The 140,288-nt window shown below is 45.2% G+C and overlaps 2 protein-coding genes across 13 annotated transcripts in view; one reads left to right on the forward strand and one right to left on the reverse strand.

Annotated features, from left to right (window-relative positions):
• foxj3 (forkhead box J3) overlaps nucleotides 1-18,247 on the forward strand; it is a 168,146-nt gene extending 149,899 nt beyond the window's left edge. For 4 of the 12 annotated variants that reach the window (XM_043675667.2, XM_043675666.2, XM_043675669.2 and 1 more), the window contains 3 exons: nucleotides 21-212; nucleotides 5,018-5,122; nucleotides 9,853-18,247. In XM_043675667.2, the coding sequence (XP_043531602.1) occupies nucleotides 21-212; nucleotides 5,018-5,122; nucleotides 9,853-9,986 (431 nt within the window). In that variant the 3' untranslated portion in view covers nucleotides 9,987-18,247. The remainder of the gene's footprint in view (nucleotides 1-20; nucleotides 213-5,017; nucleotides 5,123-9,852) is intronic. The other 8 variants (XM_043675668.2, XM_043675675.2, XM_043675670.2 and 5 more) reach the window with 7 other exon arrangements.
• A 59,547-nt stretch (nucleotides 18,248-77,794) lies between these two features.
• Nucleotides 77,795-120,539, reverse strand: LOC122540245 (EF-hand domain-containing protein D2-like). The gene is made up of 4 exons (XM_087980526.1): nucleotides 120,208-120,539; nucleotides 94,836-94,983; nucleotides 86,472-86,606; nucleotides 77,795-83,053 (listed from the first exon to the last, which is right to left on the reverse strand). The coding sequence occupies exons 1-4, from the start codon at nucleotides 120,495-120,497 to the stop codon at nucleotides 82,922-82,924; spliced, it is 705 nt and encodes a 234-aa protein (XP_087836652.1). The 5' UTR covers nucleotides 120,498-120,539; the 3' UTR covers nucleotides 77,795-82,921.
• Between the last annotated feature and the right edge of the window lie 19,749 nt (nucleotides 120,540-140,288).

Raw genomic sequence — 140,288 nt, forward strand, 5'->3', positions numbered from 1 at the left:
GTCATGCCTTTTATCCGCAGGTCTGATGGAGAGTATGAAACAGGCGGATCTCAATAACTGGTCACTCGATCCTGTTCAGTTTGCGGACTTGTGCTCTTCCCTAAACCAGTTCTTCACACAAACTGGTCTGATCCAGTCACAAGGGAACATGCAGCCCTCGGTTTGTCACAGCACAATGCATTCGCAGAAACCAAACCAGCACATCAGTACAGGTATAGACTCCAAAATATAGAGATAGATATAGCTTTAAATTTATAGATAAGGTATTCACATAGGTGAAGCTTTAAAGATGCTTAATCTTTTGTTTGTTAGGCCATGGCAATTCAATAAATTGTTGCTCAGTTTTAACCCCAAGAAAAAGGTGCCAAGCAGGCCTTTTTTTTTTAAATTTATGTTTACCTTTTATATATTTTAATTTATTTAGGAAAGACAGGGAAAACAGCCAACATTATTGTGCAAAGGAAAGGAGTTTGGTTTTATCTGCCTCTGAATCTCATTCATTTCCAAACCAAAAGTGTGTATGTGTTTTGGAATCAAATTCATAGTGCCATCATTCTGCACAATAAGCCTGGACTGTCTGAGCAACTTCATGTGAAACACTCCAGGTACCGTGCACAAGAAGACTGATCATTTGAACAAGTTGCTTCTGGTCACCTCCTAGAATCCCAAAGAGAGAATTCAGGGTGGTGGGTTGACATAGATTGGGAAACAGAGCCAAACTTGCAGTCAGTGAACCAGATTTCAACCTGGTTTTCATATGTTTATCTGTGTTTATAGCAGTTCTTCTATAATGTGGTGGTTGCGTTCTTGTGCAACCCTGCATTATAGAAAAATCGCTCTTTAGAAACAGCGCTTAAACTATTGGCGTTCCCAATTCGTTAATCGCATTACAGCAAAATCGTGTTGATGAAACACGTGTTATAACAGAACGATGTGTATTGCAAATCAGTAAAATGAAAATCAGCCATTAATGCGCTGCGCATCAAATTATTTGTTAACAAAGAGCTTTGCGGCTCAGCCTTGTGACACTTTCCCCTTAATTGCTAATTCCTAACCTCCTCTTTGTTTACAGTGTTCTGCTCTGCAGATTTAGCCTATTTTAACAATGCCTGTCTTGTGAAATTAACTTCATTTTTTTTTACAGTTTATCTTGCTCTTTGTGCTCAAGTTTACCAGCATTTTGCTTAATTCTTGCAGGTTTTTCCAGTTCCTCATGATTACTTTTGTTTGCTTTACTTGTATATTTTATTTTGCCTTTCTGTTCTACTCTAAATCTCCCTCTTTGTATTTGCAGTATGTAGATCTCTGACTTTCCCAATCTGCAGCCCATTTGTTTTTAATTAAATTTGACATCTTATCTATTTTCTGCCTTCTACTAACCAGTTTCTCTTAATATGGCAGTTTTCAGTTGTTTGCTGCTGCTGTTTTCCATACTTTAGTCACCATTTGACATTTCATATTACAAGCAGTGGTTGTTGCTTCCTCTGTTCTGCTAAGCGGGATTACAAAATTCAAATTTAACAACCCAGAAGCACCAGAGAGCAGATTAGTGAAGAGTTAAAAGAGGCACTGGTCTACTGTGAAATTAGAAATGGTGCCATTTTGTTGCTCATTCTCTAATTACCAGTTTAATTGAGACTGTAAGTAACTGTGCCATATCAATATAGCACAGACCTAGAAACAGAAGGGGATCATTTGTCCCTTCAAGCCCACCTCTTCATTCAGTAAGGTCATAGCTGATCTGAATATGGTCACTTTTCCGTCTGCTTCCCATAACGTTGAATTCCTTGGCTACTAAAACTCTGTCAGACTTTTTCTTGAATTAATTCAATGACCCAGCCTCCACTACTTTCTGAAGGAGAGAATTCCACATGTTAATAATCCTCAGGGGAAAATAAAATTCACCTCACCTCTTGCATAAAAGGGAAACTTTTTTCTTGAATTGTGTCCTCCTAGTTCTAGTCTCCCCGCAGAACAGCATTTCCTCCAAGTATCCACCTTATCGAGTCTCCTTAGGATCTTGAATGCTTCAATAAAGTGACCCCTCATTGTTCTAAATTCCCAACAATACAGGTTCAGTCTTGCCCCATTCGGTAGCCTTTTGTCCCAAGCAAGCCTTTTCTGAATTGTATAGATTGGTTTACATCTTTTTGTTTTGAAGTAAGGTGACCAAAACCCTGCACAGTATTCAAGGTATGGTCACATCACAACTGCAATAAAGCCTCTTTTCTTTTATTTCCATTTCTCTTGCCTTACAGGTCAGCGTTCCATTTGTCATTCAGTTGCTGTATTACATATAACTTGTGATTCATGTACCAGGGCATCCAGATCCTTCTGTAGCATCATGCCCTGCAATATCCCTTTCTTTAAGTAGTATAGTGCTTTCCCATTTTTCCTGCCAAAGTAGTCAAACTCACGTTTTTCTACATTATACTCAATCTGCCAAATCTTTGCCCCCTCACTTGTTTGTATCCCCTTGCAGACACTATTACTTGACAATTTAAATTTCCACCAGTCTTGGTGTTATTGGCGAGTTTATCCGTATGGTGCTTCCTTGATGTCATCATGATATTGAGTGCAAATGGTTGCAGCCCCACTACTGATCCCTGTAAAGTTTCACTAATTACAGCAGGCCAACCTGAAAAGATCCATGTATTCCTTTTTTGTCATTCCCTGGTAGCTAACCAAGCTTTTATCCATGCCAACACATTTCCCACTGTACCATGTGCTGTTGTGTAATAACCTTTTTATTGCAGCATCTCATCAAATGCCTTTTGAAAATCCAAGTACATCATATCTATAAGGTTCCACTTTATCTACCTTGTTTGTTATTTCCTCAAACAATCCTAATAAAATTAAATTGAATTTTGCTTTTACAAAGCCATGCTGACTGACTAATCTCTATCATTTTTAAGTAACCTGCTGTAACTTTTTTAATAGTGGATTCTAGCATTTTCCCTATGATTCACTCTAGCCTAACTGGCACATCGTTTCCTGCTTTCTGTCTCCCTTTTTTCTTAAAAAAAGGTGTTCCACCGTCTATTTTCAAATCTGCTATTGGTGATAAAGGTGCCACGTCAGTTCCTAGTGCTAATTTTGAATTTGGTCAGTGGTAGGGAGTCCATAAAGGGCTCAGTCCGTAGAGCTAAGGAAAATTAGCTCTTTTTTGTACGGCTCTGAATCGCTGAAAAACAATTCCTGCTCAGCCACTCACTATTGTAATCATCTGAACTTAGAGATATAGGGACTGTGTGAGGGCCGAATCAGGTATGGGTGTGATACAGTTGAATAGCTCAGTGCCACACAGAGACATGAACGCAGTTTCTAGTGGCCTCTTGTTTTGTCTGCATCCAGAGATCTGGCAAAGATGCAACTCATTCCAAGTTATTTGTAACTGCCTTTACTCCACAAGGAACTGTAGAAATGATGTCCACATTTTCACTTTCTCTGTGGAGAAATACTTGTCTTCGATCAGAACCTCATAGCAATTTGCTCAAACAATACAATCCTTGTCTAAATGTCACATTGGGTCTCCTGTGCTGTGCTTCCTCAGCACCCATTGTCTTAATTTCCAAAACATCACTCAAATCTGGTGTGCTATTTCAGAATCTGAAAGTCAGCTGCTCTTCCTTTATTAATAGCTTGATATGTGGGTCTGAGAAACAAAATTGCCATGAGCTAACTGTAAATGTTTAAATTCTGAATATCTTAATACATTATTTAAACAGTATGTATACAGCGCTCTGCATATACAAATAAATGTTCAATCTGTTCTTTCCTCCACTGAAGGCTGATTCCCTTTGTGATGTAATCATTGACTTTACAAGTTAAAGTCAACAGGAACCAATTTTAAATTCATGTACATGTTTTTCCATAAGTCTCTCAATTCATTTTGTTATATCAACTTCAGGAAAAATTCAGTCTTGTGTTTAACAATTACTGTAACAAGCGAAAGAAGTTGTGATGTGAAAAGAGCACAGTATTTAAATATGTTGAATGAAAAATAAGCACTTGTCTCACTGTGATTGTCCAAAAATATGTTTTCCCTCTGATCCTCATCCAAATTTCCTTTTTTAATAATTGAGAAAGGACTTCAGTGATGGAAATTGAATGCTTAATAAAAACCAAAAGAGCTGTGGATGCTGTAAATCAGCAACAAAAACAGAAATTGCTGGAAGAGCTCAGCAGGTCTGGCAGCATCTGCTGAATGAAATCAGAGTTAACATTTTGAGTCGAGTGACCCTTCCTCCAAACTGAAGTTGAATGCTTGTCATCTTTTTAAGTCTAAACTTGGGTGTACCAACAGATTTTACGGAGAGTAAACCTCCATTCGCTCCATTCCAAAGGTTCCCACAGCCTTAACCTCAAAATACTTCAGCTTAATGAACCCATGTAGCATTCTTCCTTTTTCAATCCTAACAGAAAATGAGATGGATAATCCCAGAATGATTTAGCCAGGGATTTAGGTTAAGTATCTGTGCAATTGAGTGTATCCCAACTCAATCACACAGACCCCTGAGAGCCATAAGAAATTTCATCCATCAGTATTGTCCTGATTCAGGATAAAAGTGCAATGTCTCAGCTTTCTTGAGGAATTCTTCATATTTATTTCTTATTCAAATTTTAGAAATAACTAGTATATGATGATGAGTAAAAGGTTTGGATTATTCCTGCTCCTTTAATAGACATTAACTTAATATTGCTAGATTTACTATCATACATGCATTTGGTATGAGTTGCTCATCGAAATGAAACAAAAGGTGAAAAATAATAGGCAGTATTTTTTTTTGAAGTGATGATTGACAAATTGAATATTTGTAATTTGTCACATAAAATTGCACCCATTTCTTTATTGCCTCAGGACATTTTCTCAAAGTGTCCTTTATTCATCCTGGAGCAGGCCATATAAATGTGCATTTGGATCTGACAATAATACTGGATCTGGTTGTTTGACGCTATTGATGTATGTTTGGACTGAAGTGGTGATTTCTCACTCCTGCACCACTTTCTCACACAGGAAGCTTGTACATTGACTCCAGACAAAACCTTCCTGCTTCAATGATGGGACCCCCTGGGTACCCCCATCTCCCACCTCTCAGTACCCCAGGACCAGCCATGACAGGTAATTGCCCCATATTAACTGCTTATTCTTGGGGCTGTCACCTTATTATTTTTCTTCCCTGCTTTCTCTTCCCTTTTGACCTGCATGTTGTATGCATGTCTGGGATCCTGGGTGCATCTTACTTGCATGTTGCTGCCAGAAACTGGAAACAGTTAGAAATGATAAAAGTTTTGCAGTCAACCTGCCTTTGTAATGCATCCTTAAACAGAGCAAACACTAGTGGACATCGGACTTCAGAGGTATCATTTTGCTCATATCCAAATGATGTGCCTTTTCAGTATGGCACAGTTGATGATGCATTGTCTAAATCAAGATATCGTTACTTCAAATCCCAAAGTTCTTCTCCAGTCTTTTGGAATGTCCTGAAGATGTACAAAAGAGTTATATAATTCTTCATTATAATTATGTAAAAGCACATTCATTTTTTAATATTGCTGCTGAAAATTTTCATTGTATCAGGTCGCTGGCAATTTCATTTTGAATTCCTGATGCAGACTCCTCCTCAATATTTGTGAATTGATTACAGTTGATCACACCTAAAGGTTCACAGTTTAAAGTTCCTGGGGGTTGAAACCCCAAAAATTCAATGTTTTTCCTCCAACATCTCCTTTCTCCTCCTCTCATGTTGAGCAAAATTTTACCATTTGTATGGAGCCCTGAACTAACTGGTACCTCAGTAACCTGCATGTAGATCTGTTTTATGAACAATGATTTACCTCTGAAAAGCATTTTTCATCTGCTGACTTTCCCCCAAGGATTGAAGTGTTCATCAGCATGCTCCAAAACAGGGAGAATTGAGCTTAATGTTTAGACCATGAGTGCTGAAGTAAAATGCATTGCCAAAATCAGTTTACACAAATCTGTATAGTGTCACGAATTTGAAATTGTGTTTCCGAGAGTGTGAGTTGAGGTAACGGGATGAATTTGATTATACTTTATATCATCATTTTTAAAAAAAAGCATTTCAATGGAAGTTTAAAATCTAACTAACAAACAAACAAACAAGTTCCAAATGCCATCTTTTAGACCCAACTCCTGTCATCCTAATGCTTCACAGATGATGGGATGTAACCTCCATAAATATATGATCAAAAAATTGTTTTGCAGCAGATACTGTGCCTTTGTGTTTAGCTCCCTCAGTGACTGTTTTGGTAGCAGTGATGTGCAACAGACCAGGAGATCTGATGTTCATTTCAAAGTCTGTGAATCTTAGGCAGGTTTTGAAGGGAGCAAAAAAAAATCAGCTAGGTACCCTGATCCTGATTGCTGTTCATTGACCCCCTCATAGAAGTGTGCACATGTATGGATACAAGGTAGCTTGGCAGTGAACAACGACCTGAACAATGAGGTAATTCTCCAACATATATCATCAACACACTGACACAATGACTACTTGACATAGGTGCTGGAGAGCAGTATTCAGGCTTGGATATCTGAATCTGTTCCCACAGAATTTCTATTGTTTCACCTGTCTTGCCGATTTTAAGTATATTTATTTTGGAATTACTGTGGGATGAAAACCACAAATGGTGTGATTTATTACACATCTCTAAGATGCATATTATGTGCAAAAGTAGTCTGGTCAAGTAGAAGAGTAATATGTTTTGTGATCATACATTCCTCAGCGATCATGTATGCTTTTATTTCTTGTGTATTTCCTGAACAGTGGTGTGCTGGTATCATACTTCAGGTAGTGCTTATGATATTGGTTTTGATGTGCCTTCAGAGTTGTGACTCAGCCATTACTGCATGCGTTACATCAAAGTAGATCACGTAAAAATGTTTTGTATAGTAGACTGAACCAAACTTTTAAAACATTGCAATTTGGTTAAGGTACATGTTGAAAACACTCATGAATATGCTCAAATGTAAATTAGCTCTGCCTCAAAGTTCACTCAAGGTCTTCAAAAAATCCTCAATTCTTACATGAGAGTCAGAAAAATTAATACCTTGACATTTAAAATCAAGTGGTTTTTTTTGCAGTACCAAATTGGGAGGTTGTGGTACAGTCTTGAATGATTTCCACCTCTCCCTCCCTTCAGTAAGTCAACAGAATGTGACGTCTAGTGATACTGTAAACTTGTTCTTTCTTTGTGATATCTAGCTGAAACCATCAAATATAGGATGACTTTCAGTTCCTTGCTATCCATGAGAAGTTCAGACAAACTGTACTTGCAATCTTTGGTACACCAGCCTACTATGATGCGTTCTGAGAATTTTGGATTAAAGTTCAGAAAACCTGGAGTTGATTGCAGTCAGTTTGATTCCTGTGTTGAAACTCTGTGGCATAACTCACCCAATTTTGACAAGTCGCTGGATGTTTGAAATGAGGACTTTGCTGGTTCAACAGGACTGGGTTGATCATAGAAGAGTTAAAGGACAGAAAAAGACTGGCTCAACATAGCTGATCAAACAAGCTGTGTCTTCTCACCCCATTTATGAGCACCTGATCAATAGCCTTGCAGGTTGTAGTGCTTGAGCATGCAAATCCAGGTTGTTACTTTATGTCTAACATATTGAATTAAGCAGTTGCACCAAACACACGAGATCTGTTATCGAATACTTGGGAAATATTAAGAAAGTGAACTTCTTTGGTCTTGTAGATATGTAGTGATAGCAGTAATAACTTAGATTGGTTGTTTGCAGTTTGATTCCAGTACAGTTGTGACCTGTACTACTACAAATGGATGGGTACTCCTGGTGATGTTCCTAACTCATCTTTGGATATTTGTCTCAGTGCAGTTTTCTGACGAAGCAATGTTGTGAGCCAAAAAATAAGCATGATATAATTTTGTTATAACTGTAGTGGAGTATCACCGAGAGTAGACTCATAAGTAAACTACGGGGTGTTATTTAACGTAAACACATAGTTATCTAGCAATATGTAAATAGGAATGATTATGTTGTGCTCTTGGAATGTTGAAAATTAATTAGTGTTCATGTATGCTCCCAGGCTAATGTTTTCTGTTCCTCTGCACATTCAAATCCTCAGCTAATTTCTTCTCATGTTGCTAGACCTGCTGGTAAGCAGTAACCAGCACACCAGTTATTCATCATTTTAATTCATTGGTGCATTGTAGTGTTGCTATCTAGATTAATTGCAACAAATTTGGGATTTTGGCTAGAAACTTGATTTCATTTAATCTTAACAGCACTACAACAGACTCAAATATTTTAAATTTCATTGCATGTTTGTTGTATTCTGTCTGCCAGTCTCCAGTGTAGTTGATGACATTTTCCCTTTGGACGCAGTGGGAAGTAGAATGTGTCATAGCTTTTAAAAGGCAAAAAATAACAAATTCTTGCAGAAAAACATATGACAATCAACAAATTGGGAAGCATTTTGATACAGGCAAGATGGGTTAAATTACTTCCACTTCTGCTGTGGAATCCAAGTAGAATAATTTCTGGATACAGACAAACTGCTTAATTGTTGAAAAGCTGGAGGACCTGTTTGAAAACAGTTGAAGAGCCAGTTACTGGGGAAAGATTCTGCAGCAGATAGAAATACATTCAGAAAAGAACTGATATTTTTCTGGAAAAAGGGATTGGGTATGACAGCACAGGTGGATTAAGCTGATTTATCAAAATTAGATTTATTTTCCATACAGTCACTTGGTCTGTGCTTCATCTGTTTGTCAGTAACAGATAGCACATACTCCACTCAAGTGGGAGGGAACTGAATGAGGTTATCTCTACTGTGCTGCATATGGCAGTGCATTGTGTATGCACAACGAGAGTAAGAGTCTGTACACCTTCCATGTGATTTCCAACCAGAATTACAAAGCCACAGATGTACCATGTTGCCTTTTCCAAGGGCTCTGTTTACAATGAGATGCAACAGGCTTATTAGACTGTTTATTTACGTATAAGCTCATGCATGTTATTCACTGAATATTGATCAACTCCCCGTCTTTGATAAATTGGTTAGTTTGAGGTTGGACCATACAATTGTTGCCTGTAGATTTGGGGGAGAAATCAGCTGACATTTCATTTTCACCAGTGCTTGCTATCTTGGCTGTACATAGGTACAAATTGGTTAAGAGCGTAGCTTAGTAGTTCTGAATCTCTGTTGTAAAATATCCTACCAATATTTGGTGGTCACATAGAGTTAGCATTTTAATGAGGCAAGGGAGGTCATAGCAGGTGCCATCTTTTGGAATGGGATTAAATAGGTGGTGAAAAGAGTCTCCATTTTTAAAAAATTCTGGTGTTAAGTCACTTGTTCTAACAATTTGTTTAATGGGATAATGCTAATTGACTGTCGAATGCTTAAACATTTTGAGCTGCTTATAATGGGCTGTTTTTTTTTTGCAAGGACTCCATTCATTACTAAGTCCCATGCTTGAATTTTTAAGATTCAACTAAGTTGACCAATCCACAGTTATCACTGGCCTGGATATCCAAGTTGAAGATTCTTCTAAAATTTCCAGTAATTAGCCATATTTATTGCTTACGATAAACACGAATTGATCAAGGCAGCATTAGTGTTTGCTGTAAGTAGGCTTATTGCCATGTTCTAAGGCCTTGGATTGTGACTGGAGAAATCTTTAAAATCTGTGGTGAACTGTTGTCTGCCCTCAACCCAACTGTACAAATCCCTTACTTTTTGCCTCACTGTCTACAGTATAATTTATGAATTTTACATAACTTATAAGACAAAAATTACACTTTTCACAGTCCTTTTTTTCATATTCAATAATGTTACTTTTTGTTGCATTTCTGCTCAGCAGGGCACCATGCAGGAATGAACCAGCAGCACATGATGTCACCTTCCAGCTTCCAAATGCACAGACCGATGTCTCAACATCACAACCCTGCAGATGACATCCAGGATGACTTTGACTGGGATTCCATTGTTTAACTCTTCTTCCTAAGGACAAGTCTGTCAGAAGCTCTTCCTGTCAGTGTGACTCAGATGTTCTTTTAGCTTCTTGCTTACTTGTGTTGGCCGATGCTGGCCACAATCGCTGGACTGCTGCCTGGACACAGCCCCACCGTGACTGTGCTAGAGAGCTGTACTTTTAGGGGGAGGGGGGAGAAAACACGCCTTCTGCTTGCAGTCACTACAGAAATGTGGAATTACCTGTCGGCCGCTCAGCAGTGGCACAATGGTAACAAGCAATGAAGCATTTTCTAATTCTGAACATAATTTTCTTTTGCTTTTGTTTTTTTTAAAACCGAAAGGACATGTTGAGGGTTGGTATCTGAGCAATGCTCATCTAAGTGATGTAGTTTAGCTACGATCTGAGATTGCGTAGGATGGTACTATTTAGTGCAGTTTTTCTCTCCTGTGCGTGACTTCATTTGGGGGAGCGTTCCAGTAAGAGGGAACAAACATGGATAGGGGTCAAGGAAGCTGGCTTCTAGATGGCCTTTCCCTGGAGTAGGCCAAGAATGCAGTCGTGAGCTGGGAGAGGCATCTTTTACAAAATGAGTTTCTTTTGAGACAATTTAGTCTATATATGGTGCTGCAAAAAAAAACTCATTTTTTTTTGTTGAAAATCCAGTTGCTGTACCAGGATTAGTATTGGAATCAATACTAGAGTACCTGGGGGAGAATTTTCTACCGCTCCAAAGATTGCGTTGCTACAGCTTAACTTTGGATCCCCAGCCTTTGTGCACACAACACCAGCTTCCAAATCTGAACTGTAGGGATTCTTCCCAGAAATTCTGCCTCGATGCCTGTTAATAAAGCTACTACATCTCAAGAAGATAGCACTATATTTGGGGTGTGCAGGTATCAAGTACAAAGTGCTGACATGGTATTGGTTAGTACCCCTGAGGTAAATGTATTTTGGGGATGAGAAAAGAAGCCTGTCTCTCTCATTGAGTGGTAGTGACTGTAATCAAGAGAAATCTCCCAGGATAAACATTTAGCAAATTCTGGTGAGTTTCATAGTCTCCAATTGTCTCACATGCCATAATGCAAAGCAATGGAATATGGATTGCAAAATTTGCAAGTAGTTCGATCTTATGAAATATTGACCATTGCCTTTTGCTTAACCAAACGTTATGTGATCATAGTAGGAGCTAATCTGGTTATTGCCTTTCTCTCTCCTTTTGGCCATTGTGGAAAAGGCTGCAATGCAGCATTTCCTTTTTGTGAAGTGCTGCAGGGGAAGCATGTTAACCAATGCTGCATTTGTCAGCTATGCATGTTTAGTGGTGGATAAATGAGAGTTTCATTATAGAAATCCCAGTCTGCTTTTAATACCTGTGTTGCATCTTTTTTGATTTTGTTTTTAAGTAATTGACAAGGATGGGTTTTTTAAATATGCACTTTCTGGAGCAGTGCCTACTTGATTATTCCCCCTTTTTTAAAACAAATCAATTCGCTCCTTCCGTTGTGCTTTCAGATTGCTGTACTGATGTGTGAATGCACAACCTTTTTCAGTGTTTACAATTTAAATTGTGATTCAAGTCAAACCCCTGCTTGTAATACACTGGGGCTCCAAGGCCCCATTCCTGAGTCATTTGATGGATCTTTCCTAGCAGAGCTTCTGCTTTTACTGATGCACAGTGTCCTCTTCCAGCTTCTCTTTCAAATCCAGTTGCCTCATTTGCATATGGGACTTGAGTTAAATAATTGGTTCAGTGTGTTTTTATGCTGTTATATTTTGTGTGCATTCTGATTTAGGATTTGATGGTGTCAAAATACATAAGCTCAGTACATTTCCAATTGGCTTCTGTCACCAAAAGCTTCGGGGATACACTAGTTGCAATCTAGTAACAGAAATCTTATGCTAAAAATTTGATTTACTCAATCTCTATGTATCTAAGAAGATGGAGAACTTCTGCAATTCACAAATAACTTGTGCAGTAAGACCACTAAGCTAGGCCACTAAGACTTGCATTTTTGTTTTGCTCTAAGTCAAGATATCAAACTGCACATCCTCTGATATATATGATGGAACATGAGCCATGAATGCTTCCTTCAATCTTTAGAAGAGCTATGACTCCATAGAAACCATGGTGGAACAATTCAATTCATAGCATTTAAAAGCATATTCCAAGCTTACAATGGTAATGAATTCTGAACAGAGACAAATTTTACAGCTGTGGCCTAAAAAAGGGATTTACATGCAAATTGTCTTGTCAGCTGAACCATCCCACACAGCAAAATAAACCATGCAATTGTTTGTGCTGCTTGAGTGAGTTGCCAGGGTACTGATTTTTTTTTTGTCTGTGCTTTCTTGCTATTTCTAAACTCCTGTCTTATTCCATTTCCTAAACTCCTCCTTTGTAATGGTTTAAATGCTCTTTGCATTTCTCTTCCTTGAAAACAATCTGTGGGTTTTGTTTGTTGTACAGGGCAGTTCTGTAAGTGTTCCTTAACTCTTGCTTCAGCTCTACTGGTTTTCGCCTGCTGCTTTTCCTCTTCAATATTTGCTCCTGTACCAGTGACATGAAAGGAACATTACTGTGCAGCTCAAAAGATTAGGTATGAGATTTTTATTTGGTTAACATAAACAAGAGGGTTAACCAATCAGCTGTCACTCAATAAAATATCCATACATTTTAAATTCAGTGAGGGTTTTAACTCTACCATATGCCAGCTGACCAATAGTTTGCAGTCTCTTGACTTATACCTTGTATAGGTCAACAATATGCCTTCTATATAATTAGAGGGATCAGTTGTGATCGCTTAAAAGCTTAACTCCTCCCCATTTGACTACAGAATTAGCAGTAATAGGAAGGCAAACTAGAATGCTAGAAATGCACAGCAAATTCATCAGAATCTAAAAGAAAAATAAGTTCATGTTCCAATTGTGATCTTTTATCAGATTCCTGATGAAACTTCTCTTTCTAAAACTGATCTCACTCTGATGGATGATCTGCTTGACCAGTCTTTGTTTCATATGCTGATCCTTCACAGTGTAGTTAAGATATCATTGCTTTTTACTTAATTCCTACACTAATACTTGATTAACTAAACCAAGTAGTTTGATTATTAAACACATCGTGAAAATTACATTTCCTTGAGCTCATGCAGCGTCATGGGTGAATTGGTTTATCCTTAGTTGTGTCTTGAACTGCTTCTGAAAGTGCTGTTTAATATAAGTATATTTCCATTGCTACAGAAGCCCACTAGTACCTTATCCAATTGGGCACCACCTCTGAATCAAGACAGAAAGCTGGCAGGCTACATTCTGTTGAGGGCCATCACAGCTGACTGATAATTCCCCTCTCAACATCTCCCCACTGCACGCATACATGCACTTTGCTACAGAGGTTACTGGATAATGATCAGGTGCAGAAATCTGATTTTTCTTTTCCTAGCCTCGGGACAAAGAGCAGTTGTAGCATCTCGATTGCTCCCCCAGAAAGATCAGCTTAGACTTTCATGGGGCAGGGAGGTGCAGGAATAGTGTTAAACTGAGCCATTTTTCAAGTACAACTGCAACACAGTATCCAAAAAATAGCATTTGAGCCCCAAATGGATTTGTGCTTGTATTTTAGTTCCTTGGGAAGGTTACGGAGATTTCAGTGAAGGGTTAAAACAGAGTATAAGATGATACTGCTAGAGTAAACTGTGTAGATTCCACTGTAGTATGGTAAGATAATGCTGAAATGGAGAGGTCAACTTGTGCACTTTTTGTATTTAAAGTTAATGAAGTTTCTGGGGAAAACAATTAATGTAAATGTTTGCATTACAAAGGTCAATAGACATCTCCCCTTTTTTTGCTAATATATAAGCTAAATTTATGGTATTAAAAATATATTGCACAAAACTTGCATTTATCCCTTCCTTTATGCTGCTTGGTCTTGTTCCCTATATTGTCAAGTTTTTAATATTGAAAGGCTAATTCTTTACAACAGAGGGCAAAGAGATTAGTGAAGCAGTTCTAATTATACCTTCATGATAGAGCTTGTATCAGACTGAAGCTTAAACCTCACTTCAAGGAGATGTCATTTTTTTAAACAGCTCACTCTGAAAACAATCCTTTGCCAAAGATTCTTAAGCCATGACCTGGTTTATGGATAAACCTAGGTTGAAATATTGCTGTGCACATTTCACAATTTAGTCTTTGCTGTTATCTTGAATACATCAAAATTTTGATAGAATGTTTTATATCATGGTGCTAATAATATGCTCAAAATACACTGTGGGAGAAAGCAACAGCACCACCTAGTGAAGGATTGTTTATTGCAGCCCTAGTTTTGAGGAAAAATTCTAGTTGCCTTTGTGAGTATGCTATTGAAAAGCAAGCACACTGGTTAATTTCCAGAAATGTAACTTATTTAATATTTTACCACTTTATATGTAATGTAAATTTACTTCAGATTTTACATGTAGTCTTTGAAAGTTAGGCAGTTAAGAATATTTTGCATGACATTAGGAGAGGTCTGAGCAGACACACAGTTAATTATACTGAAAAAGATTTGTTCAGCTTCTTGTGAAATTTTAGCCCACTAAAAATGTGCTCAATTTATGTTTGCAACACATTCACTTGATTAAAATTTGCTTTGGTTTTTTTCCTTAACGCTGTGCATTTCCATTTTGAAGTGCACTGAACCAGACACAATTGATATGTCTAAATTGAGGGGGTTTCAATTATAAAATGATGTTAACCAGAATCTTGTTGCCTGCTCCTGCAAATTGAAGTTCAGGATTGCAGTGAATTGTCCTCAGGTGTTGGCTAGCAGTGGGTGCTGTGGCTATAGCTAGCTGTGCAGGCTTATTCAAAAGGTTTTCTTGACTGCTATTTCTCCCATGACTGAGGCCAAAATCTGTGAAATGTCAAACACAAATTAGTGGCTACATACACCAACTTGGAATAAAAATTGCATTTGTTGATACAGAGGTGGCAAAAATGCATCACTTTCAGATGTTGACCTGCGCTATTTTAAGAAAATCTTTCTGAAGCTAGCATAAATTAATGACTAGTTATTTGGGCATATATTAAACATTAGTTGGTACCTATCATTTTGCTGCCTTTTCACACTGTCATTTGGACTCTACAGTCTAAATCTTTGACTCTGACATTCATTCTCTCTTTCTAATATACAGCAATGCAAAATCAAGTCCTTTAGCTCTCAGTTCCTACCTCTGATTCTGCACTGCCTTTCACTTGTCGGCTGCTCCCTTGCCCTCTCCCTGTGAAGCCCTCTGTAACCTAATGGGCTTTGTATTTGCGTAGAAGTTATTTTCTTAAGTAATATTCTGAATTTCAGACCCACAGTAATGAAAATTTGGAACTTGCATAAACTGTTCGAATTCTGAAAGTATGCACTAAACATATAAGTATGCTCAAATATGATTCTTGTCCTCTTCTGTCCCCCTCCTCCTCACTACCACCCCAAACAACAAAATACAATCCATCACAGGCTTGATTGCATCGAAATGGAATAGGTCCTTTTAAAAGGAAGATTCTGCATATTCTATTGCAGAGCCTGCCAGTAATCTAAGTAATTTGTTACTGCAGATTCTCACATTTGGTTTTCACAGTTTATAGAATCTGTAATAGCAGTTGACTTATGTTGAATAGATTTCTCCTTTCTCTCTGTCTCCAGTTGTCTCAACATGTGTCCTCTCAGCCTGCAAAGCTGTATGTGGTTAGCCAACTTTGTTTCTTTTGGGGGACGAGAGAACATTGAGACATTGGTAGTTCCTGAATTCTAATCATGAGAGTCTGTCATTGATCCATTGTTTACAAACATTGGCACACTTTAAAACCCTACTTACTTTGTCATTTTTAAATGAAACTATGTTAAAATGACCAATGTGTTGTGAGTTTTTTTCAAAGTATATTGTTTTTAATTTAGCTTCCATGAGGGCAGCTCCAGCTTAACTTGTGAATGCTGTTGGATTCTGACTTCATCCAATTTTAAGCAAATCAAAAATGTAGAAATGTCAAAGATCTAGCAGTTAAAAGACTGTAGAATGAGAAATGATTGGTCATTATATTAGTGTGCTCAGGCCAGGGCACGTGGAAGTCACCAAAGTAAAGGGCTAACCTTCTGTCCACCCTCTGCATCTCCATATGTAAGCATACAGATCCCTTTGGAAAAGTTTCAAAAGTTTTTTTCAGTCTGCACTGTTAGGAACTTTTTTATGTAGGTAATGTTGAATTCTTGCTGTTTTAAAAAAAAATGCAAATAGTTTCTCTCAAAATATATACAAAGAGGATCATCTAAAAAACAGAAGATGGCAGCACATATTTAAGATGAATTTTTAAGCTGCACTATTTGACAGGCCTGCCATAAAGGGCAGCCCTACTTTGTTATACAGTATGTAGGAATATAAATATTACTGACTACCTTTAAAAGGTGCATTCTATTTTTAATAAAATATAAGTAATCACTGAAATTGAAAAAAGATATATATATATATATAAATAGGTTAACCTATACCCTTTAAAAGCAAGCATCAAATTGACTGTCAATGCCAGTGCAGTCTTCCCTTGAGTAGTGAAACAGAAATGCAGCACTGTGGTTGAAGGACAGCAGTGGTATCAAAGGCAAGTACATGTACCTGATTATAGACCAGCAAAGTTTAAAGACCTGTCACTGAGACCCACTTGCCTCAGTTGGGAAATTTCAGACATTTTACAAATAGGCAACCAAGTGGATTAGCATTGATGTTGAAAGGAAGAAAGGGACGACATTCAGTCAGTTGCCAAGCCATGACAACACACGTGGCAGCAAATGGGCCATCAAGTAGGAAAGCAACAGGGAGAAAATTATAATTTCAGACTTCTGAGTCACTGAAGATTTATGGTCTGGGAGAGACAATCTGCACAGAAACCATTTAAATAATGGCTTGAGTGTGGACTTGGAGAGAGGCTCCAGATGTTCATTTTCACAGAACAATGAAGTAAATTTTAAAGGAAGCATTTGTTATATTTGCCATTAACAATCAGCAGAATCGCTACATTAGTGGTTCTTGCTGCTTTTGAATAGCACACCTTTACAAACTGCAAGGGGGTTGCTGGAGAAGGAATGTTTGTGCTGTGCTTAAACTCAAAGTTGGGTACACTTCAAACAATGATTCACTTTGCAGTGCAATTGGTAAAAGCTGGGATCTGACCCCATTGACTGGAGTGGGACAGGCCCCAGTCTTGTCATGACCTCTTTGTACTTGAGTTGAATCTTTCAGAAGGTATTAGTTTGATTCCTTTGTTCCAAAAATCCTGATGAATAACTTTTGTTTGTATCCTGTTGACCTGTTGTATATTTAAATTTTTTTCAAAGTCTTTATTGCTTGGAAGTAAATAATTTTAGTTTCGAGTCAGCAGCACTCACTTTGTCTTCAAGAAGTGCTCGAGCCCACCAAGGGTTTGTGTTGTGACGACAGAGGGCTTGCAAACTCTCTGAGGAATTTCTTTTATTTTTTTTCATTTATTGCAATTTTTAAAAAGTTCGTATCTATTTCACAGCCATGGTACAGCGTCTTGTTAAAAACAAAACCAGTGTTTTTTTAAATTCCAATCTGATTTTCATAAGTGAAATACTTGACTAACAATTGTTTTCTTTATGAGGCTTCTTGGAACAGGAGTCTAAAACCCTTTGGAATTAGCTTATTTCTCCTTGTATACACTGCCTTTTGTCTTAATGTGATAGCTCTCTGTTCTGCAGTAAAGGGGACACTTTGGCAGTTTCTGAACACAGGCTACAAGCAGGAGGAAGATCAACCTCTTTCTAACAACAAAAGCAGTACTGGCTTTTGTGGCACATTTTAAACAAAAAAAAAAATAAAAAGTGTTGTGGTGTTCATGTGCTTAATTGTAAATATATTGTTTGTCTTTGAAATTGTCCTTTTATTTTCTGGGGTGGGAAGGGGGACGGGGAGAGAACCAGGGTTTTATTCTATAAAGGAATACAGAGTATTTTGATATTGTGCATTCCAAGGGTGATGTGTATATATCTATGATGTATATAGTGATGAAATCATTATCATTTTGTGCAACACCAGCTGTTCTCTGTACTGCTGTTCTACAGTCAGTGTTTCAGTGTTCGTATTTTTTTGTTACTGCACGTTTTATTAATCCTAGCTAAAACAGAAATGCACAACTATCCTTTGTATGAGTTTACTGCTGTAAATTACTACCAAATGTCATTAGTCGTTGCTGCCAGTCGTGATATGCATGGATGGCACTTATAATAAATGCTGTAGCTTCATTGATGCGTTAAGGGCTTCTCTTTTAATGAGGTGTGTTTGTAATCAAACTACAGCAAAGACTGTGTGTACAGAACTAACTGTGTACGAGTTGTTTGTATTATATACATGTAGGACTTGTCGGGGGTGGGTGATGAATGTGTTCAGATCTGACGAGATTTGCAACGGAACGGCTCTTATTTTAAATAACATTCCTAACATCAGGCACGTTATAAAATGGAGAGATCTGCGCTGAGCAGGAAACTAAAGGTTAGGAGGGAAAGCAAAGGTCTTTTGTTGAGGCGGAGGTTTTCGAAAACAAAGAGTTTTGGGAAGAGGGTAGCGACGCAGCCTGATGCCTTGACCTCTCAATAGCAGCACAAATGCGGGGAGCAACGAACCAAGTGTAAAGAAGAGCTGCTTCACCATCTATAACGTTTGCTAAAGTGGGAGTTATTTAGAAACGAAGAGGACGGTTTTTTAAGCAGTTCCACCAAGCCTACGAAAAGTTGAACTGGTTGAGGATTTAGGGGTTTAGGAAGGAAAATATAATAAGATCTCAATCTAATCTGGCAGTTTTAGTCCAGGTGGAGAGTTTGTAAAACGTAGGACAAAATATGGGCCAGACTAGCCATAATGAGGCGGGGTTTTTTTTTGTGGCTACACAAGGACGTTCCCAAGAGTTTTCTCGAACGATTGGATTAGTTGTGAGCAGGACTGTGTAAGTCAATGTTGTCGAGGCTGATGTTCTGTGTGCTGGAGTCACTAACACACTGACTCTGTATTTGCAAATGTTTATGTAAAGGGCTCACCATCACAAAGATTGCACAGAGTCCACTAATCCATGCTATGTGCACTTGCATGTGGGTTTCGGCATCTCCCACTAATAGAAGTTGCAACAAATACAGGAGGCGTGACTGATTAAATGCTCACTCGGGTGGGGTCAGATGTGGAATGAACGTTGGAACAAAGTATTTACAATTATCTCTAAAAGACGATCACGGAACTATGTTTAAAGAAAACTTTCGGGAGCAAAACATTTTGAGTTTGGACCTGTCATATTTCACAGAAGGCATACCTCTCTCACAGATTGCGAGCAATCGTCTCATTCTGAACTCTTACTTCGGTTTCGTAAAGCCTCCCCACGCTTGGCTGACGCTTCGACTAGTAGAGACACTGGATCTTGGCCAGCTGTGACAGATTTTCACACAACACCAGGTTATAGTCCAATAGGTTTATTTGGAAGTACTGGCCTTCAACGCGCTGCTCTTTCATCAGGTAAACTAATGGAGCAGGATCGTAAGACAAAATTTATAACGAAAGATCACAGTGTCATGCAACGGAAACGATATATTGAACAAACTTAAATTACAGTTAGGTATCATCTTTCAAAATGAGTTACAGGTTTCTAGGTTTGTTCAATATATAGTTTTAATTTGTTGTAAATTCTGAGACTTATGGTCCTGCTCCACTCGGCATCTGATGAAAGAGCAGCGCTCTGAAAGCTGGGGCTTCCAAATAACCTGGTGTGTGATTTTTAACTTTGTCCACCCCAGTCCAACACCGGCACCTTCGCATCAAGATTTTCAGCCGATGTTCCTCCAAATGGTGATGAACTGCTGCCGGTTGTCCGCGACTGTTCTGTATTTTAGACTGTATCCCGCGTTCCCTGAAGGGTCACCTTGTCTTCTCTTTCGGGGGTTACCGTTATCATCGCAGCATCCCCCCCCCCCCCCCCCCAACCCGCACCGGAAATGGAGCCCTTTTTTAAAAATGTGTCCCTCCTTTCTGAGTCCCAGTGCTGGGCGCCTGTTGCTAATTCCCAGCTGAGAATTCTTCGTCTCTTTCTGTATCCATTTTCAATTACATGGTACGGCCAACCAGTGCAAATCGTACAATATACGAGCAGGAGGGAGGCCATTCGGCCGCTCCAGCATGCTTACCACATTCAATAAGGTGCTGGAGCTAGTCGGCTTGTTGAGTCCGTTCCGCCAATCAACCAGATCATGGCTGCCCTAATAATCCTCAACTCCACTTCCCTATCTTTTCCCTAAAATCCTTGATTCTATTGCTCATTAAAACTGAAAAACCTCAGTCTTGAAAATCTCAGTGACCCAGATTCAACAGCCGCCTGCCATAAAGAATTCTACAAATTCACAATCTTCCCAGCGAAGAAATGTTTCCCTGCCTCTATCTTTAATGTGTCATCCTTTTATTCTGATCGGTTATTGCTGCTGCAGCTCCAGACCGGGGAAGGAGTGCCCTGAGCAGATACCGTGACCTGGCCTGAGCAGGTAAAACAGGAAGCAACATTTGGCCGGGTACCTGAGTAGGAAAGATTTAGAGGAATATGGGCTAAACACAGGCAAATGGGACTGGTTTTACGTTGGGAAACCTGGTCGGCATTGATGAGTTGGACTGAAGTCTCTGTTTCATGCTGTGTGACTCCATGACTATGCATTGCGCTGGGAAATGAGTGCCCAACATCCAGACATTCACCTCTCAACATCTGCCCTCACCGAGCGATCAGGAGTAGGAGCCGTTGTAGTTTACTCTGACTTTCCTTGGCTCTTGGAAGGCTTTATTGTCATGAATCAGCTGAGAATGGACTGACTTTAGGCAGGCCAAAACCTGGCACTTTATGGAGGATTGTTGACTTAATTGTTTTGGGCTGCGAGATCTTCCCTTTCCCTCCACAGCACCTTAAGGCAGCTCCAGCTTGTGAACAAGTGTGTGATCGCCATGAGTTGACTACCAAGTAATCTTTGTGCTAAAATACAACTGAAAGTGAAACTACAACAGCTAGTCGCACTGAGCCAGGGACCGAGTTCAATTCTGCCCTCGGGTGACTGTGTGTGGAGTTTACGCGTTCTCCCAGTGTCTGTGTGTTTCCTCCGGGTGCTCTGATTTCCTTCCACAATCCAAAGATGTGTAGGTTAGGTGGATTGGCCATGGGAAATGCAGGGATGGATGCTTTTCAGAGGGTGGGTGTGGACTTGATGAGGATCTGTAGGGATTCTATGATACCAAGCAGATCATGTGAAATGACCTACACCATAAGGAATTGGTTATGTCTTTGAAGGCGGTATATCCATTGAATTGTTACCACAGTGGAAGAGGCCATTCAGACCTTTGTGATAATGCTGGCTTTCTGCTAATAGTTTCCATTGCTCTGTTTTTCCTCCCCCTCCACGTTGTGCCCCCCCCCCCCCCCCCCCAAAACCTTTTAATGGCGCAGATAAAATAATCTGCTTCCATCCTGATCTCAGATCCAAACCTAATATCGAAAGAGTTTTCTGTGCCTGGAACCTGCGCCCTCTGGTTCTCAACCCTTCCACCAATGAGAACCCTTTCGGTGGAACCTCCATATCAAATCTCCCCTTAACATGATGAGAAAAGTGCCAGCTTCTGTCGTGTGTTTCATTAACTCACTCATCCCTGGAACTGCTCCTTTGAATTTGTTTCTCCGCCCTCTACAATGAAGTAATAGGTGGTGGGGGTTTCTCCTTGTGTCGTGATGAGCTGTGCGTCTTTGACGGATGGGACCATTTATTTTCGACGCTGCCTAAGTTTCCATGAAGAAGTTTGGCTCGAGGGTCCAGTGATGCCAAATCGACTTACAGAAACCCTGAGCTTTACTCTGGGCTCAGGTCGGTTTTCTGAAATTGGCCAAAGGGCTTTATTTTGTTGTGTTTGCCTGTGCAGAGATGCAACTGGGGAGGATTGCCCTAGATTGTGCAGAGTCTGAAGAGTTGGGTTGGGAGTTAGCAGTTCATGGTTTGTCTTCGTTTTCTCTGAGGACACTGGCCGCTCCCATAAGTGATTTATGGAGATCCTGGTTTCAGACATGCGCCTTAGCCCTGTCTCTGACAGAGTTACCCGAACGTGGCAGTGTTTGCGTTTTGAACTGATCTCTCACACGTATCTCTCCAATAATTTTGAAGACTGACTGAAACACTTTCGCATTTTACGTGAACCTGGACGTGCAAAAAAAAAATCACTTTGCCCAAGACCGCTTCTCGTGGAAACGTTGTGGAAAAATTATATTAAATCAAGCATTGCGTGCAGTGGTCACCCAAAACCAATAGCTAACCTCCCGTCGTCTCGATCTCCAGGTCATGAACAGTGCCTCGGTTATTTTAGTGGGAAGTGACCTGGTATGACCCCAGTCACGGGAACAGCTGCTGAGACACGGTCTTTAAGAATAAAGCAGAATTGTGGATGCTGGAAACCAGCATTGGAAACAAAAATTGCTGCAAGTTATGTACAGGTCAGGCAGGGACTGAGGAAATGGGGGGGTGAGAAAGCTAACGTTTCAAGTCCCACATGACTTTGCAAAACTCCTGCCATCCACCTTTATGTGTTTGTCCGCCTCCCCTCTAAATGTATCCAAATTATTTGGCTACCCTGTCCCTTGCGATGCTCAATTGCAAGGAGGGAACCATGATAATAACAGGAAAACCAGACGTATTTTTCTAACCTGTTATTACAGTAAAAAACCATCGGAATAAACACAAGGAATATGTGGCTTACCACGAGCAGTGTATTTTTCTAAACTCCCCCTTCTGGCATTACTGGGTGTTGCCAAATGTTTCTCCTGCTCCACGAAACTGTATTTTGTGGCTAAATGAAGTGGATAAAAGTGTCAAGAGGCCTTGTAGCTAGTGTGCCAACTCTAACCATTATCTCATTGAAACATACAGGATTCTTAAAGGGGTTTCACAGAGTAAATGCTGTGAGGATGTTTCCCTACGCGGGAGTGCCTTGGACCGGAGGGCACTGTCTCAGAATAAAGGGGCACCGATTTCACACTGAGATGAGGAGGTGTTTCTTCTCTCTCAGAGTTGAGAGTCTCTGGAACTCTTTGCCACAGAGAGCTGTGAGGCAGAGTCCTTGTGTATTTTTAAAACTGAGATAAATAAATTATTGATCAGTTGGGGGATCAAGAGTTGTGTGTACAGTACATGTAGGAAAAGTGAGGAATGCCAGATCAGCCATGATCCAATTGAATGGTGGAACAGGCTTGAAGGGCTGAATGGCCTCCTCCTGTTCCTATTTCTTATGTCTAACCATGACAGAAATACAGACCCCCTAAGAGCAATGCATTACATTTTAATTTTGCAGCCAGCGACTTATTCCGGTTTCCAATTTGGTTCTGGAGATGTCCTGATTCACTTAAGATGCTGTAGCCAGGTCTTCAATGACCCTATTGGCAAAAGTTGCTTGTAGTGAAGCTAGACAGACTTGATAGTATCAAAAATAGAAATTGCAGGAAAAACTCAGCAGTTTTGGCAGCATCCACAGAGAGAAAGCAGAGTTAATGTTTAGGGTTCAGTGACCCTTCTTCAGTATGGCCCCGAATCATTAACCCTGCTTTCTCTCCATGTATGTTGTCAGATCTGTTGACTTTTTCTAGTTATTTCTGGTTTTGCTTTTGCGATCCTTGGTTTTTAGATTTGACAATGTTCAGTTTGATCATTAGTCAATGCAACAATAAATCTTCAGTGCCTCTACAAACAGAATTCCCACTTCTCAATATTATCCAGTGACTCCGTAATTTTCTGGGAAAATTTGAGTTTTGACATCCTCTGCAATTAAACAGTCAGAAATCCACAGTCAAGTCTCATATATGTGAAGAATGGTTACCCGGAGCACAAACTGGAGGATGCCGGGTGCATTGGAGTGAAAGAGATGAGAAATTGGACAAGTTTAAACACCCAGTGATCAGCAAGAGTAAGCTGCAAAATTGATGAAGAAACCATTTATCCATTAGCTCTCACTCAGGATTGGACAGTGCACAATTGAAAAGGTCAGGCAATAATTTCATAAACTAACTTTTTTAACCTTGGTATCATATTTAATAGCAAGTAGTTAGTAGAGAGAGGAGTTAAACTGAATTAGTAGAGGTTACAGAGACAGTTTATTTGTCACAATAATTCAGCATTAACTGCTAATTCCAAATTGAGATCAGTATCTGAGATTGATATAAATTGACGCTGTTAATTTAGAGTTATATCCTGAAATAGTTGACTAGCTAAGTGTTTCCAGATCTTTTATAGAACATAGAACAGTACAGGCCCGTCAGCCCACGATGCATTTATCTTAATCTAAAATCAACCTAACTTCCACATCCCTCAGTTTACTGCCATTCATGTGCTTGTAAAGCAGTCGCTTAAATGTTCCTAATGTCTCTGACTCTACTACCACCGATGGCAGTGCATTCCTCGCACCCACCTCTCTCTGTGTAAAGAACTTACCTCTGACATCTCCTCTATACCTTCCTCCAATCATCTTAAAATTATGATGCCTCATGACAGCCATTTCTGCCCTGGGGAAAAGTCTCTGGCTATCGATGTTTGCCTCTCATTACCTTGTACACCTCTATCAAGTCACCTCTCTTCCTCCTTCTCTCCAGTGTGAAAAGCCCAAGCTCACTCAATCTCTCTTTGTAAGACAAACCCTCCAATCCAGGCAGCATTCTGGTAAATCTCCTCTGCATCCTCTCTAAAGCATCTACATTCTTCCTATAATTGGGTGACCAGAACTGGATACAATATTCCAATTGTCGTCTAATCAGGGTTTAATAGAGCTGCAGCAAAACCTCATAACTCTTAAACTCAATTCCCCCTGTTAATGAAAGCCAAAACACCATACACCTTATTAACAACCCTATCAACTTGGGTGGCAACTTTAATGGATCTCTGTACATGTATCTTTTATAGTCATATCCAACGAGATGGTGTGGATGAATCGGTTGTTTGGCCATACTTGGAAGGGTGATGTTAAACATCGGAGATGTCATCACTCCAACTGTAGGAATGTTTCCTCCTGGATCCTCCAGTCCTGTGTAAATTCATCTTTTATTTACACAAGAAACTAACTAGAACTGGGAAAAATTGTTGTAAATCTCAGGGAACCTCCATCCAAGAAACAGACTTGGTATTTGATGCGCAATCTTCTAGCCTTCCTGTCTGCCAAATAGCATTTGTCAACTGTACAGAAAGAGCTTTCTGTATAAACAAGACAAAGATCTCACACAGCCCTTGCTATGAAGGTTATGAACAAAATAAGTCAAGCTACATTACAATCTGAGAGTTGAAAGCTGAGCTGTAAGTGCAAAATTGCAACAATTTCCTAAATTTGCAAAGAAGTTCCCTCACTTCTATCGACCCAGCTGACGCCATTTTCCTCACACACTCCTGTCAGGACTCCTATTGATTCCAAATCAATGAAGCAGCAGCACCCAGACTTATTCAATGGATCATTCACTCCCCAGTTTCCCAGGGCTCCGTTAACAAGTCAGCTCACCGCTACCTTCTCAGGTGCAGTGAAGGATGGACAATATATTCTGGCCCAACCAGAGACATCCACATTCCATGCACTAACAAAAAAGAAGGCAGCCAGAATTGAGCACCCCGATTAGAAGAGGATACCCAGTAAGTTGGTCAAACCAACCAGGGAGCTAGGCAAAACAATAAGGAACCCATCTTATTGGAACTATAGCAATTGCTCGAAATCCAACATTAACAAAAAAAGCAACAAGTAGCCGAGAAGACTCAGGAGGTCAGACAGTGTCTGTGGAGCGAGAAGCAGAGTTAATGTTTCAGGTAAATAATTTTATCTCAGACTGGAAAATGCAGCAGTTTTTAATCAAATGCAGAGGTAGGGCAGAGCCAGGAGGAAAGAGTGAAAGGGGTGGCCATGACAGAGTGGAAGGTAAGAAAGAGTAAATGTTGAAATGGTTAAGCAATTAAGTTGAAATCTGGTCTTCAGTTTTGAGAGAAATAAAAATAAATAAATTTTGGATTAATTTGCAATGTGTCAAACCTGAAGAATGCTGCCTTTACGGGAGCTTATATTAATTTCAGAACCAATCTGTCATATTATTGATGGAATCTACCTGATCCACCTACTAAATGACTGCTGATGTTTTCTTACTTGAAGAAATAATGTGGCTGTGTGTGGGTTTACTACAGGATGAACCAGAACACCATGTATTTATTCAGTGTTTTCAAAAACAAAGTTCCTCAGTGTTTCACAAAGACATTGTGAACTATTGAGACACTTTAATTAACATCAGAGAGGCGAGGTCATTCAAGAATAAATGGAGAACTGACCTCTCATACATGTCATCTGACAGTTGTGTCCAACTGCACTACCATTAATGCCATGTAGCATTGCATGGTATCTATTTGATTCCCACTAATGCTCTTACTCTTCATTCTAATCGTACACACATCTCTTTGATCTGATTGCATGGTTAACAGACTACAATGAAATATAATTTTTTAAAATATGTTTTTCCGAAAGGGTTGTTTGATGTGTGTGATTCTGAATAATGCCAACAGCACAGGTTCCCATTCCAATGCCTGTTCTGTTTGATGTAGACTCAGGACATGCTTCCTTGCTGTCCCACATGCTTGATGTAAAGTCCTTCAAGTTATAAAACCCATTGTCTCTCCCTGATAGGGAGAGATGCTTTCAGTCTCTCATGGACGATAGTTAATTACCCGTGTACCCGTTTTCCCTGTCTCACTGAAACACTCATCTTCCACACACAATTTCAGTTGTTGTTTTTAACCTGGTGAATTCTGACTGTGTTCCTCACACACTGAACAGGGTGACATTGGTGCCACCCATTCGCTATGATTAGTGGTCACCCAGGCCCTCAACAATATTAATGAATAAATAAAATAGGATTGCCTGTAAATACCAGTGAAGATCTGGACCAGGGGTTGGGGTGGGAGGACGGTGGTCTCTCTGTTCCGTGATCAGTCAATAAATACTTACAATCAGTCTGGTTCTTTAAGACTTCATTCTTTATTTCTTCACACAGAGTGTCCAGGAACACTGAAGTTGAGCACTTCCCTATTCCCTGGAGGAGCTGCACACATGGCTTAAAATAAAGACATTTTTATACTTTTTTTAAAGAAGGGTACATGCTGTGATTGCATAGTACATTCAAACAATCACCAATCAATACATGATATTGCTTTATTTGACAGTTACTTGGTCCAATGATATTTCCTGGGAACCAACTTTATTTTCAAACACTAAGGCCACCCTAATCTCACTAACCGAGCCATTGCACCTGCATCTGAAGGTCAGTTAGGATGGCTAAGAGTGTCTTATCTAATCAAGTTATTTCTATGCTTTAAAGGGCGCATTGTCTGCTAATCGCTATTGAAGCACGCTGTAGTTACTCCCTTATGCAGCTTTAGCAGTTAGTAACTTAAATGCCACTTTATGCAGATTTAGCAGAATTGTCAATTTGCATGTTATTTGCATTAAAAAGCCATTTTGTTGCCACCTAGGTTATTTCGATCATCTGTTAAATGGTTGCCCCTGACAGCAACTAGTCACCTCAGCCTGTATTCATGTTTTAGATTCTCACCATTTCACACATGGATTACTGACCACTTTCCCTCCCAACTCTCAGCACTTTCCAAAAGGTTTCATAGTTACACCCTGCTTGATAGATTCGCTACTGGCTCAGCAAGAATAAAAACACTGTTATGAAGTAAAGACAGCTTCTTAAAGGCTGGCGCCACTCTACAAGTGTAATGTATTTCACTCAAACCAAATTTTCAACAGGTTTACAAACTCTATTTGCTGAGTAGCTGATGACAAAATATAAATATTCTCCAGGTATTCTTTAGATGATTTCAGGGTAGGCGATGGCCTGGTGGTATTATCACTCGGCTGTTAATCCTGAGACCCAGGTAATGTTCTGGGGATGTGGCTTCAAATCCCACCACAGCTGATGATGGTGTTGAATTCAATTAAGAATCTGGAATTAAGAGTCTAATGATGGCTATGAATCCATTGTTGATTGTTGGGAAAAACCCACTGGGTTTGCTAATGTCCTTTATCGAAGAAACCTGCCATCCTTAACCTGGTCTGGCCTACAACCAACTTCCTATGGATAATATATATTGGCCTAGCCAGCAATGCCCCCATCCCATGAATGAATTTTTTAAAAATTAATTTATGGTTTGTTGACATTATCAGCTGGGTCAGCATTTATTGCCTGAGAAGTCAACCACATTGATGTGGGTATGGAGTCACATTTAGGCCAGACCAGGTAAGGTTTGGCAGATTTCTTCCTCAGCTGGGATTGAAAGATAAAAGTGGTTTTGATTGGTTACCATTGAGCCAGCTTTTATATCCAGACATTTTGCTGATTTCAAATTTCATTATCTGCCACAATGGATTCAAACCCATGTCCCCCACCATATGCTGCCTCCCCAGGATATTTTTGATTTTGCAGAATGGGACACTCAATTCCTCATCCTATGAATTTCAAAAACAAAACTTATGATATCCAGGCAAATTGTGAAAAAGCTTTTTACCAAACCATGGTCTGAAAAGATGGTGTTGTCTGCCATCTTGTGGTGGTTTTTATTATTAAAATACATTTTCTCTCGAAGTGAGTGAGGAATGTGCAGCTACAGGCAACTACAGTACTCTGTACTGTGAACAGATGGTTCACAGACATGAATGCAGTGGTTGTCAGGAACAATGAAAACCAGCTTGGTTACCACTTTCTCAGAACCAGTGAATTGATTCTTTGAAAAACAAAAGGAGACAGACAGTCAAGAGCTGGAGTTATTGGAGGAAACTATCAGGCTGATTCAGAGGGATTGAGTTTGAGTGAAACTTGGAGAAACTCAACTGCACTGCCTTGAGAAAAGGTAAATAAGAGGCACTCTTTTGGATGTAAGTAGGATTTTCAATCATGGAATCCCTACAGTGTGGAAAGAGGCCATTCGGCCCATCAAGTCTGCACCAACACTCCAAAGATCATCCGACCCTATCCCTGTACCCTTGTATTTCCAACGGCTAACCCACCTAGCCTGCACATCCCTGAATGCCATGGATAATTTAGCAAGGCCAATCCACCTAACCTGCACATCTTTGACTGAGAGAGGAAACTGGAGCACCCAGAGGAAACAGAAGGAGCAACCTTTTGGTGCCATCCAGATTGGTACAGACTGCAGCTGTACACCTTCCCTGCCTCACTGGCAACGTGTTGTCAGTAAATGTGAAAGGATGTTGTGGTAAATGATGGTAAAACAGTTTGGTTTCACCTGTATTATAAATCTCTCTTCGTGCATACTCATTGAGGAAGTGGTGAGACCATTGTGCAGCCAATCATTTGGCTTTGTTGTCAGAGCTGCTGTGTCTGCAGTCCATCACTGCAGCTGGATTCCTCGTGACTCAGCCTTTTTCCCAGGGCGACTCCCCTTTCCTGCAGGATGGAACTGGAGGTGGGAATGTTGACTGTATTAACAGGACTTGATCAACATCCTTCCACCCTGCCCCCTGTAAAAACGCCATCCCATATTCCCAATTCCTTCGTCTCCGCCGCATCTGCTCCCAGGAGGACCAGTTCCAATACTGTACAACCCAGATTTCCTCCTTCTTCAAAGACCGCAATTTCCCCCCAGACGTGATCGACGATGCTCTCCACGCATCTCCTCCACTTCCCGCTCCTCCGCCCTTGATCCCGCCCTCCAATCACCACCAGGACAGAACCCCACTGATCCTCACCTACCACCCCACCAACCTCCATATACAATGTATCATCCGTCATCATTTCCGCCACCTCCAGGGATATATTTCCTTCCCCTCACCTATCAGCGTTCCGAAAAGACCACTCCCTCCGTGAATCCCTCGTCAGGTCCACACCCCCCACTAACCCAACCTCCACTCCCGGCACCTTCCCCTGCAACCGCAAGAAATGCAAAACCTGCACCCACACCTCCCCCCTTACTTCCCTCCAAGGCCCTAAGGGATCCTTCCATATCCGCCACAAATTCACCTGCACCTCCACACACAAATTCACCTGCACCCGATGTGGCCTCCTCTATACTGGGGAGACAGGTCGCCTACTTGCGGAACGTTTCAGAGAACACCTCTGGGACACCCGGACCAACCAACCCAACCACCCTGTGACTCAACACTTCAACTCCCCGTCCCACTCCACCAAGGACATGCAGTTCTTGGACTCCTCCATCGCCAGACCATAGCCACACGACGGTTGGAGGAAGAGCGCCTCATCTTCCGCCTAGGAACCCTCCAACCACAAGGGATGAACTCAGATTTCTCCAGTTTCCTCATTTCCCCTCCCCTCACCTTGTCTCAGTCAAATCCCTCGAACTCAGCACCGCCTTCCTAACCTGCAATCTTCTTCCTGACCTCTCCGTCACCACCCCACTCTGGCCTATCACCCTCACCTTAACCTCCTTCCACCTATCACATTTCCAACGCCCCTCCCCCAAATCCCTCCTCCCTACCTTTTATCTTAGCCTGCTGGACACACTTTCCTCATTCCTGAAGAAGGACACATGCCCGAAACGTCGATTCTCCTGCTTCTTGGATGCTGCCTGACCTGCGCTTTTCCAGCAACACATTTTCAGCTCAACATTGGTATATCTAGTGTTCTCCTCTTCCTTGCCTGAGAGAAAATCTGCTTGTCGAACTGCAGCCTTGTGCTTAAGATTAGACTCCATACAGTGTGGAAACAGGCCCCTCAGCCCAACAAGTCCACATTGACCCTCCAGACCCATTTCCCTCTGACTAATACACCTAACACTATGGGCAATTTAGCTTGGCCAATTCACCTGACCTGCACATCTTTGGACTGTGGGAGGAAACTGGAGCACCCGGAGGAAACCCACACAGACACGGGGAGAATGTGCAAACTCCACACAGTCACCCCAAGGCTGGAATCGAACCTGGGTCCCTGGCGCTGTGAGGCAGCAATGCTAACCACTGAGCCACCGTGCTGCCCATTAGAATCATAAAACCCCTACAGCACTGAAAGAGGCTATTCAGCCCATCATGTTTGCACCGATCCTCTGAAAAGCATCCCACCCTCTCCCTCTAACCCTGCATTGCCCACGGCCAATCTACCTAACCTACACATCTTTTGGATTGTGGAGGAAACCAGAGCACCCAGAGGACACCCATACAGATAACTCTTAAGCAATGACCATTTTTCACTTGGCACCATGATTGTTCACTTGTGGCATCGACTGCACCTTGTCTGCAATCTGGCAGAGTCTCACGGGGAGATCTGGGCGGTAAATGACTGCTTCCCCATGATTTTGTGCTGTAGCTCGGATTAGTTGGCATGGTCACGTGGTCACAAGATTTTGAGAGTTTGCTCATCTGGAGATTCCCATCCAGCTCCCTGGTTTATAATCTCATGCTGCTGCTGGAGGTCTGATTGTGCTGGCAGGAACAACCGATGGCGTTATCACAACTGGAGTTCTGAGTTATCTGGTTTAAATTCATTGTGATTTCTCTGTCTAAGGGACATTGTGTGCTGAGGGTCTGTGTTGCCCCTGGCATTGGGAAGGATGGGTTTGGTCACCTCACTGCAGTCCATTAAACCGTGCAGTCCAACATTGTCTCTTTTGGAAAAGGTTATGATTGCAAGTTTATCAGAGAGTGGTCGGCACATCTTAAGACGATGGATTCTTTCTGATAATTTCCTCAGCAGATTCTCAAAGTCGTTTGGCAGAAATCCTCAGTAACAATGTTTACAAGCACCGAGATTTGATTTATTGCTTGCAGTAAACACCCATAACTTGGAGAGCAACGTTTCAGTCTTAGTTGGAGTTTGGGACAATTCTACAGAGTTCCTAGCTGAACATGGATGTGCGAAGCAGCAATTCCTGTGAAAAAGAGAAGGTAGATTATGTCAGAGTTAGGAGTTTAGTCGTGATTCCAGAGCAGAAGTGTTTGGGTAAAATCTTGAAGAGGTTATTAAAGCTGAGAAAGTTTTAAACTCAGTGATGTGAAAGCTCCAGGAAGAGGCTATTAGGTTCTGTAGACTGAGAGTTGAAGTTGGAGTTAAATTAAACCTACAGAAGTGATAGAGAAGGAATCTCTCTCTGGTATGAGCACTGTAATGGGATGCTTTGGGGATCTGTAAAGGACTGTTTTTGGAATCTGTAAAAGGGTGTTTTGGGGATTTGTACAGAAGTATTTTGGGTATTCATGGAATTATATTTTAACAATGTGTTTCAATATCTTTAAACTTGTGTTATGTGTAAATAGGAGAAAGTGGGGACTGCAGATGCTGGAGATCAGAGTTGAAAAGTGTGGCACTGAAAATGCACTGCAGATCAAGCAGCATTCAGGGAGCCGGAGACATTGATGTTTGGGGCATAAGCTCTTCATCAGGAATGACACCAGGCTTATCAAACTCTCTTCAGTTTGGCCTCTATACTGCAAGAGGGATATCATTACAGGAAAAGCCCATGAGGCTCACAGGTCTGAGCCAACAGCTTTTGATTGTTCACCCTGGGAACCTGCTCTCCAGAGAGGAGGAATGTTTATTCTTAGTCAAAGAGCAATTGAGTTTTTTTTAATGATATATTTTTATTAAGAAAAAATAGATTTTTAAATATTACAACAAATACAAAACAATGCAATTCAAAACAGTACAAAAATAGTACAAAACTAAACACAAATAATAAAAAACAATTCCCCAACCCACCCTCCTATACGAATGTATAAACATATATAGAGAAATATAAAATTTAAAAAAAAAACTAAACTAGCTATTTAACTAACTAAATAAATACCCAACAACAAACAAATAAGTAGTAATAACTCAGCCCAGCCAAACAAAACACTCATACATTCACAGTTCCTCCTCCCTGGATATTGGACTCATGAAACACAATTGTTATGGCTATATAAAAGCCCTTGTTAGTGTGGCAGATAAATCTGTGTCCAGGTATTTCAAAAAGGGTTGCCATGTCTTGTAAAAATTCTCAGTTTTGTGGTGTACCATATTTGTGAGAAAATCCAGGGGAATATGTTCCATAACAATCTTCCGCCAACCCGACAGGCCTGGGGGGTTTTCTGATATCCAACCTAGCAAGATATTCCTCCTTGCACAGAATGTAAGAATATTGAAAAGTTTTTTCTGATGCACGTCTGCAGGAAATACAATGGGTAAGCCCAAAAGGAGAGAAATAGGGTCCTTCTCCACCCCTACACCTAAAATCCTCTCCATTGCACCCACCACAGCGCTCCAATATGTTTGAAGCCTGTCACAAGACCAAAGACAATGGGTAAGAGTACCCGTACAGACCTTGCACTTGGGGCATGCTGAAGATACCCCTGGTTTAAATTTTGACAAATGGTCTGGGGCTAAGTGGACCCTGTGGAGAATCTTCAACTGTAAAGCATGGGTCCTATTGCAAATTGATATCTTCCTTACATTCTCCCAAATATCCTCCCAAGCCTCTGAAGAAACTTCAACACCCAGCTCTCTTTCCCATATCTTGCAGAGTTGATCAGACTCATCTGAGGTGGCACCCCCCAATTGGTGATATAGAGTACTGACAGAGAGTGTTACTCTTAGCCCTTAATATCCCTCTTTCTATGTCAGATTTGTAGGGATCAGTCAAAAGTGTGGTTCTTTTTTGAATAAAATCCCTAACTTGAAAAAAATGAAAGAGGTCTCTATTAGGTAACTCGTACTTCTGTACTAACTGGTTGAAGGACATCATTACATCTCCCTCAAATAAATCACCCATGTAAGATATACCCCTAGCTGCCCAACGTTTAAATCCTGAATCTATCATACCTGGTTGAAAACTCGGCATACCCACTAAAGGTGTAAACAAAGATGTTTTGCCAATATTACCTTCCCTCTGCTGAATTGCCCTCCATGCTTTAACAGTATTGATGACTATTGGGTTATGGCAATATCCCCTAACTGTCCTCACTTTGTCCAAAAACAGCAAACTGGTAAGGGGGCACCTTGCCTGGGAGACTTCGATATCTAGCCATATTGAAAGAGGGTCCCCACAAACCCAATAACCTATGTAGGTCAAGAGCGAGCTTAATTGGTAATTTTTAATGTCCGGAAGGTCTACTCCCCCACAATCTGTGAGGCAACTGCAGTTTGGCTAATTTAATGAGGGGCCGTTTATGGTGCCAGATAAAGGCTGGAGACTGTGTTACCCTCTATTATTAAAGAGGATCAGACGGGCTTCATAAAGGGTCGCAGATCCTCCAATAACATTAGGAGGCTGCTTAACGTAATTCAAGCATGCCAACAGCTGTCAATACAGGGATTGGTGATTTCTTTAGATGCAGACAAGGCATTTGACCGAGGTGAGTGGCCATATCTTTTCTATACTCTAGACCGGTTTGGTCTGGGCGAAGTTTTCATAAGATGGGTAAAGGTTCTCAGGAGCTGAACCAACCGTTCAGTCTCCTGATTGTTTGTTTATTGAAAATCAGGGGGAGCATCCGTATAGGGTATAGCAAACGAGGGAGAATATTCATCTTAATAAGCGCTATCCAACCCAACCATGAGACTGGAAGTGCCTCCCATCTTTGGAGATCTTGTTTAATTTTTTCAAATAATTGAGTAAAATTGGCTTTGAACAGCCAATCCAGAACTGGAGTAATGAATATGCCCAAATACACAAAACCCCCTGTGACCACCCAAATGGGAATCTATAGTCACTCTCAAGAGCCAACTCTTTCATAAGACCACCCATAGGCATAGCCTCTGATTTAGCAAAATTAATCTGATACCCTGAAAAAGCGCCAAACGTGTGAATGCATTGTATCAGGCAAGGCACTGAGACTGCTGGATTTGTCAAGAAAATTAAAACATTATCTGCATACAGCGAGATCTTGTGTAATTTTGACTCCACTTCTGGAGCTGATATATTAAGATCCCCACAAATGGCCTCTGCCCTTAATATCCCTCTTTCTATGTCAGATTTGTAGGGATCAATCACCAACGTAAAAAGTAATGGTGAAAGGGGACAGCCCTGCCGGCTGCCCCTAGAAATATTAAAATTGCTTGATCGTACCCCGTTGGTAATGACCGCAGCGAGAGGTACACTGTAGAGAACCTTTACCCATCTTATGAAAACTTCGCCCAGACCAAACCGGTCTAGAGTATAGAAAAGATATGGCCACTCACCTCGGTCAAATGCCTTCTCTGCATCTAAAGAAATCACCAATCCCTGTATTGACTGCTGTTAGCATGCTTGAATTATGTTAAGCAGCCTCCTAATGTTATTGGAGGATCTGCGACCCTTTATGAAGCCCGTCTGATCCTCTTTAATAATAGAGGGTAACACAGTCTCCAGCCTTAACGCAAGAGCCTTAGAAAGGATTTTAAAGTCCACATTTAAGAGCGAGATGGGCCTGTATGAAGCACAGTCTTCCGGATCCTTCCCTTTTTTAAGGATACGTGAAATATTGGCCTCTCTCAGAGATGGTGGGAGACAAACATGACTGTATGAATCATTAAACATATTCAGCATCGGGCCTGACAGTATACTTATAAATTCCTTATAGAATTCACTGGGAAGTCCATCAGGACCACTCTGAAGCTGCCTCACAGCTTCCTGCACTTCTTGCTCTGATAATGGGGCATTGAGAAAGGACTGTTGTTCAGGACTCACACCCGGGAGCTTCAGATCTCTAAAAAAGGATTCCATTTTGGCCTGCCCCTCCTCACAATTCTCAGACTGATATAACTTAGAGTAGAATCTCTGGAACGCCACATTAATCTTTTTAGAATCACATGTTAGGTTCCCGGACCCTTCCCTAATCGCTGTAATGGTTTGTGAGGCACTTCTCTTTCTGGCAAGGTATGCTAAGTATTTGCCTGGCTTGTCACCATGCTCGTATAACCTTTGCTTTGCAAAAGCCAGCTCCTTCTTTGCCATCTGCGTGAGCATGGAATTTAGTGCAGACCGCAGTGCCGCAATCCTCTGTAGTTTGACCAATGAGGGTCTGTCAAAATAGGCCTTCTCGGCTGCCTTCAACCGTGCTTCAAGGAGACGTTGCTGTTCACCCTTCTGCCGTTTCCTACTTGTGGAATATGAAATAACTAACCCTCTGGCATAAGCTTTGACATTTTCCCAGAGAACAGATGAACTATCAACCGAGCCAATGTTAATGTCTAGGAATGCCCAAAATTCCCTAGAGAAATACTCCACAAACTTGCTGTCCATGAGAATAAAGGGGTCCATTCGCCAGTACCTTGAATCCACTGTAACATCCTTAATTTTAACCATGAGGTACACTGGAGCGTGATCAGAGATGGCAATATTACCAATCGTACAGGATGCCACCAGATCCAGGGTTACCGTAGGGGTCAGAAAAAATCAATCCTCGTGTGACATCTGTGCGGATTGGAGAAAAATGTGAAATCCCTACCTGTAGGGTGGAGACACCTCCAGACGTCCACCAATCCTAATTCCCCACACAAACCCAATAACTGTTTAGTTTGTGCAGAGGGTATCGAGGGACCTTTAGGCAACCTGTCTACTATGGGGTCCATGAGGCAGTTAAAATCTCCCCCTATAATGATGTGCCGAGACTTGAGACTTATCAGTTTAGAAAAATCATCTACCAAGAATTTAAGAGGATGAGCTGGGGGACATAAACATTTAAAATGCCATATTCTTCCCCATTTATCAAATCTTTAAGAATTACAAACCTCCCGTATGTGTCTTTAACACATTCCAACAATTTAAATGAGAGATTTTTCCTAACCAATATAGCCACTCCCCTACTTCTGGTATGAAATGATGAAAAATAAACTCAGTCAAAGCCATTCTGTTGTAGTTTCAGATGCTCCTTGTCATCCAAATGTGTCTCCTGTAACAAAGCAATATCCACCTTCTCCTTTCTAAGACTCAAAAGTACCTCTTTCCTCTTAATTGGTGAGTGACTTCCCTTGATATTCCAGGTACACCATTTAATCAAATCACTAGCCATAATCTTCTGCAATTACATTTAAATTCCAGAGAGGAGGAACCTGAACCACAAATTGCTGAGCCCCAGTGTCGCATGGTCCACCAAATATAAAAACTACATAAACTAAAACCACTACATTTAACAAACATACAAAATTATTAAAAATAAAAAACAACAAAAACCAGAAAACAAACCAACATATAAAGCACCAATAGCACTGAGTAGGGAAACTCACACCCTGCCTGGAGGGGGCTACTACCCATCCCGAACTGCCATAAATAGGCATTCCTAAAGAAGGGCTTATGCCCGAAACGTCGATTCTCCTGTTCCTTGGATGCTGCCTGACCTGCTGCGCTTTTCCAGCAACACATTTTCAGATCTAACCATCTCAGCCACCTTCACTTCTCCCAGCTAGAGCCTCATCGCAAGCTCAAGCTAAAAAGAATAAACACCCCATAGAATATCAATATGAATAAAAAAACATTCTTTTATAAAAAAAAAAGGGGAATAAGTACCCCACCCATCCTTTGGTATGTCCTAACTTAGAATTTAAAATGTCCATCTTAACCACCGCCAGACATAGTTTGAACCAAATTATTATCAATAGAGGAAAAAAAGGGGGAAAAACAAAGCTCCAAACGGATTTCCTCCATTTCTTTTACAGAATGATAAACGCATACCCAAGCAACAATATTTATACATACTACAATTGTTTAACTTAGGTTAGTTTGTCCACAAAGTCTCTTGGCTTCTCCGATGTGTCAAAGAGATGCATGGATCCATCTAAGGTGATCCGAAGCACTGCCGGATATCTCAGGGAGTACTGAATCCCAAGCTCCTTCAATCTTCTCTTGACACCATTATACGATTTTCGTTTCTGGATCACGGCCGCTGAAAAGTCCTGAAAAAACATGATCTTAGACCCTTCATAAATTAGGGCCTTTGGATCCTTCCCCTGGAGTCTGGAAGCCTCCATGACTCTCTCCTTATCCCGCACCAGGAAAGGACGAGGGCGTTGACCCAGACCCGACCTCCGTGCTGCAACCCGGTGAGCCCTCTCTATCTTCAATCCTCTCATGCCAGTCTCCAAGTCAAGGAATTTCAGAAGCCAATCTCCAACAAATTCCATAGGCCGCTCACCTTCCTTACCCTCAGGCAGACCGATGATCCAAATGTTTTTTCTCCTGCCCCTGTTTTCAAGATCATCCACTTGGTCACGCAAATTACAAACCTACGTCTTCAGGGCTTGGATCTCTACCTTGAATGAACTGGCATCAGCTTCCACCACTGTGACCCTGTGCTCCACCTCATCCGTCCTCTTCTCCAGGTCTCCCAGCTGCTGCTCATGCTTCTGCAGCATGAGAGAGACTGGAGCCAGCTTCTCTTCAATCTGTTTCCCAACATCTCGCGAGATTTCGAGAGCTGGTTCATCAGGTCCTGGAGAGTAATTGGTTCCGAGGCTGCTGCAGGCTGAGCTGCAGGCCCGGCCTCAGATGCTCCTCCTCCCTTTTTAGGCATTTCTGGACAGCTGAAAATATAGGTAAGTCAATTTTTAAATGTTTCTTGGGGCTCCACAATCTTTCCAACACCCCAAGAAATCCTGATGACCTGGGTTAGGTGGGTTAAAGGACCATCCTGCTCCTGCTGTGATGCGAAGCTCTGCAGTGTGATCTTCTCAGATCACCGCCATCTTAGATCCCCCCCAAAGGGCAATTGAATTTATTGGCTTGGTTTTCACTCATTTGTTCATGAGATTTGGGCATCGCTGGCTAGACCAGTACTTATTACCCATCCCTAATTACCCAGAGGGCATTTAAGAGTCAACCACATTGCTGTTGTGGTCAGACCAGGTAAGGATGGCAGTTTTCTTCCTGAAAGGGCATTAGTGAACCAGATGACAATAATCATTAGACTCTTAATTCCAGATTTTTATTGGATTCAAATTCCACCATCTATTGTGGTGGGGTTTGAACCCAGGTCCCCAGAGCATTGCCCGGGTCTCTGGATTAACAGTGCAGTAATAATACCACTAGACTATTGCCTTGTCCCGCTTGTATACAAGAGCATAAGAAACCAGAGGAGGATAGCATAAAGACACCTTCAAACCTTCTCTGCCATTTAATTTGACCTTGGGATAGATCTCCACACCCCCATCTCCCCTCTCCTCTCCCCCCCCCCCCCCCCCCTCACTCAGTGTGTCACAAACCTTTTCCACTTGGATCAGTTACATGCTAGAGTCTTCCTGGAAGCATTTCAACCATTCTCCTGAAGTTTCTTGCTGGGACCAAGCTCCAGAAACACTGAGCTCCATCAGGCCCCCGATGATGGACGTCTGAGTGACCTGCAGAGCTGGTATCTGGTGATTAATGCCATGGTGCTGGGCACATTGACTTGGGACAGAGCACTTGGCACACTGTCCTTTCTCCCCAGTGAATTTTTGCTGGCCATCTACAGTCTAAAAAGTCATTCTGATTCATAAGAATAAGGGGACAGGCAAAAGTGTTTATTACTCTGTCTATTTAACCTGGTGAATTGATCATGTAAATGTAGTAACCCAAGATTTAATATCTTATTAATGAAAGCATTGGAACACTTTGTCATTTTCATTGAATAATGTAATTAGCAATTAAATGCACCATCTTTGAGATATTGCATGTTTTATTTGGCTACAACTTCTGACGATGTGGCAGACTCGGAGTTTCGGTTGTTTATTGATAATGAGCTTTCACAGGAAGTTATGTCGTTGTATATTGTCAAAGTGAAAGCAGATGTTATTTCTTCGACAAACACTTACCATTTGTGAAACATTTGACCAGCAACTCTACGCCAACACGAAGAATTTGTTTTAAGCAAATGTTCTCTTACACTTTGAGGTGAGGAGGAAGCATCATTGGGTTTCGATTCTCTTGCGTTTTGAATCTGTCGAGGAAATCTCTGTATGTGAGTATTTTTCCTGCTATTTATGCTGGCCATGGGCCTGAAAGCTTTGAAATGTATCCCAAAAATTAAAGTATTGTACGCCATTAAATAAACTAGAGTGAAGTCTACAAATAAAGGTGTGGTGAGCAAAGATGGTGACAGTCACTGGGAGGATGGGATGGAATAGTAAAGTTTGGCAGCAGTGATTTGTGCAAATTGTTAGAGAGTCAAACTCTGACAACCATTGCATAGTAGCTGGAAAGATTAAGTCTGGAAATAGTACACACAGTTGAGAGACTCAGTGCTGAAGGAGACGTGGCAGGGAGAGATGTAGTTAGATTTTGAAAGTAGAAAGATGTGACCTTGCTGACGATTTACATGCCTTTATCTAAAAGAAGCAAAAAAAAAATCCTGTAACATTTTTGGGATTATTTGATGAAGGGGCTTTTGTGATTGTTGGTATTGTGCTTACAGTTCACATGTTTCAGTATGCAACTTTAGGAATTAAGCTTTAACTGTGGAAAATGAACAAATGAAATTAGACCAAGTTATGAATCCAATGCACTTTGAGGGGATAAAATCCTGGAACTTGCTCCCTAACAGTATTGTGAGTGTATCTGCAGCGCTTTAGCGAGTGAGAAACTCACTACCACGTTCCCAAGGACAATGAGGGATAGTCAAATCAGTCAGCAACACTCTCATCCCATAAGTGAATAATAAAAAAAAATTGGTGCCTTCAAGGGGTTAAGAGTTGGAAAACTAAAATCATAAATTAACAGGTGGGCTTACTTAGCAAAGAGACTGGAGATGCATTTTAAAAAAACCAAAATAACTACAGATTCTGTAAATCAGAAACAAGAACAGAAATTGTTTGGAAAGCTCAGCATGTCTGTTAGCAGCTGTGGAGAGAAAGCAGAGTTAACATTTCAGGTCCATTCTGAGGAAAGGTAACTTGACCTGAAATGTTAACCCTGCTTTCTCTCCACTGGAGATGTTAAGTTGGGCAGAGCAGTCCCAGGACATGTTTTGTTTTCATGGTTAGAGTTAACTTAGTTTAAAAACACTCAGTGAACCATAAAAGGTTGTCAAAACTCATCTATGTTCCATAGAAATATAGAAATAGGAGAAGTATTGGCTATTTGTTCATTTGAACTTGCTCCACCATTCAACAAGATCATGGCTGATCATCCAACTCAATCAAATCAAAGAACAAATTGTAACTAACAATAAATTAACCCAGATTGGTCGATGCCTGAGGTGCATTTTATGATTATTGAGAGAGATTCTGGCTGCAGCAGTTGCAGTCTATTTATCAAGATATTCTTTTGAATGTTTGGTTACAATAACTTTTAGGAGAAAGTGAGGACTGCAGATGCTGGAGAGTCAGAGTTGAAAAGTGTGGCTCTGAAAAGCACAGGAGCTTATGAAGGGCCTGATGAAGGGCTTATGCCCAAACCATCGACTCTGCTGCTTGGGGCGGCTCACTGGCTCAGTGGTTAGCATTGCCGCCTCACTGCGCCAGGAACCTGGGTTCGATTCCAGCCTCAGGTGACTGTCCGTGTGGAGTTTGTGCATTCTCCCCATGTCTGCATGGCCTCTCAGTGGTCTGGTTTCCTCCCACAATCCAAAAGATATGCAGGTTAGGTGAATTGGCCATGCTATGTTATCCATCGTGTTCAGGGATGTGTTGGTTAGGTGCATTAGTTAGGGGTAAATGCAGAGTAATAGGGTAGGGGAATAGGTCTGGGTGCATTATTCTTCGGAGGGTCAGTGTGGACTTGTTGGGCTGAATGGCCTGTTTCCACACTGTAGAGGTTCCATGAAATTCTCAGCAGTAAAGAGACACTGCTGATAACAGAGGGTACAAGGTCCACTCCTAGAAGTGACCAGCCACACTAAGCCTGAGAGAATATCCTCACAAACCCATGAAATCATAACCAGTAATTTATATTCTTTCTCATCTCTTGAGGGTAACTTTGTGCTTTGAATAATTGTGTAAAATAGACAAAGATCAGTCATTTCCCCAAACTGACTTTATTTGAATAGCTCCACAACTTCTATGTTTTCTTAAAAGTTTATTTTTATGGAACCTTCAATATGGAAGGTTCTCAAAAGGACAAGGTACATTTAACCAACGAAAGTGGGATATCTGACATTGATCTAGAAACTGTGGTGAATAAACGTTTTCAAAGGAAAATGATAAATGAAATTGAATTTGAAAAGATGAGTATTCATGCTCTTTGCTACATTACCACAGTGACAGCACTATTTATTTATACAGCACCGTTAATGGTGTACAAGGTTCTCAGCGGTTTCACAGGAGTGAGTATCAAACAAAATGTAACACGAAGCTATATGAGATATTGGTGGCCAAATGCATGGTCTGGGTTTTAATTGGCTTCTTAAAGGGGGAGGTAGAAATTTAGGAAGAGAGTTTCAGAACTTTAGTGTATAGGCAGCTACATTAATTCTAATTAAGAGATTGGACCAGAACTTATGTGGACCAGAACTTATCCTCTTCATGTGGGGGTGGTAAATTAGAATGATTTGTCCTTCAAAAGCAAAAATGAAGAAAGATTCAATTAGCTGAGCTGGGAGTGGTGACCCAAGAATAATGCATTTTACAATTTAGTCTGTGTTTATAGATCATAGAATCCATACAGTATAGCAGTAGGCCATTCAGCCCATTGAGTGCACACCAAACCTCTGAAGATCATCCCACATAGACCTACCCCTTACCCTCCCCCTGTAACTCTGCATTTACCAAGACTAATCCACCTAACCTGCACATCTTCGGATGTGGAAGGAAACTGGAGTACCTGCAGGAAACCCACGCAGACACTGGGAGAACGTGCAAACTCCACACAGACAGTTGGCCAAAGGTGGAATTGAACCTGGATCCCTGGTGCTGTGAAGCAGCAGGACTGAGCCACCATGCCACCCTTAATTTTATTTCTTCAGTTCGTGAATGCAAACCCTCGAAGTCAAGCAACTGCCTCCTGACCCGCTGACTTTAAAGTCATTAGTGTTTTTTTAAAAATTTAACCTATTTTTCTAATTAACTTGTTCACAGATGTTATTATACACTTCTGGGGCAGTGGGACTTGAACCCAGGCCTCCCAGTTCAGGGGTAGGGGCACTACCACTGCACATTCGCCACTTAGACAGTAGAGGGAGCACTCCTCAGTAATGTGCAGCATTGTTTCTGTTGCTTCACTAATGCATCAAGAGCTGCATTCTTTTGTCATACGGTCTTCGGGCTAATGTTTAAGATAGACTGACAAAGAGAAGGCAAGGTCCAGAACTGTCTTCAATCGTCTTTAGAATTGCCCTTATTGTATGTTAACACTGTATACAATAATACATGATAATCTGAGAGATGCCAGATCTAACCTTATTGTTAAGGGACTGCTGTCTGAATGAATCCACTTCAGATCTCATGGCCTCCTCCCTTACTGTGTTATTTATACCATGTGGGAAGCAATTCCATGACATCATCTTAAGGATGCTGCAGGGTCTTTAGGCCATTACATCTCAGAGGTTGGGTGCTTAGGGGCCTTGGATTCACTTGAACCTGTTTAGTAAGGACCAGTTTCCTTATGGTAATTCAAAAAATGCCTATTGACTGAAGGATTTTGTCTCAAGAAACTTGTTTGTGACCTCCCATCTCTGCCATTCCTTGATCAAAAGGGTGTTAGTTGGGTAAGTTTCACTGAACAGGATCACTGTAGGCGAAGTGCTGAGATGGGTTGAACAGATTGTGATAGAGTAGGTAAAAGAGGTTCAACACCAATAGTTGCAGTTCTGTCAAAAGATTAAAAGCAGCCTCATTTACAAAATTCATATCTGGAATAGTTTTGATGCCTTGTTTAAATTATTAGTCAATTTGTCAAAGACAATTGTTTGGGATGGGGAGGCTGAGGTCAAATAATTCATTTTCAACATATTTTAGGATCTGTTGAAACGTATTTTTTAGTTTCAATTTAATTTTACGTGATGGCTACTTAGTCTCACTCACTGTTGTGAACATCATTGGTTTAGCTTTTAGTTTCAGAGAAGACTAGATCAGCTTGGCAAGAAAATGCAGAGACCCATGCGAAACCATGGAGATAAATAATCATCTACCAAGAAAACATACACATGTTCAAATTGAAATGTGCTGAAGAGAATTATTTCTTCTAGATTTATTAAGATAACTGGGGTTGCATTTACTCTCTGGAGCACAGAGGGCTTGAACTCAAATATCACAACAGTTTAAAAAGTGAGAGGGGCCTTTGTTGGAGAGGGTTGAAGAAGTGATGGGAATGCAAGGCTTGTCCACATCTGGGAGCAGTAGGGAGGGCCGATCTCCCATGTTTCACCTTGAAGAAGATGAGCAAATTCCATAAAATCTCTACAGTGTAGAAACAGGCCATTCAGCTCAATAATTTCACAATGACCCTCCAAAGAGCATCCCACCTGGACTCACTGTCCTACCCTATCCCTACAACCCTGCATTTCCATGGCTAATCCACCTCACCAGCTTTGGACAGTGGGAAGAAACCAGAGCACTCAGTGGAAACCCACATAGACGCAGGGTGAATGTACAAACTCCACGCAGACTGAGGCTGGAATTGAACCCAGGTCCCTGGCACTGTGAGGCAGCAATGCTAACCAGTGAACCACAACGCCTCCTGAAATGAGGAAGAGGAGACTTTCCTACATTGGGTAATTGAGGTGTAATGTAAATGAATGAATTATGAAAACTCTAAATATCCATAAAGAGGTGGCAGATTTTTTTTGGGAGATGATCCACAATGCTCGGTGATTTGCTATGGATTACTCGGACTAAAGTATGAAAAAGCTTCATGAGTGTACGAGAGATTGAGTCTTCGATCACTTCACCCTAAGCTCTGGAATTCCTTGCTTTCTTTCTCCTCCTTTAAATTGCTCCTTGAACCTACTTCTTAGAACAAAGCTTTTCATCACCTCTCCCAATATCCCTTTATCACCTCTTCCACTATCTCTTCATCATTTCTCCCAATATCCCTTCATCACCTCTCCCAATATCCCTTCATCACCTCTCCCAATATCCCTTCATCACCTCTCCCACTATCTCTTCATCACCTCTCCCAATATCCCTTTATCACCTCTTCCACTATCTCTTCATTTCTCCCAATATCCCTTCATCACCTCTCCCAATATCCCTTCATCACCTCTCCCACTATCTCTTCATCACCTCTCCCAATATCCCTTTATCACCTCTTCCACTATCTCTTCATCATTTCTCCCAATATCCCTTCATCACCTCTCCCAATATCCCTTCATCACCTCTCCCAATATCCCTTCATCACCTCTTCCAATATCCCTTCATCACCTCTCCCAATATCCCTTCATCACCTCTCCCAATATCCCTTCATCACCTCTCCCACTATCTCTTCATCACCTCTCCCAATATCCCTTCATCACCTCTCCCAATATCCTTTCCTCACCTCTCCCACAATCTCTTCATCGCCTCTTCCAATATCCCTTCATCACCTCTCCCAATATCCCTTAATCACTTCTCCCAATATCCCTTCATCACCTCTCCCACTATCTCTTCATCACCTCTCCCAATATCCTTTCATCACCTCTCCCACTATCTCTTCATCACCTCTCCCAATATCCCTTCATCACCTCTCCCAATATCCTTTCCTCACCTCTCCCACTATCTCTTCATCGCCTCTTCCAATATCCCTTCATCACCTCTCCCAATATCCTTTCCTCACCTCTCCCACTATCTCTTCATCACCTCTCCCAATATCCCTTCATCACCTCTCCCAATATCCTTTCCTCACCTCTCCCACAATCTCTTCATCGCCTCTTCCAATATCCCTTCATCACCTCTTCCAATATCCCTTCATCCCCTCTCCCAATATCCCTTCATCACCTCTCCCAATATCCCTTCATCACCTCTCCCAATATCCCTTCATCACCTCTCCCACTATCTCTTCATCACCTCTCCCAATATCCCTTCATCACCTCTCCCAATATCCCTTCATCACCTCTCCCACTATCTCTTCATCACCTCTCCCAATATCCCTTTATCACCTCTTCCACTATCTCTTCATTTCTCCCAATATCCCTTCATCACCTCTCCCAATATCCCTTCATCACCTCTCCCACTATCTCTTCATCACCTCTCCCAATATCCCTTTATCACCTCTTCCACTATCTCTTCATCATTTCTCCCAATATCCCTTCATCACCTCTCCCAATATCCCTTCATCACCTCTCCCAATATCCCTTCATCACCTCTTCCAATATCCCTTCATCACCTCTCCCAATATCCCTTCATCACCTCTCCCAATATCCCTTCATCACCTCTCCCACTATCTCTTCATCACCTCTCCCAATATCCCTTCATCACCTCTCCCAATATCCTTTCCTCACCTCTCCCACAATCTCTTCATCGCCTCTTCCAATATCCCTTCATCACCTCTCCCAATATCCCTTAATCACTTCTCCCAATATCCCTTCATCACCTCTCCCACTATCTCTTCATCACCTCTCCCAATATCCTTTCATCACCTCTCCCACTATCTCTTCATCACCTCTCCCAATATCCCTTCATCACCTCTCCCAATATCCTTTCCTCACCTCTCCCACTATCTCTTCATCGCCTCTTCCAATATCCCTTCATCACCTCTCCCAATATCCTTTCCTCACCTCTCCCACTATCTCTTCATCACCTCTCCCAATATCCCTTCATCACCTCTCCCAATATCCTTTCCTCACCTCTCCCACAATCTCTTCATCGCCTCTTCCAATATCCCTTCATCACCTCTTCCAATATCCCTTCATCCCCTCTCCCAATATCCCTTCATCACCTCTCCCAATATCCCTTCATCACTTCTCCCAATATCCCTTCATCACCTCTCCCAATATCCCTTCATCACCTCTCCCACTATCTCTTCATCACCTCTCCCAATATCCCCTCATCACCTCTCCCACTATCTCTTCATCACCTCTCCCACTATCCCTTCATCACTTCTCCCAATATCCTTTCCTCACCTCTCCCACTATCTCTTCATCACCTCTCCCAATATCCCTTCATCACCTCTCCCAATATCCTTTCCTCACCTCTCCCACTATCTCTTCATCGCCTCTTCCAATATCCCTTCATCACCTCTCCCAATATCCCTTCATCACCTCTCCCACTATCTCTTCATCACCTCTCCCAATATCCTTTCATCACCTCTCCCACTATCTCTTCATCACCTCTCCCACTATCCCTTCATCACCTCTCCCAATATCCTTTCCTCACCTCTCCCACTATCTCTTCATCACCTCTCCCAATATCCCTTCATCACCTCTCCCAATATCCTTTCCTCACCTCTCCCACAATCTCTTCATCGCCTCTTCCAATATCCCTTCATCACCTCTTCCAATATCCCTTCATCACCTCTCCCAATATCCCTTCATCACCTCTCCCAATATCCCTTCATCACTTCTCCCAATATCCCTTCATCACCTCTCCCAATATCCCTTCATCACCTCTCCCACTATCTCTTCATCACCTCTCCCAATATCCCCTCATCACCTCTCCCACTATCTCTTCATCACCTCTCCCACTATCCCTTCATCACTTCTCCCAATATCCTTTCCTCACCTCTCCCACTATCTCTTCATCACCTCTCCCAATATCCCTTCATCACCTCTCCCAATATCCTTTCCTCACCTCTCCCACTATCTCTTCATCGCCTCTTCCAATATCCCTTTATCACCTCTCCCAATATCCCTTCATCACCTCTCCCAATATCCTTTCCTCACCTCTCCCACTATCTCTTCATCGCCTCTTCCAATATCCCTTTATCATCTCTCCCAATATCCCTTCATCACCTCTCCCACTATCTCTTCATCACCTCTCCCACTATCCCTTCATCACTTCTCCCAATATCCTTTCCTCACCTCTCCCACTATCTCTTCATCACCTCTCCCAATATCCCTTCATCACCTCTCCCAATATCCTTTCCTCACCTCTCCCACTATCTCTTCATCGCCTCTTCCAATATCCCTTCATCACCTCTCCCAATATCCTTTCCTCACCTCTCCCACTATCTCTTCATCGCCTCTTCCAATATCCCTTCATCACCTCTCCCAATATCCCTTCATCACCTCTCCCAATATCCTTTCATCACCTCTCCCACTATCTCTTCATATTACTCAATGTCAAACATGGTTCAGTAATGTTCCTGTGAATTAGGCAATTAGACTAGTATAAAAGCATTCTCAAGAGTGGATGACATGAATGTAAACTAACAGACAAACTCAGTGCAGGATTTGGTCACTCAGCCTCTTGGCCATTGCCTTAAGACCACAACTGCTCTAATTATCATAGAATCCACACACTATGGAAGCAGGCTATTCAGCCCATCCACAGTGCAAGCCACACAATCCCTACATTTTCCATGGTTAATCCATCTAGCTTGGGTATCCCTGGACACTATGGTCAATCCACCTAACTTGCACATCTTTGAACTGTGGGAGGAAAACCACGCAGACACAAGGAGAATGGTTAAACTCGACATAGACATTCACCCAAAGGTGGAATTGAATCTAGGATCCTTGCACTGTGAGGCAGCAGTGCTAACCACTGAGCCACCGTGCTGCCCGGTTATGGGTTGCTCCACATTCATTTTTCTTGTTTATCAAGGATCTCTCTATCTCTGCCTTAATAATATTCAAAGACTCTGCCCCCACTATCTTTTCAGGAGGAAAGTTCCAAAAGCTCGTATTCCTATGAAAAAAATTATTTCTCCTCATTTCTGTCTTAAATGGGCCAACTTTTGTCAGATGTCATGTAAAGTTTGCAGATTGGTTCTCCCATAGAATATTAAATGAATAGGATCAAGTGATAGTTCCTAACCTGACAATTATTAATGATTTTCATTCTTTGCTGGCTGCTTTACTCATTTCTCTACAGTACAGGAAAAACAGGAAGACTCTGATTTCCCATGTTTCTACTTTCTTAGGCAATATTGAAAGCAAAGGACATGCTGTCATGGAACATTTTTATTGTGCTTTTCAAACAGTGAATGAGTAAACCTATAAGCAGGTTCTATCCAGACAAACAGGTGTGCAAACAGGAGGGGTCATGTTATTAGAGTGGGGTAGTCCGGTTTTGAGGGTGGGAAATGGCAGATAGATGTCAGGAGGATATGGACCATATACTTTGCGATACCGGTGGTCGATCAGGGATTATGAGGTAATGGATTCAAGTGCTGTACACACAAGAGTTGACTGAATGTGAATGAACACTCTTACTCAGCCAGACATGAATGTGCTGCAGACTTCCATATTCCGAGCCTAAACTGATATAATGGCCATAATCCCGTTCATGTCTGTCCCTCTGATTTCTTGTTCTCTGATACAAACTGGAGTTTAATTCCATGTGTATGAGCTGAGAGTGATTATCCATCACCCGGTACTGACACGGATTCTTTGAAGTGTGTTCCTGGACTGGAACCTCGAGCTGAATTTATTTCTCCCCTTCCAGTTGCATTTGTTCTTCAGTCTTAGTAATCAACTCTCAGATATAGCCACAGGAGAACATAGCAGAGTTTCACTTTGGGATATTCCTGCTTCATAATACTGGGATGAGGAGAATATGTCCATTAACAATCAGCAGATGGTTGGCTAGTAAACAATGGGTTAAATGTCTCTGATTTTCTGTGATCTCAAACCTCAGCTGCTGTATCCTTTTGTGGAAGTTTCAGCCCTCTCTGTGTCTGTCATATCAGCCTGGCTAAATCAACAAGGATGAGTTCAAGTTGGACTCTGAGGTTTTGAGTATGTGTTCAGGCTAGTCTTCACAACATTGCTGAGGGGGTGCCCTGTTGATGGGAGATGCTGTCTTTCAGGTGAGGCGTTAAGTCTATCAGCGGGGATTTTCTTCTGGTTTCCAGGCTTCAAACAATACCATGATGACAGACTGTCATTTATCTCATTGCTATTTGTAAAACGTTGCTGCTGTGTTTGTCGAACCATCAACAATAACTACACTTCAAACAGATCCCACTGGCCGTGAATGGGGATGTGTCAGTGGAGTAAAAGCAACATGTAAGTACAAATTTCTTTTTCCCCCTAAAGTCAATTATTTCCTTTGTTTCATGAATATTTGAATGCCATGAGATTTTTCAGGCATTGATCCCTGTTTCTAGAACTATTTTTAGGGGATGTGGTTGAAGGCCATCCGCAGTTCCAATCTTGACCATGGAGCATGATGGTAAATTTCCAACATATAAGGGAAGGCAATTTCCTTTTCTAAGATTATATTCTTTTACTGTCGCTGCCAAGGCAAAACTCTGGTTGTCTATTTTTAATTGTCCTTGAGAAGGTGGTAAGCTGCCTTCTCTACACCTACAGTCTATATCGTGTACACCCACCACACTATTACGGAAAGGTGTCTATATGGTGCACACCCACCACACTATTACAGAAAGGAGTCTATATGGTGTACACCCACCACACTATTATGGAAAGGAGTCTATATCATGTACACCCACCACACTATTACAGAAAGGAGTCTATATGGTGCACACCCACCACACTATTACAGAAAGGAGTCTATATGGTGCACACCCACCACACTATTACGGAAAGGAGTCTATATCATGTACACCCACCACACTATTACGGAAAGGAGTCTATATGGTGCACACCCGCCACACTACTACGGAAAGGAGTCTATATGGTGCACACCCACCACACTATTATGGAAAGGAGTCTATATCGTGTACACCCACCACACTATTATGGAAAGGAGTCTATATCATGTACACCCACCACACTATTACAGAAAGGAGTCTATATCATGTACACCCACCACACTATTACAGAAAGGAATCTATATGGTGCACACCCACTACACTATTAAGGAAAGGAGTCTATATGGTGCACACCCACCACACTATTACGGAAAAGAGTCTATATGGTGTACGCCCACCACACTATTAGGGAAAGGAGTCTATATGGTGCACACCCACCACACTATTACGGAAAGGAGTCTATATGGTGTAAACCCACCACACTATTACGGAAAAGAGTCTATGTGGTGTACGCCCACCACACTATTAGGGAAAGGAGTCTATATGGTGCACACTCACCACACTATTACGGAAAGGAGTCTATATGGTGCACACCCACCACACTATTACGGAAAGGAGTCTATATCGTGTACACCCACCACACTATTACGGAAAGGAGTCTATATGGTGCACACCGACCACACTATTACAGAAAGGAGTCTATATGGTGCACACCCACCACACTATTACAGAAAGGAGTCTATATCATGTACACACACCACACTATTACAAAAAGGAGTCTATATGGTGCACACCCACCACACTATTACAGAAAGGAGTCTATATGGTGCACACCCACCACACTATTACGAAAAGGAGTCTATATGGTGCACACCCACCACACTATTACGGAAAGGAGTCTATATCGTGCACACCGACCACCCTATTACGGAAAGGAGTCTATATCGTGTACACCCACCACACTATTACGGAAAGGAGTCTATATGGTGCACACCCCCCACACTATTATGGAAAATAGTCTATATCGTGTACACCCACCACACTATTAAGGAAAGGAGTCTATATGGTGCACACCGACCACACTATTACAGAAAGGAGTCTATATGGTGCACACCCACCACACTATTACAGAAAGGAGTCTATATCATGTACACACACCACACTATTACAAAAAGGAGTCTATATGGTGCACACCCACCACACTATTACAGAAAGGAGTCTATATGGTGCACACCCACCACACTATTACGAAAAGGAGTCTATATGGTGCACACCCACCACACTATTACGGAAAGGAGTCTATATCGTGCACACCGACCACCCTATTACGGAAAGGAGTCTATATCGTGTACACCCACCACACTATTACGGAAAGGAGTCTATATGGTGCACACCCCCCACACTATTATGGAAAATAGTCTATATCGTGTACACCCACCACACTGTTACGGAAAGGAGTCTACATGGTGCACACCCACCACACTATTACAGAAAGGTGTCTATATGGTGCACACTAACCACACTATTACGGAAAAGAGTCTATATCGTGTACATCCCCCACACTATTACAGAAAGGAGTCTATATGGTGCACACCGACAACACTATTACGGAAAGGAGTCTATATGGTGCACACCCCACCACACTATTACGGAAAGGAGTCTATATCGTGTACACACACCATACTACTACGGAAAGGAGTCTATATGGTGCACACCCACCACACTATTACGGAAAGGAGTCTATATGGTGCACACCCACCACACTATTATGGAAAGGAGTCTATATCATGTACACCCACCACACTATTACAGAAAGGAGTCTATATGGTGCACACCCACCACACTATTACGGAAAGGAGTCTATATCATGTACACCCACCACACTATTACAGAAAGGAGTCTATATGGTGCACACCCACTACACTATTACAGAAAATAGTCTATATCGTGTACACCCACCACACTATTATGGAAAGGAGTCTATATGGTGCACACCGACCACACTATTTCAGAAAGGAGTCTATATCGTGTACACCCACCACACTATTACAGAAAGGAGTCTATAACGTGGACACACACCACACTATTATGGAAAGGAGTCTATATCATGTACACCCACCACACTATTACGGAAAGGAGTCTATATCATGTACACCCACCACACAATTACAGAAAGGAGTCTATATGGTGCACACCCACCACACTATTACGGAAAAGAGTCTATAAGGTGTACGACCACAACACTATTAGGGAAAGGAGTCTATATGGTGCACACCCACCACACTATTACGGAAAGGAGTCTATATGGTGTAAACCCACCACACTATTCCGGAAAAGAGTCTATATGGTGTACGCCCACCACACTATTAGGGAAAGGAGTCTATATGGTGCACACTCACCACACTATTACGGAAAGGAGTCTATATGGTGCACACCCACCACACTATTACGGAAAGGAGTCTATATGGTGCACACCGACCACACTATTACAGAAAGGAGTCTATATGGTGCACACCCACCACACTATTACAGAAAGGAGTCTATATCATGTACACACACCACACTATTACAAAAAGGAGTCTATATGGTGCACACCCACCACACTATTACAGAAAGGAGTCTATATGGTGCACACCCACCACACTATTACGAAAAGGATTCTATATGGTGCACACCCACCACACTATTACGGAAAGGAGTCTATATCGTGTACACCCACCACACTATTACGGAAAGGAGTCTATATGGTGCACACCGACCACACTATTACAGAAAGGAGTCTATATGGTGCACACCCACCACACTATTACAGAAAGGAGTCTATATCATGTACACACACCACACTATTACAAAAAGGAGTCTATATGGTGCACACCCACCACACTATTACAGAAAGGAGTCTATATGGTGCACACCCACCACACTATTACGAAAAGGAGTCTATATGGTGCACACCCACCACACTATTACGGAAAGGAGTCTATATCGTGCACACCGACCACCCTATTACGGAAAGGAGTCTATATCGTGTACACCCACCACACTATTACGGAAAGGAGTCTATATCGTGTACACCCACCACACTGTTACGGAAAGGAGTCTACATGGTGCACACCCACCACACTATTACAGAAAGGTGTCTATATGGTGCACACTAACCACACTATTACGGAAAAGAGTCTATATCGTGTACATCCCCCACACTATTACAGAAAGGAGTCTATATGGTGCACACCGACAACACTATTACGGAAAGGAGTCTATATGGTGCACACCCCACCACACTATTACGGAAAGGAGTCTATATCGTGTACACACACCATACTACTACGGAAAGGAGTCTATATGGTGCACACCCACCACACTATTACGGAAAGGAGTCTATATGGTGCACACCCACCACACTATTATGGAAAGGAGTCTATATCATGTACACCCACCACACTATTACAGAAAGGAGTCTATATGGTGCACACCCACCACACTATTACGGAAAGGAGTCTATATCATGTACACCCACCACACTATTACAGAAAGGAGTCTATATGGTGCACACCCACTACACTATTACAGAAAATAGTCTATATCGTGTACACCCACCACACTATTATGGAAAGGAGTCTATATGGTGCACACCGACCACACTATTTCAGAAAGGAGTCTATATCGTGTACACCCACCACACTATTACAGAAAGGAGTCTATATCGTGGACACACACCATATCATTATGGAAAGGAGTCTATATCATGTACACCCACCACACTATTATGGAAAGGAGTCTATATCATGTACACCCACCACACTATTACGGAAAGGAGTCTTTATCATGTACACCCACCACACAATTACAGAAAGGAGTCTATATCATGTACACCCACCACACTATTACGGAAAGGAGTCTATATCATGTACACCCACCACACAATTACAGAAAGGAGTCTATATGGTGCACACCCACCACACTATTACGGAAAAGAGTCTATATGGTGTACGACCACAACACTATTAGGGAAAGGAGTCTATATGGTGCACACCCACCACACTATTACGGAAAGGAGTCTATATGGTGTAAACCCACCACACTATTACGGAAAAGAGTCTATATGGTGTACGCCCACCACACTATTAGGGAAAGGAGTCTATATGGTGCACACTCACCACACTATTACGGAAAGGAGTCTATATGGTGCACACCCACCACACTATTACGGAAAGGAGTCTATATGGTGCACACCGACCACACTATTACAGAAAGGAGTCTATATGGTGCACACCCACCACACTATTACAGAAAGGAGTCTATATCATGTACACACACCACACTATTACAAAAAGGAGTCTATATGGTGCACACCCACCACACTATTACAGAAAGGAGTCTATATGGTGCACACCCACCACACTATTACGAAAAGGAGTCTATATGGTGCACACCCACCACACTATTACGGAAAGGAGTCTATATCGTGCACACCGACCACCCTATTACGGAAAGGAGTCTATATCGTGTACACCCACCACACTATTACGGAAAGGAGTCTATATGGTGCACACCCCCCACACTATTATGGAAAATAGTCTATATCGTGTACACCCACCACACTATTACGGAAAGGAGTCTACATGGTGCACACCCACCACACTATTACAGAAAGGTGTCTATATGGTGCACACTAACCACACTATTACGGAAAAGAGTCTATATCGTGTACACCCCCCACACTATTACAGAAAGGAGTCTATATGGTGCACACCGACAACACTATTACGGAAAGGAGTCTATATGGTGCACACCCCACCACACTATTATGGAAAGGAGTCTATATCGTGTACACACACCATACTACGACGGAAAGGAGTCTATATGGTGCACACCCACCACACTATTACGGAAAGGAGTCTATATGGTGCACACCCACCACACTATTATGGAAAGGAGTCTATATGGTGCACACCCACCACACTATTACAGAAAATAGTCTATATCGTGTGCACCCACCACACTATTATGGAAAGGAGTCTATATCATGTACACCCACCACACTGTTACAGAAAGGAGTCTATATGGTGCAGACCCACCACACTATTACGGAAAGGAGTCTATATCATGTACACCCACCACACTATTACAGAAAGGAGTCTATATGGTGCACACCCACTACACTATTACGGAAAGGAGTCTATATCATGTACACCCACCACACTATTACAGAAAGGAGTCTATATGGTGCACACCCACTACACTATTACGGAAAGGAGTCTATTTGGTGCACACCCACCACACTATTACGGAAAGGAGTCTATATGGTGCACACCCACCACACTATTATGGAAAGGAGTCTATATGGTGCACACCCACCACACTATTACAGAAAATAGTCTATATCGTGTACACCCACCACACTATTATGGAAAGGAGTCTATATCATGTACACCCACCACACTGTTACAGAAAGGAGTCTATATCATGTACACCCACCACACTATTACAGAAAGGAGTCTATATGGTGCAGACCCACCACACTATTACGGAAAGGAGTCTATATCATGTACACCCACCACACTATTACAGAAAGGAGTCTATATGGTGCACACCCACTACACTATTACGGAAAGGAGTCTATATGGTGCACACCCACCACACTATTACAGAAAGGAGTCTATATGGTGCACACCGACAACACTATTACGGAAAGGAGTCTATATGGTGCACACCCCACCACACTATTACGGAAAGAAGTCTATATGGTGCACACCCCACCACACTATTACGGAAAGGAGTCTATATGGTGCACACCCCACCACACTATTACGGAAAGAAGTCTATATGGTGCACACCGACCACACTATTACAGAAAGGAGTCTATATGGTGCACACCCACCACACTATTACAGAAAATAGTCTATATCGTGTACACCCACCACACTATTATGGAAAGGAGTCTATATGGTGCACACCGACCACACTATTTCAGAAAGGAGTCTATATCGTGTACACCCACCACACTATTACAGAAAGGAGTCTATATCGTGTACACACACCATGCCATTATGGAAAGGAGTCTATATCATGTACACCCACCACACTATTATGGTACGGAGTCTATATGGTGCACACCGACCACACTATTACAGAAAGGAGTCTATATGGTGCACACCCACCACACTATTACAGAAAATAGTCTATATCATGTACACCCACCACACTATTATGGAAAGGATTCTATATCATGTACACCCACCACACTATTACGGAAAGGAGTCTATATCATGTACACCCACCACACTATTACGGAAAGGAGTCTATATCATGTACACCCACCACACTATTATGGAAAGGAGTCTATATCATGTACACCCACCACACTATTACGGAAAGGAGTCTATATCATGTACACCCACCACACAATTACAGAAAGGAGTCTATATGGTGCACACCCACCACACTATTACGGAAAGGAGTATATATGGTGTAAACCCACCACACTATTACGGAAAAGAGTCTATATGGTGTACGCCCACCACACTATTAGGGAAAGGAGTCTATATGGTGCACACTCACCACACTATTACGGAAAGGAATCTATATGGTGCACACCCACCACACTATTACGGAAAGGAGTCTATATCGTGTACACCCACCACACTATTACGGAAAGGAGTCTATATGGTGCACACCGACCACACTATTACAGAAAGGAGTCTATATGGTGCACACCCACCACACTATTACAGAAAGGAGTCTATATCATGTACACACACCACACTATTACAAAAAGGAGTCTATATGGTGCACACCCACCACACTATTACAGAAAGGAGTCTATATCATGTACACACACCACACTATTACAAAAAGTAGTCTATATGGTGCACACCCACCACACTATTACAGAAAGGAGTCTATATGGTGCACACCCACCATACTATTACGGAAAGGAGTCTATATCGTGCACACCGACCACCCTATTACGGAAAGGAGTCTATATCGTGTACACCCAACACACTATTACGGAAAGGAGTCTATATGGTGGACACCCCCCACACTATTATGGAAAATAGTCTATATCGTGTACACCCACCACACTATTACGGAAAGGAGTCTACATGGTGCACACCCACCACACTATTACAGAAAGGTGTCTATATGGTGCACACTAACCACACTATTACGGAAAGGAGTCTATATCGTGTACACACACCATACTACTACGGAAAGGAGTCTATATGGTGCACACCCACCACAATATTACGGAAAGGAGTCTATATGGTGCACACCCACCACACTATTATGGAAAGGAGTCTATATGGTGCACACCCACCACACTATTACAGAAAATAGTCTATATCGTGTACACCCACCACACTATTATGGAAAGGTGTCTATATCATGTACACCCACCACACTATTACAGAAAGGAGTCTATATCATGTACACCCACCACACTATTATAGAAAGGAGTCTATATGGTGCAGACCCACCACACTATTCCGGAAAGGAGCCTATATCATGTACACCCACCACACTATTACAGAAAGGAGTCTATATGGTGCACACCCACTACACTATTACGGAAAGGAGTCTATATGGTGCACACCCACCACACTATTACAGAAAGGAGTCTATATGGTGCACACCGACAACACTATTACGGAAAGGAGTCTATATGGTGCACACCCCACCTCACTAGTACGGAAAGGAGTCTATATGGTGCACGCCGACCACACTATTACAGAAAGGAGTCTATATGGTGCACACCCACCACACTATTACAGAAAATAGTCTATATCGTGTACACCCACCACACTATTATGGAAAGGAGTCTATATGGTGCACACCGACAACACTATTACGGAAAGGAGTCTATATGGTGCACACCCCACCACACTATTACGGAAAGGAATCTATATCGTGTACACACACCATACTATTACGGAAAGGAGTCTATATGGTGCACATCCACCACACTATTACGGAGAGGAGTCTATATGGTGCACACCCACCACACTATTATGGAAAGGAGTCTATATGGTGCACACCCACCACACTATTACAGAAAATAGTCTATATCGTGTACACCCACCACACTATTATGGAAAGGAGTCTATATCATGTACACCCACCACACTATTACAGAAAGGAGTCTATATCATGTACACCCACCACACTATAACAGAAAGGAGTCTATATGGTGCACACCCACCACACTATTACGGAATGGAGTCTATATCATGTACACCCACCACACTATTACAGAAAGGAGTCTATATGGTGCGCACCCACCACACTATTACGGAAAGGAGTCTATATGGTGCACACCCACCACACTATTACAGAAAGGAGTCTATATGGTGCACACCGACAACACTATTACGGAAAGGAGTCTATATGGTGCACACCCCACCACACTATTACGGAAAGGAGTCTATATGGTGCACACCCACCACACTATTACAGAAAGGAGTCTATATGGTGCACACCCACCACACTATTACAGAAAATAGTCTATATCGTGTACACCCACCACACTATTATGGAAAGGAGTCTATATGGTGCACACCGACCACACTATTTCAGAAAGGAGTCTATATCGTGTACACCCACCACACTATTACAGAAAGGAGTCTATATCGTGTACACACACCATACCATTATGGAAAGGAGTCTATATCATGTACACCCACCACACTATTATGGAAAGGAGTCTATATCATGTACACCCACCACACTATTACGGAAAGGAGTCTATATCATGTACACCCACCACACAATTACAGAAAGGAGTCTATATGGTGCACACCCACCACACTATTACAGAAAGGAGTCTATATCATGTACACCCATCACACTATTACAGAAAGGAGTCTATATGGTGCACACCCGCTACACTATTACGGAAAGGAGTCTATATGGTGCACACCCACCACACTATTACAGAAAGGAGTCTCTATGGTGCACACCCACCACACTATTACGGAAAAGAGTCTATATGGTGTACACCTACCACACTATTAGGGAAAGGATTCTATATGGTGCACACCCACCACACTATTACGAAAAGGAGTCTATATGGTGTACACCCACCACACTATTACGGAAAGGAGTCTATATCGTGCACACCGACCACACTATTACAGAAAGGAGTCTATATGGTGCACACCCCCCACACTATTATGGAAAATAGTCTATATCGTGTACACCCACCACACTATTACGGAAAGGAGTCTACATGGTGCACACCCACCACACTATCACAGAAAGGTGTCTATATGGTGCACACCCATCACACTATTACGGAAAAGAGTCTATATCGTGTACACCCACCACACTATTACGGAAAGGAGTCTATATGGTGCACACCCACCACACTATTACAGAAAATAGTCTATATCGTGTACACCCACCACACTATTATGGAAAGGAGTCTATATGGTGCACACCGACCACACTATTACAGAAAGGAGTCTATATGGTGCACACCCACCACACTATTACAGAAAATAGTCTATATCGTGTACACCCACCACACTATTATGGAAAGGAGTCTATATGGTGCACACCGACCATACTGTTACAGAAAGGAGTCTATATGGTGCACACCCACCACACTATTACAGAAAATAGTCTATATCATGTACACCCACCACACTATTATGGAAAGGAGTCTATATCATGTATACCCACCACACTATTACGGAAAGGAGTCTATATGGTGTACACCCACCACACTATTACGGAAAAGAGTCTATATCATGTACACCCACCACACAATTACAGAAAGGAGTCTATATGGTGCACACCCACCACACTCTTACGGAAAGGAGTCTATATCATGTACACCCACCACACTATTACAGAAAGGAGTCTATACGGTCAACACCCACTACACTATTACGGAAAGGAGTCTATATGGTGCACACCCACCACACTATTACAGAAAGGAGTCTATATGGTGCACACCGACAACACTATTACGGAAAGGAGTCTATATGGTGCACACCCCACCACACTATTACGGAAAGGAGTCTATATGGTGCACACCGACCACACTATTACAGAAAGGAGTCTATATGGTGCACACCCACCACACTATTACAGAAAGGAGTCTCTATGGTGCACACCCACCACACTATTACGGAAAAGAGTCTATATGGTGTACACCCACCACACTATTAGGGAAAGGATTCTATATGGTGCACACCCACCACACTATTACGAAAAGGAGTCTATATGGTGTACACCCACCACACTATTACGGAAAGGAGTCTATATCGTGCACACCGACCACACTATTACAGAAAGGAGTCTATATGGTGCACACCCCCCACACTATTATTGAAAATAGTCTATATCGTGTACACCCACCACACTATTACGGAAAGGAGTCTACATGGTGCACACCCACCACACTATCACAGAAAGGTGTCTATATGGTGCACACCCATCACACTATTACGGAAAAGAGTCTATATCGTGTACACCCACCACACTATTACGGAAAGGAGTCTATATGGTGCACACCCACCACACTATTACAGAAAATAGTCTATATCGTGTACACCCACCACACTATTATGGAAAGGAGTCTATATGGTGCACACCGACCACACTATTACAGAAAGGAGTCTATATGGTGCACACCCACCACACTATTACAGAAAATAGTCTATATCGTGTACACCCACCACACTATTATGGAAAGGAGTCTATATGGTGCACACCGACCATACTGTTACAGAAAGGAGTCTATATGGTGCACACCCACCACACTATTACAGAAAATAGTCTATATCATGTACACCCACCACACTATTATGGAAAGGAGTCTATATCATGTATACCCACCACACTATTACGGAAAGGAGTCTATATGGTGTACACCCACCACACTATTACGGAAAAGAGTCTATATCATGTACACCCACCACACAATTACAGAAAGGAGTCTATATGGTGCACACCCACCACACTCTTACGGAAAGGAGTCTATATCATGTACACCCACCACACTATTACAGAAAGGAGTCTATACGGTCAACACCCACTACACTATTACGGAAAGGAGTCTATATGGTGCACACCCACCACACTATTACAGAAAGGAGTCTATATGGTGCACACCGACAACACTATTACGGAAAGGAGTCTATATGGTGCACACCCCACCACACTATTACGGAAAGGAGTCTATATGGTGCACACCCACCACACTATTACAGAAAGGAGTCTATATGGTGCACACCCACCACACTATTACAGAAAATAGTCTATATCGTGTACACCCACCACACTATTATGGAAAGGAGTCTATATGGTGCACACCGACCACACTATTTCAGAAAGGAGTCTATATCGTGTACACCCACCACACTATTACAGAAAGGAGTCTATATCGTGTACACACACCATACCATTATGGAAAGGAGTCTATATCATGTACACCCACCACACTATTATGGAAAGGAGTCTATATGGTGCACACCGACCACACTATTACGGAAAGGAGTCTATATGGTGCACACCCACCACACTATTACAGAAAGGAGTCTATATGGTGCACACCCACCACACTATTACAGAAAATAGTCTATATCATGTACACCCACCACACTATTATGGAAAGGAGTCTATATCATGTACACCCACCACACTATTACGGAAAGGAGTCTATATCATGTACACCCACCACACAATTACAGAAAGGAGTCTATATGGTGCACACCCACCACACTATTACAGAAAGGAGTCTATATCATGTACACCCATCACACTATTACAGAAAGGAGTCTATATGGTGCACACCCGCTACACTATTACGGAAAGGAGTCTATATGGTGTACACCCACCACACTATTACAGAAAGGAGTCTCTATGGTGCACACCCACCACACTATTACGGAAAAGAGTCTATATGGTGTACACCCACCACACTATTAGGGAAAGGATTCTATATGGTGCACACCCACCACACTATTACGAAAAGGAGTCTATATGGTGTACACCCACCACACTATTACGGAAAGGAGTCTATATCGTGCACACCAACCACACTATTACAGAAAGGAGTCTATATGGTGCACACCCCCCACACTATTATGGAAAATAGTCTATATCGTGTACACCCACCACACTTTTACGGAAAGGAGTCTACATGGTGCACACCCACCACACTATCACAGAAAGGTGTCTATATGGTGTACACCCACTACACTATTACGGAAAGGAGTCTATATGGTGTACACCCACCACACTATTAGGGAAAGGATTCTATATGGTGCACACCCACCACACTATTACGAAAAGGAGTCTATATGGTGTACACCCACCACACTATTACGGAAAGGAGTCTATATCGTGCACACCGACCACACTATTACAGAAAGGAGTCTATATGGTGCACACCCCCCACACTATTATTGAAAATAGTCTATATCGTGTACACCCACCACACTATTACGGAAAGGAGTCTACATGGTGCACACCCACCACACTATCACAGAAAGGTGTCTATATGGTGCACACCCATCACACTATTACGGAAAAGAGTCTATATCGTGTACACCCACCACACTATTACGGAAAGGAGTCTATATGGTGCACACCCACCACACTATTACAGAAAATAGTCTATATCGTGTACACCCACCACACTATTATGGAAAGGAGTCTATATGGTGCACACCGACCACACTATTACAGAAAGGAGTCTATATGGTGCACACCCACCACACTATTACAGAAAATAGTCTATATCGTGTACACCCACCACACTATTATGGAAAGGAGTCTATATGGTGCACACCGACCATACTGTTACAGAAAGGAGTCTATATGGTGCACACCCACCACACTATTACAGAAAATAGTCTATATCATGTACACCCACCACACTATTATGGAAAGGAGTCTATATCATGTATACCCACCACACTATTACGGAAAGGAGTCTATATGGTGTACACCCACCACACTATTACGGAAAAGAGTCTATATCATGTACACCCACCACACAATTACAGAAAGGAGTCTATATGGTGCACACCCACCACACTCTTACGGAAAGGAGTCTATATCATGTACACCCACCACACTATTACAGAAAGGAGTCTATACGGTCAACACCCACTACACTATTACGGAAAGGAGTCTATATGGTGCACACCCACCACACTATTACAGAAAGGAGTCTATATGGTGCACACCGACAACACTATTACGGAAAGGAGTCTATATGGTGCACACCCCACCACACTATTACGGAAAGGAGTCTATATGGTGCACACCGACCACACTATTACAGAAAGGAGTCTATATGGTGCACACCCACCACACTATTACAGAAAATAGTCTATATCGTGTACACCCACCACACTATTATGGAAAGGAGTCTATATGGTGCACACCGACCACACTATTTCAGAAAGGAGTCTATATCGTGTACACCCACCACACTATTACAGAAAGGAGTCTATATCGTGTACACACACCATACCATTATGGAAAGGAGTCTATATCATGTACACCCACCACACTATTATGGAAAGGAGTCTATATGGTGCACACCGACCACACTATTACGGAAAGGAGTCTATATGGTGCACACCCACCACACTATTACAGAAAGGAGTCTATATGGTGCACACCCACCACACTATTACAGAAAATAGTCTATATCATGTACACCCACCACACTATTATGGAAAGGAGTCTATATCATGTACACCCACCACACTATTACGGAAAGGAGTCTATATCATGTACACCCACCACACAATTACAGAAAGGAGTCTATATGGTGCACACCCACCACACTATTACAGAAAGGAGTCTATATCATGTACACCCATCACACTATTACAGAAAGGAGTCTATATGGTGCACACCCGCTACACTATTACGGAAAGGAGTCTATATGGTGTACACCCACCACACTATTACAGAAAGGAGTCTCTATGGTGCACACCCACCACACTATTACGGAAAAGAGTCTATATGGTGTACACCCACCACACTATTAGGGAAAGGATTCTATATGGTGCACACCCACCACACTATTACGAAAAGGAGTCTATATGGTGTACACCCACCACACTATTACGGAAAGGAGTCTATATCGTGCACACCAACCACACTATTACAGAAAGGAGTCTATATGGTGCACACCCCCCACACTATTATGGAAAATAGTCTATATCGTGTACACCCACCACACTTTTACGGAAAGGAGTCTACATGGTGCACACCCACCACACTATCACAGAAAGGTGTCTATATGGTGCACACCCATCACACTATTACGGAAAAGAGTCTATATCGTGTACACCCACCACACTATTACGGAAAGGAGTCTATATGGTGCACACCCACCACACTATTACAGAAAATAGTCTATATCGTGTACACCCACCACACTATTATGGAAAGGAGTCTATATGGTGCACACCGACCACACTATTACAGAAAGGAGTCTATATGGTGCACACCCACCACACTATTACAGAAAATAGTCTATATCGTGTACACCCACCACACTATTATGGAAAGGAGTCTATATGGTGCACACCGACCATACTATTACAGAAAGGAGTCTATATGGTGCACACCCACCACACTATTACAGAAAATAGTCTATATCATGCACACCCACCACACTATTATGGAAAGGAGTCTATATCATGTATACCCACCACACTATTACGGAAAGGAGTCTATATGGTGTACACCCACCACACTATTACGGAAAAGAGTCTATATCATGTACACCCACCACACAATTACAGAAAGGAGTCTATATGGTGCACACCCACCACACTCTTACGGAAAGGAGTCTATATCATGTACACCCACCACACTATTACAGAAAGGAGTCTATACGGTCAACACCCACTACACTATTACGGAAAGGAGTCTATATGGTGCACACCCACCACACTATTACAGAAAGGAGTCTATATGGTGCACACCCACCACACTATTACGGAAAAGAGTCTATATGGTGTACACCCACCACACTATTAGGGAAAGGAGTCTATGTGGTGCACACCCACCACACTATTACGGAAAGGAGTCTATATGGTGTAAACCCACCACACTATTACGGAAAAGAGTCTATATCGTGTACACCCACCACACTATTACGGAAAGGAGTCTATATCGTGTACTCCCACCACACTATTACAGAAAGGAGTCTATATGGTGCACACCCACTACAGTATTATGGAAAGGAGTCTATATGGTGCACACCCACCACACTATTACGGAAAGGAGTCTATATGGTGCACACCGACCACACTATTTCAGAAAGGAGTCTATATCGTGTACACCCACCACACTATTACAGAAAGGAGTCTATATCGTGTACACACACCATACCATTATGGAAAGGAGTCTATATCATGTACACCCACCACACTATTACAGAAAGGAGTCTATATGGTGCAAGACCACACTATTACAGAAAGGAGTCTATATGGTGCACACCCACCACACTATTACAGAAAATAGTCTATATCATGTACACCCACCACACTATTATGGAAAGGAGTCTATATCATGTATACCCACCACACAATTACAGAAAGGAGTCTATATGGTGCACACCCACCACACTCTTACGGAAAGGAGTCTATATCATGTACACCCACCACACTATTACAGAAAGGAGTCAATATGGTGCACACCCACTACACTATTACGGAAAGGAGTCTATATGGTGCACACCCACCACACTATTACAGAAAGGAGTCTATATGATGCACACCCACCACACTATTATGGAAAAGAGTCTATATTGTGTACATCCACCACACTATTAGGGAAAGGAGTCTATGTGGTGCACACCCACCACACTATTACGGAAAGGAGTCTATATGGTGTAAACCCACCACACTATTACGGAAAAGAGTCTATATCGTGTACACTCATCACACTATTACGGAAAGGAGTCTATATGGTGCACACCGACCACACTATTACGGAAAGGAGTCTATATTGTGTACACCCACCACACTATTACGGAAAGGAGTCTATATCGTGTACACCCACCACACTATTACAGAAAGGAGTCTATATGGTGCACACCCACTACAGTATTATGGAAAGGAGTCTATATGGTGCACACCCACCACACTATTACGGAAAGGAGTCTATATGGTGCACACCCACCACACTATTATGGAAAGGAGTCTATATCATGTACACCCACCACACTATTACAGAAAGCAGTCTATATGGTGCACACCCACTACACTATTATGGAAAGGAGTCTATATGGTGTACACCCACCACACTATTACGGAAAGGAGTCTATATGGTGCACACCCACCACACTATTATGGAAAGGTGTCTATATCATTTACACCCACCACACTATTACAGAAAGGAGTCTATATGGTGCACACCCACTACACTATTATGGAAAGGAGTCTATATGGTGTACGCACACCACATTATTACGGAAAGGAGTCTATATGGTGCACACCCACCACACTATTATGGAAAGGAATCTATATGGTGTACACCCACCACACTATTACGGAAAGGAGTCTATATGGTGCACACCCACCACACTATTATGGAAAGGAGTCTATATGGTGTACACCCACCACACTATTACAGAAAGGAGTCTATATGGTGCACACCCACTACACTATTACGGAAAGGAGTCTATATGGTGTACACCCACCACATTATTACAGAAAGAAGTCTATATGGTGCACACCCACCACACTATTATGGAAAGGAATCTATATGGTGTACACCCACCACACTATTATGGAAAGGAGTCTATATGGTGCACACCGACCACACTATTACAGAAAGGAGTCTATATGGTGTACACCCACTACACTATTACGGAAAGGAGTCTATATGGTGTACTCCCACCACATTATTACGGAAAGGTGTCTATATGGTGCACAGCCACCACACTATTATGGAAAGGAGTCTATATGGTATGCACCCACCACACTATTACGGAAAGGAGTCAATATGGTGCACACCGACCACACTATTACATAAAGGAGTCTATATGGTGTACACCCACCACATTATTACAGAAAGGAGTCTATATGGTGCACACCCACACTATTACAGAAAGGAGTCTATATGGTGCACACCCACCACACTATTACGGAAAAGAGTCTATATGGTGTACACCCACCACACTATTAGGGAAAGGAGTCTATATGGTGCACACCGACCACACTATTACGGAAAGGAGTCTATATCGTGTACACACACCACACTATTACGAAAAGGAGTCTATATCGTGTACACACACCATACTATTAAGGAAAGGAGTCTATATGGTGTACACCCACCACACTATTATGGAAAGGAGTCTATATGGTGCACACCCACCACACTATTACGGAAAGGAGTCTATATAGTGAACACCCACCTGACTATTACAGAAAGGAGTCTATATGGTGCACACCCACCACACTATTACGGAAAAGAGTCTATATCGTGTACACCCACCACACTATTACGGAAAGGAGTCTATATGGTGCACACCATCCACACTATTACAGAAAGGAGTCTATATCGTGTACACCCACCACACTATTACGGAATGGAGTCTATATGGTGCACACCGACCACACTATCACAGAAACGAGTCTATATGGTGCACACCCACCACACTATTACGGAAAGGAGTCTATATCGTGTACACCCACCACACTATTACAGAAAGGAGTCTATATGGTGTACACCAACCACACTATTACGGAAAGGAGTCTATATCGTGTACACCCACCACACTATTACGGAAAGGAGTCGATATTATGTACACCCACCACACTATTACAGAAAGGAGTCTATATGGTGTACACCCACCACACTATTACAGAAAGGAGTCTATATCATGTACACCTACCACAATATTACAGAATGGAGTCTATATGGTGCACACCCAGTACACTATTACGGAAAGGAGTCTATATGGTGCACACCGACCACACTATTTCAGAAAGGAGTCTATTTCGTGTACACCCACCATACGACTACGGAAAGGGGTCTATATGGTCCACACCCACCACACTATTACAGAAAGGAGTCTAGATGGTGCACACCCACCACACTATTACGGAAAGGAGTTTCTGGAGTTACAATATAAAACAACAATAAGAAGAATCTCTACAGTGTGGAAAACAGGCTCTTCGATCCCACTGATCCTCCCAAGAGTAACCCACTCACACCCATTCCCCCTATCCTATATTTATCCCTGACTCATGCACCTACCGTACACATCCCTGAGCACTATGGGCAATATAGCACAGCCAGTTCACCTAACCTGCACATCTTTGGATTGTGTGAGGAAACCGGAGCACCCGGAGGAAACCCGCACAGACGCGGGGAGAATGTCTGTGGGGAGTTTGCATAGTCACCCAACCTGGGTCCTTGCCGCTATGAGGAAGCATTGCTTACCAATGAGCCACCGTGCTACATATGAAGCAGAGGAGTAACCCAAACTAGGAAGCACTTTTACAGACCTACCCTTTGAACAGGTCAGAGAGTAGCAAATTATTAGGGACAGGAAGATGTACTTCACCAAAGAAAAGGAATGAACTAAATATGTGAATAAAGACATTAGGGAACAATTGAGTAAATAAGCATCAAGAACATAGATAGCCAAACAGTGGATGATAAAGAAAATATGGAGAGATGTAAAAAGAATCAGGGAGGTGAATTATCCAGGTACACTAAACAAAAATGTAAGACGTGTTAAAGGCATACCAAAAAAAAAGGTGATGGCGAGGATAGGAGCACAATCATTAAGAGATATACGAGATAGTGTTGCAATTAACAATAGGAAGGTATCAGAATTATTACAAGATTACCTTGCTTTAGTATTTAATCAGGAGATAGAAGAGATAGACTTGACTTTGAATGATGAGATGAACAATGAAATAAGTATATTTAGAATAAAAAAAGGAGTGCATTGAATAACTGTGCAGAATGAAGGCCCCTGTTCAGATGGATTACATCCATGCATTTTGAAAGAACCTTGGTATGGAATATCAGAGACCTTACTGTACACACTGAATGTTATGAATGGTATAGTGACTGAGTTAGGGTCAGAGCATTCCCAGGGGATTACAGACCAATTCACACAATGTCAGTGCTAGGAAAAAAACTGTAGGAGAGAATAAAAGAACAAGTATTAAAAAAAAAAGTACAAGTGAAGAGGGTACTCAGTGGAACACATGCCACCACCATATTGGTGACTTAATGTTGTTACAATACATAGCTCTTCCTTGATGGTTTTCCTTGCCTGGTTTACATCCTGTAGCTACAAACCTGAAAGTTCAAATTCTTTTTATCAATAGCTTTCATCTGATTGAGAAGGCTATAGGTTAACAAAAGCCCAACGACTTGCTCTGAAAACTCTGCTGATACTTTGACAGCTATGACAAATTCCATTCCCTCAGCTGAGACAATCTCGAAAATTCTAAAGCAATCACCAACATTCTAAATAAAATATTCCAAAGCGTTTTTTCAGAAGTCAATTTTCCCCACTTCCCAATATCACAAATACTTCTAAAAGATTCCAGACTCCTAATCCATATCTGTGTCTTCCCTAAATAAACAATCAGCTCTCCCTACCCTTATCCATTTGTCAATCTTTGATGAAACCAATCTATTGGTTTTTGTGATAAACTGCTACAGATAAACGGACTGAGAAACATTGATGAAGACAGTTTAATGCCAGGAATAATATTATGAACAGCTCGGACGGATTTCTTGCCAAACTGACCTTGTTGAATTTTCCCAGAGGGCTACAATTGAAAAGTAGTGAAGTTAAACTAAATCTGTGCTGAACCTTGTTCAGACATACTTACAGAACTGCATGTAGTTCTGATCACCATATTATAAAAACGATATAGAGGCAAGTTGTAGACATTTACTCTGAGGTTATCAGAAATGTGTGGATACAGGTATCAGTAAAGGGTGATAGGCAAAATTGTTTTCTCTTAAGAAAGGAAGACTAATGAGTCTCCCAGTGAAGATCATTACAGCCATGAAGGTTTTGATAGAGTGGTTACAGAAAGAATGTATCCTCTCATGGGGATGGGTATAACTGGAGACCACCAATATAAAGTTGGAATCATAGAATATAGGATCCCTACAGAATGGAAAGAGGGCATTTGATCCATTGTGTCTATATTAGCCCTCCAATGAACATCCCACCCCAGGCCCAGCCCCAGCCCCTACCCTATCCCCAGAGTTTACCCTGTCTAATCTTCCTAATCCTCCCAGCCCCAGAGCAATTTAGTATGGCCAATCCACCAAACCTGCACATCTTTGGAGTGTGGGAGGAAACCAGAGCACCCAGAGGAAACCCATGCAGACAGTGGGAGAACATGCAAACTCCACAGACTGAGGGTGGAATCAACCCAGGTCCCTGGCACTGTGAGGCACCAGTGTCAATCCCTGAGCCATTGACGGGTAAACAAATCCAACAGAGAATGGGAAGAAGCATCTTTATCTATAGGGTAGTGAGAATGTGACCTCGCTCCACAGGAAGTGTATGAAGTGCATAGCATTGATAGGGGAAGCTAGACAAGTATATGAGGGAGAGGAAATAGATGGTAACAATGATAGATAACAGAGGAAAGGTGGAAGGAGGCTTGAATGGAGCATAGACTTGTGTTTTCCTATCAGTAAGTGACACAGATTGAGACCAGGCTCTTCCTGACAGCCAGGGAGAAACAAATAATCTCCATCCCTATGTCTTATGGTCTTATCCATTACAGTAAATGGTTGTGACATGACAGTTTAGAGTGAGTGCATTTCTTTAAATTCTGGTAACAGCAGGTTTTGAGTTGAAAATTGCTGAGACACTGTATCTCGATTATTTTATAAAGTACACCAAAAATAACCGATTTTAATTCTATGTATTTTCAGCACTTGAACAGGAATGAGGAGGAAAGCATGCTACACCTGTTACCTTTTCCACAAAGCTCTCGCTCAATACTGTCCTGACAGTACTGAGCGTGTCAATGTAGGTCATGACATCACATGACAATGTAGGAAATGACATCACTAACCCAAGGAAACCTAAACAGAAAGTGGGTCATACCATCAAGTGCTTCATCCGGAGGCTCACTGATGATGTTACCTAGAATGGTGACAAAATGTTTGAATACCAACCTTCCAGCTAAGCGAGCAAACCTACAATGTGTTTGTTGATAGAGTTTCGGTTGGAATGCCATGTTTGTCGCTCCCAAGCTCAAGAACAGAGGGTAAAAATGGAACCGTGTTTGTTTTGTCTTCCCCCGGCCTGTCTCTTGCTGGAGAACAGGTTCAGGCACCATTGACCTCTCTGTATCTCAAGTGATTAGGTGCCCTACTCTGATGCTCCCTCATCCCTATTCCAAGCATTCTAGGGCATATAGTAACAACTCTTCAGCTCAATGCAGGCCTTTCCCCGTCAGTGGGGACTCTGCCGATATATCTGGACTTCCAGAAGGAATTTGATAAGGTCCCACACAGAAGGTTAGTGCACAAGGTGAGATCACATGGAATTAGGAATAATTTAACAGCTTGATTAGAGGACTGGTTAACCAGCAGTAAGCAGAGTCAGGAAAAATGGGTATTTTTCTGGTTGGCAAGATATGGCTAGTGGGGTGCCACAGGGTCCAGTACTCAGGCCCCAACAATTTGCAATCGATATCAATGACGGGGTGAAAGTATAGAAAATACTATAGCCAAAGTTGCAGGTAACACTAAAATAGGTGGAACAGTGAGTTGAAATCAGAAAGTTACAATTGGATATAGGTAGAATGCACGCAGTATGAAATCAGGCCATTCAGCCCATCGATTCCATACCAGCCCTTCCAAGACCATCCCAATCATACCCACACCCCCACCCTTTTCTTGTAACCCTGTATCTCCCATGGCTAATCCACCTAGCCTGCACATCCCTGGACACTATGGTTAATCCACTTGACCTGCATATTTTTGGGACTGTGGGAGGAAACTGAAACACCCAGAGGAAATCCATGGGGAAAAATGTGCAAACTCCACACAGATAGTCACCCGAGGGTGGAATTCAATCTGAGTCCCTGGTGCTGTGAGGCGGCAGTGCTAACCACTGCTCTCTATAGGTTAAGTGAATGGGTCAAAATTTGGCAGATGAACTTGAACATGGACAAGTGTGACATTATCCATTTTAGTCAGCGGATTAGAATGGCAATTTATTCTCGAAATGGGGAGAAACTTCAGAGAGCTTTGGTGCAGTGGGATCTGGGTGTTCCTTTCATGAATTGCAGAAAACTAGTATCCAAATAAAGCTGGTAATCGGAAGGCTAATGGAATTTTGGCATTTATTGCAAAAAGAATAGACTGCAGTGAGTTTTGAGAAGATTTGTAGCTCAGGTTGAGGTTCTGGATGTAGGTTTGCTCGCTGAGCTGGAAGGTCCGTTTTCAGACATTGCATCACCATACTATGTAACATCATCAGTGAGCTTCCAGATGAAGCACTGGTGGTATGGCCCACTTTCTATTTATGTGTTTTAGTTTCCTTGGGTTGGTGATGTAATTTCCCATAGTGACATCATTTCCTGTGGTGATGTTGTTTCCTGCTCTTTTTCTCGGGGGCGGTAAATGGGATTCAAGTCAATGTGTTTGTTGATAGAGTTTCAGTTGAAATGCCATGCTTCTAGGAATTCTCATACGTGTCTCTGTTTGGCTTTTCCTAGGATGGATGTGTTGTCCCAGTTGAAGTGGTGTCCTTCCTTATTTGTATGTGAGGATACCACTGAGAATGGGTCATGTCGTTTTGTGGCTAGTTGATGTTCATATATCATGGTGGCTAGGTTTCTGCCTTTTTGTCCAATCTAGTATTTGTTACAGTTCTTGCAAGGTATTTTGTAAATGATATTAGTTTTGCATGTTGTCTATATAGTGTCTTTCAAGTTTATTAGCTGCTGTTTTAGTGTATTGGTGGGTTTGTAGGCTACCATGATACCAAGGGGTCTGAGTAGTCTGGTAGTCATTTCCATGATGTCTTTGAAGTAGGGGAGAGTGGCGAGGGTTTCTCGAGATGTTTTGTCTGCTTGTTTGGGTTTGTTGCTGAGAAATCGGCGGACTGTATTCATTGGGTACCTGTTCTTTTTGAATACACTTAATAGGTGATTTTCCTCTGCTCTACGTAGTCCCTCTGTGCTGCAATGTGTGTTGACTGGTTGAAATAATGTGCTAATGCAGCTTCATTTGTGGGTGTTGGGATGATTGCTTCTGTAGTTCAGTATTTGGTGTGTATGTTTTGTTTTCCTGTAGACGCTGGTTTGAAGTTCCCCATTGGCTATTTGCTCTACTGTGACATTGAAGAATGGCAGTTGGTTGTTGTTTTCCTCCTCTTTAGTGAGCTTTATGCCAGTAAGGGTATTATTGATGGTTTTGAAGGTTTCCTCTAATTTGTTTTGTTTAGTGATGACAAAGGTATCATCCCATGTAGTGGACCCAAAGTTTGGGTTGGATGGTTGACACAGCTGTTTGTTTGAGTCTCTGCAATACCGCCTCTGCTAAGAACCCTGATATTGGAGATCACCTGGGTGTTCCGTTGGTTTGTCTGTAGGTTTAGTTGTTGAAGGTGAAGTGGGTGGTAAGGCATAGATCCACTAGCTTGACGATATTATCTTTGCTTATGAAGTTAGTGGTGTTTGGTGTAGAACTCTACACCAGAATTCTATCAACAAATACATTGACTTGGATCCCATTTACCACCTCCTGTGAAAAAGAACAGAAATGACATCACCACATGAAATGACATCACTGCAGGAAATGACATCACTAACCCAAGGAAACCTAAACAGAAAGTGGGTCATACCATCAAGTGCTTCATCCGGAGGCTCACTGATGATGTTACCTAGTATGGTGACAAAACGTTTGAATACCAATCTTGCAGCTCAGCGAGCAAACCTACAACTGGAATAGAGAATAGAATTGGGGAAGTGTTGTTGCAACTGTACAAGGCTGCACTTAGAGTATTGCATCCAATTGCGGTCCACTTACCTAAGGAGGAAAGTAGTGTGATTGGAGTCAGTTCAGAGGAGGTTCACTCATTGATTCCAGAGATGAAGGGTTTGTCATAGCATTTATCGGGTTAGGCCTAGTTACTTGAGTGTTTGGAAGAATGAGAGGGGATCTATTTAAGGTAAATAAGATACAAAAGGGAATTGACAAAGTATACACAGAGAGGATGGTTCTTCATGCGGGACAATCTTAAATGAGAGATCATAGCTTTAAGATAAAGGAATGGGGATTTAAAACAAAGATGAGGAGAAATTACTTCTCTCAAAAGGTCATGAATTTGTGGAATTCACTATCCCAGACTGTGGTGGATGTTAGGACATCAAGTTCAAAGAAATAGACAGACTTCATTAGGAACATTTGAAGGGTTATAGACAGCGGGTAGGAAAATGGAGGTGAGGCTGAGATGAGATCAGCCATGATTATATTAAATGGTGGAGCAGGTATGAGGGACTGAATGGCCTACTCCTGCTCCAAGTTCCTATGTTCAAATGTATCTTAGCGGTCTCATCTGGTTGTGTTTTTAAGATACACATTATCTCAAAGGTCTTTCATGGACCTTCCTCAGATCAGTGCAAATCAAAACTATTTAATTGGCTGTAAAATGCATTGAGACATGAAAGTCTCTATATATTGAATTTTGTTTTTCAATTTAACTGGTTCTTGTATTTTCCCCTCTCTTTAGAGTTTGAGCTGATGGAGGTCTGTTTGAGGTAGACAAGAAAGTGACAAAGGAAATGTTTGTCAACCTCTCATTCCGAGGAACGGTGAACATACAGTTCCTGAAATAGCACAATGTAGGCACCACTCCCCCTACACAGACACACACGCGCAGACACACGCATGCATGTATACAGACACACAGACACACACGCGCAGACACACGCATGCATGTATACAGACACACAGACACACACGCGCAGACACACGCATGCATTATACAGACACACAGACACACACGCGCAGACACACGCATGCATGTATACAGACACACAGACACACGCGCAGACACACGCATGCATGTATACAGACACACAGATACACACGCGCAGACACACGCATGCATTATACAGACACACAGATACACACGTGCAGAACACGCATGCATGTATACAGACACACAGATACACGCAGACACACGCATGCATGTATACAGACACAGACACACACGCGCAGACACACGCATGCATGTATACAGACACACAGACACACACGTGCAGAACATGCATGCATGTATACAGACACACAGATACACACGTGCAGAACACGCATGCATGTATACAGACACACAGACATGCACACACACGCACAGACACACACATGCATACACACAGATACACACACGCAGACACACGCATACATGTATACAGACACACACGCGCAGACACACGCATGCATGTATACAGACACACAGATACACACGTGCAAAACACGCATGCATGTATACAGACACACACGCGCAGACACACGCATGCATGTATACAGACACACACGCGCAGACACACGCATGCATGTATACAGACACACAGATACACACGTGCAAAACACGCATGCATGTATACAGACACAAACACGCACACACACGCGCACACGCATGCATGTATACACACAGATACACACACGCAGACACACACATACATGTATACAGACACACGCGCAGACACACGCATGCATGTATACAGACACACAGACACACGCATGCATGTATACAGGCACACAGACACACGCGCAGACACACGCATGCATGTATACAGACACACACGTGCAGACACACGCATGCATGTATACAGACACACAGATACACACATGCATGTATACAGACACACACACGCATGCATGTACACAGACACGCACACACACACACGCGCATATGCAGTTATAAACCAGGGACACTCCTACCTCACTCCACTTACTGTGAAATACTGTGGGTCACCTTCACAACACTGTCTAAGAAAGCACACATTCCCAATTATAGGAACTATTATTGTCTGTTATGAGCAGTGGCTGATAGTGTTTTGTTCTCTGTAGAAGTATGACTTATTAATAATTTATTTTTTATGTAGGTGTTTTATGAAAACCACACCTTTTTTTGGACAAAAGTCCTTGGTCTTCAAACTCAAGTTTTCTAATACAAACCAAAGGAAGGAATAGGAGTCTGCAGCACTAGAGGAGTCTGCTTTTTAAATCAATTTTCCAACTTTTTTTTACTGAATTAAACATTATATCAATTCATCATTCCACCTGTTGGACAATTTACCTGTCAACAACATAACTAAACACTGGTGCATGAGAGAAGTCTTGAATATGCTCTGCAAGGTTTGGGGGAACTGGGTTAAGACACAGATTGGTTAGGAGCCCGATCACACTGAAAAAGTCACACCTCTCTTCTGGAGCTGAAGCTGCCTCAGGACAATGTGCTGAGACAGTCTCTGTGTGTTTCCTATTCTAAGTCTGCTCCCTAAGCCTGTCTCCTCCTCCTCCTCCTTTCCCTTCCCCTCTTTATCAGAGGTGCATCTAAAGCAATAAGAAGTTGTTTAGAACAAACAATCTCTCAGGAGGAGAACTCAGCCTGTGATGATGGCTGCAGTTAACAACAGCGATATCATCATCAAAATAACAGTGAGGAACTCACCTCCGTCCTCCTTGTAGTTTGAATTCTTGATCCAGGGAATTTATTCCTTTACAGCTATTTCCTTCCATCCACCACATTCCTGCAAACCTGTTTATTTCATCTGCCTTGTCCATCCTACTTGTTACTGTATGTCAGTGCACCTCACTTTATAGTTTAAATGTGCATCTTAGTGATTCATAACTCATTTTTGCCACACATTGAAGGATAGTTTTTTTATAATAAATACATTTTTGTACTCATTCATTGATGTAACCCGGAATGAATTCCATTTCTTTTAAGAGATTGGTCACATTAACCATCCTTGTGATTAAATTAGATTCCCTACAGTTTGGAAACAGGCCCTTCGGCCCAACCAGTCCACACCGACCCTCCGAAGAGTAACCCACCCAGACCCATTTCCCTCTGACTAATGCACCTAACACTACGGGTAATTTAGCATGGCCAATCCACCTGACCTGCACATCTTTGGACTGTGGGAGGAAACCGGAGCACCCGGAGGAAACCCACGCAGACATGGGGAGAATGTGCAAACTCCACACAGACAGTCGCCCGAGGCAGGAATCAAACCTGGGACCCTGGTGCTGTGAGGCAGCAGTGCTAACCACTGAGCCACCGTGCCAACCCAAATTGGACAAACACATTAAAACTTGAGATACATTTTATTTATTAGAACATATGTATAATTAGAATTCTTTTTGGTAAGAAAATCAAAAATAGTTTCTTTCACACAACTTCTGTTTCGTCCTCGAGTGAAGATATTTCAGACATTGACAGTACAACATTATAGAAAATACAGCATTTTTTCAGTTTTCACGCGAGTGAAATGTACAAAAGATGGCTGCAACATTCAAAATGGACATTGTATCCAGATTCATTCCTTGGTGCTGGGGTAAGTCAGTGAGCTGCTGTTTTCTCTCTGGCTCCTGAAAGTCTCTTACTTTCTTCCCCAGTGTCAGGGGACAGAGCCCTTCTGCTTCCAGACTTCAAGTCCTGCTTTATTGTCCCACCCCCATCAGCTGCTCTGGGAGCTTTATACAGGTCCTATTCCAAGACAGAACGCAAGCAAAATTCCATAGGGAAAACTTGGATTCTCCAAATGGTAATACACACACGCACACACAACGAGAGATAAAACAGAGACATGCTCCACATAAACAAACAGTCAGACACATACACAGCCTAAATACACTCCCCGTCCTCTAGATACAGTGAAAGTCAATCATGCAAGGACAGACACAACTAAAGGCAAGGAGTGGGAGGAAACACCTCATGATGTAGGTAAAGCCCACCACCCTCCAACTCAAGGCAGGCAGTGGATGGAACCCACAATGGTTCCAAACTGAAACATTGAAGAGGGGAGACAGACATAGAACAGCTCAGTGAGAGGTAACGGAGCACAATTGCAGGATGGATGGGGTGCATGGGTGATGTTGGGGTAGAGAGTGTACATCAGAGTCAGTCTAACATTGTCACCTGTAGGGACTTGGCTCTGTGTACTTGGTCACAGAAGCCCATGGAGTGACACACAGACAGCCAAGTGTATAACCGAGCTGTCAGCATTCTTCTTATTTGGCTTTGCTTGTTATTGGTTCCCTAGTCGCATGGTGGTGGGACAACAATTATTTGCACAACAATGTCTTCACTGAGACCCTGCACTGACATGCATACGAGAGCTGCTGGGGAAAAATAAGCACTACTGTTGTGCAGAAGTAGTGGGGGGACAGGAGGGACAAAAATAAAAACAGGGGATTTAAGAATCTCCTCAGTTCAAGGGACTGACTCCAAGCTGGCTGGCTACAGCCAGTGTACTGTGCACAAGTAACTAAGGGAAAAAAATAACAGCTGTACAAGAATTGTAAGCGTTCCCCAGAACAGAGTGTACCAGACCTGGGCTCAGGCAAGCTGAACCAAAACACAATCCCCCAGTTCAGGAACAGAAGGTGACAGACTCACCCTGAGGGACTGTGGAGTTTAGTCCCCACTCTGTGACTGCCTTCATAACACATACAAAAAGAAAATGGACATCCCACACAAAACAGCATTCAACACGATAGATTAATATGACAGTGGATAAGACAGGGATCAGTCCCAATGTAAAGCATGCAGGAGCGTTTCGATAGAGTAGGTGGTATCGACCAGCCCCAACTGTAGGTTGAACCCAGCCCATTTCCATTGAGTTTGCAGCTGGAATACGCTCACTTTATACTTCCAGGATACTTGGTGTAAAAACAGAAAGTACTGAAAACACCAGGGAAAGGAGAAGAAACAAATTCAGGTATAATCCTCTTCTGACAAAGGGTCAGACATGAATATCTCTCCTGGGTGAAACTCCCTGACCCTGTGTGTTTCCCAGATTTCCTATTTTGTTTCAGCCTTCCAGTATCTTACAATCTCATTCATCTCCCTGGTGTATGGCAGTCTCACCGTGAGCTGTATATTTACCTACCATCCAACACCTTCCTCCCTTAACTATACAAATAAAACAGGTGCTTCTCAAACAATGCACTTCCAACAAACAGGATTTTGCAAAGAGAGTTATTCCACTTTAGCCGAGTGAATACTCGCAATCCCAGATTCCCAAAGGAACAGGCAGAGGCTGTTTGGGAACCAGGAACATGAAATATTCCCTGCTACTCAGAAATAACTGAATCATTGATTTTGATTTTTTAAAAATATTTTTTGGTAAATGGCCCAGGTTTTACTTAAATGTTTTTGTCACAATGAAACAAAACCCTGTTCCAGGAACAGGGCCTCGTGTCACAGTTTCACTAACACACGCTCTTTGCAAAAGGCACTTTGATAGTTTTGCTTTTAAATACACACCTGGGATTTCTGCGGTGAACCGATGTGGGAACTGCCCCAACTCACAGGACCGGATGAAACGCTCTTTCAATCAGCCACCATGGATCTGATGGGCCAAATGGCCTCTCTCAATGCTGGGTAATTTTTATCAGCAGCCCCCTCCCCTCCCCAACTCAGACTGCCCCCTATCTGATCCAGGATAGTACAGCTCCTGGTTCAAACTCGAAAGTTCACAGGAAGCCCTTAATGTTTATCATTGCTGAGCACTGCTCTGTCACAGCAGCATGCATAAAAGGCAATAGGCATTCCTGTGTTCTGTTCAAGGAGACCAGGGCAGAAGCGGGGGGCTTGAACATGGACTGGCCAGACACCCACAAGGTTAAAGACAACCATCGAGTCAGTGCAGTGGCAAGTTCAGCGAAGCAAACCAGGTTCCTTTTTTTTATTGTCAGAGTGGGGTGGTCAGAAAAGCAGAGACTAATGTTAAGCAGTCACTACACTGCTCACGAGAGCCTGAAGGAAGACAGCACAGACGAGAGATCGCTCTGACTGACTGTGGTCACATATTGCACAGCTCTTCGGAAAACTCATCACAGTGATAATCCTCGAGAGAGAGAGAGAGAGAGAGAAAAATAACCCAAAGCAACAAGTTTGGCACATTTACCCCAAACCATGACCCCTGCAGAAACACTAAACTGGCCTCCCAGACTTGCGCGTTCCTCACTACACGACACCTACATGCTATATACAGACAGCTACATTAAAGGCACTGATTGCCTTCATTGTCAAGAGCAAGGGCCTGGAAGGGGAACTGGTCAAGAAGTCCATGTGAAAATGCTAATCACTAAGGAATGTTATCGCTAAAACAGAACTCCATTCTTGCAGTCCCTGACATGGAGGGTGACCTGACAGTGATCAGTGTTCATCAGCAGCACTCTCAGGGCCTCAAATAACCTGTACCCAACCCACCCCCAACACCCCCAGGAACTGAACTCGAGTGGGGAGGGGGAGGGCGAGGGGGTTCTGCATACAACACCCAACATTGAATCATAGAACCCCTACAGTGCAGAAGAGGCCATTTGGCACATCGGGGCCACACCGACCCACCCAAGAGCATCCCACTCAAACCCACTCCCTCCTACCCTCTCCCTACATTTCCCATGGCTAATCCATCTAGCCTGCACATCCCTGAACACTACGGGCGATTTAGCATGGCCAATTCTCGTAACCTGCACATCTTTGGGTTATGGGAGGAAACCGGAGCATCCGGAGTACACCCATGCAGACATGGAGGGAATGTGCAAACTCCACACAGACAGTCGCCCAAGGCTGGAATCGAACCCAGGTCCCCAGCGCTGAGAGGCAGCGGTGCTAACCACTGAGCCACCACGCTGACTGTTGAGCCCAAAGTCTACCTGCTCCCACCACCTCGCCCTCTCGTCAAGAATCTGGAGGAAGCCCGGGTCCTGCCTAAGGTTGCCCGAGATTTTGAGAGGGGGGTGGGAATCTCTACCCAGACAGCGTGGACAATCAGCTGTTGCTGTCAGGATCAGAAGGACCCTCCCTGTGCCCACCGCCAACCCCACGACCAGTATGGTACCGCTGTGGCACCGAATGCAGATCAGTTAAACAGTTCGCCTGCAGGCTACTGATTTCTGATGATTTGATTTTGAGGTAAAAATAAAGTTTGGTTTGAACAGTGTTGATGACTAAAACTACCCACCTCAACCTGAGAGTCTGCTCGGAATGTATGAGTGAGGTAGTGAGAGTAGGGTGGGGGTTCAAGGAGTCCGGCATTACAGGGAACGAGACCACATCGTGGATGCAATTCAGACATGTTTGAACCCTCGAGACAAGCTCCATGCTAGACCAGGGTCACGTGAAGGGGCACAATCCCTTCAAGAACGGTGCTAAATGCCAGGGCACCCAGACCCAACCACTGAGAAAGTGTCAGGGAGGAACAGCGGTGCAACAAGGAAATGCACCCTCACCTTGACTGCACCTTGGAGCCAATCCCAGAGTTAATCAGTAACCCAGCGTAAAAAAGGATCCTTTGTACGAAACATAATCCCCAAGCAGCTCAATTGTTTACTTTTGATCTTCCCACACCCTACCCCCACACCAGCAATTTTAAAAACATAGATTTCGCAAAGAGGTGCGCTGTTTAAAAATAATCTCAAGCCTGATTCAAGGCCCTGACTGTAAGAGGATCACAAACAACTGAGTGGATCTCAGGACTATTTTGCTTGATCACTTCCTCTGATCATCCCCATTAGGCAGATGTGGCTGGAAATGTCCCCCCCCCCGTCTCTGCTGGGGCACAATGACCTTTATTGGAGGATAAAATCAACTTGGCTTCCTGGTTCGGCCTCTTCCCTAGGCCTGTCTGTGGAGATAAATTGGTACGCCCGCCCTATTCTCCCCCACTCCAAAAACAGGTAAAACAGAAACCGGTGAATGTGCCAAGCAAGATGTTCCATATAAAATGTGTACTGGGAGCTCCAACCACATGGATTTCACCCCCTGCATCCCAGGCCCACATTGGCAAAAATGATGTCAAAGATCAGTAGCAGGAGGAAAGCAACAAGCTTGATACCTCCCTGCAATTACAAAAGCACAGTTTGGGATCATCCCTTACAGCAGCATGCCCCGTCCCACACAGAGCCCAAACCTCGTCTTAAACAGTAGGCTTCCTTCGGAGTATGATCCTAAGGACACAGCGGGAAGTGATCGAGTGATCGCTCGATCCTCCTCAGTTGGTCATTGTGGAAGATTATTTAAGGGTGTACTCCAGCAGCTCCCCCCACATCCCTCCCCCCTCCCAACATCCCATTCGTTAAAAATAAAAGTAGTCAGTCTCTGTCTTTGTGGAGGTTTGACAGGATTCGAGGCCAGATCCTCTGATGCCTACGCCTCCTCCTTTCCCACCAGCTCTGCATTGCCTGCCATTGCTGGTGGGAGTGCAGCCTTCACTTGAATGCTGACTGTAGCTCCTTGAAGGCCGCTTGCTTCTGCCTTTTCTGCTCGGCCTGTTTCTTCTTCTCCTCCTGCTCCTCCTTGATCTCCTGCTCAAATCGAGTTGCACTGTTGATCGCCTGAAGCTGCAAAAGAAATGCACCCTTTGTGATCAGGTCAAAGCACAGTGATCCTTCCCAGTGAGATGTGGATCTTACGTTTCGGTTTTCTTTTGTTGCTGCTGTTTTTTTGCTGAGATTCTGGTTTTGTAACCAAGATAGCGCCAGAGAATGGGGACTTTGTACACTTTTCACTGTATTCATACATCCCTATACTTGAGCACCCATGACAAGAAAATCTAATTCAATGGCCTGATGGGAAGGCTTTGGCCTAGCGGTATTACCGCTGGAGTAATCCAGAGACACTTAATATTCTGGTGGAATTTGAATGTAATTTAAGAAAAAAATCTGGAGTTTAAAAGGCCAATAATAACCATGAAATGATTATTGATTGTCAGCAAAAATCCATCTGGTTCACTAGTGTCCCTTAGGGAATGGAACTTCTGACTTTACTGGTTCTGTGACTTCAGACCCACAGCAATATGGTTGACTTTGGGCATTTAGAGAGGGCAATAAATGCTGGCCTAGCCAGCGATATCTACGTCCTGTGAATGAATATAAAAACAGCGAGCTCCTAGTGAACATAGCCAGCAAGCCCTAAGGTAAAGACTCTCACGAACAGGCCACTGGGCCCACCTTCCCATGTGGTGCCTCATTGTGAACTTCCTCCTGTATCGCTTCATCAAACCCTGCTCATACATCCTTCCAACTTCTAACAACATGCACAAGCCTCACAATCAGAGAGGTAGACATTTACAATAACATTTCTCCACTTTGCAGAGCTCCTGGATCAACTTGGGGAGACTCAGATGAGAAGAGGGATAGAAAGTGTAATATAGACTGTGATTCATGTATATTTTTAGTATCATTTGCTTTAATGGCTAACGTGTGGGTTTTTTGAGTGTCTAAAGAGTTAATGATTAACTTGAAGGCACATCTGTAGCCATGGTGATTCATTTTCTAGCAGCTTGAGTAAACAGCTTTGTCAGAAGGGAAATACCTGCACCAACACCTCTCTCCTCACCTCTGTCCAAGGCCCCAAAGGATCCTTCCACATCCGCCAGTAATTTACCTGCACTCCCACACACGTCATCTACTGTATCCTTTGCACCCGATGTAGTCTCCCCTACATTGGGGAGACAGGACGGCAACTTGAAGGTCATTTCAGAGAACATCTCTGGGACACAGGCACTAAGCAACCCCACCGCTCTGCGGCCGAACACTAACTCCCCCTCCCACTCCACCAAGGACATGCAGGTCCTGGGCTTCCTCCATCACCAAACCTAACCACCCGACACCTGGAGGAACACCACCTCATCTTGCGCCTTGGGACCCTCCAACCACTCGGGATCAATGTGGTTTGCACTAGTTTCCTCATTTCCCCTTCCCCCACCTTATTTCAGTCCCAACCTTCCAACTCTGCACCACCCTTTTGAACGGTCCTACCTGTCCATCTTCCTTCCCACCTATCTGCTCCACCCTCCTCTCCGACCTATCACTTTCACCCCCACATTCATCTACCTATCACTTTCCCAGCTACCTTCCTCCCCAGCACCACCCCCCTCCCATTTACCTCTCAGCCCCCTTGGCCCACAAGCCTCATTCCTGATGAACGGCTTATGCCCGAAACGTCAATTCTCCTGCTCCTCGGACGCTGCCTGGCCTGCTGGGTGCATTTCCAGCACCACACTCTCTACTCCAATCGCCAGCATCTGCAGTCCTCACTTTCTCCTACATCTAGTAGATTTTTCATTTATATTCAGACGGTTTACAATTGAACAAGATAAATAATTGTTTTTATTCTTTAACAGGATGAGGGCATTGCTGGCGAGGCAGTGTTTATTGCCCATCACTAATTGCCTAGAGAGCAGTTGAGAACGAACCACTTTGTGGGTCTGAAGTCACGTGTAGGCCACACCAGGTAAGGATGGCAGACTTCCTTCCCTAAAGGACATTAGTGAGCCAGGTGGGTTTTTCGACAATGGATTAAAGGTCATCATTAGATCCTTAATTCCAGATATTTATTGAATTCAAGCTCCACCATCTGCCGTGGCAGGGTTCGAACCTGGGTCCCCAGAGCATTGTCGGGGTCCCTGGATCAACAGTCCAATGATAATGCCACTCTTCATCACCACCCCATTTGTGTATCAGGGTTTCGGTTAGAAAATTCTGGAATTTTTTAAGCTTAAAACAACCATGGCTTGGAAAAAGTTTTCTTTTTAAAGTTTCGGTTTGGGGCGATCATTGGATAAAGATGGATGTTTAAAGCAGTGCTCTTGGGAAGGGGAGAAGATGGTAATATTAGAAATTACCTTGAAGAGCTAATGGAAAGAGCCTGGAAAGAGCTTGGACAAATCCCTGAAGAGATTATTTAAAGCTGAGGAAGTTAATCTCAGGGGTATAATACCTCCGGACTGTTCAGATGTTTTGGATGGAGAGGGTGAAGTCACAGTTAACCGAAACCAATCGAGGTGAAAGTGTTTCCTCTGGTGACAGTTCTGTAAAACAGTGCTTTTGGATACTGTCAAATTACTATTGGGATTGCGATTATATTTCAGCCGTACATTCCAAAATCTTTAAAAGTGTACGAACAGTTTGATTTCGGTTTTACCTTTATTTCTTTTGCTTGATACACATTAGTTTTGTTGTTAGAACAAAAGCTGCAACATTGCGTACCCGTGTTCCAGTGAAAAACCACTTTGGTAAAATCCAAATGTAACGAAACATGGTCCATCAGGTCAGATTTCAATCTGGGATCAGACTTGCCCCAGCTGGGACCAAAACAGGGATTACAGATTGGACGGAATGGAGTTGATGGGCTGAGTGGCATTTTTCACACTGAAGCTTCTTAGACCATGGTTACAGCAGGTGGAGGAGTTGGAAGGCCATTACACTGAGTGGGCAGTGTGAAGCTTGGACTGGAATACTTTGATGGTCAGCTGTAACCTGACCCCGTCAGTGAAGGAGCCACACTGGAAAACTGTGTGATTCACAGCACCCACAATCCTCAAGTCGATACCACACCGAAGTCACAGAAACCCCTTGTCTTCAGCTGGATAGAGCACTGCAATGTACAAAGAGTTGGCTGGGACTCACACCAGTTACAATTCCCAGCTCTGAATACAGGAGAAAGGAACCATACGGCCATAACTGAGAGGTCACTGGCCGTCCACAAGGTCAAAACGAGGAAAGCAAACAGCGTGGGATTAAGTAAACCAATCAGCATTTAATGGATGTCTAATTGGATACATGTGGGAGATACGATTAGAAGGATATATGGACAGGGTGAGATAATGTTAAGGTGGACAAGTGGACATATGTAGTGCAACATACGCTAGCATAGACCAGCTGGACCGAATGGCCTGCATCTGAGCTGGAAACTTAAATACAATACAAGAGCCGAACAGGATAATGGAGGAGGCAAGCAAATTGTGACAGCACTTACTTTAGCTTCAAAGAAGGTTTTGGCTCCTTTCACACCCTCTGCGGAGACATTGATCTCAGACAACTGGGCCAGAACATGCAACCCACTGTCTTCAGCTAACTCTCCTGCGGCTGCCTTCCGGAAAATCAGCAGGAACTAGAGAAAGGCAACAGAGAAATAGGAGCTGAGTGCTCAGGAGCCGCAGGGTTTATGGGGGAATGTGAGTGACCGTGAGGCGGCCCAGTGACACAGCCCGGTGTCTGTAGGGAGGGGGACAGTGAGACAGCCTGGTGTCTGTGTGGGGAGGGGGACAGTGAGACAGCCTGGTGTCTGTGAGGAGGGAGACAGTGAAACAGCCTGGTGTCTGTGAGGAGGGAGACAGTGAAACAGCCTGGTGTCTGTGAGGAGGGGGAGAGACAGAAGCCCGGTGTCTGTGTGAGGAGGGGGACAGTGAGACAGCCTGGTGTCTGTGTGAGGAGGGGGACAGTGAGACAACCCGGTGTCTGTGGGGAGGGGGACAGTGAGACAGCCTGGTGTCTGTGTGGGGAGGGGGACAGTGAGACAACCCGGTGTCTGTGGGGAGGGGGACAGTGAGACAGCCTGGTGTCTGTGGGGAGGGGGACAGTGAGATAGCCCGGTGTCTGTGGGGAGGGGGACAGTGAGACAGCCCGGTGTCTGTGGGGAGGGGGACAGTGAGACAGCCCGGTGTCTGTGGGGAGGGGGACAGTGAGACAGCCTGGTGTCTGTGGGGAGGGGGACAGTGAGACAGCCTGGTGTCTGTGGGGAGGGGGACAGTGATAGCCCGGGGTCTGTGGGGAGGGGGACAGTGAGACAGCCCGGTGTCTGTGGGGAGGGGGACAGTGAGACAGCCTGGTGTCTGTGGGGAGGGGGACAGTGAGACAGTCTGGTGTCTGTGGGGAGGGGGACAGTGAGACAGCCTGGTGTCTGTGGGGAGGGGGACAGTGAGACAGCCCGGTGTCTGTGGGGAGGGGGACAGTGAGACAGCCCGGTGTCTGTGGGGAGGGGGACAGTGAGACAACCCGGTGTCTGTGGGGAGGGGGACAGTGAGACAGCCTGGTGTCTGTGGGGAGAGGGACAGTGAGACAACCCGGTGTCTGTGGGGAGGGGGACAGTGAGACAGCCCGGTGTCTGTGGGGAGGGGGACAGTGAGACAGCCTGGTGTCTGTGGGGAGGGGGACAGTGAGACAGCCCGGTGTCTGTGGGGAGGGGGACAGTGAGACAACCCGGTGTCTGTGGGGAGGGGGACAGTGAGACAGCCTGGTGTCTGTGGGGAGGGGGACAGTGAGACAGCCCGGTGTCTGTGGGGAGGGGGACAGTGAGACAACCCGGTGTCTGTGGGGAGGGGGACAGTGAGACAGCCTGGTGTCTGTGGGCTGGGGGACAGGCAGACAGCCCGGTGTCTGTGGGCTGGGGGACAGGCAGACAGCCCGGTGTCTGTGGGCTGGGGGACAGGCAGACAGCCCGGTGTCTGTGGGCTGGGGGACAGGCAGACAGCCCGGTGTCTGTGGGCTGGGGGACAGGCAGACAGCCCGGTGTCTGTGGGCTGGGGGACAGGCAGACAGCCCGGTGTCTGTGGGCTGGGGGACAGGCAGACAGCCCGGTGTCTGTGGGCTGGGGGACAGGCAGACAGCCCGGTGTCTGTGGGCTGGGGGACAGGCAGACAGCCCGGTGTCTGTGGGCTGGGGGACAGGCAGACAGCCCGGTGTCTGTGGGCTGGGGGACAGGCAGACAGCCCGGTGTCTGTGGGCTGGGGGACAGGCAGACAGCCCGGTGTCTGTGGGCTGGGGGACAGGCAGACAGCCCGGTGTCTGTGGGCTGGGGGACAGGCAGACAGCCCGGTGTCTGTGGGCTGGGGGACAGGCAGACAGCCCGGTGTCTGTGGGCTGGGGGACAGGCAGACAGCCCGGTGTCTGTGGGCTGGGGGACAGGCAGACAGCCCGGTGTCTGTGGGCTGGGGGACAGGCAGACAGCCCGGTGTCTGTGGGCTGGGGGACAGGCAGACAGCCCGGTGTCTGTGGGCTGGGGGACAGGCAGACAGCCCGGTGTCTGTGGGCTGGGGGACAGGCAGACAGCCCGGTGTCTGTGGGCTGGGGGACAGGCAGACAGCCCGGTGTCTGTGGGCTGGGGGACAGGCAGACAGCCCGGTGTCTGTGGGCAGGGGGACAGGCAGACAGCCCGGTGTCTGTGTGGGGAGGGAGTCAGATAGACAGCCGGTGTCTGTAGGGAGGGGGACAGACAGACAGACCAATGTCTGTAGGAAGGGGGACAGACAGACAGCCTGGTCTCTGTGGGGAGGGGGACAGACAGACAGCCCAGTGTCTGTAGGGAGGGGGACAGACAGACAGCCTGGTGTCTGTGGGGAGGGGGACAGACAGACAGCCTGGTGTCTGTGGGGAGGGGGACAGACAGACAGCCCGGTGTCTGTGTTGGGAGAGGGACAGACAGACAGCCCGGTGTCTGTGTGTGGAGGGGGACAGACAGACAGACCAATGTCTGTAGGAAGGGGGACAGACAGACAGCCCGGTGTCTGTGTTGGGAGAGGGACAGACAGACAGCCCGGTGTCTGTGTGGGGAGGGGGACAGACAGACAGCTCGGTGTCTATGTGGGGAAGGGGACAGACAGACAGCCCGGTGTCTGTGTGGGGAGGGGGACAGACAGACAGCCCGGTGTCTGTGTGGGGAGGGGGACAGACAGACAGCCCGGTGTCTGTGTGGGGAGGGGGACAGACAGACAGCCCGGTGTCTGTGTGGGGAGGGGGACAGACAGACAGTCAGCCTGGTGTCTGTAGGGAGGGGGACAGACAGACAGCCCAGTATCTGTGTGGGGAGGGGGACAGACAGACAGCCTGGTGTCTGTGTGAGGAAGGGGACAGTGAGACAGCCCGGTGTCTGTGGGGAGGGGGACAGTGAGACAGCCTGGTGTCTGTGGGGAGGGGGGACAGACAGACAGCCTGGTGTCTGTGGGGAGGGGGGACAGACAGACAGCCTGGTGTATGCAGGGAGGAGGACAGTGAGACAGCCTGGTGTCTGTGTGGGGAGGGGGACAGACAGACAGCTTGGTGTCTATGTGGGGAGGGGGACAGACAGACAGACAGCCCAGTGTCTGTAGGGAGCGGGACAGTGACAAAGTCTGGTGTCTGTGGGGAGGGAGACAGTGAGACAGCCTGGTGTTTGTGTGGGGAGGGGGACAGACAGACAGCTGGTGTCTGTGTGGGGAGGGGGACAGACAGACAGCCTGGTGTCTGTGTGGGGAGGGGGACAGACAGACAGCCTGGTGTCTGTGTGGGGAGGGGGACAGTGAGACTGCCTGTTGTCTGTGGGGAGAGGACAGACAGACAGCCTGGTGTCTGTGGGGAGAGGACAGACAGACAGCCTGGTGTCTGTGGGGAGGTGGACAGACAGACAGCCTGGGGTCTGTAGAGAGGGAGACATACAGACAGCCCGGTGTCTTTGGGGAGGGGGGACAGACAGACCGCTTGGTGTCTGTGGGGAGGGGAACAGTGAGAAAGCCTAGTGTCTGTGGGGAGGGCGACAGACAGACAGCCTGGTGTCTGTAGGGAGGGGGATAGACAGACGGCCTGGTGTCTGTAGGGAGGGGGATAGACAGACAGCCCAGTATCTGTGTGGGGAGGGGGACAGACAGACAGCCCAGTATCTGTGTGGGGAGGGGGACAGACAGACAGCCCGGTGTCTGTGTGGGGAGGGTGACAGACAGACAGCCCGGTGTCTGTGTGGGGAGGGGGACAGACAGACAGCCCGGTGTCTGTGTGGGGAGGGGGACAGACAGACAGCCCGGTGTCTGTGTTGGGAGAGGGACAGACAGACAGCCCGGTGTCTGTGTGGGGAGGGGGACAGACAGACAGCCTGGTGTCTGTGTGAGGAAGGGGACAGTGAGACAGCCCGGTGTCTGTGGGGAGGGGGACAGTGAGACAGCCTGGTGTCTGTGGGGAGGGGGGACAGACAGACAGCCTGGTGTCTGTGGGGAGGGGGGACAGACAGACAGCCTGGTGTATGCAGGGAGGAGGACAGTGAGACAGCCTGGTGTCTGTGTGGGGAGGGGGACAGACAGACAGCTTGGCGTCTATGTGGGGAGGGGGACAGACAGACAGACAGCCCAGTGTCTGTAGGGAGCGGGACAGTGACAAAGTCTGGTGTCTGTGGGGAGGGAGACAGTGAGACAGCCTGGTGTTTGTGTGGGGAGGGGGACAGACAGACAGCCTGGTGTCTGTGTGAGGAAGGGGACAGTGAGACAGCCCGGTGTCTGTGGGGAGGGGGACAGTGAGACAGCCTGGTGTCTGTGGGGAGGGGGGACAGACAGACAGCCCGGTGTCTGTGGGGAGGGGGGACAGACAGACAGCCCGGTGTCTGTGGGCAGGGGGACAGACAGACAGCCCGGTGTCTGTGGGCAGGGGGACAGACAGACAGCCCGGTGTCTGTGGGCAGGGGGACAGACAGACAGCCCGGTGTCTGTGGGCAGGGGGACAGACAGACAGCCCGGTGTCTGTGGGCAGGGGGACAGACAGACAGCCCGGTGTCTGTGGGCAGGGGGACAGACAGACAGCCCGGTGTCTGTGGGGAGGAGGACTGACAGACAGGCTGGTGTCTGTAGGGAGGGGGACAGTGAGACAGCCCGGTGTCTGTGTGGGGAGGGGGACAGACAGACAGCCCGGTGTCTGTGTGGGGAGGGGGACAGACAGACAGCCCGGTGTCTGTGTGGGGAGGGGGACAGACAGACAGCCCGGTGTCTGTGTGGGGAGGGGGACAGACAGACAGCCCGGTGTCTGTGTGGGGAGGGGGACAGACAGACAGCCCAGTGTCTGTGTGGGGACGGGGACAGACAGACAGCCCAGTGTCTGTAGGGAGAGGGACAGACAGACAGCCTGGTGTCTGTGGGGAGGGGGACAGACATAAAGCCCTGTGTCTGTGTGGGGAGGGGGACAGACAGTTAGCCTGGTGTCTGGAGAGGAGGACAGACACACAGCCCAGTGTCTGTGAGGAGGGGTACAGACAGACAGACAACATGGTGTCTGTATGGGGAGGTGGAGGGGGACAGTGAGACGGCCCGGTGTGGGGAGGGGGACAGTGAGACGGCCCGGTGTGGGGAGGGGGACAGTGAGACGGCCCGGTGTGGGGAGGGGGACAGTGAGACGGCCCGGTGTGGGGAGGGGGACAGTGAGACGGCCCGGTGTGGGGAGGGGGACAGTGAGACAGCCCGGTGTGGGGAGGGGGACAGTGAGACAGCCCGGTGTGGGGAGGGGGACAGTGAGACGGCCCGGTGTGGGGAGGGGGACAGTGAGACGGCCCGGTGAAGTCAGTAGTCTGTATGTCCATGTTTATCTGTAGTTCGGTTTTCTTCCCTCCTGTCTAGTCAGTACGACAGGCACCATTTAATCATAAGACAGCATCCCTTGAAATTGCTGTTGTCTGAGCTGACTTACCCAGGTCTCCCTTGCAGCTGCAGTAATTGGATTACATTTAGAATACTGCAACATTCACTAAATTACCAGAACTGAAGTACATTGCTCTCATTCCAAAGAGGATTAACTCAAATCCTCAGATATTTCAGACCCTAAATGCTCATTTCCTATTTTCCTACACTGTTGATGGAGCTAATTCAAATAATCAGGTAATTTCAATTACTTTTTTCAGGTCCTGATCAGGTGTACCCGAGAACTCTGTAAGAAACTAGAGAAGTGATTGCCTGGCCTCTTACTGAGATATTTGTATCATCGATAGTCACAGGTGAGATGCCGGAAGACTGGAGGTTGGCAAACGTGGTGCCACTGTTTAAGGGTGGTAAGGACATGCCAGGGAACTATAGACCAGTGAGCCTGACCTCGCTGGTGGGCAAGTTGTTGGAGGGAATCCTGAGGGACAGGATGTACATGTATTTGGAAAGGCAAGCACTAATTAGGGATAGTCAACATGGCTTTGTGCATAGGAAATCATGTCTCATAAACTTGATTTGAGTTTTTTGAAGAAGTAACAAAGAGGATTGATGAGGGCAGAGCGGTAGATGTGATCTATATGGACTTCAGCAAGGCATTGGACAAGGTTGCCCATGGGAGACTGGTTAGCAAAGTTAGATCTCATGGAATACAGGGAGAACTAGCCATTTGGATACAGAACTGACTCAGAGGTAGAAGACAGAGGGTGGTGCTGGAGGGTTGTTTTTCTGACTGGAGGCCTGTGACCAGTGGAGTGCCACAAGGATCGGTGCTGGACCCTCTACTTTTTGTCATTTACATAATTGATTTGGATGTGAGCATAAGAGGTACAGTTAGTAAGTTTGCAGATGACACCAAAATTGGAGATATAGTGGACAGCGAAGAGGGTTACCTCAGATTACAATGGGATCTTGATCAGATGGGCCAATGGGCTGAGAAGTGGCAGATGGAGTTTAATTTAGATAAATGCGAGGTGCTGCACTTTGGGAAAGCAAATCTTAGCAGGACTTATACACTTAATGGTAAGGTCCTAGGGAGTGTTGCTGAACAAAGAGACCTTGGAGTGCAGGTTCACAGCTCCTTGAAAGTGGAGTCGCAGGTAGATAGGATAGTGAAGAAGGCGTTTGGTATGCTTTCCTTTATCGGTCAGAGTATTGAGTACAGGTGTTGAAAAGTCATATTGCATCTGTACACGACATTGGTTAGTCCACTGTTGGAATATTGTGTGCAAATCTGGTCTCCTTCCTATCGGAAAGATGTTGTGAAACTTGAAAGGGTTCAGAAAAGATTTACAAGGATGTTGCCAGGGTTGGAGGATTTGGGGTATAGGGAGAGGCTGAATAGACTGGGGCTGTTTTCCCTGGAGCGTCGGAGGCTGAGGGGTGACCTCATAGAGGTTTACAAAATCATGAGGGACATGATAGGATAAATAGACAAAGTCTTTTCCCTGGGGTCGGGGAGTCCAGAACTAGAGGGCATAGGTTTAGGGTGAGAGGGGAAAGATATGAGAGAGTCCCAAGAGGCAACTTTTTCACGCATAGGGTGGTACGTGAATAGAATGAGCTGCCAGAGGATGTGGTGGAGGCTGGTACAATTGCAACATTTAAGAGGCATTTGGATGGTTATATGAATAGGAAGCGTTATAGGGATATGGGCCGGGTGCTGGCAGGTGGAACTAGATTGTGTTGGGATATCTGGTCGGCATGGATGGGTTGGACCGAAGGGTCTGTTTCCATACTGTACATCTCTGTGACTCTATGACTCTAAGTGGCTGATGCGAAAATGCTGAAGTTTAGAACAGGTGACTGCTATATTGTGAGTGACCAGCAGAGGGTGACAGCAGCACAGATCTTGGGGTCAACTGGCCTCGCAGTGTGGGGATAGGAGCTATTCCCTGGAATTGTCTCTGGTCTTGCCTTTGCAGGAGCTCTGTCCATTGGCTGCATTTCACAGACTCTGCTCGCCCCAATAGTCAATGCTTTCCCAAGTGAACAGACAGTGACTTTTATTTTCCTTCCTCTGCCTCACCCAGGTGAAACTGGGGGTGTGCCCTCGGGGTGGGGGGGGGGGGGGGTCATTGTGTTCAAGTTAAAGCTGTACTGTTACCCCTGTTTAAAATTACTCCATTTTTAAACAAACAGCAGCTTTGCACTGCGAAGAATCCTGGATGGGTTTAAGAAGCAGACTGCTCCAGCAATATTGCTGTCGCTAAACAAAAAAGGGCATTTGCCTGGCATTTCCTCCTGAACAGCACGGTGGGGGTATCTACCCCTGGGACTGCGGGTGTTCATGGTGGCAGCTCACCACCACCTTCTCAAGAGCAATGGAGGATGGGCAATGAATGCCAGCTATGCCAAGATTGTAGCCGCCTACCCAGCGGTTGGCTCAGCCTCTTTGAGCAGCAATGGATCACCCAGGAAACAGGAAGAGCCTTGCAGTGTGAGAGCTCTCTGGACCTAGAGGTCAGTCTCTTTCCCTCACCCACAGCTTTGGCCAAGTTTAGGGAATCAGGTCAAATCTCTCCTTCTCCATTTGGACTTCCCTGTGGTGTTTCTTGCCAATAGGGAGCAGTAGGGGCCCCTTTGGCCCACCAAGCATGCACTGACACAGGGCGCCTTTCTAAACTAGAAACCTTTTGCCTTTGTATGGCCCATATCCCACTATTCCCTGCCTGTTTATGTATCTGTTAGGACATGCGAGTCATTGATGTATAGTAACCATTAACTAAGTAGAGTGCATACGTTACAGTGACTACAGTAACCTGTGCCTGTAACTACACTAACCCTGTAACCCACCCAGAGGAAAACTTTGCCCTGTCACATATTCAGTCATTTACATTTTACTCCTCTGAGGTCATACCCTCTCTGACACGTGCATGACTCTGTGAGCTGCTGGAGTTCCCAACACAAAGGATTACCTCCCGGAAGCTGAGTTTTCCATCAAAATCCTCATCCACCTCCTTGATCATATTCTTCAGACTGAGGTGAGTTTGTGGAGCCTCCAGTTTCTCCATCATTAGCTTCAGTTCCATCATGTCGATGAACCCATCCTTGCCGGCATCGTACCTGACCGAGTTAAAGACACAACACGTCACAAAGGACAGAGGCAGAGTCAGGAACGAGGTTTGGCTGTAGGGCAGAGGGGCTGAGCTATGGGGATAGAACAGCCTCTCCCAATGAATGGCCTTTTCTGTGCTGAAGCTCAGTTAGAATTTCCTAGCAGAGGAACAGGCCATTCGGCCCCACTGGTGGATACTGGTGCTTAAGCCCTATACTAGCTTCTGCCCTTCATCAGCCCAGCATTATCCAAAATCCCTTTCTCTGTCAGTTACTGGTCTGCTCTTTCTCTTCAGTACATCAATGTGATTCACCTCAACCACTCCCTGTGGTAATCAGTTCCACATCCCCCCCAATCCCCTGAAGTTTCTTCCACATTTCCTGTTGAAATTGTTAATATTATCTTAAATTGATGATGCCACCACAAAGTAGAAACGTTTTCTCCACATTAAAATTATCTTAGATTACTAATGTGTGGAAACAAGCCCTTTGGCCCAACAACTCCACACTGACCCTCTGAAGAGTAACCCACCCAAACCCATTCCCCTACATTTACCCCTTCACCCAACACTACGGGCAATTTAAGCATGGCCAATTCACCTGACCTGCACATCTTTGGACTGCGGGAGGAAACCGGAGCACCCAGAGGAAACCCACGCAGACACGGGGAGACGTGCAAACTCCACACAGACAGTTGCCTGAGGCGGGGATTGAACCTGGGTCCTTGGTGCTGTGAGGCAGCAGTGCTAACCACTGTGCCGCCCCAGTGAAGGGGTTATGAAGGGGTCTGATCAGGTTGAAGATCTTGACCAGCTCCTGTGTCACGATGGCGTGTTCTGACGCAGTTCCTCACAGTATTTATTGGTCGACCACCCTTTAGGATCTGAGAAGACTCTGCTGTTGCAGTGTTCACATCCTCATCACATGATTTGCTGGCGGGCGTGTACACACACACACACACACACACACATACACACCCCCCCCCTTGGTTTCAGTACTGTCCAGACCTATGTACACAATCCTTTATCCGACATCCTTGGGGCCAGTTGTTTTTCGGAATTCGGAATAAATGATATTTTCACAGCGATATAAAAAAAATTACCTAACAGCAGACTCACGTGTGAATAGTATGAACGCTGAGACACAATAGATACCTGCCAGTGCTGGGCCACGCCGCCATGTCACACCTGAGTGACGTGCTTCGAGTGGGTGTGGAGTTGGGTCACCTGTTCACACGCCAAAATCACACTCCACGAAAAACATTTCGGATTTCGGATAAAGGATTGTGTACCTGTACCAGCCTGAGTATATCTCTGGGATTTGTTAATTGCTCACGCAGCAGCAGCAATGTTCATTTTCCTGGCCTCCCTTTACTCCATCCAACAGGTTTTCACAATGAAGTCACTGAACCCTCTAACTTATCTCAGCTTCTCTCCTACTCCATTCAGCCCTGGTTTTAACTTATACTGGAGGCCTCAACTTGCACTGTGAGGATGGTATATTTGTAAACATATACATATTTCAAAAACAGGTAGATGCCTTTTGGCAGGGCACACTGGATGTTGTGATGCCATAGCATGGGAGATTTTTACAGAAGTTGGGAAAGCAGGTATCTTAGACACACAACATTGGCTGCTGGGTAGACTGGGGATAGCAGCAACCCACAGGAAAGAAACAGCCAAACTTGATCCATTCCTTATCAGACATGGCTCCCTCCGAGCCTTACCCTACTTGCAAGGGAGAAGGAGCAGTGTTCCCAACCCAACAGGCTCCCACCATGGAAGAGAGTCAAAACAAATTGGAACATACACCCAGAGAGACACCAGATTGACAGAGGGTCAGTGTTGAGGGAGCGCCGCCCCGTCAGAGGGTCAGTGCTGAGGGAGCGCCGCACCGTCAGAGGGTCAGTGCTGAGGGAGCGCCGCACCGTCAGAGGGTCAGTGCTGAGGGAGCGCCGCACCGTCAGAGGGTCAGTGCTGAGGGAGCGCCGCACCGTCAGAGGGTCAGTGCTGAGGGAGCGCCGCACCGTCAGAGGGTCAGTGCTGAGGGAGCGCCGCACCGTCAGAGGGTCAGTGCTGAGGGAGCGCCGCACCGTCAGAGGGTCAGTGCTGAGGGAGCGCCGCACCGTCAGAGGGTCAGTGCTGAGGGAGCGCCGCACCGTCAGAGGGTCAGTGCTGAGGGAGCGCCGCACCGTCAGAGGGTCAGTGCTGAGGGAGCGCCGCACCGTCAGAGGGTCAGTGCTGAGGGAGCGCCGCACCGTCAGAGGGTCAGTGCTGAGGGAGCGCCGCACCGTCAGAGGGTCAGTGCTGAGGGAGCAGCAGACTGACAGGTGGTGTGTGGGATTCAGTGGAAGCCCACAGAACAAGAAATTAGACTGAATCAGATCAAGGAAAACATTATGGGACTTCATAGAATCAGAATCCCTACAGTCCACATCGGCCCTCCGAAGAGAATCCAACCCAGACCCACTCCCCTATTACTCTACATTTCCCATGAATAATGCACCTTACCTACACATCCATGGACACTATGGGCAATGTAGCATGGCCAATCCACCTAACCTGGACATCTTTGGATTGTGGGAGGAAACCGGAGCACCCGGAGGAAACTCACACAAACACAGGGATAGTGTGTAAACTCCACACAGGCAGTCGCCAGAGGGTGGAATTGAACCCGGGTCCCTGGTGCTGAGAGGCAGCAGGGCTAACCACTGTGCCGACTTGATTAGATCAGGGTTGAGATCTTAGCAGCTACTTACAGGGCAAGAACAATGGCTGTAAAAATGGACATTTCTGTAGAAACTGACATTGCTATAGACAGAACAAACACAGTTACACCCAAAACCACAAGGGTATAAGAATGTGAGCGGTGATCCGACAGGGAGCTGCTCCCTTGTACTGTCTGTGAAACGGGTCACATCTTTGTATCATCTATGTAACTGCCACGCTTCTGCAATAAAGACTTAAAGACGACATCATGGAGTTCCTGTGCCTGGTTATTCCTATTATCGGGAAAAACATGTACCGAACACAGTGAGTACTGAGGGAGTGTTGTGCTGTCAGAGGGGGTGTCAGTGCTGAGGGAGTGTCGCGCTGTCGGGGGGGGGGGTCAGTGCTGAGGGAGGACTGCACTGTCAGAGGGAGGGTCAGTGCTGAGGAAGGACTGCACTGTCAGAGGGAGGGTCAGTGCTGAGGGAGGACTGCACTGTCAGAGGGAGGGTCAGTGCTGAGGGAGGACTGCACTGTCAGAGGGAGGGTCAGTGCTGAGGGAGGACTGCACTGTCAGAGGGAGGGTCAGTGCTGAGGGAGGACTGCACTGTCAGAGGGAGGGTCAGTGCTGAGGAAGGACTGCACTGTCAGAGGGAGGGTCAGTGCTGAGGGAGAACTGCGCTGACAGAGGGAGGGTCAGTGCTGAGGGAGGACTGCACTGTCATGGGAGGGGGTCAGTGCTGAGGGAGGACTGCACTGTCAGAGTGGGGGGGCCAGTGCTGAGGGAGGACTGCACTGTCAGAGAGGGGGGGTCAGTGCTGAGGGAGGACTGCACTGTCAGAGAGGGGGGGTCAGTGCTGAGGGAGGACTGCACTGTCAGAGGGGATTCAGTGCTGAGGGAGGGCCACATTGTCAGAGGAGAGGGGTCAGTGCTGAGAGAGGGCCACACTGTCAGAGGGGGGTCGGTGCTGAGGGAGCGTCGCGCTGTCGGGGGGGGTCAGTGCTGAGGGAGCGTCGCGCTGTCGGGGGGGGTGTCAGCGCTGAGGGACTGTCGCGCTGTCGGGGGGGGGTCAGTGCTGAGGGAGGACTGCGCTGTCAGAGGGAGGTCAGTACTGAGGGAACGTTGCGCTGTCAGGGGGGGATGTCAGTGCTGAGGGAGCGTCGCGCTGTCGGTGGGGGGGGGGTCAGTACTGAGGGAACGTTGCGCTGTCAGGGGGGGGGATGTCAGTGCTGAGGGAACGTCGCGCTGTCGGTGGGGGGGTCAGTACTGAGGGAGCGTCGTGCTGTCGGGGGGGGGGTCAGTGCTGAGGGAACGTCGCGCTGTCAGAGGGGTTCAGTGCAGGGAGGACTGCACTGTCAGAGAAGAGGGGTCAGTGCTGAGGGAGGACTGCGCTGTCAGAGGGAGGTCAGTGCTGAGAGAGGGCCACATTGTCAGAGTAGGGGTCAGTGGTGAGGGAACGTCGCGCTGTCAGAGGGGGGTCAGTGCTGAGGGAGGACTGCGCTGTCAGGGGGGTCAGTGCTGAGGGAGGACTGTGCTGTCAGGGGGGATTCAGTGCTGAGGGAGGGCCACATTGTCAGAGAAGAGGGATCAGTGCTGAGGGAGGACTGCGCTGTCAGAGGGGGGTCAGTGCTGAGGGAGGACTGCGCTGTCAGAGGGGGGTCAGTGCTGAGGGAGGACTGCGCTGTCAGAGGGGGGTCAGTGCTGAGGGAGGACTGCGCTGTCAGAGGGGGGTCAGTACTGAGGGAACGTTGCGCTGTCAGAGGGGGGTCAGTGCTGAGGGGGGACTGCGCTGTCAGAGGGTGGTCAGTGCTGAGGGAGGACTGCGCTGTCAGAGGGTGGTCAGTGCTGAGGGAGGACTGCGCTGTCAGAGGGGGGTCAGTACTGAGGGAACGTTGCGCTGTCAGGGGGGATGTCAGTGCTGAGGGAACGTCGCGCTGTCAGAGGGGGGTCAGTACTGAGGGAACGTTGCGCTGTCAGAGGGGGGTGTCAGTGCTGAGGGAGTGTCGCGCTGTCAGAGGGGGGTCAGTGCTGAGGAAGGACTGCGCTGTCAGAGGGGTCAGTGCTGAGGGAGGACTGTGCTGTCAGGGGGGTCAGTGCTGAGGGAGGACTGTGCTGTCAGGGGGGTCAGTGCTGAGGGAGGACTGTGCTGTCAGGGGGGTCAGTGCTGAGGGAGGACTGTGCTGTCAGGGGGGTCAGTGCTGAGGGAGGACTGTGCTGTCCGGGGGGTCAGTGCTGATGGTGTGTTGCGCTGTCAGAGGGGGGTCAGTGCTGAGGGAGTGTCGCATTGTCGGGGGGGGGTCAGTGCTGAGGGAGTGTCGCATTGTCGGGGGGGGGGGGTCAGTGCTGAGGGAGGACTGCGCTGTCGGGTGGGGGTCAGTGCTGAGGGAGTGTCACGCTGTCAGAGGGGGGTCAGTGCTGAGGGAGCGTCGCGCTGTCGGGGGGGGCAGTGCTGAGGGTGTGTTGCGCTGTCTGAGGGGGGTCAGTGTTGAGGGAGCGTCGCGCTGTCGGGGGGGGGGGGGGGGAGATAGTGTTGAGGGAGTGTCGCATTGTCGGGGGGGGGGGTCAGTGCTGAGGGAGTGTTGCACTGTCGGGGGGGTCAGTGCTGAGGGAGGACTGCGCTGTCAGAGGGGGGTCAGTGCTGAGGGAGCGTCGCATTGTCGGGGGGGGTCAGTGCTGAGGGAGTGTTGCGCTGTCGGGGGGGGGGGAGATCAGTGTTGAGGGAGCATCGCATTGTCGGGGGGGGGGTCAGTGCTGAGGGAGTGTTGCACTGTCGGGGGGGTCAGTGCTGAGGGAGGACTGCGCTGTCAGAAGGGGGTCAGTGCTGAGGGAGTGTTGCACTGTCGGGGGGGGGGGGTCCAGTGCTGAGGGAGTGTTGCGCTGTCGGGGGGGGTCCAGTGCTGAGGGTGTGTTGCGCTGTCGGGGGGGGGGGGGTCAGTGCTGAGGGTCAGTGCTCTCTCAGGGCAATGTACCAGAGCCATGGCACTGTTTGAAGTAAGTCAGTGGTGATACCCCTGGCCACCATTTCTCCCACAATCAGCATCATAAAGCCAGCTGGTCTCATCGCTGGCTGTGCGCAGGTTGGTCACTGCGATTCCTACATTACAACAGCGACTGCACTTCGCTGACTGCAAAATGCTTTGGGATAACCTGAGTGTGCAGGAGGTGCTATATAAATGTAGGCCCACCTTGATGTGAACAGCCCAGTGGTAGGGGAGTTGAGAAATGGCTGGGTCCACTGCAGAATCACTCATGGAGAGAGTGACAATTACCTTTAGGTTATTCCCTGACTCACCACTCCCCCCCCCCCCCCCCACCCCCCACACACCCTTACTCCCTCGGGAGAGGACACCTTGCTGGGGTGTGGTTACAGAGGCAAGGTCATCTTCTGGCCCATTCCCTGGGGGCCTGGGCTCAAACAGACAGTGTGGGCACACTGGACAGAGTGACCGGGCTGGGCAGTGTGGCCAGAGTGGGTGAGGAGCTGTCCACGTGTTCTGGTCACACACACACGGTGGTGGGGGTTCCCAGCACCACCCAGTGCAGAGGGAGATCCAAAACCTGGAAGGTTTGGGTGCGTCTTTTCACTCAGTGTTGCCACAGCTTCCTGACAGAAGCTCAGCAAGGTCAGACAAAGCCACAGACACCGAGCTGTTCACAACAGGAAGCTCAGCTCCGAGTAAAGCTCCCTCACAATGACCAAACACCACCAGAGATACTCACCATCTCAGTTTAGATTCATTAAGCCCTAATTCCCAAAGGGGTAAAATTAACAAGGAGTCCTCCTCCAGGGTAGGGGCGATGAAGGGCAGGGTGCAGGAGGCATGCAAGGGGATGAGGGAGGTGAGAGACGAAGGGAGAAGGAAGGTAGGGAGGGAAGGTCAGGAGAGAGGAAGAGAGAAAAAGAGGAGAGACGGATCCTAAAACTTGAGATGGGTGAGTTTGAGGGCAGCTCTGAGGTGCCAACATTAACCAGATCACCCTGCTGTCTGAGGCAGCTCTGCTTGTGCTACACCCTCCTGATTGTTGGGGTCTTTACACCATTGTTCCCCAATATTTCCTTTAATCTTTGCCAGGGTATTGGGTGGTACTAGTGCCAATCCTTCACCCCATATCACTGCCCCGCTCAATCCATCTACAAATGTCAAGCTGCCACACCTGCTGAGTTCTGCTAACAGTTTCTGTTTCTGCGACCAACATCACTCTCACTCCATATCTTGGACTTGCATCTTTGACCCACGGCTTATACTTGTCATCTCTGGCCTGCTGTAATTATGACAGTCTTGACATCACACAGCCATCTCCCCGTGGGTCTGCTCTCTCCAGCCCGCATCTCATCCTGCAGATGGGCTCTGTGTTTGCTTAACATTTCCGAGGTGTTTTTTTTAAGACATAGGAGCGGAAGTAAGGCCATTCGGCCCATCGAGTCCACTCCGCCATTCAATCATGGCTGATGGGCATTTCAACTCCACTTACCCGCATTCTCCCCGTAGCCCTTAATTTCTTGTGACATCAAGAATTTATCAATTTCTGCCTTGAAGACATTTAGCGTCCCAGCCTCCACTGCACTCTGTGGCAAGGAATTCCACAGGCCCACCACTCTCTGGCTGAAGAAATGTCTCCGCATTTCTGTTCTGAATTTACCCCCTCTAATTCTAAGGCTGTGTCCACGGGTCTTAGTCTCCTCGCTTAACGGAAACAATTCCCTAGCGTCCACCCTCTCCAAGCCATGTATTATCTTGTAAGTTTCTATTAGATCGCCCCTTAATCTTCTAAACTCCAATGAATACAATCCCAGGATCCTCAGCCGTTCCTCATATGTTAGACCTACCATTCCAGGGATCATCCATGTGAATCTCCGCTGGACATACTCCAGTGCCAGTATATCCTTCCTGAGGTGTAGGGACCAAAACTGGACACAGTACTCCAAATGGGGCCTAACCAGAGCTTTATAAAGTCTCAGTAGCACAACGGTGCTTTTATATTCCAACCCTCTTGAGATAATTGACAACATTGCATTCGCTTTCTTAATCACGGACTCAACCTGCATGTTTACCTTTAGAGAATCCTCGACTAGCACTCCCAGATCCCTTTGTACTTTGGCTTTATGAATTTTTTCACCGTTTAGAAAGTAGTCTATGCTTGTATTCTTTTTTCCAAAGTGCAAGACCTCACATTTGCTCACGTTGAGTTTCATCAGCCATTTCCTGGACCACTCTCCCAAACTGGATCCTTCTGCAGCCTCCCCACTTCCTCAGTACTACCTGCCTGTCCACTTAACTTTGTATCATCGGCAAACTTCGCTAGAATGCCCCCAGACCCTTCATCCAGATCATTAATATATAATGTGAACAGCTGCGACCCCAACACTGAACCCTGCGGGACACCGCTTGTCACTGGCTGCCATTCCGAAAAAGAACCTTTTATCCCAACTCTCTGCCTTCTGTCAGACAGCCAATCCTCAATCCATACCAGTAGCTCACCTCAAATACCATGGGCCCTCACCTTGCTCAGCAGCCTCCCGTGTGGCACCTTATCAAAGGCCTTTTGGAAGTTTAGGTAGACCACATCCACTGGGTTTCCCCGGTCTAACCTACTTGTCACCTCTTCAAAGAACTCCAACAGGTTTGTCAGGCACGACCTCCCCTTACTAAATCCATGTTGACTTGTTCTAATCCGACCCTGCTCTTCCAAGAATTTAGAAACCTCATCCTTAATGATAGATTCTAGAATTTTACCAACAACCGAGGTTAGGCTAATTGGCCTATGATTTTCCATCTTTTATCTTGATCCTTTCTTGAACAAGGGGGTTACAACAGCGATCTTCCAATCATCCAGGACGTTCCCTGACTCCAGTGACTTTTGAAAGATCTCAACCAACGCCTCCGCTATTTCCTCAGCCACCTCCCTCAGAATTCTAGGATGTAGCCCATCGGGGCCAGGATATTTATCAATTTTAGGACCTTTTAGCTTTTCTAGCACCATCTCTTTTGTAATGGCAACCATACTCAACTCAGCCCCCGACTCCCTTTAATTGTTGTGATATTACTCATGTCTTCCACTGTGAAGACTGACGCAAAGTACTTATTAAGTTCTCCAGCTATTTCCTTATCTCCCATCATTAGGCTTCCAGCATCAGTTTGAAATGGCCCAATGTCTACTTTTGCCTGTCGTTTGTTTCTTATGTATTGAAAGAAACTTTTACTATCATTTCTAATATTACTGGCTAGCCTACCTTCATATTTGATCCTCTCCTTCCTTATTTCTCTCTTTGTTATCCTCTGTTTGTTTTTGTAGCCTTCCCAATCTTCTGATTTCACAGTGCTCTTGGCCACTTTATAGGATCTCTCTTTTTCTTTGATACATTTCCTGACTTCCTTTGTCAGCCATGGTTGTTTAATCCTTCCCTGGATAATCTTTCTCTTCTTGGGGATGAACCTCTGTACAGTGTCCTCAATTTTACCCACAAATCCTGCCATTTTTGCTCTACTGTCTTCCCCGCTAGGCTCTGCTTCCAGTCGATTTTCATCAGTTTCTCTCTCATGCCCTCAACTGTAACACCATTACATCCGATTTTGCCTTCTCTCTTTCAAACTGCAGAATGAACTCTACCATATTATGATCGCTGCTTCCTAAGTGTTCCCTTACTTTAAGATTTTTTATAAAGTTTGGTTCATTACAAAGCACTAGGTCCAGAATAGCTTTCTCCCTTGTGGGCTCCATGACAAGCTGTTCCAAAAAGCCATCCTGTAAGCATTCCATGAATTCTCTTCCTTTGGATCCACTGGCAACATTATTTACCCAGTCCACCTGCATATTGAAGTCCCCCATCATCACTGTGACCTTGCCTTTCTGATATGCCTTCTCTATTTTCTGGTACATGTTGCGCCCCTGGTCCTGACCACTGTTAGGAGGTCTGTACATAACTCCCACTATGGTTTATTTACCTTTGTGGTTCCTCAATTCCACCCACACAGACTCCACATCATCCGATAACACACCAAACCACGGCGTAAGTGAAGGTTACAGCCTGGGGTCCCATGAAGGACTGGACTGTAGTTGCTATGGAGATATCATGGCCCACTCAGTCAGGCTTATCAAGCAGAATTTCGGGTAGCTCAGACAGAGACAAGTTAACATGAAGGCTTTCCTAAAAAAATGATTTTGCAATCGGCTCTTTAAAGTTAAAGGGGAAGTGTGGCAACATCAAAAAGAGGAAGGAGGGAGAGTTCATCTTTTGGAAGGTTCCTCTTTCCTGCTGGTGGATAGCACACGATGTTAGTTCCTCATGGTGAGGCTGGAGGAGGGGAGGACATGGAGGAAAGTTGGTTGACAAACGGTCAAACTGGGATGTTCAGTTACCATGACGCCTTTTCGGTAAACAAGTTTTTCTCTCTGTCTCCCTGGGACTCTGAATGATATCCTTCCTTTACTAATCGGATTCCTCATCTGTGAGCCTAACTAGCCAGAGGCTCTTGCACGAATGGAAGCATCACTTTGTCAGCCTTCTTCCTCCCACCACTGACAGGGGATGTGTTCATTAGGCACGGTAAATGCTTCAGGACTATGATTATGATGTGTGAGTGAGTGAGTGAGTGAGTGAGTGAGAGAGAGCGCCGAGCAGTTGACAGAGCGGGAGGTTTACCGAGTGGGTTCATTCCCTGGCAAGTCTGATTCCACCCTTACCCAATCTCTGCACATTTCATGACAGGAGGCCACTGAACCCATCTAGTCTCTCACTACACAGTGAGCCTGGCTATACCCAGCAAGACACCCCCATCACTGGGAAAACCCAGATAGCTCCAAGTTCCCACTCCACAAATGGCCGTCAGGGCGAGTTCATTTTTAAAAATTTGTTTGCAGCATCAGGGCCAGCATTTATTGTCATCCCTAATTGCCCTTGAGAAAGTGGTGATGGAGATGGATGGGTTCTCAGAGATCGATCAGTTGTTGATTAGTAAGGGGATCAAGGGTTACGGAGAAGCGGGCTGAGAAATGTATCAGCCGTGGTCAAGTGGTGGAGCAGACTCGATGGGCTGAATGGCCCGAATCTGCTGCTGTGTGTGGTGGTCTTCTGGTGGTGAGCCTCCTCCCGGAGCCACTGCAGTCCGTGCGGTTTAGGAACAACCCATAGAGCTGTGTCCACTTGCAGCGGTAAACGTGGGGACAACGCCTGGCAAGTGTTAGACAGCTACAGGGAGGAGAGATGGGGACCTTGTCTGAGACTGTAGGGGAGCACTGACTAATTCTCTCAACACAATCACTTCAAATCCTCTCTCTCTCTCACACACACATTCTCACTGATTTGCATCCTCCTTGTGGGAGTGGAGATCGGGTGGCCTGAAGTGAGAGATGTATTGGATTTTGCCTCTTTCACGAAGGGGGCTTCAGCTCACATTAATGTAAGAAACTATGAGGCCTTTCTCCAGATTTCTCGCTCTTCAGCCACCATCACCAGACAGTTTTCGACATGAACTCATTCTCCATTTGAAGCAGGACTTGGTTATTATAAACAGGGGATGGGTGTGGAGCAGAGTAGGAAGCTGATGGTTTTAAAGGAGATTGTTGTTTCCGTTTGGAATGTTGCTGTCCAGCTCACTCAGAGCCAGCCCGAATCCCAAAGTGTGGATTCTCCCGGCTCGTCACGAGTCACAGAGACGTACAGCATGGAAACTGGATACCTGGTCAGCATGGAGGGGTTTGCACCGAGGAGTCTGCTTCTGGGATGTAAACCTCTATGACCCTATGAGCCCCGGCCTGTTGCCTGCTCTCAACTTTGCCTAAACCAGCTCTCGACATCCAAGTGGCCAGAGGTATGGCCACTACCAGCACCCAGCCAGAGAGAGTGAACAGCACCAGCTGTGGTCTAGCACCCTCCAAATTCATGACCACTTACATCTTGATACAGATACATGGGAACACCATCCCCTGCAAGTTTTCCCATCCAAAGTACTCACCATCCTGAAACTTATCACCATTCCCTCAGTGTCCTGGATCAAAATCCTGGAATTCCCTCCCTAACAATACTGTGGGTCTACCTAGACCAAATGGTACAAGAAAGCAGCTCACCACCACCACCTTCTCAAGGGACAGCTTGGGGTGGGCAATAGGCACTAGCCAAGCCAGTAATGCCCATGCCCCATGAGTGAATAAAAGGACACCCAGTTTGGTTTGCCCTCCTGCGAAGCCCCTCTCCTCCCTGTTGATGGAATATGCTTCTGTGTATGAGACAAAGGCAGGATCTGTGTTGCCTCATGTGGTCGAGCAGCCTGCTGATGCTCCCTGTCCACTGGGCGAGAATGGGCACCAATGCCAAATGCAAGGACAGACCCCAGAGCCACGGATTCAATGCACAAGATGGTTGGTGGGGGTCAGGGAAGGGGATTACTGTCACTATCCCCCAAAGTCATGGCTCTGGCAAAGGGTCAACATTTAGCTTCCTGTCACAGGGTCCTTCAGGAACCAAGTGCAGAGAGACATTAAACAGTGAACTCTCTGCTCCGCCAACCTGATCTCAGAGAGGACATCGCTGACTGACCACTGCCTCCTGTCAATCGCCAGAAAATGGGGGAGGGGGTGGGGTGGGAATTAGACTAGATTCCCTTCAGTATGGAAACAGACCCTTCAGCCCAACAAGTCCAAACCAACCCTCTGAAGAGTAACCGACCCAGACCCATTCCCCTACCTTATATTTACCCCTTACCAATGTACCTAACACGATATAAGAAGGGCTTATGCCCGAAACGTCGATTCTCCTGTTCCCTGGATGCTGCCTGACCTGCTGCACTTTTCCAGCAACACATTTTCAGCACCTAACACGATAGGCAATTTCCCATGGCCAATTCACCTTGCCTGCACATCTTTGGATTGTGGGATGGAAACTGGAGCACCCAGAGGAAACCCACACAGACACGGAGAGAATGTGCAAACTCCACACAGACAGTCACCCAACAGTTTCCATTTACCCTCTGGAAATGTTGGAGAGAGAGAGAGAGAGAGAGAGAGAGAGAGAGAGACAGAATTCCCATTATCTCTGAAATTCCCGAAACATTAAAACATTTGAGAGTATTGTTTACTCTCAGAAGGACTGACGGACACTGAAGAGTTTGAGCTTCATGAAAGAAGGACTGACCAGCAATTTTACACTCTCCGCCAAAGGAACTGTTTAAAAGGCAGGTCTGACCTCGGACCAAGCGAGAGTGAATGAGAGCAAGTGAACTGCTCCAGCAGCTTTTAGTCTTTAATTTGCCAACACCACCCCCTTCAGTGAAGGTGAAAGTCTGTTTGAGAATGTGGTTACTAGTTAGTGAAGGTGTAGAGACAAAAACAGAAATTGTTGGAAAAGCTCAGGTCAGGTAGCATCTGTGGAGAGAAATCAGAGTTAAAGTTTCGGGTCTAGTGGCTCTGAGGAAGGGTCACTCTATCGGAAAGATTAACTCTGATTTCTCTCCACAGGTGCTACCCGACCTGCTGATTTAGCATTCAAAAGCAAACAATTTCTGGTGAACTTCATAAAAATCTGGCTTGACTTGAAGAAGAGTTTTTCCAAATGAGGGCATCATGCTCGAGAAGAGATGTGAGGGCCATGGTGAGACTGGTGAGCATTGTTCCAGGGATGAGGGAATTTGAGTCTGAGGACAGACTGGAAAAACTGGGACCGTCTTTACTCCAGGAGGTAAGGCTGTGAGGAAACGTATTCATGGTTTCCACAATCAACTGGGGGTCCAGACAGAGTAGACAGGGAGATATAGTTCCCACTGGAATAAGGGTTGAGAACCACAGGTCACAGAATTAGCAAAAGGACCAAAAGTCAGGGTGAGGAAAGCATTTCACACAGCGAGTGACCAGGGTGTCATTGTACACGATACTGGTCAGACCACATCCCGAGCACTGCATACACTTTTTACAGCCCTTACTTGAGAAAGAATGTAACTGCATTGGAGGCAGCTCACAGAAGGCTCACTTGATTAATTCCTGAGATAAAAGGCTTATCTAATGAAGAGAGATTGAGTAGTTTAGGCCTTCATACTCAAGAGTTCAAAAGAATGATAGGTAATGTACCTGAGGTACATAGGGGGTTCCCGATTTACAAACATCCCAATAATGAACACTGCTATTTAATGAATATGATTCCATACAGGGGTGTGCTTTTAAAGAGCTAGTTTTTTTATTTATTCATAGGATTAGGACATCACTGACTTGGCAGTATTTATTGCTCAGCCCTAATTGCCCAGAGGGCAGTTCAGAGTCAACCACATTGCTGTGGGTGTGAAGTGAAGTGTAGGCCACACCAGGTGAGGTTGGCAGTTTCCTTCCCTAAAGGACATTAATGAACCAGGTGGGTCTTCCCCTGACAAACAACAATGGATTTATGGTCATCGTTAGATCCTTAATTCCAGATATTTATTGAATTCTAATTCCACCATCTGCCATGGCAGAGTTTGAACCTGGGGCCCCAGAACATTATCTGGGTTAACAGTCCAGTGACAATACCACTAGGCCATTGCTTCCCTCCATCGCATATGGACACTGTTCCATCCCGAGGTCAATGCTCACCAATCTTGCCCACACCCTCACTATGACTCTCACTTCTCTCCTCGAGCATGATGCCTGGTTTGGGAGAAATTCTCTTGTTCAAGTCAAGCCAGGTTTTTAATGAAGGTCACCAGAAATTGTTCGCTTTTGACATCTATCTCCTTTATTTTAATGTTAAAAATCACACAACACCAGGTTATAGTCCAACAGGTTTAATTGGAAGCACTAGCTTTCGGAGCGCTGCCCCTTCATCAGGTGGTTGTGTCCACAAGGAGCGTTGCTCCGAAAGCTAGTGCTTCCAATTAAACCTGTTGGACTATAACCTGGCGTTGTGTGATTTTTAACTTTGTACACCCCAATCCAACACTGGCATCGCGAAATCATGACTTTATTTTAATGCTCAGGTTACTATTTGCGTTAGTAACCATGTTCCCAACCAGTCTTACACTTCGACTAAGTGAAAACCTCTCCAACTACTTCGTAGTGTCTTGCATTGTGTTCCCACTTGGATACAAATTGACTTTGTACGGACTCAATGGAAGCAATCACAATCCAGGGTCTCCCTGTGTAAGATGCTAAAGGGGATTGGTAAAGCAGACATAAAACAGTTTCCGCTATGGGACAACCCAGATCACTGGTTTAGGGCTGGCAGATTTAAAACAAAAGATGAGAGACAATTACTTCCCTCAAATGAGCCTGTGGTACTCACTCCCCCAGAGTGCGGTGGATGCAGCGACACTGAATAAATTTGAGGAGGAGATAGACAGATTTTTAATCTGTAACGGGTTGAAGGGCTTCAACAGCGAATTGGATTTGCATCTGAAGGGCAGAGATTTTCAGGCCTATGCGCTGAATGGCCTCCCTCTGTGCTATAATTGCACTTTGATTCTGGTCTTCATCAGGTTCATTAACAGTACACCTTTCTCCAGTTCTCAGTTCCAGAACCTTACAGAACAAACAGCACCAGCTCCTTAAGAGTTCTCCAGCTAACCCCACATCTCTGTTCTCGCATCCCTTTTAAAATGCTCCTTTGCCAAATATTTCTCCCCCATAACCTTGTATTAAAGGGATTCTGGATTGTGCCCCTTTAACTATTTCTGCTTTGGAAATGACTCCCTGCTCCTTGCCCTTTCCTGATCACGTTGTGCACAGTGATCTGTCCTGCCCTCCCACTCAGTGTGCTGGCTGAGACTCTTCCCTAAGCCAACGCCCTGAGAGGGCGGTGTATTGGTGACAAACTGTGACAGACAGCATATGGGTTGTGCACTGAGTGCGGACAGAGGGACTCTAGAATCTAACCATAGAGTCAGCCATACACAGGGAGTAGTGTGTGCAGAATGTGGGGCTTGTCTCACTCACTACCCACTAAGCTCAGCAAACGGATAAAATAAAGCAAGCCTCTGTTATCAACAAGTTATTGCTTGACACAAGAGTACAGAAATACGGAAGCAGCGAAACAACCCAGGCTTTGAACACCATCCAAGTGCTTGCAGCTCAGTCTCTCTGCAGATGATGAATGCAGATAAAGGAGGAATTGACTCACGTTAGCAGTCCTACCCCACACCAGTGGACAGAGCCGTCCTGACTGGGACATGTTCTCACGAGGTGTTCTGGTACTTCTCACTTTCTAATCGACAGATGGAATGGATCCCGGTCTGCACGGATAATAAATCACACGCAGGGCACAGCTAGACAAATAACACCTGGTCTCAGGTTCCTCAGCTAGAATGGAGGGACCGGTGATAACAGCTAAATTTCAGCTTCTAAATACTACTTCATTACCCCTGCCAGAGACTACGTACAGAGGTGGGTGTACGAGAGAGAGAGAGAGAGAGAGATAGAGAGAGAGAAAGAGAGAGACAGAGAAACAGGCGAACAGAGACTCAGAGAAAGAGCACAATAAATAGAGAGAGTCAGAATGTGAGAAAGAGGACAAGGGAGAGAGAGAGAGAGAGAGAATGTGGGACTGATGGAGAAAATGTGAGAGAGAGAGAGAGAGAGAGAATAGCGATGCTGGAAAACTGTCACGTTGGAACATGCTGCAGGCTCCCAGTATCTGGGCTGAAGCTGGGTGAGGGGCCAGGTGAGTGAGGGAGGAGGGAGAATTTCGAATCTGCTCACTGCTCCTTTTTGCTGGCACTCTGCAATAGGACGGCACAGATATATCTCGTTATTCAGCAACTGCCTGAACTCCGGACAGAATACTTTTATACGGGCAGACTGCTCTCCAGGATTGTATTCTCTGAACCCATACGGCACCTGCACTGTGCCCATCTCTCCCAGATACATGCTAACTGTGTAAACCAAGGTTATGTATACGCAGGGTTGGGCAGTTCACTGGGTAACTATTCGTCTGCACATAGTTTGCCTTTAACTGGCCCGGGTAGCAAAGCCATGAAGGATTGATTGTAGGACAGTGAAAAGCTTCTGCCAATTGACCAAACTGCCTGCCCCTCTTGGTGCTGTGGCAGGTATCCCTGGAGAAGGAGCACTTGGTGTCACCTGGTACATATTAAGTATTCCATGACCAGTGGGCACCACAGGGGCTGGAGTGCATCATCTCCCCACAAAATCAATTTATAATTTACTTTTTGTGCATCTCCATTGAGGATTTAGAGTCCCTTAAAATGGCTGTCGCTCATTAATGTTGTTGAATAACTTCACTAATTCTGCAAACAGTATAGGTGAGTGTCTTGTGGTTCAATGGGCAGTGTCACTACCTCTGGATCAGAGGTGCCAGTTTAAAACCCCACTTCAGGATGCGTTGGCCACGGAACAAGCATTTATGATGCTCAAAGAGCTGGTAACCAATATGGGAATCATTACAAAACCTCCCACAATTCCCAAAAAGGAACAGGTGCGTGGGCATCTATGTTTACAAAAGAATATATAGACACTGAGGAGAGATAATGGCAACGTCAGTGGAATGGTTAAGAGCTACAGGTCTGCGATAGCATCTAAAACCGAGTAAAGATTAATTTTTCTCCTCTTTCGTCAAATGGCTGTTGGGAGAGTTAATGTTGAGAGGTGAGACTTCACTGGGAGCCCAGAAGATATACTCAAACAGCATTCGATCCATGTTCCACCCACGAGGCTCCCCACTCACTGAGTGAAGGAAAACATTGTTCCGTTGTTCAATATATAGTTAACTTGTAGCCTAGAGGCAGCAAGGCTGCCCACACACTATCTCTCACCCAAATCAAATTTAATTTGCTTGAAAACAAATAGAATTAAGGTGAACAGGAATAAACAGTCAGGGCACCACTGTGGAGCAGACATATGAATATTACTCCCTTCATACAATTGGGAATTGAGTCGTAGAGTCATACAGACCCTTTGGTCTAACTTGTCAGGATTTTATAAACCTCTATAAGGTCACCCCTCAGCCTCCGATGCTCCAGGGAAAACAGCCCCAGCCTATTCAGCCTTTCCCGACAACTCAAACCCTCCAACCCCAGCAACATCCTTGTAAATCTTTTTTCAACCCTCTCAAGTTTCACAACATTGTTCCTTTGGAAGGGAGACCAGAATTGAACACAGTATATTCTAAAAGTGGTCTAACCAATGTCCTGCAGAGCTGCAACATGACCTCCCAACTCCTGTACTCAATGCACTGACCAGTAAAGGCAAATGTACCAAACACCTTCTCCACTATCCTGTTTACCTATGACTCCATTTTCAAGGAACTATGAACCTGCACTCCAAAGTCTCTTTGTTCAGCCACACTCCCCCGGACCTTAAGTGTACAAGTCCTGCGCTGATTTGCCTTTCCAAAATACTGCACTTCACATTTATCCAAATTAAACTCCATCTGCCACTCCTCAGCCCATTGGCCCATCTGATAGAAAACCACCCATTCACTACAATCCTGTTTTATCAACCATAGACAATTTCCTACCCATAAAGCCCCACTTCTTTCATCTAATAGCTTTGATGTTGGAAGTCTTTGATGTGCTACTTTATCAACTCTCTTTTTGAAGGTGCACAAACATACAAGTAACAATGTGGAGTCTCAGAACCACCCCCACTTCTGCCCCCACCCCAGATAACTCAGCCCATAAGACCATATGATTTAGGAGCAGAATTAAACCATTTGGTCCATCAAGTCTGTTCCCCCATTCGATCATGGCTGGTATATTTCTCAACCCACTGTCCTGCTTTCTTGTCATAACCCTTGATCCGCTTACCCACCAAGAACCAATCTATCTCTGCCTTAAATAACTCAATGACTTGGTCTCCACAGCCTTCTGTGGCAATGAGTTCCACAGATTAACCACCCTGTGGCTGAAGAAATTCCTCCTCATGGTAGTTCGAAAGGGTCACCCCTTCACTCTGAGCCTATGCTCTCAGGCCCTAACCTCTCCTACTGGTGGAAACATCGCCATGTCCACTCTATCCAGGCCTCTCAGTATTCTGTAAGTTTCAATCAAATCCCCCTCATCTTTCTAAATCGCACCAAGTAGAGACCCAGAGTCTTCAACCATTTCTCCGATGACAAGCCCTTCCATTTCCAGGAGAATTCTTGTGAACACCCAGCCCAACCTTCCTTAGATACTGGGTCCAAAACTGCACACAATATTCCAAATGCAATTCATACAGCCTCAGCAGTACATCCTTGCTCTTGTATTCTAGCCCTCTCGGCATAAATGGTAGCACTGCATCTGGCTTCCTAACTGTCAACTGAACCTGCATGTTAACGTTTAGAATCCTAAACGAGGATTCCTAAGTCCCTGTGTGCTCATAATTTCCGAAACCTTTCCCTGTTTTAGAAAATACTCTGTGCCTCTACTCTTCCTACCAAAGTACATAAGCCCTCACTTTCCCACATTGTATTCCATCTGCCACTTTGCCCACTCTCCTCTCCTGTCTGCAGCTTCCTCGTTTCATTAACACTGTCTAAACCATCACCTACCTTTTGTGTCATCTGCAAACTTAACAACAATGCACTCAGTTCCTTTATCCAGACGTTAATGTCATCCACCATGTGCCGTACCTGAATCTTTACTGTCTTTCATGCACATTCCCATCCCTTTCCAATTTCCCCTCCACGCCTCACACACCATCCTGGCTGGGGACTATACAGACTATTCCTACACAGTTTTGAAGTAGAGATCCAGGAACTCTCCTTCCTTAGCAATGCTGTGGGTGAACATCCACAAGAACACGCCGAACAGGAACAGGAGTGGGCCATTTGACTCTGAAAGGCTGCAGCACCATTTCACCACATTGCAGCTGATATCGCTGTAACCTCAGCTCCACATTCCCACCTACACATTTCCCCCAATACTCTTCAAGACCCTGGTTATTCAAGAATTTATCTACCTCTGCCTTAAACACCACAAGATGCCAGGTTCACAAGCATCTCCCCAGGGCAATTAGGGAGAGACAATAAATACTGGCCTAGTCACTGAAGTCCACATCCAATTCCCTTACCAGAACCACCACTGATATCAGTCTGATTGTGTTTTCTCCCTTGTTGGTTTCAAAATAAGGGTGCAACATTTGCAAATTGACCAAACCTCCAGTAGGACCCTCATGTCTAAATGGGAAAGCCAGGACCTTGTTAACCTCACGCCTTGTTTCTCTCTGTATTTTATGATCAGAGTAAAAGTGACTTTTAAAAACCTTAAAATCTATTTTAACAACGTCACAGAGTATTTCCACACTTAGGATACTGTACAGGTCTGGTCTCCACATTACAAACAGTATGTGCTAGCACTGGCAGGCAAACACGATTCACAAACACGAGAGCAGAACTGAGGGGTTACAGCTTATCCAGAGAAGACTGACAGGAGACCTGATTGAAATATTTCAGGGTTTGATAATGTTGATAATATATTTCTACTGGGCTGTTGCACAGGTCTATATAAAATGGAAGATCGTCACCAATAATTCTAGTCAGGAATTTACAAGAAACTACCGTACCCAGTGGATGTTCGAACGTGAAACTCGATACCACAGAGAGACAAAAAGCATTGATGTATTTAAGGGTAAACCAGATTTCTATGAAGGTCAAAGGAATAGGAGGATACATTGAGAAGGTCAAGGTTCATGAGGAGCATTTAACACCAGTATAGAGCAGATAGGCCGAAAGGCCTGTCTCTACGCTGTCCATTCTATACAATTGCTGCAGATCAATACTCCAAGGGGACCAAAGTTGACTTGGAATCGTGACGACAAGCAACAATCAAACAGCTTAGTTGCAAATATTTAACCCAATCCCTAAACGCATTCCATCCATATCACAGGCTCAGAGAACTATGTGAAGACAGGAATTCAAGGTCTAGGAGAGTAATTCGTGTGTCAACATGCAGGCACTGTGAACTGGCACTGAATATGAAACACAACAAGGCTGTAACTCAGATGCAAACCGGTGGCCCGCACTGCTCCTTATGGAAACCTCTCCCAGTTAATCGAGGGGCTCATCTGGTTGATGCACTCCCCAGCATTTTAATAGAATTACAGTCTTCAAGGACACAGCTTTGATCCCCATGGTGTGCCAGCCTTGACTGTGTAGAGTCCAGCTCTATAGGGTAATAACTACAATCTCAATGCTTCTCTTTAGCAGAGAATTAGCAGCTGTTTCAATGTCACGTTGAAGGAGGTTAAAGTGCAAAATCGGTCAGATCAGAGAGACTGCCTAAAACCTGAGAGTTTGCATTGCAAGCTGCTACGCCAGTTCCTGTTTTATGCCAAGTTGGGCGTGCTACTTAGTGCTGTACCCAGCTCTAGTTCTCAACTTTGCTATTCAGCTTGTCCAACTATCCTATCCTTTCACTACAGTCCTATAAATTTCTTGTTTTCAGATCATTATCTAATCTTGTTCAAAAGCCACAATCGAGTCTGGATTGATCATTAAATGTTGCCGCAATGTGTTTCTGCAAACAGAAACGATGAGCTACGTTGAAACAGGCTGAGGCAAAGTTGTTGTTTGAATCATAATTTGTTACAAATCTCTGTTGGCACTGTGCTCACTCCCAGTCTGTAATCTTGAGGCTGACCAAAATCCCTCTCTCCTGGTAAAGTCCTAATGGAATTTGAATTTAATTTAAAAACAAAAGACTGGCATAGTCAATTGATGACTGTGAATCCATTGCTGATTGCTGAGGAGGAACCCCCACCCCACCCCCACCCCAGCTGGTTCACTGATGCCCTTTAGGGAAGGAAAGAAACGGCCACCCTTACCTGGTCTGGCCTGCACGTGACTCCAGACCCACAGCGATGTAGGTGACTCTTAACTGCCCTCTGAACAATTTAAGGATGGACAGTAAATGCTGCCTAGCTAGTGATGCCCATGTCTCATGAATGAATATAAAAGAGCTGATGAGTTAGTCAGACCTTCTTGGTCTTCAATACTTGACTTAAAGTCATTTCTGTCAGTTTTATACGGCACGGTGGCTCAGTGGTTAGCACTGCTGCCTCACAGCGCCAGGGACCCAGGTTCGGTCCAAACCTCAGATGACTGACCATTCTCCCTGTGTACTCTGGGTGCACCGGTTTCCTCCCACAATCCAAAGATGTGCAGGTTAGGTAAATTGCCCAAAGTGCACAGGGGTGTGTAAGTTAGGTGCATTAGTCAGGGGAAATGTAGAGTGATACGGTGGGGGAATGGATCTGGGTGGGTTATTCTTTGGAGGGTCGGTGTGGACTTGTTGGGCCGAAGGGCCTGTTTCTACACTGTAGGGAATCTAGGATTTACTTGTGATGCTGCAGCCCCCTCACAAATACAAGGACCATCAAATCTTGCTCATCACAGAACACTGCAAAGATCAAAATACTGAGAGAATTCAACTGTGATGCAGCAATAATGTGAAAGTACCAAATGTAACTGGGTTAAAATGGAGAGAATTGTGTTTATTTCCAAGTGTGACGGGTCTGCTCTCTGTCTTTATCCTCTACCTGTGCCACTCTCTTCCATTATACACCGAATTCTCTTTGTACTGCCCTTTACAGAATCTCCTAACCCTCTCTGTCATTGCTGTGCCAACATGCCACAACTCCAAGAACTGTTGCACAATCGTTGCCAAGAATGAATTGTATGTGAAATGTGAACCTCCAAACAAGTTCAGACTGTGCGCTTTTCAAACCTCACTGTCCTGACTAACAGGAGCTGTGAAACCTGTAAAGGTGCAGTGATCATGCTGATCACACAGCACGCTCAGCAAATATTTGAAGGAGTGAGGACTTTGCAAGAACAGGTCGAAAATCATTAATTGCCTTCTGTGCACAAAAACCCGGACAAATCTAAAATAAAATCCCTCCAGAACTCACTCAATCACCCACACAAGTTGCCTGTTCTTGGAACTAGTGTCCACAGGTAATCGGGGACAGAGGAGGACAACTTTGAAGAATACTCCTCTGAAGACCCAGCTCCTTTTATTCTTGCTGTGAAATAATTATTTTCTCACAACTGGGGGGAACCTTCCCAGTCTATGAAGCTGTGCTTGAGCTGGCATGAAATGTAAATTTTAATCAGCACTTCAAACAGTTTGCTACAGTTCAAAAAGTCGCTTCTTTCCTCCAAGTTTAATTTGATGGACTGAACTGCAGCCTTTAAAATGGGACCGGTGCAGCACATCCAATATATCATGCCATTTGGCCCATCAAACCCATGCCAACTCTCTGTACAGCAATCCAGTTAGTCTTATGAACCCCATTCTATCCCAGCAGTCTACTTCCCACAACTGTCTTTAATATCCACCAGACCATGGGAGTCTCAGCTCAACAGCTCATTTGAAAAGCTGTACTGCCGGCAGCACACCACTCCAGCGGTACTCCATTGAGGTGTTAGCCTGGATTATGGGCTCAACTTTGTCTTACAAGCTTTTAGTTCAGAAACAATAGCCAAGAGGGCCACCATAAGACCATAATACACAGGGAGCAGAAATTAGGCCATTCAGCCCATTGAGTCTGCTCCACCATTCTCAACCCCATTCTCCCCGTAATCCTTGATCCCCTTGATACTCACAAACTTATCTATCTCACTCTTAAATATACTCAATCACCTGGCCCTCACAGCCTTCTGTGGCAATGAATCCCATGGATTCACCACCCTCTGCCTGAAGAAGTTTCTCCTTCTCTCTGTTCTGAAAGCTCTCCCCTTTCTTGCGCCGTCAGGTCCTAGTCTCTCCGACCAATGGAAACATCTTCCTTACATCTACTCTGCCCAGGCCGTTCAGTATTCTGTATGTTTGTTAGAACACCCCTCATCCTGCTCCTTATGGGACTGCCTTTTACCCTCCTTGTTATAATCAAGAGTCAATCACTGAGCGTTGCCCACCAGGGACTCTCCTTGGTATTAGGGATCTCAAAACAGTCCCTGAAACACAAACCCAAGTTTGAATGGCGGACAATCGAGAGTCGGTGTGGTTCACAGTCTGAGTGGACGCACAGTTTGGGATAAACTGTATGAAGGGATGTCGAAGAAGGAGCCACAGGACAGACTCCCATTTCCAACAAATGCAGCCCATCGTTTCTGCAGTGAGCTTCCATTTTGTAGCAGCAAAGAATAATCCACTGCAAACGCAATGTCATTTTTTTTAAAATGAAAGGGGAAAGGAAGGGCATTGAGTCAATGCCTGTATACACTTTGCTAATAATTACACCGGGAAGACCAGTGGAGTGCTAGGACCCAGCAGGGGTCACCAAACTCATCAGCTGCACAGTTTAAAGATTAATCACCAAAAGGAGATCTCGATCCTGTCGGTTCAGTATATTTGTGAGTTTACTCACTGTTGGTTCCTGTCAATGAACACATTCCTGTCAATGGGTTTGTAAATGATAGTGTCAGACACTCTGTGGGGAATGAGGCTTCCATTCATAAAGTTAACACCCAGGACCAGGGGGACTATTAAGGGGTCTCACTGCCACTGAAATCGACAGGAGTTGCTGGAGTGTCACAATTTATAGGAAAACCCCCCTAAAAAAAATGCAGTTCATTAAAGAAGGGACCTACACCTTCTTCCCTTTTATAGTGGGGGGGGGGGGGGGGGGGGGGGGGGGGAACAAGGCATCCAGGACCCTATACCCAGCGGGTTAGGGTGGTGGGAGGGGGAATCAGGGTGGGGGGGGGAGGGGGGAGTTGGTCAGCAATGGGTAGGGGGCATTCCCAAGATTTGGAAATGGGGAATCTGGGAGTGGGGGGTTAGTTATTCCAGGAATTGTGGAGGCGATCCTGAGATTGTAGGGGTGAAGCTGGGATGAGTGTGATCCTGGGATAGGGAAGGAGGACCATGATTTAGAGTGATCCCGGGATGGGGTTAAGCCAGTGATGATCCTGGAATGAAGGGTGTGATGATGCTAGGATGTGGGCGTGATCTGGGAATAGGGATGAGCCTGTGATGAGGTGGTGATGGTCCTGGGATTGGGGTTTGATCCTGGGATTGAGGAATGGGGGGTGAATTGAGGCTGAGGGGGGGTGGATTGAGGGCTGAGGGGGTGAATAGAGGGCTAGGGTGGGGGGATTGAGGGCTGAGGGGGGTGGATTGAGGGCTGAGGGGGGTGGATTGAGGGCTGAGGGGGGTGGATTGAGGGCTGAGGGGGGTGGATTGAGGGCTGAGGGGGGTGGATTGAGGGCTGAGGGGGGTGGATTGAGGGCTGAGGGGGGTGGATTGAGGGCTGAGGGGGGTGGATTGAGGGCTGAGGGGGGTGGATTGAGGGCTGAGGGGGGTGGATTGAGGGCTGAGGGGGTGAATGGAGGGCTAGGGTGGGGGGATTGAGGGCTGAGGGGGGTGGATTGAGGGCTGAGGGGGGTGAATGGAGGGCTAGGGTGGGGGGATTGAGGACTGAGGGAGGTGGATTGTGTGCTGGGGGTGGGAGGTGAAGGCTGAGGGGGAGTGGATTGAGGGCTGAGGGGGTGGAGGGATTGAGGGCTGAGGGGGTGAGAGATTGAGGGTGGAGAATGTGATCCCACGGTCAGTGCTGAGGAGCTGGGATGGGAACCGGCTTGTCGCCTCCCTCCACCCGGACACTGCCCTCCGATCGCTCACTCACCGCCGGAACATGCTCTCCATGTCTCGGATCTCCTTGCGGGAGAACTCCTTGAACTCGGTGTACGGGTTAAAGATGCGGAGGCTCGGTTGCTGCGGCTCGGCGGAGCCATCGTTCAGCTCCCCGCGGCGGAGCAGCTTGACCGAGAGCTCATTGTCCGCCGCTGCGGTCGCCGGCTTCTCCTCGGCGGCACCTTGTTCATTGCCTGAGCCGCACTCGGACTCCGAGCCGGGCGGCTGGTCCCCGATATCCAGCCGCCGCTGCAGCTTCGCGGCTAATTCATCCGAAGCCATTCCCAGTGACAGCCAAGCCCTCACCCGCTCTGCTCTCCCCGGCGCTCAGGCAGGGAGTGAGAGGGACAGGGGACAGCGGACCCGCCCACACCCACAGACCCCGCCCACTCCCGAGAGAGACCCCGCCCACTCCCGAGAGAGATCCCGCCCATTCCCTGCGGAGACCCCGCCCACTCCAGGCAGAGACTCCGCCCACTCACAGAGGCGACCCCCACTCCCCGGGGAGACTCCGCCCACTCCCCGGAGCTACCCCGCCCATCCCACACACACCCCCACCGGAGACCCCGCCCACCCCACACCCCACTCCCCAGAGACCCCGCCCACCCAACACGCCGGAGCGACCCCGCCCACCCCACAACTCACTCCCCGGAGAGACCCCGCCCACCCCACGCCCCACCCACCGCAGAGACCTCGCCCACCCGACACCCCAACCACCGGAGACCCCGCCCACCCACCGGAGAGACCCCACCCACCCCACGCCCCACCCACCGGAGAGACCCCACCTACCCCACACGCCCCAGTCACCGGGCTGGTCCCGCCCATCCCAACAGAGCACGCCCCACCGCACGGCCACCCGCCCACCCACACCGTCCCAGGCCAAAGGGCAGGCCACCCCCACCGAGCAGGCCCCATTAACCACACACGGTCCCCACGCCTTAGGCAACCCCTGCCCACCTCCACGTCCCCGCCCTAGCGGACTAGCTCCTCCTGTCTCCATTGTTCCCCGCCCAACAAGGCAGGCCCCGTCTACAAACTCGGCCCAGCCAATAACAGGCCCCGCCCATCCCCACAGGCCCAGCCTATCTCCACAGGCCCCGCCCATCCCCACAGGCCCCGCCTAACCCCACAGGCCCAGCCTATCACCACAGGCCCCGCCCACCCCCACTGGCCCCGCCTATCCCATCAGGCCCCGCCCACCCCCACTGGCCCCGCCTATCCCCACAGGCCCCGCCCATCCCCATAGGCCCAGCCTATCACCACAGGCCCCGCCCACCCCCACTGGCCCCGCCTATCCCCACAGGCCCCGCCTATCCCCACAGGCTCCGCCTAACCCCACAGGCCCCGCCTATCACCACAGGCCCCGCCTATCTCCACAGGCCCCGCCTAACCCCACAGGCCCAGCCTATCCCCACAGGCCCCGCCTTTCCCCACAGGCCCCGCCTACAGCCTGGCCCCGCCCACACCGGGTTGAGTTGTCTCCATCCAGTGTGTGTTCAGTGGAGTGCCCACCTCAAATTCACCCTGACCCTCCCCATCAGCTCGTCACAGCTCAGCTTCCAGACTCCGCCTCAGCTCCCCTGGCCCTGCCAGGTTCCCAGTCACACCTCAGGGAAATGTGGCTGGGCATAAAGTGCTGCAAAGGGGGTGGGGGGGGGAGAGGGGGAGGGAGGGGAGCAATATCGAATTGGCCCATTGTACACTTAATGGTTGTCAGTAAAAGTGATTGTTCTGAATATCAATATTGGTGTCGAATGTTAAAATAATTGCACAGCACCAGGTTATAGTCCAACAGGTTTATTTGGAAGCACTGGCTTTTGGAGCACTGCTCCTTCATCAGGTGGTTGGTCTGTAAAACAAACAAGGGCTGGATTTATGCAATTAATGATAGGACCTTGGGTATTGTTGTAGAACAGAGGGACCGAGGGAGTCAGCTACATAATTATTTGACGTTTGCCTCACAGGTAGACAGAGTGATTAAGAAGGTAAAAACAATGACTGCAGATGCTGGAAACCAGGAAGCCCTTCCTGGTGAAGGGCTTTTGCCCGAAACATCGATTTTACTGCTCCTCAGATGCTGCCTGAACTCCTGTGCTCTTCCAGCACCACTCCAATCCAGAGTGATTAAGAAGTCAAAACGCATGCCCTGGATAAGCACAGATGGTCAGGCAGATCCTTGGATGCTGCCTCACTGGCTGTGCTTCTCCAGTGCCACGCCTTTTGACTGATCTCCAGCATCTGCAGTCCTCACTTTCTTCCGGGGTGATTAAGAAGGTGTTTAGTGCACATTCCTCCATTGCTCAGACCTTTGATTGTAGGAGTGGGACATTATATTGAGATTGTGCAAGATGTTGGTGAGACCGCTTCTGGAGTACTATTCCAGTTCTGGTCGTCCAGTTATGGGAAGGATATTATTAAGCTGGAGACGGTTCAGAAGAGATTTACCAGGATGTTGCTGGGAATGTAAAGGTTGAGGCTGGATAGAGTCAAAGAGTCATACAGATATACAGCACAGAAACAGACCTTTTGGTCCAACTCATCTGTGCCAAACAAATATTCTAAATTAATCTACTCCTATTTGCCAGCACATGTCCCATATCCCTTGAAACCCTTCCTATTCATGTACCCATCTAGATGTTTTTTTAAATGTTGTAATTGTACCAGCCTCCACCACTTCCTCCGGCAGCTCATCCATATACCCACCATCCTCTGTGTGAAAATGTTGTCCCTTACGTCCCTTTTAAATCTTTCCCCTCTCACCCTAAACTTATGCTCTTTAGTTCTGGACTCCCCCACCTCAGGAAAAAGGCCTTGTCCATTTATCCTATCCATGCCCTTCATGGTTTTATAAACCTCTATAAGATCACCCCTCAGCCTCTGACACGCCAGGGAAAACGGCCCCAGCCTATTCAGCCTCACCCTATAGCTCTCCCCATAGGAAGGGTATAGAGGGACATGGGCCAAGTGCTGGCAAATGGGACTAGATTAGGTTAGGATATCTGGTCAGCATGGACAAGTTGGACTGAAGGGTCTCTTTCCAAGCTGTACATCTCTTTGACTCGATGTCTCTATAAGTGTTCATTCTTGACATCTAGACATTGTGTGAAATTAAAATTACCCTAGTACCTCTGAGGATGAGTCTTATTAGATATTGGAACAGTGGAGAGTCACATCCCAAGGGGCAGAGTGAGCTGTCTGCAGCTCATCATCTGCACTGAGCTCAAAGTGGCCATTATCTATGTTCATTTAATACAGGTTTAATATAGATTAATCCAGCAGATGTCTAACCATCAGATTTTTCATTAATCTTCTTCTTTAGAGAAAAGAGGGGCCTAAACTTACAAGCATCTAGCTTTGAGCATCCCTTAGTCCAGCAGTAGTCCTTGTACACACACCTGGAGGAAGGAGATGGGAACTGAGGAGGCCTCAGGTTGCCAATGGTATCATGATCATTGGATAAGGAACAGAACAGAATCAAGGAACCAGGAGATTAGATGTCAGAGATCTGAGGACTGAGAGCATCAGCGATCAGGATGATTCAGTAATCCATGAGACAGCTAGTGCTGGGAGTCTTAAATGCTGTTGGGGACTTGAAGTAAGCTCCTATTTTGCATGTGTACACAACAATGTCTGTTTTAGGAATGGATAAGGAACATTTACTTGTTATTAAACAACATGGTACATAGTGTACTTCCACGTCCTGCCATTACGGAGATTTATGACGCTATGCAACAAAATGTTGACCTATTTAGTGTTCAGACTGCTCTTGAGATACAGGTGACAGAAGGAATCACACAATCCCTTGAAGAACAATATATAGTAGCAGTGTCCTGCTTCTCAAGGAGATTAAATTATGCACATTAATCATAGTAACAGGATAGGGTCAATGTATTTATTTCAATCTGATCGAGTTCAATGCAAACCCACTTTATTTAGGTTTTCAACGACTAAACTCCAATCTCTACTCAGCGAGCATTATCGTGGATGCTAATTGTCAGTGACACCTAATTCATCAAAAATGTGTCAGAGTTTAGAATTAATTTTGTCCTGAAGATTCAGTGTGGACATTGAGCAGCGATGAGAGTCCTTCCAGCCATTGATTTAACAGGGGATCAGAACTGTTCACTGTACTCAGCATGGGTCTTTACGGTCTTGTTCTAACTCTTGTATTACTGCTTCCCACTTGATTAGCAATGGCTGATAATCTGCAGGAGCCCACACACTTCATTATTCTGACCTGGCTGAATAGATTCAAACAGTTTTCTGAATTTTGAGGGTGGAAATTTATTCCATTCCACATTGCGAGTTTGATGATGGGAGGACATTAAATTAGGCAGCAGGTCAGGAATGAATGCTCATCCTAGTGAGAAAGAGCAGTTACTGTTATTGTTTGTCTGCATGGTTAGGTGGCCCAGGATTGGGAGGGGTTGTGCCACTGAGTGACATAGTCCATGAGGAGTTAGGGCATGGAATGCAACACTGGGAAATGTGGTGAAAGCAGATTCAATTTAAGCATTCAGGAGGGTATTGGCGCAAGAACTGAATAGGTAGTTTGCATCCGTTTTCACAGTGGAACTGAGGGCATTCTGGCTAAGTTTGCAAACAATACAAAAATAGGAAGAGGGACAGGTAGCATTGAGGAGGCTGGGAGGCTGCAGAAGAATTATGACAGGTTAGGAGAGTGGGCAAAGAAACGGCAGATGGAGTACAACTTGGGAAAGTGTGAGGTCATGCACTTTGATAGGAAGAATAGAGGCATGGACTATTTTCTAAATGGGGAGAACATTCAGAAGTCTGAAGCAAGGAAACTTGGGAATTCTAGTTCAGGATTCTGTCAAGGTAAACTTGCAGGTTAAGTCACCAGTTAGGAAGGCAAATGCAATGATGGCATTTATTTTGAGAGGACTTAAACATAAAAGCAGGGATGTACGTCTGAGGCTCTATAAGGCTTAAGTCAGACCATGTTTGGAATAAAGTGTGCAGGTTTGGGCCCCATATCTCAGGAAGGATGGACTGTGTTCAGAGGAGGCTTGGGTGAATGATCCCAAGAATGGAAATCTTAACATATCAGGAAAGTTTGAGGACTCTGGGTCTATGCTTGATGGAGTTCAGAAGCATGAAGGGGGATCTAGAAACTTACAGAATACTGAATGGCCTGGACAGAGTGGACTTTTGAAAAATGTTTTCATTGGTAGGAGAGGCTAGAACCAGACGAAACAGTTTTGGAGTAAAAGAAAAACCCTTTCAGAATGGAAATAAGGAGAAACTTCTTCAGTCAGAGACTGGTAAAGTCTGTGGAGGCCAGGGGAGAAAGTGAGAGAATGGAGTTGAGAAACTTATCAGCTATGATTGAATGGCAGAGCAGACTCAATGGGCTGAATGGCCTGACTTCTCCTCCTTTGTCTGATGGAAGACACCAGCAGCATACTAAGAACTTCAAGAGAAGTCAAGGCAGAGGTGAGTGTAGTGGCTATCACTAAGGACAAGCTGCCAGGGAACCTGAAAGGTCTGAAGGTGGATGAATCATTTGGACCAGATGGACTACATCCCAGAGTTCTGAAGGAGGATAACTGAGGAGCTTGTGAAGATATTGGTGGTAATGTTTCCGGAATCACTGGAGTCAGGGAGGTGCCAGAGGATTTGAAAATAGCTAACCTAACACCCCTGTTTATAAAGGGAGGGAGGCAGAAAACAAGAAACAATAGGCCAGTTAGCCTGACCTTGGCTGGTGGTAAGATTTGAGAGTCTATTATTAAGGAGAGATTGTTGAGTATTTGGAAGTGTATGGTCAAATAGGGCTGAGTCAGTATGGCATTGACAAGGAGTGGTCCTGCCTGACAAACCTGTTAGAATTCTTTGAGGAGGTGAGGAGCAAGTTAGACAAAGGAGAGCCAGTAGACATGATCTAGCTGGATTTCCTGAAGGCGTTTGACAAGGTGCTACACAAGAGAGTGCGAAAGAAGGTAAAAGCCCATGGTGTTAGGGGTAAGGTGTTGGCATGGCTAGAGAATTGGCTGACTGGCAGAAGGCGACAAGTATGGATAAAAGGGTCTTTTTCAGTTGTCAGCAGGTGACTAGTGGAGTTCTGCAGGAGTCCATGTTGGGGCACAATGATTCATGTTATACATTCTTCATTCCTGTTTGTCAGCTGGAGAGCTGCCCCTTTCTTGGCGCAGGACGGTCATCATGCCAGTAAAGGGTACCTTCGTTCTCTCAAGAACTGGTGTCTGATCTCCCTCCTTGGCACGGTTTTCACCAGGGAGTTGGCTTCTCGCCTGGCCTCCGTGCTGGACCACATGATCAACCCCGACCAGCCGTATAATGTCCAGGGCCGGAAGATTCATGACAATGTCCATCTGGTCCAGGACCTGATCCATCTTCATCAGAGGATTGTTCTGTCCAGCGCCTTCCTGTCCCTCGATCAGGTGAAGGTGTTTGACAGGGTTGATCATAAGGATCTGCTTGGTACCTTGTGGGCATTCCTGTTCTGGTCGCAGTTCATTGCCCCAGTCTGACTTTTGCATCTGTGTGTACCCTTACTCGGACTGACTTTCACATCGGCCCCAGGATCCCATACCTCCCCGGGAGTCTGTGCCCCACAACAGAATCTGCTTCTGAAATATGTGAAGCGTGTCCTTTAAAGATGCTAAACTGTGGGTCCTGTACAAACTGCTGCAGGACATCATCCATCTCCTCTCTGTAATCCATCGTCCAGACACACCTTGGTGTATCTATTTACTGCCTGGTGGCGGGGATCCCCAGTGGAGGGTTCTCTACGCATGGATTCTCCCCCTTTCCCTCAGGGGTCTCGGGTGGAGGGAGGTGCCTGCAGCAGTCCCCTGTAACCACAGATTGCGGTGTTTCATGGACTCCCAGCCCAATTACTTGTTCTGTGGTGCTGTGGAGTCCATGGACCATGTATATATGGGGTGTGGGCATTTTCACTCCCTTTTTAGTTACCTTAAGAACCTTCTTTTATGCTTTTGGTTGTACTTCAGCCCCACGCTCCTGATCTTTGGGCACCTGGTGTGGAGGGGAGTGGGCAGGTCTGAGGATCTACTCGTGGGTCTGCTCCTGGGCCTGGCCAAACTGGCCATAAACTGTTCCAGGAGTGGGCCTTGGAGAGGGTCATTACAGCTGATTGCCTGCCCCCCTTCTCTGGTTATGTCTGAGCCCTGGTGACCCTGGAGAGGGAGCACATGGTGCTCACCAACACTCTCGAGGCCTTTAGGGAGAGAGGTGGACACCATGGGGTGGGGGTGGGAGGGGATTGGAGTGCTTTATTTCCCCCTCCAATTCTATTTTGATTTGATCCCTGTCGTCCCCTTTCACTTTTACTTTCACGTAAAGCTCTGCCTGACACTAATTCCCTGGAATATTGAATAAAATTACTTACACAACTGGTGATTTCATTGGGTCTCTGGACAACACACACAATATGGGTGCTGTGGCGGTGAGGAGGAGGGGTGTGGAATAAGCTGTACTGCTGTGGGGGTATAAAAATATATATATTCCTGAATGAAGAAATTGGGGGCATTTTTGCTACATTTGTAGGTGACTCAAAGCTGGGTGGAGGGGCAGGTAGTGTTGAGGAAGTGAAGAGGCTGCAGAAGAACTTGCACAGGCTAGCAGTGTGGGAAAGAAATGGCAGCTAGAATACAATGTGGGAAAGTGTGAGGATATGCACATCAGTAGAAAGATTGGAGTATCGACTATTTTCTAAATGGGGGGAAAGCCTTTAGATTTCTGAAGCACCACAGGACTAAGGACTCCTAGGTCAGGATTCTCTTAAGGTTAACATGCAGGTTCAATTGGCAATTACAAAGTCAAATATCATGTTAGCATTTGGTTTAAGAGGACGAGAATACAACAACCGTGACACACTGCTGAGGCTGTATACTGCTATGGTCAGACCGCATTTGGAATATTGTGGACAGTTCTGGGCCCCGTATCTAAGAAAGGATGCACTGGCATTGGAGAGGATCCAGAGGAGGTTTACAAAAATGACCCTGGGGATGAAGGACTTGTCAATGAGGAGCAGTTCAGGAGTCTGGGTCTGGACGTGATGGACTTTAGACGGATGAGAGAGGATCTGATTGAAACTTACAGAATACAAATGAGGGGCCTGAATAGAGTGGATATGGAGGAGACCAATAGGAAAACTAGAACCTGAAGGGATAGCCCTTTAGAACCGCAGTGAAGAGGAAGTACTTCAGCAGAGGATGGTGAATGTGTGAAACTCATTGCTGCAGGAGGATGTGGAGACCTAGTCACTGAGTGTATTTAAGATGGAGGTAGATAGGTTCTTGACTGGGTTGGGGAGAAAGTGAGGTCTGCAGATGCTGGAGATCAAAGTTGAAACTTTATTGCTGGAACAGCACAGCAGGTCAGGCAGCATCCAGGGAACAGGAGATTCGACGTTTCGGGCACAGGCCCTTCCTGAAGAAGGGCCTGTGCCCGAAACGTCGAATCTCCTGTTCTCTTGACTGGGTTGTTGATTCTATGGTTATGTCCATCGGTGACCAGTAAGTGTCTACAGTGGGACTTAATTCAGTGGGCCTTCCCCCACAATGTAGGGATCTTACAGACTCCAGCTGTTAGACAAGATGCCCATTTCCTCCATTAAATACAACTCTAAGCTTATCAGAGAGAGAGAGGTCAATGAAGGAGGATACCTAATGTCAGCACTGAGTATTGCGAACTTAGATAGTTAAAAGGGAGGAAGGCTTCCTTGGTTCTAAGCCATGAAGGATTCCCAGATCAGGTACAGCAAAACTTAGACTGGAACTTGCTTGAAGCTGCCCTATTCAGAACTCTCCAGTCCAGATAAGGTAAATGACTAGATATTGAAGAAAGCACTCTTTACGCTGCTCTATCAAACAGTTCAGGTCAAGAACAGCTAGGTGCAACTGCAGAACACTGTTAATGGGTCAAACTCCAAGAATCCCTTTCCTAACAGCACTATGGGTGTATCTACATGACAAGGACAGCCCAAGGAAGCAGCTCACCAACATCTTTTTTGGTGCTGGATAAAAATGGCAAACTTCTGGCTGATGGTGGCAGAGAGAGAGAGGGAGAGAAAGAGAGAGAAAAACATTAAGGCTTTGTATTCGAATGCAGGGAGCGGGAATGATATAGTTGGGATTATGGAGACATGGCTGCAGGGTGACCAGGGAAGGTAACTAAACAGCCAGAGGTATTCAGTATTTAGAAAGGACAGACAAAAAGGAAAAGCATTACTGGTTAAAGAGGATATAAACACAATATTGAGGAAAAGTATCAGCTCAGGCTGTGTAGAATCTGTGTGGATTGAATTGAGAAATACCATGAGGCAAAAAACATTAGTGGGAGTGGTGTGTAGACCACCAAACTGTACTAGTGGTTTTGGGGATGGCATTAAACAGGAACATCTGTAATTGTGGGTAACTTTAATCTGTATATAGATTGCAAAAATCAAATCAATCACAATACTGTAGAGAAGGAATTCTGAGAGTATATATAGAATGTTTTTCTGAACCATCTAGACAAGACACCATCTTAGATTGGGTATAATACAACGAGGAGAACATGAGGTCTGCAGATGCTGGAGATCAGAGCTGAAAATGTGTTGCTGGAAAAGCGCAGCAGGTCAGGCAGCATCCAGGGAACAGGAGAATCGACGTTTCGGGCATAAGCCTGAAGAAGAAGGGCTTATGCCCGAAACATCGATTCTCCTGATCCCTGGATGCTGCCTGACCTGCTGCGCTTTTCCAGCAACACATTTTCAGCTATAATACAACGAGAAAAGAAAGCCACCTGGAGATGATCAATCATAACAAGATATAATTCTTCACCAAGATGGAGAGTGAGGTAATTGATTCTGAGATTAGGGTCCTGAATCTTAATAAGCGTAACTGTGATGGTATGAAATATGAGTTGTGTTATGACATAGGGTAAACCACTCTGCTAATCTAAACTAGCCACACAGAAAAGATTCACCCCGTGCTGTAATCTGTTAAAATTTGAGAGGCAATGAACTATCCCAAAAGTCACCATTTAAAGTAAAGATTTTAAGAACTTTATTCTTTAAGTCTAAGAGAAAATATTAACTAACAACTATTTACAACTCCTTTCTCTTAAACTTATCTTTTACCTCCCACTCTACAATATTAGTCTGATAAAAAATCCCGATTACGATTTACAAAAGAAAATATGTTTCAGACCCAGTCAGCTTTGCCGAGTGTCTGCTGTAGGTGTTCCTCTGTAGATTCTCTCTCCAGGTCAGCTTTGATGCTCTGCTGCACAAACTTATAGCCAGGTAACTCTCAGAGAGCTGTCCTGCTGGCAGTCTGTACTGGTTGGTGCCTTGGCAGTTCTCTGCTCTCACTACCTGTTCAAAATGCCTGATATTTATACCCCAAAACATCCGATCATTTCATTGGTTTTAATATTATCAAAACTTGATTTTTAAACTTGATTGGATTTTGGTATCTTGGGGCATAATTTAAACTGATTGGCCGAATTTGAATTCATTTTTGTCTCAGAGCAACCCAGCTACTGCTAGCTGTTTGATCAAATGTAACATTTTAAATTTTCCAGTACTCTGTGTGTTCGCTAAATCCTTGCCAGCTTTTCAACTCTCTTTAAGGTACAGTACACCCACAACTTCTTAACAGTTGGCTGTGAGAGATTGGAAGTGAAGGACTGAAAGGAATGTCAGCATCAATGGCAAATATTCCAAGAGTAAATTGTTTAAGTTTGTCTGGTGCTTGAGTGCAAAGAGAACAGTGGCTAAACCATGGCTTATGAAGGAAATTAGAGATAGATGCAAAACAAACATACAAATTGGCAAGAAAAAAGCAGTAATGCTGATGTTTGGGCACAGTGTAGAGGTCAGTTAAAGCAGACCAAAGGATTGATTACAAAGGAGAAACTAAAGTATGAGAGTAAATTGTGCGGACATTAAGAACTGACTAAAGGTTTCTATAAGTGCTTAAAGAGAAAAAGATTGGTGAATACTAATGGAGTCGGTAACGGGGGATTTTATAATTGGGAACAAAGAAGTGGTTGATGATCTGAACACATACTTCGCTTCTGTCTTCACAAAGGAGGACATGGATAATGTACTGGAAATGATGGAGAATACAATGTTTAGTGAGAGGGAGGAACTGAAGAAAATCTATTAGTGGGGAAAGGCTGCTGGAGAAATTGATGGGATTGAAAGCTGATAAATCCCCAGGATCTGATAATCTATATTCTAGAGTACGTTAGGAATTGGCCCTAGAAATAGTGGATATATTGGTGTTCACCTTCCAAGGTTCTTTAGATTCTGGAATCATGGGTGGCACGGTGGCTCAGTGGTTAGCACTGCTGCCTCACAGCACCAGGGACACTGGTTTGATTTCAGTCTCGGGCAACTGTCTGTGTGAAGTTCGCACATTGTCCTTGTGTCTGCGTGGGTTTCCTCCAGGTGCTCCGGTTTCCTCCCAAAGATATGCAAGTTAGTTCAATTGGCCATGCTAAATTGCCCATGGTGTTCAGGAATGTGTAGGTTAGGTGTATTAAGTCAGGGGAAATGTAAAAGTAATAAGGTAGGCAAATGGGTCTAGGTGGAATACTCTTCAGAGGGTCAGTGTGGACTTGTCAGGCAAAATGGCCTGTTTCCACACTGTAGGGATTCTATGATTCTACAAACTCCTACAGATTGGAGTTAGCTAAAATAACTCCACTATTTAAAAAGGGAGGTAGAGAGAAAACAGGAATTTATAGACCATGAATATGACATCGATAGCAGGGAAAACGCTAGAGTCCATTATCAAGGATTTTATAGCACAGCACCGAGAAAACAATGTTAGAATTATATACAGTCAGCATGGAATTACAAAAGGGAAATCATGCTTGACAAATCTACTGGAATTCTTCTGTAACTAATAGAATTCATTGGGGGAGCCAGTGGATGTGGTTTATTTGGACTTAGAATCACAGAATCCCTACAGTGTGGAAAAAGGCCATTCAGCCCACTAAGTTTGCACCGACCCTCCGAATAGCATTCCCCCCAATCCCCATAACCCCGCATTTACCATGGCTAATCCACCTCGCCTTCACATCTCTCAACACTATAGGGCTTTCAACAAAGTCCCACAGAAGAGACCATTGTGTGAAATTAAAGTGCTTGAGATTGGGTGTAATGTACTGAGATGGAGAGAAAATTGGTTAGCAGACAGGAAGCCAAGATTAGGAATAAATAGGTCTTTATCCTAATGGCAGGTAGTGACTAGTGGGGTACTGCAGAGATCAGTATCAGGATCCCAGCTATTCACAATATATGTTAATGGTTTAGATGATGGAACTAAATGTAATATCTCAAAATTTGCAGATGACACAAAGTGTGGGCTGTGAGGAGGATTTTGCAGTGTGATTTGGGCAGGTCGAGTGAGTGGGCCAATGCATGGTAGAGGCAGTACAATATGGATAAATGTGAGGTTATCCACTTTGGTAGAAAAAAATAGGAAGTCAGATTATTAATTGAATGACTATAAGTTGAGAGAGGGGAATGTTCAACGAGACCTGGATGTATCAATTGCTGAAAGTGAGCATGCTGGTGCAGCACTGAATAAAGAAGACAAACTGTATGTTGTCCTCCATAGTGAGAGGTTTCAGGTCCAGGAACAGAGATGTCTTACTGCAATTATACAGGGCATTGGTCTCCTTATCTGAGGAAGGATGTTCTTGCCAGAGAGGGAATATAACGAAGGTTTGATTCCTGGGATGGTGGGGCTGATGTACGAGGAGACATTGAGTCAGTTAAGATTGTATTCACTGCAGTTTAGGAGAATGAGGGGGTTCTGATAGAAACCTATAAAACTCTAACAGGTCTAGCTGGGTTAGTTGTAGGAAGGATGTACCTAATGGTGGGGAGAGTCCAAGACCAAGGGTCATAGCTTAAGAATAAGGAGTAAACCTTTTAGGATTGAGATGACGAGAAATTTCTTCACCCAACCAGTGATGAGCCTGTGGAATTCATTGCCACAGAAAATGGTTGCGGCCAAAACATTGTTTGTTTTCAAGAAGGAGCTAGATTTGCTCTTGTGGTTAAAGGGATCAAGGGATGTGAAGGGGGAGGGTCAGATTAGGTTATCAGTGATCATAATGAAGGGCAGTGCAGGCTCAATGGGCTAAATAGCCCCCTCCTGCTCCTACCTGCTCTGTTTCTGGGAGAGGGACACTCGATGCTGACAGACTCCACTCTGGATGGATGCCTTCACCTTGCCCTCCATGGGAGGGGGTTTGAAAAGTGGGGGTTATTTGGGAGGGATGGCATTTAGAGTGGGGTTGGATGCTTCCCCCCACCCCGCCCCCCCCCCCACCCCCACCCCCCCACCACGGCGTACCCATCTTCCCACTCAGAAATCTGGGGGTCACTTCCTTATGAAGCCACTTGCTGTCATAATGCTTCCAGACCTTTCTATAAAATAATTGCTGTGTGTTCGATTTCTTTACAAAATGAAGTGAGTTTTTAAAACTTATGCAGGAATTATGCAGGAATAAAAATAAATAAATAGCCAGCATCACTAAAAAAATGTTTGAAAATCAGATGGAATGCAGAAATGGAACATGTTTTCTCCAGGGTTTTTGAATGAAGCACATTCAAATGTGTCAGCAAGATATGAGCACTGTATCCAGGACAGCTCAGCTTCAGAGTTTAGTTCTTATTTGAGTATATTCTACTAATGCTCTACTCTACTAAAGCTATATTCTACTAATATACAAACCACAAAGAACACAGTTTATTATTATTCATTCAACCATTGTCTCCCCAAAACGCACTGATGACTCATACTCCTTATAACTTCAAGAAATAATGCAAAGTATAAAGGAAATAAAATAAATTCCCTGTAAAAGTCAATTGAGCAATATTCACGCTTTCAATTCCTTCCAAGTTATTCAGTTGAGTTTTCAGCTTACAAAAATCAACATGGGAAAATTGTTCTGCAAAGTTTGAGCACCCAGATTTTTAATCACAAGGAACTATTAAGCTAGTGTCACAGGTTGGACAGCACATGTCCCATCCAGCTGCCATTCTGCAACACAACCCAGATTTTAAAGTAGCAGCTCACGCAAGATAGAAAATAGCTCCTGCATTCATCTCCTGAGAACCACCTTCACTTCGACATGTTCAAAGTGCAACTCTTGAATCATGAAAGAGTGTGGACCACAGAGCCCAGTATCCCTTTCTGAAATGTACACTGTGAAACTGGGGCAATCTGTACACTTTTGGTTAGGAGGAATTTCTGTGTCTACTTCACAGAGGCATTCAGATTTTGTTTAAAATAAATCTTTTATCATTTACAAGGATAAATCAGGCAACAAGTACTGCAGGGGCCAAACAATCAATCATTACGTGCAGATAACTAACTAATCAGGAGAAGAGTTGAACATCAGCAAGTCTTACTGATGAAAGTATTCCAGATACTAAATTAGGACATTGAATGCTTCAACATGAGCCATTCTGGGAATTCAAAACAACGCTGCAGGGTACAGCGGGAATAATGATCATTGGAAATTTTGGGAATAGGACCGAAAGCAAAGGCAACAAAGCAGCCAGGGAATGAAAGAAAGATTAAAAAGATTAGAAATGAAAGCCCTTAATATGGAAGGGGCAATACAATTCCTACAGCACAGTGAGAAATACAAGGAAATCCATCTGGGACAGTGTCCACACCCTTTCTGTGGAGCCATTCCACATTAACAAGGATCTTTCTCCAAATTCCTTATCAATACCACAATCCAAAAATGTGCAGGTTAGGTGAATTGACCATGCTAAATTGCCCATAGTGTTAGGTGCAGGGGTAAATGTAAGGGAATGGGTCTGGGGGGTGGAGGGTCAGTGTGGACTTGTTGGGCCGAAGGGCCTGTTTCCACACTGTAAGTAATCTAATAAAATCTTATAAAAAATAAAGGACCACCCCTTCATATGAATGCTGTCCAAATAAGACCCAGAAAAAAACTTTTACTTTTTTGTACGTTAACCTGTTAAGGGATCTGCCTTTTATGTTTGTATTCATATACTGATGGACATTGGAGTGTGTCTGGGAAAACTTAACAAACAGCAAAATTTACAACTGATCTTGGAGGAACCTGTTTGGGAGAGGTCACAGCACAGAAATGGAGAAGTGCATAAATTTAAGTATAGCCTTGCTGTAAATCTACAATAGTGAGTAGAGTGGGGTCTTCATTGATTATATGTTTTATTGAGATCTGTCTCTTGATTAAATTTTAAAAATATAAGCCATAAAGTTATCCTGGAGCAGTGTTTTGTAGAGCAATAAGACAGTGTTATTTTCTGTCTGCAGATTGGAAGGAGCAAAATAGCCTTTAATAGAGTGATTTGCTCTTCTTGTTGGATGTGGGAGTTTCAAGAGAGTTTATGTGTTAGTGGGGATTCTATCTGCAATAAATGTCAGTGGTTGCAAATCCTACCAAATTTGGATGGATCAGTTAGAGTGACAGTTAGAGGCAATGAAGAATTTACAAGAGCTAGGGGGTGTGATGGATGGGAGAAAAGCTGCAGATACAGTCAGGTAGATGGGTTAACTCTAGGAAAGGTAGGAGGGGTAGGCAGGTAGTGCAGAAGTCTTCTGTGGCTATTCCCATTTAAACAATTATGCTGTTTTGGAAAATGTAGGGGGTGATTGATTCTCAGGGGAATGTAGCACGAACAGTCGTGCATCAGGTATCAAGGCAGGCTCTAATGGAGTAAGGGGTACATCGGGTTCCAAGTGATCAATTGTGATAGGAACACTCTCGTCAGAGGCACAGACAGATGTTTCTGTGGCCAGCAGCGAAAAATCAGAATGGTGTGCTGCTTCCCTGGTGCCAGGATCAAGGATGTCTCAGAGAGGGTGCAGAATGTTCTCAAAGGGGAGAGGGAGCATCAGGAGGTCATTGTAAACATTCAAACCAACGAAATAGAAAGGAATATAGAGAGTTAGGCAGGAGTTTAAAAAGGAGGTCCTCGAGGGTAGTAATACCTGGATTACTCCCGGTGCTATGAGCTAGTGAGGGCAGGAATAGGAGGATAGAGCAGGTGAATGCATGGCTGAGAAGCTGGTGTATGGGAGGAGGATTCACATTTTTGATCATTGGAATATGTTCTGAGACAGAAGTGATGGTACAAGAAGGATATATTGCATCTAAATTGGAAGGGGACTAATATACTGACAGGGAGATTTGCTAGAGCTGTTCGGGAGGATTTAAACTAGTAATGTTGGGGGGTGGGACCCAGGGAGATAGTGAGGAAAGAGATCTGGTACAGTTGAGAAAAGGAGTGAGTCAAACAGTCAGGGCAGGCAGGGACTAAGCAGAGAACAAGGTAGGACTGATAAATTAAATTGCATTTATTTCAATGCAAGAGGCCTAACAGGGAAGGCAGATGAACTCAGGGCATGGTTAGGAATATGGGACTGGGATATCATAACAATTACAGAAACATGGCTCAGGATGGGTAGGATGGGCAGGATTGGCAGCTTAATGTTCCAGGATACAAATGCTACAGGAAGGATAGAAAGGGAGGCAAGAGAGGAGGGGGGAGTTTTTGATAAGGGATAGCGTTACAGCTGTATTTAGGGAGGATATTCCCAGAAATACATTCAGGGACGGTATTTGGGTGGAACTGAGAAATAGGGAAGGGATGATCACCTTATTGGGATTGTATCATAGACCCCCTAATAGTCAGCAGGAGATTGAGAAACAAATTGGTAAGGCCACAGTTGGAATATTGCGTGCAATTCTGGTCTCCTTCCTATTGGAAAGATGTTGCGAAACTTGACAGGGTTCAGAAAAGATTTACAAAGATGTTGCCAGGGTTGGAGGATTTGAGCTATATGGAGAGGCTGAACAGGCTGGGGCTGTTTTCCCTGGAGTGTCGGAGGCTGAGGGGTGACCTTATAGAGGTTTATAAAATCATGAGGGGCATGGATAGGATAAATAGACAAAGTCTTTTCCCTGGGGTCAGGGAGTCCAGAACTAGAGGGCATAGGTTTAGGGTGAGGGGAAAGATATAAAAGGGACCTAAGAGGCAACTTTTTCACTCAGAGGGTGGTGCATGTATGAAATGAACTGCCCGAAGAAGTGGTGGAGGCTGGTACAATTGCAACATTTAAAAGGCATCTGGATGGGTATATGAATAGGAAGGGTTTGGAAGGACATGGGACAGATGCTGGCAGGTGGGACTAGATTAGGTTGGGATATCTGGTTGGCATGGACGAGTTGGACTGAAGGGTCTGTTTCCGTGCTGTACATCTCTATGACTTTGTGACTCTATGAGATTTCAGTTATCTGGAAGAATAATAGGGTGGTTATGGTAGGGAATTTTAACTTTCCAAACATAGACTGGGACTGCCACAGTGTTAAGGGTTTAGATGGAGACGAATTTGTTAAGTGTGTACAAGAAAATTTTCTGATTCAGTATGTGGATGTACCAACTAGAGAAGGTGCAAAACTTGACCTACTCTTTGGAAATAAGGCAGGGCAGGTGACTGAGGTGTCAGTGGGGGAGCACTTTGGAGCCAGTGACCATAATTCTAATAATTTTAAAATAGTGATGGAAAAGGATAGACCAGATCTAAAAGTTGAAGTTCTAAATTGGAGGAAGGCTAATTTTGATGGTATTAGGCAAGAACTTTCAAAAGCTGATTGGAGGCACATATTTGAAGGTAAAGGGACAGCTGGAAAGTGGGAAGCCTTCAAAAATGAGATAACGAGAGTCTAGAGACAGTATATTCCTGTCAGTGTGAAAGGAAAGGCTGGTAGGTATAGGAAATGCTGGATGCCGCCCACTGTGCCACCGTGGGTGGCACGGTGGCACAGTGGTTAGCACTGCTGCCTCACAGCGCCAGAGACCCAGGTTCAATTCCCGCCTCAGGCGACTGACTGTGTGGAGTTTGTACGTTCTCCCCGTGTCTGCGTGGGTTTCCTCCGGGTGCTCCGGTTTCCTCCCACAGTCCAAAGATGTGCAGGTCAGGTGAATTGGCCATGCTAAATTGCCCATAGTGTTAGGTAAGGGGTAAATGTAGGGGTATGGGTGGGTTGCGCTTCGGCGGGGCGGTGTGGACTTGTTGGGCCGAAGGGCCTGTTTCCATACTGTAAGTAATCTAATCTAATCTAATCTAATCTAAATTAAATTGAGAGTTTGGTTAAGAAAAAGAAGGAAGCATATGTCAGGTATAGACAGGATAGATTGAAAGAATCCTTAGAAGGGTATAAAGGAAGTAGGAGTATACTTAAGCGGGAAATCAGGAGGACAAAAAGGGGACATGAGATAGCTTTGGCAAATAGGGTTAAGGAGAATCCAAAGGATATTTACAAATACATTAAGAACAAAGAGGTAATTAGGGACAGAATAGGTCCCCTCAAGGATAGGCTCCACCTTTGTGTGGAGCTGCAGGAGATGGGGGTGGGGGGGTGGGGGGGAGATACTAAACGAGTATTTTGCATCAGTGTTTACTGTGGAGAAGGACATGGAAGATATAGAATGTGGGGAAATAAATGGTGACATCTTGAAAAATGTCCATATTACAGAGGAGGAAGTGCGGGATGTCTTGAAATGCTTAAGTTGGATAAATCCCCAGGACCTGATCAGATGTACTCTAGAACTCTGTGGGAAGCCTGGCAAATGATTGCTGGGCCCTTTGCTGAGATATTTGTATCATTGATAGTCACAGATGTGGTGCCAGAAGACTGGAAGTTAGCTAACGTGGTGCCACTATTTCAGAAAGGTGGTAAGGATAAGCTAGGGAACTATAGATCAGTGAGCCTGACCTCGATGGTGGGCAAGTTGTTGAAGCGAATCCTGAAGGACAGAATATACATGTATTTGGAAAGGCAAGGACTGATTCGGGATAGTCAACATGGCTTTGTGCGTGGGAAATCATGTCTCACAAACTTGATTGAGTTTTTTGAAAAAGTAACAAAAAGGGCAGAGCAGTAGACGTGATCTATGTGGACTTCAATAAGGTGCTCGATAAGGTTCCTCATGGGGGACTGGTTAGCAAGGTTAGTTCTTATGAATAGTGGGAGAACTGATGGTGAGGGGTAGTTTTTCAGGCTGGAGGCTTGTCACCAGTGGAGTGCCACAAGGATCGGTGCTGGGTCCACTACTTTTTGTCATTTACATAATTTATTTGGATGTGAGCATAAGAGGTACAGTTAGTAAGTTTGCTGATGACACCAAAATTGGAGGTGTAGTGGACAGCGAAGAAGGTTACCTCAGATTACAACAGGAGCTGGACCAGATGGGCCAATGGGCTAAGAAGTGGCAGATGGAGTTTCATTTAGATAAATGTGAGGTGCTGCATTTTGGGAAAGCAAATCTTAGCAGGAATTATACACTTAATGGTAAGATCCTAGGGAGTGTTGCTGAACAAAGAGACCTTGGAGTGCAGGTTCATAGTGCCTTGAAAGTAGAGTCGCAGGTAGATAGGATAGTGAAGAAGTGTTTGGCATGTATTCCTTTATTGGTCAGAGTATTGAGTACACGATTTGGGAGGTCATGTTGCAGCTATACAAGATGTTGGTTAGGCCACTTTTGGAATATTGTCTGCAATTCTGGTCTCCTTCCTATTGGAAGGATGTTGTGAAACTTGAAAGCGTTGAGAAAAGATTTACAAGGATGTTGACAGAGTTGGAGGATTTGAGCTATAGGGAGAGGCTGAACAGGCTGGGGCTGTTTTCCTTGGAATGTTGGAGGCTGAGCGGTGACCTTATCGAGGTTTGTAAAATCATGAAGGGTATGGATAGGATAAATGGCCAAAGTATTTTCATTGTGGTGGGGGAATCCAGAACTAGAGGGCATAGGTTTAGGATGAGAAGGGAAAGATATAAAAGGGGCAACTTTTTCACACAGAGGGTGGTTGCATGTATGGAATGAGCTGCCAGAGGAAGTGGTGGAGGCTGGTACAATTCCAACATTTGAAAGGCATCTGGATGGGTATGTGAATAGGAGGGTTTGGAGGGATAGGGGCCAAGTGCTGGCAAGTGGAACTAGATTAGCTTAGGTTATCTGGTCAACATGGATGAGTTGGACCGAAGGGTCTG

The sequence above is a fragment of the Chiloscyllium plagiosum genome, unplaced genomic scaffold, assembly GCF_037043375.1.
Source record: "Chiloscyllium plagiosum isolate Xiang-an unplaced genomic scaffold, Cpla_swu_hap1 HiC_scaffold_37, whole genome shotgun sequence".
NCBI lineage: Eukaryota > Metazoa > Chordata > Chondrichthyes > Orectolobiformes > Hemiscylliidae > Chiloscyllium > Chiloscyllium plagiosum.

Excerpts from the sequence above, each read along its gene's own strand:
- LOC122540245 (XM_087980526.1), bottom strand. The coding sequence starts at position 120,497 with ATGGCTTCGGATGAATTAGCCGCGAAGCTGCAGCGGCGGCTGGATATC. Across the intron at positions 94,984-120,207 it reads ATGGAGAGCATGTTCCGGCG|GTACGATGCCGGCAAGGATG; the intron begins GTGAGTGAGCGA and ends TAACTCGGTCAG. Across the intron at positions 86,607-94,835 it reads GAAAACTCAGCTTCCGGGAG|TTCCTGCTGATTTTCCGGAA; the intron begins GTAATCCTTTGT and ends GCCTTTCTCTAG.